The sequence below is a fragment of the Psittacula echo genome (genome assembly GCF_963264785.1).
Source record: "Psittacula echo genome assembly, chromosome: Z".
NCBI classification, from domain to species: Eukaryota; Metazoa; Chordata; class Aves; order Psittaciformes; family Psittacidae; genus Psittacula; species Psittacula echo.
Genome location: NC_137742.1, coordinates 27686241 through 27830419, shown reverse-complemented (window position 1 = coordinate 27830419; position 144179 = coordinate 27686241). Strand labels below are relative to the sequence as shown.

The 144179-nt window shown below is 40.7% G+C and overlaps 3 protein-coding genes across 6 annotated transcripts; 1 reads left to right on the top strand and 2 right to left on the bottom strand.

The window, feature by feature from the left end:
- Window positions 1-32112: 32112 nt before the first annotated feature.
- On the bottom strand, window positions 32113-33480 carry GCNT4 (glucosaminyl (N-acetyl) transferase 4; the record flags this gene model as incomplete). The annotated part of the gene is made up of 1 exon (XM_080638660.1): window positions 32113-33480. The coding sequence occupies one exon, from the start codon at window positions 33478-33480 to the stop codon at window positions 32113-32115; it is 1368 nt and encodes a 455-aa protein (XP_080494786.1).
- Window positions 33481-53281: 19801 nt separating this feature from the next.
- On the bottom strand, window positions 53282-116345 carry ANKRD31 (ankyrin repeat domain 31; the record flags this gene model as incomplete). Its single annotated transcript, XM_080638286.1, has 24 exons — window positions 53282-53433; window positions 66172-66262; window positions 66797-66937; window positions 69321-70383; window positions 72787-72883; window positions 75482-75563; window positions 76310-76413; window positions 76877-77036; window positions 79099-79241; window positions 80081-80272; window positions 83647-83754; window positions 84309-84849; window positions 87823-87884; window positions 90300-90444; window positions 92005-92147; window positions 96462-96641; window positions 99181-99323; window positions 99637-99914; window positions 101325-101954; window positions 108533-108569; window positions 109556-109602; window positions 113442-113521; window positions 115347-115402; window positions 116242-116345. 24 exons carry the CDS (start codon window positions 116343-116345, stop codon window positions 53282-53284), a joined length of 4779 nt encoding a protein of 1592 aa, XP_080494412.1.
- A 2015-nt stretch (window positions 116346-118360) lies between these two features.
- On the top strand, window positions 118361-137418 carry HMGCR (3-hydroxy-3-methylglutaryl-CoA reductase). Of its 4 annotated transcripts, XM_080637100.1 has the most exons (20): window positions 118361-118477; window positions 121901-122096; window positions 122487-122598; window positions 123111-123198; window positions 123288-123372; window positions 124103-124208; window positions 125532-125638; window positions 126057-126173; window positions 126853-127004; window positions 127835-128082; window positions 128222-128394; window positions 128756-128950; window positions 130133-130291; window positions 130429-130586; window positions 131674-131779; window positions 132793-132963; window positions 134172-134312; window positions 134426-134584; window positions 134885-135039; window positions 135187-137418. In XM_080637100.1, exons 2-20 carry the CDS (start codon window positions 121932-121934, stop codon window positions 135239-135241), a joined length of 2652 nt encoding a protein of 883 aa, XP_080493226.1. In that variant the 5' UTR covers window positions 118361-118477; window positions 121901-121931; the 3' UTR covers window positions 135242-137418. The 4 variants fall into 4 exon arrangements, with proteins under 4 accessions (XP_080493226.1, XP_080493228.1, XP_080493227.1 ...); XM_080637102.1 differs by lacking the exon at window positions 130133-130291; XM_080637101.1 differs by lacking the exon at window positions 134172-134312.
- Window positions 137419-144179: the final 6761 nt, after the last annotated feature.

Below are 144179 nucleotides of genomic sequence, written 5' to 3'. Positions count from 1 at the left end.
AGTGGGTAATAGCGGGGGGGGGTGTGTGTGTTAACAAATATATTGAGACACTGACATGCTAAGTCATTTGCCTACCACAGATCACACCATGATTCACAGAATCACAGAATGGCTGAGGTTGGGAGGGACCTCTTGAGGTCATCTCGCCCAAACCCTGCTGAAGTAGGGCCACCTCGAGCCAAATGCCCATTACTAGATCCAGGTTGGTTTCTAGTATCTCTAAGGATGGAGATTCCATAACCTTTCTGGCCAACCTGTGCCAGTGCTCAGTCACCCTCACAATAAAAACGTGTTTTCTAATATTCAGGCAAAGTTTTCTGTGTTCAATACTCCCTTAGTGAATCCATGCTGACTACTCCTGACGGCTTGCTTGTCCTTCATGTGTCTGGAAATGGATTCCAGGACTACTTGTTCCATTATCTTCCCAGGAATCAAGAGGAGGTTGACCAGCCTGTAGTTTCTAGTCCTAGTGACATCACAGGCCCTTGATAACTTCAGCAGGCTTTAGTCCAAGTTGCAAAGAAGTTGAGAATAGACTCTGCAACTTTGCCTTTTGGTGTTAGCCACCCAATGCAGCTCTTACTGTGAGGGTTTACACTGAGCCAGTAGCTGCCTTCTGGACACAGGACAAGTAGAGCTCATTGTTTAAACAGCCAAGTAGTGACGTGCCTTCTAGTATCACTTTTGAGGAAATGAGCAACAAAAAGGGTGTACTAAAACAGGCTTACTATGAAAATGCACAGGACAGCAAGCCGTCCACAGTACACAGTTCAGAGAGATTTCTGTAACTCTCTGGTTAATGCTTAAACTAAAATATTTCTCCCAAAGTACAAAAACATCCTCTCTGCAGTTGGCTGGCTTTCTCGGTTTTTTGTTTGTGTTTGTTTGGTTTTGTTTTTGTTTTTTTTTGTCTGATTGCATATTATCTCTCACTTGCATTCCCTTCTCCTTTTTCATAACCCTGCAGTGAACAGATACGCTCTCCCCCTCATATCCCTTTTTGAGGCCTCCTGGTATTCAACATCTTCTATTAAAATCTCATCTAACTTCATTATTTTTTAAATATAAAAGAGAAAAATCTATTCCCTTTCCATTGCATTAATTTATTTCTTGACTACATGCATCATTCAAATGCGTAGTCCAATTGCACAAGAGCAAGATGGAAATTCAACTTGCACATTATATTATAACCCCTTCTGGGTAGTGTGGCAGGGAAGAGATACTAAATATAGAAATTAAATAGCTTCCATAGTTAATCTAGATTAAATTAAAATTTTAATATTGAAATTAAATATCTAACATGGCATTTAATCAGTATACTAATGGGATTATATTTAAAAATAAGAAACAGAAAATAGAACATTCAATATTTTCCACCCTGGAGCCTGACTTTTTCTGTATCAGTTTTTGCATAGGTGCCTGTAATTCTTTTCATACACCTTACCAGACAAAGCAGTTTAAATTACAGGAAGGCTTGGCAACAACCCAGCTGAAGATTTACTGCTGGGTCTCTTCTGGCATGTACAACATCTGGCACAGGACCCCACTGGCTGAAAGTCAGCTAGGGAGACACTGAAAAAGCAAAGCCTCTGCCAGGCCAGCAGCAGGTTGCTGCCTGGCACAAGCTGCTCCACGCTGATTTAAATCCAAACCTCCTAGAACAGCTGTGCTCTATTGAGGGGTCTTACTCTTTGCTTGAATGCTGGCAATGGCTTGCTCTTCCACAGACATCTGCTTCAAACAGCAGAGTAAGTAACAGAAGACCGTATATGCCAAGAGGGGCTAGAAGTGACTCTCAGCTAGGAAGCAGCCCTTTATGTCCACTCCCCAGAAGCTGCTGTGTCTCCTTCCTTACCTGGGATATCTCTGCACTTTGGAAGCATGCCCCCATCTCATCAGAATCCAGAAGCTCTCAGCTCCCCTTAGCCCTGCCTGCTCTACAGGTAGCGACCACACAGCCCCGAGGCAGCTGGCCGTGGCAGCAAGCTCTGGTGAGCCTGTCACCGCAGGGACCCAGGGGCTGCAAGTAGCAACTCTCTCTTCTAAAATGTTTCATGGACTCCTTTCCGTCAGCACTCTGCAAGTATTGGTGCACAAATCTGGGAATCCTCACATGCTTTGCACCTGTATATCCTTCAGGGTTTCTGCTCACTGCGGTTCAGATAATGGACACATTCAGGTTCCCCAAGTAAGCTGCATTCCTCAAGGTACCAAAGCTCTCAGATTATCTTGTCATAGTTTTGCTAATGCCAAACACCCACAAAGCTTTATATGAAGTATATTCCTGCACCCAGACACTTCAATAATTCATAATGTCAGCAAATCACAGTGTTGGCACAGAGATGCTTTAATATTAAGCTGCTGTAAATCTGGACCAGATACATTCTGCTGAGCCCAATGAAAGGAAAATAGCAATAACATGACAAGACAGCTGATATATTCAGTACATTTGGAAGGATGCTTGGAAACCTAAATACTTAACAATTTATGCATTGCTTCTGCAGATGCTTAAGGAGGATTTGATTTATTTGGACACAAAGGTAAGCTACTAATAAGGTCAAAAGCATCTATGTATTTACAGTACATAGCACAGTGTTTTATAAGAAAGCAAACGCCTCAAGGCCACATGCATTTCTTTTACAACATGCTATATAATTGCAAAGTAATTCCTCTCACCTACTTCAAGTTATGTCAGACACATGACATGGGTGACAGAAATGAGAGGGAAAAGAGTCCAGCTGAAAAGCCTCACATGATTATCCCCATAGAGGGAAAATGTCAGTCACAAGCAGACCTCTGTGGTAGAATGCAGCAGGCTTCAGTACCACAGAAAATCATTGCATGCATGCTCTGGAATGAGGAATGGACATGTATAATGTTATCGGCTCAGAGCAGAAAGCAGTGCCACAACTGTGTTCTTAGCCTGTATGGGTATGCTTCATTACCACTGGGAGGAATAGTTTTCAAGCATGTTAAGTTTTTCTTCATTTCAGTAGAACACAGAATATGTGAGTAAAAAGAACATTGAGTTCTTTTAAGAAAAATTAACTTTCTTTTAAGAAATTAAGAAAAATGGCATTCCAACAAATGGTATAATGGTGGGTCCCAGAGAAAAAAGATGTAGCTAGAGTAATAAGAAAAAGTCCTGTAATATGAAGCACAGCACACTAGAGTTTGAGTAGTTTAAAAAATCCCCACAATTAGAAAGTGAGGCAACTCACAGTTCAAGAGTCATAAGCACTATCATTAACTACTTTGTTTATACTAAAAAGCTGGCATGCTGAGATCTCCCATTCATTTCTAAGATAAGAGCAAAAGGCCTTACATGTAGACCACAAAGCTTATCCGTGTCTCCCATTGCAATTTTGTACCAACCTTTTCTAGTTTCCTTTGCTAGCTCCCTCCTAAAATTAATAGTGCTTTCCAGACACTGGGTTCACCTTTCCCTTGACCTAATCTCTCCTGGAGATTTATTCAATCACTAGTGTTCCACCAATAAAACTAAATGGTGTCTTATGCCTTCTTGTTTCTAATGACTTGGCTAGAAATCACACACACACACATAACTCAAAAAAATCGAGGTGGCTTTGACCTCCTAAAATGTGCATTTGAGATTTCATATTTGGAATATGAAATTGAAAATTCCCAGTCTGGAGCTCTATGAAATTCCAGGAGATACCCGATGAACTGAAAAAACAGAAAGGTGTTTCATCTAGAGTAGTGAGAATCTTCCAACCAATTGCAATGAGCTGCAGCACCTGATTATAAATATGCCTTTCAAAGAGAAGTACATTTAAGCTTTAATACTAAAATAGCTTGTGCATATTGATATCAACATAGCAAAGCAGTGAAGCTTAAAGCATGTTTTGACAAAGTCGCAGCCCAACATTGCTTGTAAAGGCAACATTGGCAATACTTCGTTGACATCAAAAGATCATTTCTTCACTAGGACTCAGAGGTGACTCTCATTCACAGCAGCGTCTAGTCACAAACAGCCTTTGTTAATCTGTACTTTGCACCACACCCTAGGAGAGGCACAGCCCTAGCCTATCTTTCCGCCTCAAGCCTCAGCTTGCCTGCTGTCACCAGCATCCTGTTCCCAAACTCATGTACTGAAGAGCTGAGGGAAAAGCCTCTAAATATCCACATGTAGAGGGAATTCCCCCACAGATGCACTTCTATTTCTCTCTGCTCTTTGTAAATGCTCTCCCTTGAAATGAGGTAGGGGTAGGGATGGAGGAGCCTTGCAGTCAGATACCTGAATGCCTTGCAAGCTTTTGCCGTGGTGCATCTTGCAATGCCAGCCCCATACATGTCAGAGCAAGGCACCTGTGCACACTGCCTCCGCAGAAATGGGACCAATGACTGGTACTGTGGAACACAGAGCTGTTCCTCTCTGCCGTGGTGGGGGCCCAAAACCTCACAGTCCTGTTACCAAGGAGCAAATACTTCAGAGGAAATTTTGTTTTCATCAGTTTCATGTGTATCTTAAAACTGATTTTAACCACTTCTGTACTTTTGCTTGCTTCTTGCCCTTCACTGTTCAATGAAACCCTTATCACTAAACTCAACAGGTCTACTTCACAATCTTCACAATCACTACCAGGTTTCTGATTGCAAAATGCTGTATCTTGATCTTGTGTCCTTGTCTTGCCTGTTCTCATCAGCTATAGCCCTCTGCTATCACAGCTAATGAGTCCTGGGTTTAGTTCAAGCGATAGATGTCTACCTTTTCAAGCTGACCTTATCCCACAGGTGCTGTGCTTTACTGTGGGAAAGAATCATAGAATCATAGAATAGTTAGGGTTGGAAAGGACCTTAAGATCATCAAGTTCCAAACCCCCTGCCATGGGCAGGGACACCTCACACTAAACCATGTCACCCAAGGCCTCATCCAACCTGGCCTTGAACACCACCAGGGATGGAGCATTCACAACTTCCTTGGGCAACCCATTCCAGTGCCTCACCACCCTTAAAGTAAAGAACTTCCTCCTTATATCCAATCTAAACTTCCCCTGTTTAAGTTTGAGGCCATTACCCCTTGTCCTATCACTACAGTCCCTAATAAAGAATGTCTCCCCAGCATCCTTGTAGATAGAATCATAGAGTAAGATCAAGAAGTTAGTTAGAAAATCAGGTGAGGAGATGCTTCGTGAGAACTTTTCTACTTTTGCTTTTCTACTTTGTGAGAACTACTTTCTTTTAAATTCATTCAGCCATACAGATAGTTAGATTAGAGACATGCATAGATCAAGTAACATGCATAAAGTAACTAATTAAAGCACTTAACAAACTACAGCGGCTTCTTGCCATATTAAGCTTGACCCCTGTTTTTTCTTTAGCAATAGATAATGAAAATGATTGTCTGATCAGATTGTCGGATCCAGCAGACCAAGATGGTAACAGGCAAAAACTCCAGACAGGCCTGGTGTCAGCTGCCCTGTTTGTCTGCCAAAGACACCAGTCCAGGAGACTCACAAGCTTTGTTCTGTTCAGCTGAGCTGCCTGGGATTTATAGATTACAGTGGGGTTAATAAACTTTGTTTGTAAATCCCAAAGCACAGTGCCTAAACCCTCAAGCTTATAGGGCAGCCTCCCCTCCAGGGCTGGGAAAGACCTGGGGGAAGCAGAGACCTGAGCAATCAGCTTCTGAGGAAAGGAAAACTGATGAATAATGAAAATTCCTTCTTTTTTACAATGCTGCCCTCAGGGAGAGAGGCACTCCTGGCTTTCTACAGAAAGGAAAAACTGAGAGTGAAGGTGGGGGGTGGTTTGTTTTGCTTTGGTTTTGTCTGTGTTGCTGCAGAAACGTGAAACTTGCTTCCCTAATCAAGTTATGTGTTGTCTAATGCTCACATTTGCCCACAGCCTCAGCAGTAAGGTAGAAAATCTGCAAAGCTTTTTTATGCTGCTCCCTGCATGTGGCTGTGTGGTTGATCTGATGCCTAGAAAAAGTCTGGGATACCTCCAGGAGATTGTGCTGGCAGGAGGAATTTAAACAAGTCCTGCTGCATCTCCTCATGCTCCTTTTATCACCCTCCCAGTGTGAAGGGTACACAATGAAGTAGGTAGCATGGGTAAGCACAACCTGCTACAACATTCCTGAGGGTTAGGCAACTGGGACCAACTATTGGCCCTTCAGGCTAGTTTGACCCAGCACTACCCCACAAGGGGGCTCGAAGCAGTCTTTGATTCATTTTCCTTGCAGGATCTATCTCCATGTACTTTTTGAGTCCACTGTTTCTTGTTAGCCTCTGTAGCAACTTACACTGACGTCTTGAACACTCCAAGACTTCAACCACCTCGTCATTTTAAAGGATGATCATAAAGGCTCCGGTGAACTATGCCCTACACTTAGACTTCACAGAATCACAGAATCTGTTGGACCACAGAACCACAGAAGGGTTGGAAGGGACCTCTGAAGATCACCTAGTCCAACCATGCTGCAAAGGCAGGTCCACCTAGAACAGGTTACACAGGAACGCGTCCAGGTGGGTTTTGAATGTCTTCAGAGACTCCACAGACGCCCTGGGCAGCCTGTTCCAGTGCTCTGCCAGCCTAAAATTGGCAGATTTATTACATCTGTGCTCTGTTACCATTAATCAGGGTCCACTGGAAACTGGTTTGTCAGAAACAGATATTACTATCTGTGTGCTGAGGAGCCTGAGCTTCTTGATCAGGTTAGGACATCTGTTGTCTTCTGTTGTTGCAAATGCATCTGTGAAGAAATTATAATCTCCTTTTGCAGGAGGACCACAGAAAGGATGGCAAGATGTGGCGGAAGCAGCAGCAGAATCACACGGCTTGTCAGGAGCTGGCACAGCTGTGCTTGCTCATCTGCTCCACAGCACTGTGCCTTACAAGGAGGACTGGTCCCCATGTGTCTGAGGCAGAAGCCAGCAGGAGAGTCACACCATTTAATTTTTGGCAGCAAACACTGCTGCCTAAATAAGGAGCATTAGGCTCTCCAGTTAGTCTAAGGAGGTCCCTCTAGGAAGAATTCAATGTTTCATACGGTGTGAAACCTTTTAATGTAATCTAACTTTGTGGCTTTTGTAGCTAGAATCACAGAAATATGCTTCCCTAATTACTAAGAAAAAACAACTATAATTTCTGCCTTGCACATGTTCTAACTGCTTTCTGTCCCCACCTCTTCTGAATTAAGTTGCCCACACGTTGGTTTACATGACATGTTATCACAGCAGTGAGCAGCAAATTCAAAAACCAAAAACCAATGACATACACCCTAATGTAATTTTTCTCATCAGAGTCTATGTGATAATAATACTCATAAGAGGAGATGCTACCCTGCTCACTGGAGACGACTGTGTAACAGTATTGCTTAATTGGTATCAGTGCAGAAAACACTGAGAATTGAGCGAAGCCAGACATTTCTGTGTCTTGCACTACTGTAAGAAAAGCAGCAATGAACGAGAAGGGCAAAGCTCTAGAGGTGGGGAAACCCTCTTCAGACCTAGTGAATACTAAGGTTAGACATAAACTGATGAGACCTGAGGGACCACAGGTATCTGTAGATCACAAAGCAAGTTGTAATAGTATCAGTCCATGGCCTGTTGCAGAGGTTGCAGTTCTCACCTGAGGGCAGGTAAAATAAGGTTACTTGTTATTGTTTGAGAAGGAACCTAATTTGCGTCCAGGACATTTCTGTCAAGAAAAACAAACCATTCCAGACTGCTGTCTCTCCTTATTGCCTTTTGTTCCTGGTTAATGAGCACTGCCTTTTCTATAAGTTAGTACAGGAACTCCATCAAACACACTTTAGTTTTGTCTGTCCACTGGCCAGAAAAGACCAGCTTTCTGTTGGATCCCAGGGTAGGCTGTACTCCGCTTGACTGAAACACGTCATATCTTAATTCTAGGTACATAGGAAAGCCATCCTCCTAAAGTGAATGCCTATGTTCTCTATAGAGAAGGCAGAAAGATACAGGGACAGACCAGCCTGCCTGAGGCTAGCTGTCTAAACAGGATCCAGTAAGCCCAAATGGTCTGATTCGGCTTATTTAGCCTCTGAGTGAAATGGGTGGGTTTTGTTTGTCGGCAGTGCTCATTGCTCCATTTTGCACCGCAATGTAATGTAGGGTATCTCTAAACAGTTTGAAAGCAAACATGGCCCTGTTCTCCCTGTTGCAGCCATCTCCTTGGCTACAAACTTGCTTTAGGCCAGCTGTTCTAATTAATGCCAATGGGGTTAGAATGCAGAAGGCATTGCCAAGTACTTTGGACACTTTAGCAACACAAAATATTCATAATAAGCAGATCAGCCTTTCTGATTAACATAATGGGCAAGGAACTGTTTGGATTTCTTTGCCTCTGACCAGCAGTTACATGGATAGAAGGAAGAGTCTCAAAATTATTCCATGTTGTGTCTGAGCACAACAGAGCTATATTTCTTTTTCTTTCTTTCCTTTTTTCTTCAGAAAACACAAACTTACTACAGCCCATGCCTGAGAGAACCAGCGCTGCAGGTTCAACTGCGTATTTTTGCTACAGAGCTGCCTTGAAGATTGTCTGGCCACGTCAGCAACAAGATCCAGGACTGAACCAAGCTCATGCTGCTGTGCACACAGAAATGGAAAAAACAGTGGGAAAGGAATTGTGGAGAGTTAATCTTGATGCACCTTTATCATCAGCTGTGAGAGGTTTTGGGCAGAGGTGTGCTGCCACCAGGAGGAACAAGCTCAGCACACCTCAACCCCTCATGTTGGCAGAAGCAGCACCCCCAGCCCAGCTTCCCAATAGCCTGGCACATGCTAAAATGAGGCCATTGGAATTTTGCTGTCCCAAACCATTTCTTTCTTTGACTTGACTACAGCTAGCACTGTTTTCTCGTGCTCCCAGGTTGGTGATGCAGGTGGTGCTATACAGTGTGAGGTTCCAGTGTTGCAGCACTGCTTCATCTGACTTATTTTGCCACTGCATGTGCCCTGAGACATGGCTGTGGCTTGTGGGATCGTCTCTTCCCTTAATGCCTTATTTCCACCTGCTTTGTGCTTCCTAGAAAACCATGATAAATACAAATCAAGGTGATACTAAACAGAGAGGTCTACTAGCAAAGTGTCACATCCATCAGATGCAGTCTGCTCACTTTCATGGCCTTCCACTGAATACAGTCATTTTATTAAGCAGATCTCGTTGTACTTGTTCTTTTCACCAATTTCTGTTAGTATGACAGCTTTTAGGGGAAGTTAGAAGTCAGACAAGACCTCAGGGAGGCAGCTAAATACAGAACTCCTTTGAGCATGGAGCTCACTGCAACTGCAGCTCTTAATAAAAAACTCAGCATTTTCAAGCGCTGAACATAATTAGTATTTTCCCCATTGACAATTGCCTAAGAGTGAGCATGATAACAAACTTTGTTCCTGATAAAAAGTCAAAATGAATTTCACAAGTTTATGACCATGAAGATAGATATGTAAGTTCAGGAGGCTGAAAATACTGATTTCCTATTTTCATGCCTTGTTCTTTTACTCTCCTGGGTCTTGTAAACAGCTAGCATAAACTCTAACACCAAACAATGCACCAAGACTGGCATGCCAAACCCTTGATATATCTGGTGATTCTTTTCTGTAGAGATCCAAAAGGACTATGGAAAACTTGTTTCCTATGCAGCAGCATTCACAGACAGGTCTGTGAAACATTTGCTTGGAAAACCATTTGTCTGTCCTACTCACAGCAGATCAAATGCAACCTGTAGGTACATCTCCATGGACAGAACTGCTCACATTCATACAGAGGCTTAAGTTTCATGTTCTGTCAAAGAGACAGCCTGGGCTTTTAATAGCACACAAGCTACTAATGCCTCAGTGCTAATCTAATCTGTTGATTTTCTCCTTCTACATTTTCTCATATGTAGCAGCTTTCTAATCAGATAGATCCTTCTTGATTCTGCTTAATTCCTAGTATTACTGCTACGAAACAGGAAATCTGCTCAAGACACTGAAAAAAATGTTTTGTGATCTTTCACCTTCTGGTACACATAAAGAAGTTATGAATTTTCCAAGGTTTTTGGTAGGTACTTATGCATCCAGTCTATTAAAAAGCCCTGTTCTTGCGTTTATCGTATTTGCTTGAAACATTATTCTGGCTTGAAAAATGCTATATTTACTCTGAGAATTAAGAGAAAACTTCTTAAAAGATTGACAAATTCAGAAATCTTGATTATTTTTGAGGAACGGGTCTTTTTCCCCTTAGAAGACCTCTCTTTCTGCAGCTCAAAACCAACCTGATACTGTCCTTCACACTTGCGCTACAATTTTGCAGTTGATCATTCCCGCTGGCTTTTGCCAGTGTAAAGACGTGTATGGAGGAAATCCCACCAGGCCAGTTCTGCTGCCACTCCTGTCAGCAGGAATTAAAAAAGTGTGAAGCTTGTTTTAATTGTGAATAGATTAACAGTAGGACTCGATGGTCTTAAAGGTCTTTTCCAACCTAAATTATTCTATGATTCTATGACTGCATTTTGTGCTCTTCCAGTCCTTTCTGAAAAGTTAACTTCTTTTGGCCAGGTTCTTATCTCCAGCACCATGAAAACAGCAGATACAGTAGAGTGAAGAGAGCGACCATAGATTTCTTTGCTGTAAAATACAATCTGAATCACCAATTTCTCTTCAGCTAATTCAAGCTAATTCACACATAAAGCCTGCTCACATCCACAAGATCCACAAGACTTTACATTGAACTATTATTGGATGAGTCACAGAAACAAACACTAGCAGTAAAGCATTTGGTAGGAAAAGAGGATATAGTCAGCAACAAAAGCTTATAGGTGTAGTGGCAGGTAATAACAACCTTTTGAAGGTTCTGAGAGATTTGCTTTTATCATCTGAGGAGATAATCAGGACTTCATGAAAGAAATGTTTTATTTTAAAGGCACAAGGAAGGAGGTCTCTGCAATCTGGGACACAGTGAAAACAGAAGTGAAGAAATAATTGAGTGGGTTTGACACACTAGAGCAGAGCAAAGCAAAAAAGAGCAGGGGCAAAGCACTGTGGATATGGGTCATGCAGGACCAACAAAAGCACAAAAGAGCAGATTCTGAATGCTGATCTTCAGCTGCCAGAAACCCTCCCCATATTTTATGCAGCCTGTGTTATTTCTATGCCCTAGCTCTGGCACAGGGGTACGTATTTTTGAATCCTGAAAGGGTAGATTGGATCTCAGGAAAAGCCCTGACCTCTTTCTGCTGGGCCAGGCTGTGCTGGACTGGAACAACCCATAACGACATGAAATAAGAACAAACATTATTACCAAAAACACCACTAGAAGGAAATAGGAGAGACAGCTGGTCAAAGAGGGCAGTCCATGCTGCCTCCATCATTTTCTTCACACAGAGCTTATCAGACTAGTGCCATTGTTGGAGGGAGACCCTTCCAAAGAGCTAGCTTTTGCAAACTTCCTCTACTTTTTTTTTCCTGGAGGCTGTTAATTCTTAAAGCACAATGGGGTTTTTCATTGAGGGATTTCTTTGAAAACATACCAAATATTTCTGTTAATCCTTCCTCTTTAGTCTGCATTGCAAACTCCCATCTGTATCTCCTTCCTCAGGTGGTAGCCTTTGAGATTGTCGCATCCCTGAAGCTCATCCAGGGCCTCAAAGAGCCTTTCGCTTCCCAGTGTGCAGCCTGAGACACTGTCACACACAGGAGCAACCCTGCTGCCTTTACTGCCCAAAGGATTCAGTTTTCAATCATGTGCATCCACTTGAATGTGGCTTCAAAACAAAGCATTTTTGTCTGTCAAGACAGCATCTTTGCAACATCCCTAAGTCTCTTTGGTGCTAGGCACTCAGCTGAGAGGAGAGAGTACTCCTAGCAACACGAGCTCAGGATTTTGTGTGATTTTATTGCCCAGATGATGTTTTCTTATCGCTTTCTCATGTGCCTAACACTTACATGCCTGCAATAAGATTCACTCACCAAGATAAAATCAAAGACCTTTTAATACCTCTTTTCTATTTTTTCTGTTGTCTTAAAGATCACTCTTCACCCCATAAAGCACAGTTTAGTCCCATGCCCAGTGCTGCTGTGAGCTCCAAGCAAAAACTACACTTATCTGAAAGGACAAACACTAGCCAAGCACAGAAGACTCTGTCCTGCAATACTGCAGCTACGGATGAGGTGCTTTTGACCACTTTCATCTATTTAGAGAATTGAAAGGCAGTATTTAAAGCTGTGAGCAATCAGCAACACATTAAAGGAGTTGAGCAACCTGAAATCTCATAAGGAATATGCAGAAGCACCCCCTTCACTTTACAGGTTTGCAGCATCTACACCACCCCACTGGTCCTCCTCACAGGAACAGCACAACACACTTGCTCAAGAATCCAACACTAAAAGCATGTACAGCCCTTCAGAGGACAGCATCCTTAACATCACCCTGCCTGTCTTCCCTGCTGTGGCTCCTACAGAGTATCTATTTAGAGACAAATTTAACAGGTGAAGGAGGTATAAAACACACCCCAAAAAAAGAAGTGCTTTGATCACTGACAAATCAAACACATTGAGCTGCTTTTTTAATTTTCCCCAGAGTCAATGCTCTGTCCCAGACAATGGAAACATTTCTGTGACTGTCAGAAAAAAACTCACCTCGAAGTTTTACGGGAGGATAATCTGCTACCTACTCTATAGGATTTCTTTTGGCCACCCATTTCGGCCACCACAGAAAGACTGCTTCCTGCCAAACCCGCAAGGGGTTTTTCTGTACAGAGTTGCCTGTAAAAGTTCTGGTCTCATGATGTTCTCAGGCACCTTCCATAGCCAGAGCCACTTTCTCCAGGGAGCAACAAATGAGTGCCATTGAAACATGATCTTCCATTCCAGTTTCCACAAGCAAACACAACAGTCTTCAGTTCAAGGGAGGAAACACTTGGCAGCATATCAGTTTTCTAGGTAGCAGCAAACATGACTCATTGCTAAGATTTACAAGAGACAAAACCACAGGCTCAACACCCGTTTATGAAAATCCAGATTAACTCAACTGCACAGTGGAAAATCAGGCTTCCTCAATTTCTACAGAGGCATTGATCATTCCCTGACAAGTTCCCTGTGTGCATGCAACCCAGATTGCATTGCGCTTTTCTTCAATTTTATCCTACCCCTACCTATTTCTGTTACCAGTTTTGCTATTACTTTGCTACCTTTGACTGTCCTGGTCCACCCCAGAACAACCCTATTCTGAGTTTCCAGTAATTTTCTTCCAGATGGTGGCTTCTTGAAACTTACTCCTCTCTCTCAGCTACAAATAAATCTTCATATTCCCTTGGTTATCCAGTTAAGCACTGCCTTATTTCCCATCATTTGAGTTGATTTCAATGGGCCAGTGTTAATGGGTCATGGTTAGCTGATCAGGGCAGCACCTTCCTGGTGTTTTGACTGTCACCAGTGATCACACTTTCTCTTTGCTGCACCACATAGCATGTCACTCACTGTCACTATCAGATAAATGCTGGCAACAGGACACCAGATTGCTTTATGAGCTGTCTCTGTAAAAAAGGTGAAATACCATTCATCCTCAACCAGTGAACAGGTTTCTGTACTGGGAAAGAGGAGGGAAGCAGTTGCAAATGACATGAGAATGAAATTCTCATGTCATTTGACATAAATCTTCTTAGTGATTATAAATGTACATGACTCGTTGGCCCGTATTACAGCAGTCTGTTCTAATTTTAAAGTAATTTTTCATTAAATTAATAATATCTTTCTGGTTCATTTGTTAGAAGTCCTAGTTACTGTGAGCTGGATTAGGTAGAATGGGAAGATTTCCCAGGTCACTAGTTACCTCTGCAAATAAAAGTGTCCTGAAAACCCATTACACAGTATCTTAATAGATTTTGTATGAAACAAATGGATACTAAAAAATGCAGCTGAACGTTTGTATGTGCAACAGCTAACGCAAATGGAATCACATCCTGCTCTCAGCTTCCAGGACTTGCCTACACAAAACGTCCACTGGCACAGTGATTTTCTCATTCAAGCAGACTGCAAAAGTCTTGCTTTTCTGAAACCATTGCACCCTGGAGTGTGAGCCTCCTACTGTATCACTATTTGAACCAGACGTGTCATAGGAATAATTAATACCACAACAATAGTGGGCGAGACCTCAGTTGGTCACATCTCTTTCTCATAAGATGTTCCACATCTCTCCTACTAAAAAAGATGCAGCAGAGCTGTTCAGGTGAGAGAATCAAAGACATTAGCACTTTTGCTCATTAAGGATCCCTTATCTTTATCTCATGGAAGCACGCAGTAAGCCCTAGTGTAAAACCCCAGAGACTAGAAAATTAGGAGAATTTGAGCTCAATGGTCTAACTGTGGCAGAAAAGGAGAAAACAGACTTTACATGAATTACAGTTTTCTCCCTGTGGTTACAATTTTTATGCTTTTCTTAGGGGACAGCACATCACTGTTGTGGTTGAGGAAATCTGCTGCGAGGTGAGCAGGTTACTTGAAACTTCTTTAGGCAGCAAAAGGCTTGAGTCCGTGGAGGCAGAGGAGGGAAGAGGCTTTTCAACAGAGCCCAGATGACCTGTCAGGGCAGCACATTGAGCTCTCCCAGGGCTGGCCCAGCCAGCACAAACCTGTAGCAAGCCAGAACCATGACAGCAGGGTACGAGGGCTGACATAGCAAGTGTCTCCAAACTTGAGCAATCTGGCCAAGCACAGCCACCTTTTCCGCTATTTGACAGCACTGAGTAGCTGGACACATGGTGGGTATGTAAACTGATATTTCAGGTGGGCTGTAAAGTTTTCCTTAAAGCAGCCCTGATGACCAGTCTGAGGGGCTAGGTCATGTACTGCAAATGAAAGCACAGCCCAAAGGGTGGAATTTCAGTTTTGCTTTAAAAAACGACATCATAAATACCCCAAGTTGACTAACACACACCTTTACCACCTTTACCCTCTCATCTCCTGCCTCCCCTGCTTGCAGGGAAGCAGCTACAACAAGAACTTTTTCCTCCTTTGCCACAAACTGTAGTTACAAACCTTCTCCATGAATCATTGTGAAAACCTGGAAACTGTGTGGGTGATTTTTGCAAACTGCACACTCACCACTCATAAGCAGTGCCTCGGGTGTCCAATCCCACGGGTTTTCATCCTTAATGAAGCGCTGCCACTCACAAAAGCAAAGGCAGTGAATTTGTTTAAAAGGAAGGCTCTGTTTCGGGTTTGCTTCCGTCACTGGCTGACTCACTGTTTTGAAGGTCACTGTCTGAAGAGACGGTAGATGAGATTTAGGTATCAAAGATCCTCCCAGGGCTGTCATGAACCATCAGCAAAGAATAAAATCATCCCTACAACACAGAGTATGTAAGTGACCTTCCCTATTTGTCTTCTTTGTGATAAGGCTGAGTCCAAAACATTTCAGTGGCTCTTTCAGGTCATTACCATGTGCTTAGGGCAGAGCTGGTAAGTACTTTGTCTCAAGTACTTCTGGACAAAATTAGACACATTGTTTTTCAGGGAGTTTTCCTAATAGGTTTTCATATCATGGACGTCTAAAATGAAAAGTGAGATGGAGCATTGGGCTTCGTAAGTCAGTAAATAGCACTGTGAGGCATTTGTCCTACTGCTGCTACAGAAGCCAGTAAGCTAAATGGATTATGTGGGGTTTATTCCTATTTTCATGTTTCCTTATTGCAAGTTGTACCATTTGCAGCTTGTGTGTATGCAAACTGTCCTGAATGCTGTGTGTCTAACCCACCCTCTCATGTGGCATTTGCAGGAGCATTATACACAAAACTCAAGTCAGCAATTTTCAGGAATTAAAATTTCCTGATATTTTTCACTTCTCTTTACTGTTTGTCCACATCACTTTGCCTGCATTCACCACAGTAATTTCTCCAAGGTTCAGTTTCATCCCAGGTCAGTGCTTCCAGTGTCACTGCCTGAACTAGATGGCTGCATATTTTGCAGCAGCTCACTTTGCAGCATGGCAGACAGCTTGGTATCAGCAAATGAACCACACATTTTACTAACGAGTAAAAAAAGTCCCTTTGATAAGATATATGTTTTATTAACTTGAAAGAGTTTGCTATATTCCTGTTCAAGATTTCTAGGCGTGTTATTTCTGCATGATAAAAAAGCAGTACTGCTCACAGACATTAGCTGGGAAATCGCAAAAGCTCAACCCCAATGTGAATATAACATGACAAATCAATTTGCTACAGGGGTAAGAAACATATGCAAATGATGGCTATGTTGAAACGGAATGAAAATAACAACAAATGTAAAAGGAAGGAAAGCAAACCTTTAAAATCAAGAGGAAAGATTACAATGAACATTAGGGAAGTCCACTTTTAGGGTGAAAATTTTATGAAATTTATCTAAGCTTTAACAAGGTTATGTGCATATATGAACTTCTACATTCAAAGACAGAGGAATACAATCATGGTGCCAGACATCTTAATTAATAAGATATATTACTTTATATCAAGTAGCTGTATATAACCCTATCATCTTAATGAATTTATGTTTGCTGGGAACATGGTATTCAAGCTGCTGCTTCCTACCATTTGTGGAAATTCTATCATTCTCCTCTGACATTTTCTGGTCATCATTTGTTAGCCTATCATTAAATTGATCTAGGTTCCCTGTAAGATTTATTCATATGTGCTAAACTACTCTGCTGTCCTACCTCTAACGGTTAGCATGTATTAAACTCTATATTGTCTTATGGTAACTACTATGTCTGGACCTCAAAAAACGGCTGTGATTAGGTGATAGCTCTTACCCTGGAACCCCACAGTCATGGTACTCCCAAAACGGCGAGTTCTGATGGTGTTAACAAACAGTCACACAGCCTGTATTAGAAAGGAAGAGATAGTTTTGATCCAAAGGGATTGCTTTGGCATTGCAAATCAGGATGGCTCAACATCACTTGCTCTATGAAAAGTTTGTTACTTTTTTGTGCTACAATATCAGCACTGTGTTTCTTCAGGCACTCCTTTTTACAGTAAATTCTAAACCACAGCCTTCTTATTCCTCTATTATCTATCCTAAAATTCTCCTCATTGTTCCAATGAACTATAAAATATCTCTCCTCTTCTACTCCAGAAAGAGTTTGTTCCAGTTACAACCACTGTTCATTACAACCCCTGTTCATTACAACCCCTAAGAAACACGATATTTCTGCTCCTCCAAGTGTGTTGGACAAATGCAGGAATTTCATAGGTATTTCTTTTGTAATACGTAAGTTTCATTCTCAATCCTTGTCCCTAAAGGAAGAATAGTCTGAAGGAATATAAGGTGCACCTGGCTTATAGGCAGAAGGGTGACAGGCGCATGTCACTACAATCCACATCTGCAGGAGGACAGAACGGGTTCTTCAATCAATGAGCACGTCCTTGAGAAGAGAAGAAGGAGTTGCACCTGTAGCCTGTAAAACCATGGATAATTTTTATAAGAAGTGCATATGAGTAAGCTGAAAGCAAGCAAATACAGAAAGCTAATGAGCAAACTGCCATTAGGCAATTGCTTTGGGCATAATTTCATTAGTTCTCTAAAGATGGTCTACAGGATCTGCCTGTGCAGTACAGTTGTAGAAGGATTTAATGCATTTGATCTCTTAGTTCCATTTCCTGGCAGGTTTCCTGGTCCTGAGTTCTGCTGGCCCCAGATTCTGAAGAATAAAATCATGTTTATTCTAGCCAAGCTCAGCCTCAATGAAGTCTGCTGTGCAGTGGCTGTGTCCTCAGAAGCAGCTCAAGAGATGCTCTGCAGGTTTCTTGGTCATTGCAAGACAATTATGTAGGCTAGAAAGGAAAGAAGCACAAAATAAACAATAGACAGGTCAAATAAGGACATGAGCCCCTAATCAGTATCTACGAGGTAGATCTATCTATCTATGAGATCATAGTGAAAACATACGCACATGCACACACACATTCATCTATTTATACCCATCTATATTAACTTGACAGAATATACTGAGCAGAGGGTTCTCTTCTTTAATACTGTGGGAGGAAGCCAATAAAAGCAATCAGAAAAGAATCCTCCATGTGGCCTTCTGGGCTGATGCATGCTGCAAACATTCCCAAAACTGATGGAGACAGTATGATTAATTTTCATAAATTATTGATCTAAAAACAACTTTCAGCATCTAGAAATAAATATCACATTGATAGCTGTTGCATTATTCACTATTCACGGGCTGATTGAAAATCTGTGTGCTAAGCAGTGAGTCAAATGTTTATTCATGTCAGAGAGGTAACAAGGACATACATACATATACACTGAGCCACAGGGTTTTCGCAAGAGGCTTACTTCCTAATAGAGGTACCCCACTTGTTTATTATTTACTGATAGTTTGCTTGGCAGGAATCATTTCCACTTTAAATACTAAAGTTGACATCAAGTCTCAGAATTTCAATATTCATTCTGAATGCTCCAGTTCTGTGCATTCTGGGTGAGTGGCTAAGTCCAAAGTTTTAGCTCCTGTTCATATTGTTTTCTTGCTTATTTTAGACCACAGGTTTGAAGAATACAGCAAACTGGTTTTCCTTCCACCTGTCAAAGATAGTATACACCTTGGTAATTCATCCTTCCTGAGTTTATCAGGACATTTTTTGCAGACAGGTATTGCAGACAGGCTACAGAGTACAATTTATCCAGCCACAAGTGCAGAAAACAGTGCCACACAGGACAAACCAGAAGTGGAAGATGAAAAAAGGAGTCAGCAGAAGGATAAACGTATTTTGGAGAATATGTAAAGAGTATGTACATGCCATCAAGTTCTTAATATTTGGTCAAACCCTTCCTGAGACTTACCTGTTACAGTCGCACACTGACTAGACATATTTTCACTGAGAAACTGGCAAAATGTTTCATCTGAAAACCACAGTTTTTCATATTCAAGTGACTCCAAAACCAAGGGGAATCTTTAAAACTTAACTTTTTTTCATAGGAAAGTCAATGTGGTCACAGGAGAAATAATCAGAATTCCAGTATTCTGTAGAACAGCAACCTCAGCAGATATTTTCTTAAAATTTTACTGCTGACTTCCTCAAAGACTCACATAATTCAATATCAAGCTCAGAGCTTTGCTTCAAATCATAGCGTAATTAGCATCCAACTGACACTATTTAAATGGCTTTGTCATAGCAGAACCCAAGCAAAACTAACTTCTTTGTACTTCTAAACTTTTTATCTCAGAGATACTCTGCACCTATGATGTCTTGTCTCTTCTTCCTCAAGTATCACTCATGCTTTGCTCTCACACCTGATTACCTACAGTCTCAAACACACCAAATTCCAGGGCTGCCTGAATTTATACCTTTGTACAAATGTGGGAGGGGATGGAGACAAAAGCGATAGCACTTAAACAGTGGCTCACCTGAGCGCAATAAACCCAGCATACACACAGTAGCATTATTTTGGCTATATTTAGGCCCACAGAAATTGCTGTTTCTTTACGTACAGATCCATGAAGAAGCTAAGGCCCCAGGCATGTGATACAGGCATTGGCCCAAATCTTAAACTGGAGAATTGGAGGTCATCTTAGATAACCTGCATTTTCGAAAGCAATAAAAATAATAATGGAAAAACACTGAAAAAAGCTTAAAAGAACAAAATTCCTATCGGGAAAAAATAAATTAAAAAAAAAAAAAAAAAAAAAAAGAAGAAGAAGAACCTCCAAACCATTCAGATTTTATATATACTCTGCAAGGAGCTCCCCACCACCTTTATGCATTCACTACCTTCTCTACCTCTTCACAGCATCAGTGTTCCCATGCACCCTTCACATCTCCTAACCTCCCCAGCTGGCCTGCAAACCTTCCTGTTCCCTCTGCTAGGGCCTGGCATGGCTGTGCCCCAGGGAACATCCCTCTGTGCATCCCTCTCTCCCTCCCACAAACCCCCTGGAGCAGCAGGACCTCTGGTTCGGCCACTGGCCACAGAAGGCACTGCTGTCTTCATAAAGCAGCCCTGCTCCGAGAGCAGTATCTACAAACAGATAATTTTTTTAGCCAATTTAAATGTGAAACAAGTATTTCATAAATGAGGGTAATGAGGTTTGTCCATGGGGTCAAACCAGTTGACCAGTCCAATGCAGCTGCAAGACCACAGTCCATTTAGTAACACTCCTGTGGCCCTAACACATAAAACCCCCTCTCAGAGTCATTAAATATTGAAGATATTTGGCAGCAGAAGTGTAAAACTGATTTCCCATAGAGGCTATTCCTGACACTGGAAAAGAAGCAAAAACCAAGCTAAGTCACTGGAGCCACAGAAAGAAGGGATCAGTCTCTTGATGCCAAGAGCACAGGCACGTGCTCCTGAGACAACACTCAGAATTACTAGCAAAAATTACATCTTGCTTCTGTTGCTCATTCACACTTTAACCATTTCTCTTTCCTCCTAATATTTAATTAAACTTTAATCTTTCTCTGAGGGGGCTCCCACAGAGCCTAATGAACTGGAGTTTAAAACTCTGATTCAGGAAATGGAAAAACAGTTTCTGGACCTGGAAAAGTTGCTTGGCAACTGTCAAGAATTAGGCTTCTGAGAAAGCCTTTGAGCAAGCCCTGTCTATAATTTTTAAAGCAACCTGGTGGCAGGAACAGGATTCCTGTGGAGGCAATGAACAGCGAGGAGAAATACTTTGAAGTCTGAAGTGGGATTATGCTGGGAGAGAAAGTAGTTACGTTATACCAAGGAGCATTCAAGGCGTGACTGTGCAGCACCAGCTCCTCTTCATTAACTTCAGCTGCAGATGCTGCTTTTCAGTAGCATAAGACCGCTAAAATCTTCAGTTTGGCTTTCAGACCAGACTAGGTTTGTATCACTGGCTGTTAACAGTCCCTTAGCTTGTAAACCAAGACTTTCACCATGTGTATTAATACAGACAAATGTAGGATGAGAGCTGACATATAGCATGCTATTGCTGCAGAACCTGCAATCACAAGTGACAGATGCAGACTCTTCTCATGTACCAGAGCCAGGAGCACAATTAGCTGTGGCTGACACCTGAGCCCCGATACTTCGAGTCCCAGAGCCAGTTTCAATCGCTGGTGCTAGGTAATGCAAGGGCCTTTTGTGTTTGTGATGGTCAATATGAGCAACTTCCACTTCTCACATGAATATAGCTGTATTTTTTACTAAGTTGACTCTACGATTTTACCTGCAGCCTTGATCAAATGCATCCTTTCTTCTGCATAATACTAACCATGAAAAATTACAGTAATTCCCACATCAAGCCTCAAAGTTACAGCCAAACCACCAGTACTTTCAAATATCACAGGATCAAACATACTCCTTGCCTATCTGTTCCAAAGGCAAATTCCTTTGCTGAAAAAGAAATAAAATTGAACTTCATTGCTGATATCTGGCGTTATGTTCCAGCCACTAGACCTCCGTTATATTTCCCTCTGATAGATTAAGCAATACTGTAGCAGCAGATTTGTTCATTTTCTACATTTATGGCCCAAGATCAAGTTGCTTTTTTGCTTGGGGCTAAAAATAAGGCAGGTATCTCCATTTATCTGAAGCACTGACATAACGTCTTTTTGGCTGCTTTCCCTTTCCTCTGGGTGTTATTTTACTTTAATCTGGTCATGTCACTCACCCATAACTCAGCTTTCATTAAACATTCAGTATGTGGCTCATTCACATCAGTGGGGTCAACTGCAGCAATGAACAATGGCCTGGTGATGCCTTCGAGGACATCTCAGCAAGGAGACGCATATGGATTTGCTTTTCTCTATGTATCACACAAATGCAGAACATGATCGAATGGCTGGTCACAATAGTAGACTCAATAGAAAACAGAAATAGAAGGATTTTGCAGGAGCATTTACCCAGCAGCAGAGGAAAGGAGAATGAATCCATCCTTAGAAAGACTTCAGGTCCAGTTTGTTGTGAAGCAATGTAATCATCCAGAAGTGGATTCAGCAGCTATACCTCCAGGTGTGGGCATTCCTGTCTTCAAACACACTCCTATCCCAGCCTTGGAAACAAGAGAAGCTGCTGAGTGCCGTGTCCTTTGGCTCATAGCACTCCAGGACTGCATTCTTTTCTGACTGTGCAAAACCAGCCAAATCTTAACCGAACTGTCTGGCCAGGTGATTCTGTCATCCCTATGCTTTGACTGGGTGCACAAACATGACCTTCTCACCAGTCCTGACAGCTAACCCAACCTTGGACATTCAGCTCAATTAACAGCACCAGAAAGAGAACGCAGATCCTACCCCCCTTATTACCCAGCAGCCATTGTGCTTCCTGGAGCACAAAAGGGCCACTACCCCACCATGCCTCTGCTGGATGACAAAGTGACAGCCACCAGAAGGATGACTATTCAGAGCAATCCCTCTCAGACACTATGCAAAGTGCCACTTGTCTAATAGGAAATATTTCAGTTTAATTTTAAACTCTTTGTGAGCAACTCCCAAATTTCACGCTATCATCAGCTAACCTGGCAATCGTGGAATGCCTCTAAGGCAGCTGAAACCCTTGTGAAATCAAGTTCATGTCCCTCTATCCCTCAGCTGGACTTGGACACTATGCAGAACTCAGAAGTTCAATTGTTATGAAATTCAAAATAGATTTGAAGAAAATCTGTTAAAAAAAGCCAACTAAACAAAAACAGTAGAATAATGACAGCAGAGGAAACTCTGTTTTGAAGAAATGGTGGCCAAACACTTCAAGGCTAAGCAAGTAAGTTTCTGTTGCAAGTTAACTTAGCTTGCGAAGTGCAATGCATTTCCTTAACACAACCCAAACCCCCACTTTCTGCATCTGGTCATCTGAAGGGAACATCTCCACACACCTGACTCTCAGCTTTTTTTCTTGTTGGGGTCCAGTATCTTATCTTGACTCTTGGCTCTCGACTCTCAGTACCTTGTCTCAACTCTTTCCCAAGGCTGCACTATTGAAGCTCATCATCTGTCCTGTTTATCTACTCCAACAGCCTTTAACACTGTCGGGTAGGATCACTGCCCAAAGGTTTTTCTAGAGATGTGGGACAGAGGCTGCCTCTTCTGCACCCTCGCTTAGTGATTGCAGTGAACAATGCCTCACCCAGGTTGGGAGGAAAGCACAGCCTCTTTAGCACCAGGGAAGGTGACAATAGTGCCAGCAACAGCTCTGTGGTGCGTACATTTGTCCAGCAACTGAAATGAAAGCATCTCACTTCACGTAGACTGAAACAAAAACTTCCTGGTAAGCTACTGAATTTTAGGACAACTCAGTTATTCAGATCTTCAGCTCCTTACGGCATTCAGAATCTGATTCAGTTGTCTTGGTTTCAAATGAGGGCAAGGCACGCAGGACAAGAAGATATGCTCTCTGTGTCTGTTTGCAAAATATAGGTACAGAGATTTTAAATAAATCTTCATGTAAGAAAACCATAAGAGAGAATTCCAAGATTCTTCAGCCAATAAAAATAACACAGATAATACAATTAGTTGGCTGGTCTTGAAAACTGTAATGCTGATGTGCTCTAATGAAATAAAACACAGAGTATGTGATCTGCCAGCTGAGCAGGCGGAATCCAGCTCAGTTTCTGGAGGCAGCTCTGTTCTCAGGGGCTGCATTGTGCAATTACTTCTGTGCTGATGGCCAGATGATTTTCTGGTTCTGCTTTACCTTAGGGAAAGTCTGGAATCCAAGGCCTGGCAGAGAAATAAACCATCTAAACCTGCTTGTGGTTTCACAGGGTACAACGACAGGGCAAAGAAGAGAGATGAAGCTTTACCAATTCCAGGCATTCACACCCCAGCTGAGCAAAAGTTTGGAAATAAGAGTGTATTTCTAAGAACATTATTTGCAATACTGAAGTCAGAGAAGTGACTTTCCAACTGGCTGTAATAATGGCTGTATGTATTTTATCCCTGCTCATTCCCAGCATCATCTGCTTTTTCAATTACTTGAAATTACTTTCCCAAACCAACTTGGTGGGTTTTGTTTTTCCCTCTTTTGGTGATGTACATAATCGTACTCCTTTGGATGTATCTTTCTATCACAGCTTTTTTATATAGAGCCTGTACCAAGCAGAATTCAAGTGAAGAGGAAGAAGTTTGGCATAGGAACAAAGAATGTCTTTGACAATTTTTTCTTGAAATACAAGTGGAGTAAGATATGGGTAATCTTCTAGTGATGGAAGCTCCTAACTGTTGTACCAGTTCAGGTGCAGGGTGGCTGAGCACATGCACATGTTCTGCTAAAGCAAATTAAATGGAAATTTAGTCATGCCACATGGTGATTGTATTAAGAAAACTTAGATCTGCTACAGGACAGGAAACAACTTCTGGATTCCAAAGCAGCTTAGTGTAAATGACAGATGAGTGATAAAATTTAGTTGATGTGGGTATCTTAAGACCATAAACGACTTGGGAGTGCTGTATTAGATGGTAAGAAACGATTGTAGGAAACAAAAGCAAGCATAACATTTCTTGGAGAAAATGGTATGCTGCCTTCAATCCTGCTGCTTTGAACATCTAAGAATGAGGAGTTCTACATTTATGCTAACTGAAAGGTCTTTCAATTCATCTACAGCTAATTTTTCCAGGAATCAGATAAAAATGAATATAGCACCTGTATTTTTATCCTAATTTCTATGGCCCCTAGCAGTTTAGAGCTAAAATATTTGCATGTAGTTATTTCCAACTCCATGATTTCCAATTCCTATTACATCTATGAATAAATGGTGAATTGAAGCTCTACAGTGTAAGATGCAGTGATTCTTGTTTTCCAGTTATTATGCTATGGTGCTAATGCCACCTGCAGCATCTCTGTATACCCTCTTATCTTCTCATCGCCCCAGGTAAAGCTTAGACTTGCCAGCTTTTCAATCTCAGAGAACAAACTCAGGCACAGAAAAGAGGTTCAGCAATAGAAAAGCTGCTGCCTTTAATTAAATCACAATGAAGTTTCTAATTGTAGCCCAGGGAAGAGTCTTTTAAATAAACTCATGTGTTATAGCAAACACTTGAGAAGCAAGGTGGAAGTCAGTCACTAGTGTTTCAAATTAGCACATCTTTAAATCAATTTCTACAAATAACAAAGAAAGCATCATTAAAAAACCTTCACCTGCCTTGAGCAAAAAAACCCAGAGAGTCCTTCTTCCGGCCTTTTCTGAGGCAACCAGCACAGCCTCCTCAGCCTTTCTGTAACACCCTAGTCAAGCTACAGTGTATTTTCAAGATCTTTCAGAGCACCTATTTTTTAGAAGAAGAGAAACTGACACAGGCTTTGGGCACTTCTTTTCCTCAATGATCTTTTTCTCAAAATGTATTAAGTCTAGCTTACCTCAATCAGAGGTGGCAGCAGCAGCCATACTACGTGCAAGCATTTCCACTTAAGCAGATCTCTTGTAAGACATGTACATGGCAGCTCTGTAGCAAGAAAATGTATTCTACCTGTCTCCCTTTATAATATACCGTCTGCCTCCTTCCTGTCTGTGATGAATTGACCCTGGCTGGACACCAGGTGCCTACCAAAGTTGCTCTGTCACTCCTCCTCCTCAGCTGGACAGGGTGAGAAAATATGTTGAAAGGCTCATGGGCTGATTTAAGGACAGTGAGAGATCACTCACTGGTTACTGCCACAGGCAAAATAGACTTGAGCTGGGGAAATAAATTTGTTACCAGTCAAATCAGAGTAGGATTATGAGAAATACAATAAAATCTTAAAAAAAACCCCAAACCTCAAACAACTACAAAAAACCCCCAAACAAACAAAAAACAAAACCCAAACATCTTCCCCTTACCCTTCTCTTCTTCCTGGGCTTAAGTTCATTCCCAATTTACCTCCTCCCTACGAGCAGAGCAGGGGGACAGGGAATGGAGGTTGCAGTTAGTTCATCACATGCTGCTTCTGCTGCTCCTTCCTCCTCAGGGGGAGGACTGCTCACACTCCTGACCTTGGCCAGCAACGGATCCACCCCGTAGCCTGCTGGTACTGGCTCTGGCAGATATGGGGGAAGCTTCTAGCAGTTTCTCACAGAAGCCACCCCTGTAGGCCCCCTGTACCAAAATGCTGCACACAAACCCAATACGCTGTCTCACTTGAGAAAATGCCTCACCCGAAGTTTCATGGGTTTTGCTTTCTCCCTTTTTCAAGAAGGACTGGAACTATAAAGACTATTATACTGTCACCACAGGAAAACCAAAGAGCCCAGTAGTCCGGGGGATTAAAAAAAAGAAAAAAGCAGGATAGAATATTCAGCTATCAGCTCGATATTCACCAAAAGCACTGGGGTGCTTTCAGTATGGATTTACCACATCTTACTAACAGATCTCATTGTTCTGAAGTATCATTTGTATGTGAGTGGAAATTATCACCACCAAGAATGATGCGAGTTCTGTAAAAACACCAAATAGGAACAGACTATTATACCTGAACTAAAAATCAAGGTCACACTGTAAACATACGCTAGTGTGCTACATATAAACCAGTATTTGGGCAGAAAATGTGGAGTTTTCATGTTTATACATTCTGCTTCAAATGCCACAGTAATGACACAGCAGCCCTAGAAATGCTCAACAGGCCAAGTCTGTTTTAATTACAATTACAGATTAGGTGTCTAATTTCTGGTCTTTCCTGTCACATCCTTTTATTCCAATGTCAGAGAAAATAGTATCGAGGCATTTATGTTTGTATATACTATCCTCCTGACTACACGTCCAGCCTAATAAAGTCATTAGCTAGACAAGTTCTACATATATTGTCTCTGCATCTCTTTCATGAAATCTCATTATGTCCTTTTTTCCTTACTTGATGTTGCTGTGTTATAATGCATTCAATGTTTCTGCTGTTTTCAGCCATCAACAGAACGGTGGGCTGGACCTTCGCACAAGAGCTGACAGCCAGGAACATCACTAGCATCCTGCCCACACATCCTTCCTGAGCAGGAAAATAAGGTTAATGGATAGTCCAAATGCTCCATGCAGCCAGGACGGGGCAGGATGGATGGAAGAAAGCCAGCATGGGGCTTCTTCAGTTAAAACAAAGCCAGCAGAAACCATCTAATATGTGCAAATATATGTGCATTCCAAATTTGTGAAATAGCTTACAAGAGGAATCTTTTTCAGAAGTGAGGAATGAGAAGAGAAGGAGAGGAAAGGCATGTCTGAACTTCAGTAAGGAAAAGAAAACAAAATCCCTGTAAAAGCAGAATGGCAGATAACTGTCTATAATCTAAGTTCCAGCCTAAATACAACTTCGCATTTGCTTTGCTATAAATTGTGTTCAGCCACTTTTCTCACAGAGAGAAAGCAGTTTGTAGATCATGACTCAGGTCCATTTTCAGCAAAGAAAGACCTACCTGTGTAAAGAACAAAGGTGAAGAAGTCAAATTGTTACCCACCCCTGTAGTCTAATCACTTCACTATGATGCAGACATCGGTGTGGCATCCGCATTGCTGGACACAAAGAAGATAAAATCACTCAAAAGTTAAGAAACTTATGTTTTGGCTGCTTGTTTTCTTGGACGCTTAGGAAAACGTTGCTGCAGAATGCTGCATAATCCTCCTTAGAGATCTGCAAGATTCCCTGGGACAAAGCCCAAGAAACCCAGCTGAAGTTTAGTGTCAATCCTGTTCAAGTGCGAGGTTCAGTTAGATGATCTTCCAGCCTCAGTGATCTATGATTTTTGTTATTGCCTTTCTACATGCTTGAATAGTCTTTAACGTTACCTTCAAAACCCAGAAATCCTATTATTCATTAGAAAATAAGCACTTCATAAAGTTGCAACTGTGCCTATGTAATTACAGCTACCAAACATACCTTTGTAATGGGTGGTGCTGTCCCATACAGTGCCAACTCCACATTCCCTTCTTTACTACTTTGGAAGCATGAGCTGCCTTATTTCAAACTAGTTAAATTACAAGTATCATTTAACCCAATTCAGTTACAGCAGCACAAAGTTGAATAGTGATTAAAATTATTTATTTCAGTTAAGTTTAATGTGCTGATGGGTAATTTTTATGTTTATGGCAGAGCAAACCTCTCAAACACAAATGGGAATGTGCCTACATATGTCATACCTAAGCAGCGATCAATCCCTTCCAGGTGACTACCCCCAGTTTATATAGTGGGCATGACATATTGTGGTATGGAATACTCCTTTGGCTAGTTTGGGTCAGGTCTTTGCTTTCTCCCAGCTTCTTGTGCCCCTCCTCAGTGGCAGAGTGTGAGAGACTGAAAAGTCCTTGATCAGGGTAAGTATTACTTAGCAACAACTAAAACATCAGTGTGTTACCAGCATTGTTCTCAGACTAAAGCCAAAACACAGCACTGCAGCAGCTAATAGGAAGAAAATAAACTCTATCCCAGCTGAAACCAGGACAATATACATACATTAAGCCAGTTTAACTGAATAAAAAATTATAAATGTATGATTAAATATCAATTTATGTGTACAGAAGGCTGTGGCTTAGCCCCCTGGAATCCTACCATCACCTTCTATTAACCTTTTACCACATGGGGATTCTCTATGGTATATACAAGTACTGATGTATGAATCTGTAAATACTATCAACATTTCATTTTCTACAAAGTGTCTGTAAATCACATCAAGTCAGGACAGCTCTGGGCAGACATGGCAAGTCACTGAAGTAAGCAACATGTACTTTAAAAATAATCCCCATTTATTCCAGAAACAATACGTCAAACAAATACTTGACCTGTGTTTCCACAGACTCCATAAATAGTTTGATAAGCAATTAATACAGTGCAATCAACCCACACCACCCATAGGTTTAGAAGTGCTTAGCAAGGTAATAGAACTTTGCTGTTCCAATTTTACAGCTGGAAGAGCTGAAACAGGAAACTCGGATGACTTGTCTGAGGTGAATGAGGAAAAATGCGCACAACTCCCAACTCTCAAACCCAATCTTAAGCCACAGATGACTTGACCATGACTAAATTTATGAACAAAAACTGAGCCTGAGACCAAAAAGTTCTTTGGTTCTTCCAACTCAAACAAGAAACAAAGATTTCTCACAGATATGAGAAATGGTTGTTACTGCAGCAATTTATGAATCGATAAGACCAGATATCCCAGAGTTATTAATGGGAAGAGGCCCCTTAATAAAACCCAGATGGGTAGAAAGTGGACAGTGGCACAGCGCAAGCTGTAACCCAGGGACCACTGGAAACACTGAAACCAAATATGTGGCAGAGCAACATCCCAAAGAAACTTCCAAAATGCCAAGGGGCATTTCTGGGTGGCAAGGGTTTCTACAGAGACCCCCGAACTAACAAATATTTCCCTCATGCTGCATGGTGAGTCCAGCTGCAAGGAGTCTCCTGGGCTGCTCCATTACCAGGAGGCCTGGCAGAGCTATGGGAAGCAGAGGCTGTTGTAGAACAGTTGCTCTACAGCTGAACTAGGGCTTGCTCAGCAGCTTGTCAGCCTGGGATTTTGGTGGTGGCCACAAGACTTGCACAGCAAGACACTGCTAGAAAGGGTCTTCACTTCTGCAATATGGCTATTCTTATGCTTACTGTTTAATTTTGCATGCTTTGTATTTTAACACAGCAACAATTAGAAATATCACTTGTTATCCACTGTGTGTAAATATACTGTCTCAAGAGGACTACCCTGGATTTGGAGAAGGCTGAGGTTCTTAATGACTTCTTTGCCTCAGTCTTCACTGGCGAATGCTCTGACCACACCACCCAAGTCTTGGAAGGCAGACGCAGGGACTGTGAGAATGAAGACCTTGGGCCCACTGTAGGAGAGGACGTGGTTCAAGACCAGCTTGAGAGCCTGAACGTGCACAAGTCCATGGGACCAGATGAAATCCATCCACGGGTCCTGAAGGAGCTGGCGAGTGAAGTTGCTAAGCCACTGGCCATCATATTTGAAAAACCATGGCAGTCAGGTGAAGTTCCCGACAACTGGAAAAAGGGAAATATAACCCCCATTTTCAAGAAGGGGAAAATGGATGACCCAGGGAACTACAGACCAGTCAGTCTCACCTCTGTGCCTGGCAAACTCTTGGAGCAGATTCTCCTGGAAGGCATGCTAAGGCACATGAAAAACAAGGAGGTGCTTGGTGACAGCCAGCATGGCTTCACTAAGGGGAAATCCTGCCTGACCAATTTGGTGGCCTTCTATGATGGGGCTACGAAACTGATGGACAGAGGTAGAGCAGTTGCCATCATCTACCTGGACTTGTGCAAAGCGTCTGACACTGTCCCACATGACATCCTTGTCTCTAAATTAGAGCGACATCAATTTGATGGGTGGACCACTCGGTGGATAAAGAACTGGCTGGATGGCCACACGCTAAGAGTTGTGGTCAATGGCTCAATGTCCGGCTGGAAATCAGTAACGAGTGGTGTCCCTCAGGGATCGGTGTTGGGACCGGTCTTGTTCAACATCTTTGTCGGTGACATGGACAGTGGGATTGAGTGCGCCCTCAGCAAATTTGCCGATGACACCAAGCTGTGTGGTTCGGTTGATACGCTGCAGGGAAGGGATGCCATCCAGAGGGACCTTGACACACTTGTGAGGTGGGCAGATGCCAACCTCATGAAGTTTAACCATAACAAGTGCAAGGTCCTACATCTGGGTAGGGGCAATCCCAGGCACAACTACAGGTTGGGCAGAGAAGAGATTCAGAGCAGCCCTGTGAAGAAGGACTTGGGGGTGTTGGTCAAAGAGAGACTTAACATAGCTAGTAGTGTGTGCTCGCAGCTCAGAAAGCCAACTGTATCCTGGGCTGCATCAAAAGGAGCGTGACCAGCAGGTCCAAGGAGGTGATCCTGCCCCTCTACTCTGCTCTCGGGAGACCTCACTTGGAGTATTGTGTGCAGTTCTGGTGTCCTCAACATAAAAAGGACATGGAACTGTTGGAACAAGTCCAGAGGAGGCCACGAGGATAATCAGGGGACTGGAGCACCTCCCATATGGAGACAGGCTGAGAAAGTTGGGGCTGTTCAGCCTGGAGAAGAGAAGGCTGCGTGGAGACCTCATAGCAGCCTTCCAGTATCTGAAGGGGGGCTATAGGGATGCTGGAGAGCGACTCTTCATTAAGGACTGTAGTGACAGGACAAGGGGTAACGGGTTAAAACTTAAACAGGAGAAGTTTAGATTGGTTATAAGGAAGAAGTTCTTTACTGTGAGGGTGGTGAGGCACTGGAACAAGTTGGCCAAGGAAGTTGTGAATGCTCCACCCCTGGCAGTGTTCAAGGCCAGGCTGGCCAGAGCCTTGGCTGACATGGTCCAGTATGAGATGTCCCTGCCCATGGCAGGAGGATTGGAACTTGATGATCTTAAGGTCCTTTCCAACCCTAACCTATGATTCTATGACTGGGATTTCACAGGAGGATATTTCTAAGGCAAAGACAGAAATGAAGATTTACTTCCTTTGGGCATGGTTATCTACTCTATGGGGGTGCAGTGACGGCCCTTAGGGCACGCTTGTAAAAGCCTTTGAAGAATAACAGCACATAATTCTGTTTCAACCACCACCAGTTTCATACACAAGGCATAGCACCTGAGCACGTGCTTCACAGAACGAAAAGCAATGCACAGATGCACTGGGAGAACAACACTATGGACAATGTGGTATCTGAGGATCTTTCCCTTATATCGTCCATTCATATTCACATTGCAAAGATCTTTGTTAGCTCCCACAGGTGGGAAGTTTGGGACTTCAGATGAGGGCACATGGCTCATTTGGTGGCATGCTGACCTCTTGGTTTTGTCCATGAGATGGGCACTTCCAGTTTTCCTGAGGTAGCAGATAGAGAGGTCTTTGTTTCATACCTTTAGGAAAAACAAAAGTGAAGAAAAACGAACCAGGCAGTGAGATGTGTTGGAGTTTCCTAGGAAAACACAAACACACTTGATGCAAAACATGTCTCTGAAATATTCCACTGGGACAGACAGCACCAGAGTCTCCAAAAGCAAACCTCACCCTCTCAGAATCACCCTGAAGAACAATTACAGAATTACTGTGGCAATCTACAACACAGTTAATCAGAGAGGCATGACTTTTTATAAATAAATGGCCAGGCGCCTTTCTCTCCAAGGCCCTGAACTTCATGCAGAACGGACATTGCTTGCTCATATCCTGCAGCAGAGGAACTTCACGTGCTGTGCCACAACAGCACACAGTACTGACAGCAGGGAAGACAGTGCTGCTTATAGCGAGGCATTCATAGAACTTATGTGCAGAAAGTATTTATCAGACGACAAATATACCCACTCTTTCTGTTGTTCTGCCAGCTTTTCTGCCAGGCATTTTACCAGGACAGGGTCCACTTTGGAGTCAAACTTGTTGGCAAACCAGTGTCCATATTTCAGAAGCCATCTTAATTCCGCAGCCCCATAGATGCAGACACTGCGAAGGTGGGTACCAGTGCAGGGAGGATACAAATGTTCCTCAAGATAATTCCATTTCACCAGACGAGTTTTGCTTTGTAGGTCTGTTATGTCCTGGGCCGACCTTGGAATTTCCCCAGGGACCCCAGGAACACGTACAAGAGTGGCCCAGAAATGTTCATCTGGAGAGTACGTATCCCTTGACCACTCAAAAAAATCCTTTGCAAGAGAGCTTTTAAGAGTATATTGAATAAATTCTCTGCTTAAAACAAAATAGGCGCTGCCTACAAATACCTCAATATTATGAGGTGGCAGATCCTTAGAAATGTTGGTTTTTACAGGCATCTGCACATATTCATAAGGCACTTTCAAAAGTTCATAGTGATAAGTAAATCTTTCTTTTTTGCTACTGCTCGGCTTTATAGTTTCCAGCATGTTTCCTCCACGGAGTTTCTTCAGTTCAACCACCAACTCAAAATTTGACCTCAAAGGGAAATCTTGGCCACACAAATTAATAACATACTTCCAGGGGACTGGAGACTCCATCAAATCAGACAAACAATTGAAATCGGCTTGCAGCCGTGAAATATGTGCATAGTCCACTGTCTCCAATTTCGATGCAATGAAAATATTGGGGAAACATTTAGCTAGATTGTTCACAGCAGATTTGAAACTTTTTGCTGCTTTTTGGTCATAATGGATGCAGTAAATATTTTGATGACTGTACAGTGAATGTATGAGTCTTTCTACCATTACTGCATCTTTGTGAACAACCAAAGAGTAGGCAATTGGAAAACTCTCCTCCTCTGGAGAAACAGGTTTTAGGTGGTATTTCCTAAGCGAACGATACACATGGCAAGCACTTGTCATTGTGACAACATCTTCATCGGTTAAATCTATTATCTCTTTTCTTCTTATCTCTAAACTCTTGCCAATTTCATGGGGATCTTGTTCAAATATAGACGAGCAATTAATTTTGTACTGGAACTCATTTCTTAGGTAGGAATACCTGTTTCTAACATAAGAAGAAGTGCTCAAGAAGGGCTCAACCAAATAAATGCCCTTAGAGGGAAGAAAGTGTCTTTCAACATGGAAGAGTTTCAGCAGTGCTATCAGCCACCCCGTAACACACAGGATCAGGATTTTCCTTCTTGAGGGACATTTGCAGGGACACTTGTGTCTCTTCATCCTGCAAGTAAACACAGACATGGTGGTATTTTAAATCAGGAGCAATGCATCAGAGGTAGTTCCAGGTTCTAACAAAGCTATGTGCACATTGGTCTGCCTATGGGATAAACAACACCTTAGCAGGACAGGCCAGTGGAAATACGCAGTTTCTTCTTAATCATCATTTAATTGAGAGTCGGACTTTACCATACTAATAGTCAAAGATTTCATTCGCCTGAATTAGCTTGACTGAAGGCAATAAACCAACTGGGATTTCAGATGATTTCCAGCTAAACAACAGTGCTGGAACAAGACTCCCACTGTTTATTTTCCAAACCTTTTTTTAATTTCTTATGAGTCATGAACTGAAGTACAGCAACCTCTGCACTGGCAGAAACATGACTGTCCTCCAAGTGAGTAGGAAGGACTGTTTACTCTCCTGAGTAACTCCAAGGGATTCAATGGGAGCAGCAAGCGGATCTCTTTGTGAATCTGCAAAGAATGCATGCTTAAGGGTAGATATTAGTATTTTAAACAGAAAGCTTTAGAATTCAGTCAGAGCATCCTCATTGTCTCCAGCACTGGAGCTGGCCCATGAAGATGTCCAAGGGGAAATCAGTTTCCTTCCCGTCCTCTCCCGAAAGGGTCTGACAAGTCCAATGTCCTCCCTCTGTCCAGATTTGTTCTGGAAAACATTGCTAACCTGCCCTGAACAGAGAGATGGATGAAGACTTCCATGCACTGGAATAACTATATAATGTAACCTTTTGAGGGCAGGAAGGGCAGTAATGAGAAATAGTGCAGCGATCCTGTTCTCTCCCGTGTGACACATTCTCAGATTCAACTGTAAAAACGTACACAGCCCTTTTTTATGCAGCAGGGTATTTAGTAATATTTCTGTATAGCAACTTAACAGCTGAGGTGTTACCACAATAAAAACTAAACACAGTGATCATCTTTCCATATAGCTTTACCAGCTGAGTGCAAGCAGCATTGTAGCTATCCCCGAATTAAAATTAGACCAGAGCCCACACTCATGTGCAGCACTAAACTTAGCTCTGCTTAGCTTAAACTAACTCTACTTTGCCTCTAAATTGAACAGCTCACAATATTTTCTCTTGAGAAAAAGTTATTCCGGAATGCTTCAGAGTGAATAAAATGGTGGGATCACTGGAAGTTGCTCAGATGTCAGCAGATCCCATTGTAAAATCAAATACAGAGATGCGCATGCAACACTTGCTGCAAGACTAACTCAAACATCTTTAGCATTCACACCAATATCAGGTTTTGCAAGCTGTAGCTTCAGTTAAAATGCAGCCTGTTAAGGTACAGCTGCTTCATTATTATGTTCTCCTTGACTTCGCCTTTCCTTGTGCATCTTTCTCTTTGATATTTCTCTTCTGGGGGCAACAGAAAGGATAAGGAAATGCCACATCCCTATCTAACCTGGGGGCACCAGGTGTAGACCAGGAAAGGAAGCAGGGTAAGCCAACACCTACCTATGTTGCACAAGGCAGCTCAGCAGGCCAATACAGGTTTTACAAGCAACCTCCAGGTACAAAGAGAAAAACAGACCTATCTCCCCACAAAGCCAAGAAAGCATACCTTCTCTCTTGGCCAGTAAGTGTTCTCCTTCACTTCTTTTCCAAACTAATCCCAGCTCAGTGTCTAATCCAGGTGTCCCCTTTACCTACATCCTCCCTGTACCTGTGCTCCTGGAGAAAAGTCACTCTCAGAAGCTGCCTCTAACGAAAGCCAGGTTTCCAGCCATGTGATAGAAGCCCTGCAGAGAGAAACACAGCTAACCTGCCCCCGTTTTTTCTTTGATGCGAGAAGACCTGTGTGGTGAGACCTCCCTGTGAAGCCCGCTCTGTGCCTTCACCTGTTGGTCTCCCTAGTTATCAAGGACAACCCTTGCCACTCCTGGCTGAACTGGGCTCACCCCATTCAGGGACCAAATCTTCCTTTTCCCTCTGCCTTCTTCCAAAAGGCAAAAAGAGAGCCGGAACAAACAAAAGGGAGTGGAGGAGGAAAGCACATCCTCCACTGCTCCAAACCCCTCTATCTATGGTAGCCTTGGCCAGCTTCCACCCAGTGCCAAACATTCTGTTGCTAGGCAAAACAACAAAAATGCTATCGCGTCACACCTCCCTGCCTGAAACTAGTAATCCAGTCTGCTGGAGCCCAGTGTGGTCTGGACTTAGACCAGGATGTGCAAGAAATCACCAGCACGGCACTAAGAACTCCCTCCCTGCACGTGATGAGCAAAGGATCTACACTGAGTTACCTGAACATTCCTACAGTTGTTGGCACCGCCAATTAAAAGACACTATTATGCCATAAAAGGAGGTCAAGAAATCCAGAAAATTTGAACATAGCTCAAATTCTCTGTGGAGGAAGTAATTAAGGAGCATCGGTGAGAAATGTCAGCTCCTGCACCAAATCCTGTGTTTAGGGAGCATCTCCCACTGATCCGGGCCAGCATTTGGTCAGATGAGAGCATCAGGAGCCAGCAATTACATCCCCCACTCCATCTGTTTGCTTTGTTGTGTTTTGGTTTGGTTTTTTACAACACACATTATATCACCATCACCACAGTGGTCCACACAGAATCAGGCCACGTGTGATCCCAACCACTCCTAAGCACATCTTGAGGAACATCTGTCCAGAAGTGCAGTTCACCACTACCTATATCCTGCTGTCCCTCCTGCTCCATCTGTATTAAATTCATACTTTCTTGTTGTAACTGCCAATGCACTCCACAGTCAGGCTTTGTACATCAATACGAGGGCAACAGCCTTGCTTTTTAGGCACAGGTCATTTGCCTTTAAACAGTATAAAGTTAGTTCCTGCAAAAGACTGAGGTTTCATGAGGTACAATGTGAGACCAGGGAATGAAATCCCTTGGGACAGAAGAGCCACCACAAATCTCATCCGGTTTTGGTTCAAGTGCCAAACTCCTATTTCTTACCACATGCAGCACTCAAAGCCCCTCCTAGACATAGCAGTGTACTGTACTTGCAGTCTTCTGTGGAGGAGGGAATGAATGACATGTGGCAGACAGGAACAGGCACCTAGAACCACCTGAAACACCCGCCTGGGTAGCACTGACCAGATGCCACCTCTGGTTATCCTGCTCATGAGTATTCTTTTTCTCCAGTACTACCATACTATACACAGAACCAAGGTTCCATCTTTTTGCACAGACTTTATACTAGGAAGGGAACTTGGCATTGCCATTGTGCCTTGCTTTGTAAATTGTTTGCACTTTCTCTTTTACATGCAAGAAGATTCCCAAGAAAATTAATGGAAACTGATCTCATCTGCAACCAACACATACTGCACAGCTGGGCTACACAGACACATACACAGCATTTAACCAGGTCAGGGTGCTTACTGGCTGGCATACAAAGTACTGAATGATTCAGAGAAAGTAAATGGGTGTTTTTATTTATCCTTTGCTTCTGTAAAGCAAGGGATGTTCTAATTAAAAAGACATGCAACAAATAGAAGGGAAACACATTTCTGTTGTGTAACAAAACACGTTATTACACAACACAATTATAGTTTGTAATAAGGTACCTTAAAGACCTTGAGCTCAGCAGGATTTTAAAAGAAATTAGGCAATCAGCTGGTTATTGAGAGTTTCCAGAGTTACCTTCGCCAATACATAAATATGGACAGAAAGCCAAGTTCCCTGGAACCACAACATCAGGAAATCACCAGCTACCAAGACTTCTGACAGGAAATTTTTACCAATAAAAATGTTTCTTGTGACCATTGCTCTGTTCTCTGAATCTGCTTTTATCTACTGCTGGACCAGAAGAGGGATTGCTAGTTAGATTAATGACAGCAACACTTGTATCCCACCCAGAAAACAGCTGGGGTTTCCACTGATGTATTTCACTGCCTATTTTTTGTAGTTTTCTCCCTGCAAGAAGCTGGTTTGGGCAGTTTTACACCTTCAAACACTTAAAATAGTTTGCTTTCGGCAACTCAGCAAGCTGAGCAATGACACAAAAGAATGAACAAGGTGGTGGGAGAATTTCACACCCTTCTAAAAAGTTGAGCCGCAGGTCAAGTCGTCCTTCCACTGAACTCTGTGCTGCATTAGCCGGCAGGATAAACCCTCTCAGGAGGACTGGGCAGAGGCTGACCTGTGTCACTCTCAAACTGAGGCTCTCAGGCTGCACCTCCAAGGCAGTCTCCAGCCAGGCTCTGCTGCCTGTGTCTGCCCAAGGCAGTGATGCTGCACTTGCAGGAGGACCAGAAAATACACGGCACTCTTCAAGAGGGCAGAAGAGCTCCACTCCTTGCTCTGTGCTTCAACCCAGTGTGCACGTCTTGTCTATAAGGAGGCTGCAGAATTCTTCTGCAGCTCTCCCATGGCTCACACAACACTCATAAAACTCTGTAAAACCCACAGAACCAGAGGATAAGCTTTCTCCCCTGTGTACTCAAAGTGTTGAAAGTTATGAACCAAGCTATGGCCAGCTAAAGGAAGCACTAGGAAAGAAGGCCAAGCCGAAGGAAAAAATGTGCTAGAAAATGCACATAAGGATATACACTATAATTAGCCATTGGTTTCTATTGACTTGAGGCAACTGGGGAAGAGAGAGAGAATACAGAAATAAGAACAGAGGAAATAACACATATTTGACTATGGACATCTGTATATGTATTATGAGAAACACAGCAGAAGTTTGGGGAAGTGAAGTATGGTCTGATCACACGGAATACCTGTGAAGACTGTTGCTTCAGTGGTCCCTTCCAGCTGCTATCAGCCAGATGTGCAGAACTTTACCTTCCTGAGAAAAGCTGCTGCTCCTGTTGGCAATCTGTAAGGATAAATCAGCAGCCAGTGAAGCTGCAGAGTACCCAAAAGCATACAAACCCCTACAGTGGGCACATCACAGGCATGAAAAGTAGTGTTTGCACCTGTACACTATCCATAGGCAACCTGCTTGGATAAATCACCTGAGCTCTTACTGTTACGAAGTTAAAAGTAAAGTGTACCTATACTGGCCAGAGAAGCAAATTGAACCAGTAGATATTTCTCTTGGTTTTTACAATACAGATTACAACAACATAGAAATGTTGAATTCCTACTGAAAGGCTATAATTGCTTGAAATGTTAAATCTTGCAAGGTGAAACCAAAGGAAAGACTCATTAAAGCTCATTAATTAAAGCCTGGTTCTAGGGCTTCTTTTGGGAGGGTAGAATAAAAAAATATGTAAACAATTCCAATTCTAGCTCCACTGACTGAAATTATTTCTACACACCACCAGGCACTTACCCTGTGGACTTCCCTAAGCACATCTTTGGAGCATTGCTAGTCTGGATTTGTTGTGAGCAGACTGCAGCATGTCACACGTGTGTCCAGCTAGGCACCTCTACATTGGAAGGAAGCAACACTCACAGCACCCCACTCCTCCTCTCCTTCCCACATGGACCCCAGTGCAGCCTGGGCCGTAGGACTCTGCTGTTGGGTGCTGAGAGAGGCACGGGGCAGATTCACCATGAGAGCCTGGGACTTTCTCCCATGCCTGCCCTTCCCCATCCCACCCCTCTGGGAGTCACCTCAACTCCTGCAAATAGGAATCAGGGTGAGTTCACACAGCCAAGGAAGGCAGGAGCCCTAGGTCTTCACAGTGCATAGGTCTTCTCTCCAGACCCTCCCTCAGTTATGCAGCCCCTGCATAAACCCTGGCTCTCAGAGATATCCTCCTCTCCTCTCTCTGCACCATACTTTTGCTGAAAAAAAAACCACCCAGATTTTACCCTCTCCATGTTGGCCAAGAATAAACACCTGCATTTGCATCAATCCGATTAACAGGCCCATTATCAATTTGTCACATCAAAGTCTAAGTCACAGCTAGACTGTGAAGATTTCCATTGGAGAAATCTGCATTTCCCTTAGTTTGCCAAACTAAATATCTGAGGCCTCTCCACTGCTGGTGGAAAAACATAAGGAACTGCAAAGAGCCATCAGTTTGTCCCAGAGCACAAGGCACAAGATGGGCTGGATGGAGCATTCCCTGGGAAGTCACTGCCCCAACAGACAGGAGCCAGGACAAAAGCCCAGCATCATGAGCTCTGCCAGCTCTGCTTGCAGTGGTGCAGCCTTGGTGATGTGAAGCTTTCTGTGGGTAGTGGCATTGGACCTGACCCTAATCCTCTGCCAGCAGCACTGAGTAACTCCTCCACCCCAGAGAGGTGCTCAGGAGCAGTGGAGAAAAACCAGCCTCAAAGCTGCTCTGGTCAGCACAAGCCTGATCGCACCCAGAGAAACAAGCTCTTGCTCTGGCTGACCTCCAGCGGCTCTTATCCACCAGGGTTACAGCAGCTTCAGCTCTCTTTGAGGACACCCCTTTATAAAGGGTTAAGGAAGGATTTGAGCAACCCAGAGAAACAGACAGGTTCTCTTCAGCAGTGCAGAGAAATTGACAGGCTTTGGGCTCATGCTGCAGCTCTGAAGGCATGTTTCCACTTTACTAAGACCCTAATGATTTACATATTGAGAGCCCTGGTTCCTGACAGAGCCCAGGGCTTTACTGCTGCTCCTCACGCATTTATTTCTGCTGTTTACATAAATCCCATGTATCTGGAGTAACAGCAGCTCCCAGCCTGTGCAACGTCAAGAATATGCAGCTACCTTCACCCTCAGCAGACCAAATTACCAACACTCACACTCCTCTTGCTCTGCACAAGAAGTCTTTCCTGCAGTCCACATAGTCAACAACCTCTTGCATCACTGTTATCAGCAGTACAAATCATCTATTATGAAAGCTGACTGCCTTGGGGCAAAAAAGATAGTGGATCCCCCTGGCACTGAAGAATCAGCCCCAACCCCTCCAGAAGCCTCTGTTCTTATTTCTCAGATCTATGGCTATTGGAAACAGCCTTCTTGGGAATAAAGCAATTTCCAAAAAGCTGTATTTTAAAGTAATAGCTGCATTATTCAAGGTGATTTTTCTGTAACTCTAAAGTCAAAGACCTATGGGTATTTACATTTTAACGTCTACTCATCTACTCTTTTCCCCTTCTCCCCACTTAGCAAAAACTCCCATAGGGTAAATTCAACCATGAAAAATAGTGAAGGTTCAGACAAGATACTTTTAATAGAGACCATCTGTAACTAAAAAGTACCCAAGTAAGAGTTTGCTATAACTGGTCCAAAAAGGGGTAAATGTGTCACTAGCCTCATCAAAATCTATGGTCTTCTTTCAACCTTTCCTATGCACTGTGGCGGTGTTCCCAGTTTGTCTGGTTTCAGATCACACTGATTTATCAACAGCTTGTCAACCACTTTGAGACTACAAAGAATTTTGCAACTCCCAGTACTTTATTCCCTTCCCTTTGTGTCTTTTCTGATGTAGCTTGTGCTCCACTAAACACAAGCACTTGAGTGATTAAAGGCAGAAGCTGCCAGGTGGATCTACAGAGCCTACAAGCTTCTCAGATGCTGCCTGAAGGGTGGAGCTGTCATGAACCAGCCTGGTCCATCACAGGAGGACCAGAGCCTGGTGGAGCCAAGAGGCATCAGAAGCCTTCCTGTAGGTAAAAGTATGAAAAACCCACTTTGAAGGCTGGGTTTTATCCAGGAAGGCAGGAGGGATCTCTGCTAAGAGCAGGCTGATCTGACCCATGAAGAGGGAAAGGCACTCCAGGCAGCACTGAAAGCAACAGGTTCAGCAGCAGGACATGCAAGCAGGGCTACCTGAGCAAGCTTGTTTCCTGGCTGCAACAGCAAACGTCACAACTTTCCTGAGGAACGCAAGGTATGTAACCAGGCAATGTCCACTGGCCCCTCTCGTCTGCCCTCTGCCAGCCTTCCCTGAAGGACCTGTTGAGTAGACAGCAAAAGCTCAAGCTCAACCACTGACTACATTGAGCTCCAGAAATACAAAAGCTGTGATCTCCCTTACGTGTAGCCCTATTGAATTTTAAATAAAGTACTTTTCTACTTTAGCATTACCCATCAAAGAGCTCTGTGACTCTCTACAGTTGCCATAAATGATTTTGGTGTCATGCACAGATGGCCAGCTGGTAGGAATCATCTCATTCTCTGTGGTCACACCTGCTTGTCACACCACACAACCAGCCTGAGAGTGGGTAACCCGGAGTGGGAAGTGACAAGACACACTGGCTGCTATCTGAATAAGGATTCTTGGAAAATTCAGGCTGTGAGTAGGCAGTGCTCTCTCCCAGTGGATTGGAAATACATAGTACTCAATATGAATGCTGCCATGGAGCAACCTGCTTTTGTGCTTGCCACAAAGCAAGAGTTTGATGAAAAGGACAGGTCTGAATGTAAGTCTGTGGAAGGAGAGAAAACAGAGAGAGCAGATGCAGAGGAGCAGGAGTGCTTCTACCCTACTATGTTGTTCTCTCCCCTATGGAGAAACCCTTCTGCTGATACACAGCACAAACCAGGCTCCTTGCTTATCACTTAGGTTAAAAAAATAAAAAGGGAATGGGTACTGAGAATAGGAGCAGCAGAACCAAGGCTGGGAAATAATGAAAGAGAAGAATAGAGAGAAGGATCAATGCATGTAAGTGCTTTCATGTCAGCAGCATTAACAACAACAAAAAAAATCAAACAGAGCAGCAAAACAGGTGCTTTCTCTCATTTGTTGCTCCCCCATCCCTCAGAGGCATCGGAGGCAAAACCAGTGTCTATGCCTTTCCTTGGAAACCAGGTCATGGTGTATTTGCAATCAACACTATTACCATATGATAGCAGGAGCTATGGGAACAGTTCCCTCTCCTCCAGGCAAAAACACTCTGGGAAAAGTTCTCCCTGATGAAGTATCTCTGTTTGCCTAATACACAGCCGCTCATACAGCAATGCAAACTTGGTCGAGTTGTTTGCATGACCAACTCTGCAGACAAACACAATTAATTCCTTCTGGTTTTCTCTCTACTGTACACAAATCAAGTCAGTTCGTGGAAGGTAGAGGGGACAGTGTTCCTGGGAAGCTGGGGAAGGAGGAAAGTAAGGAAGTGTTTGAGTTTTTTAGTAAATTATCTGTCTGAATTAAACTTTCAACTCTGCTTGTTTATTCAGCGTTGCTAGCTGGGAAAGTTAATTGATTCATGTGCTAGCGTTTACTCCTGGCAGCTGGTTAGTTCCATTGCAAAAGTATCTACAGATAGGGATCATGCAGCTTCTGTAGGAGTAATTTTTATTGGCATTAAAGCTAGATCAGTTGATCCTATCAAGTTTGTCTGGTATTCCGCCCACTTTCTCTACACTGGAGCCTCAGCCTATGCCCCTGCAACAGAGCAGCACCTACTACCAGCCTCATTCCACATCACTCACTCTCCTGTTTTGGCCTGCCTAATGTAATACTTAGATTTCCTCTAAATGATGGGCAACTAAAGAGCTAGGTAACTACAATTACTTACATGCTGCCTTATGGACCTCTAATTAAGATATGTGGAAAAATACGTCATTACTTCTAGACCCAAGCCTAATTAAATTATAAGCCTGCCAATTTTAAGACTCTGAAGACTTAACACAGTGCCCTAAGGAAGAACAACAAAAATCTACAGTTTACCACAGCCTGTTTCATGCTTCTTCAAGAGGAAAGGCAGCTTCTCACCACATTCATGGGAAACACAGGCTCTGCAAAGATTTGGCAATTATGGTTATCACGTATGACTTTGTCCTAGTGCTTAACACGACTCCTCATTGCCTGGGATACATAGATCTGTGTTTCCTAACAGAACCTGCTCTCCTGATGGTAAGTTGTTTTGTTTGTCTGCCACTCAGTCCCAACTCTATCTTCTTTAGAGAAGGCTGGATGCTTTTTTCTAGTTGCCTTCAGTACATCAGTGATACCCATAACTGCAGTAAAATATCTAACATTAATTCCTGCATATCCATGTCCCACAGACAGATATGTCGAGGTAAAGGAAGTCTATTTCTCTGGTCTCTGGACAGGAAAAGAGGCAGGTGACTTCTGCAGGGTCACGCAAGAAGACAGCAGCACATGAGAGAAGTGAACCTGGCTCCTCTGCATCCTTGACTAAACCTAACTGCTTTGCAACAACTTTTGATGGAAGCTGTTCTGGTGGAGGCCTGGAAAGAAAAATCTCTCAGCAAATCCCTTGGTACATCCCTGCTGGTCAGAGGATCTGCAGCCCTGTTAAAGCAGGAAGTTTCTGGAAAGTCCAGGGATAGTCGGCCATGGAAATTCTCAAGCCCAATTGCTTATATGTTGAATGTTTAAATTCTCTGACTTTAAGAGATGGGAGTATCAATGTTTGGCAAGGACATAATGTACCATAAAGGCAGAAGTCAAGATAAAAATAATGTAAATAAAAATATATAGTAAATTATTAAAAAAAAATAATTAAAAAACCCCAGCAAACACAGCCAACCAAAACCAACCAGAGTTTACTCTCTTCTTATATGGGGGCAATCTAGAGTTCAACAGCTTCATTCCAGCTCATAGGAGAGTTTAAAATAATACAACTACACAGTGGAGAGAGGGTTAACCTTTACCCACAAACTACCGCAAAACATAAATATCAGCCCTAAAGGGCCAGAAGTTGTGTACATTGGCAAGGAGCAGCACTGTGAAAGAGGGTGGAAGTTTCCTGTTAGACAGAGAGGCAGGAAAGACTGCACTGCTCTGCAGAAAAGCTCCCATTAACAGCTCAGAATATTCCTCCATTTCCTTCACTCCTCCACCATGCTGCCTGCAGATTCCTGCCTGCAGGCCCCCACTGTAAATCACCCCCTTCCAATCAAAGTCTTTCCTGCCAAAGTCACAGCTTGTGAAATGATGATCGGCAAGACCATTTCAAGTGCAGCTGCAAACATACCTCCTGGGCTTTGCTGTGGTCTCTTTTCCTTGCAGAGCTCTTCAGGATGCTCTGTCCAAGAAGATCAACACAGGCACAACCAGCTTGATGGCCAAACAAAGTCCTGGTGGCTGCTCCATCCTGCTGGAGTGCCCGCAGCCTTCACCTTTATGGGTGCTTCAAGCTCATACGGAGTCGGTTGTACTGAAGTGCAGGGACAACATTACTGCTTGCACAGATTACAAAAGAAAAGTGGAAGATGTTAGCTGAAAAACAGCAAGCACGGAAGATTTGTGTGATAAGCTGTGGAAGCCATTACCTGTATAATAAGCCTATATTTTTGTCTACTTGCATAGTATTTCAAAGTGCCAAGATGGGGAGAAGAAAACACCATAAAAAGAATAGATTACATCAAAGCAACCTAATTTCCTTCTACAGCAGTGTAAAGAGGACTTGGGGAGAGACAGGAAAGTGCAACACAATGAGTCTCTCTCAAAAGCCTCACCAAGTTCAAAACTCACACAGTACTTCAGCTACTGAGGCTTCAGGTCTGGGAGGCCTTGCTCCCTTCACAGGTAAAATAGCTCTGCCACAGAGCCAAGGCCCAAAATTTGGACTGCTGGTGTGACTCCCACAGTCCTGGTGATGCTTTCTGATACTCTGTTGAGACATGACGCTCTGCATTGCAAGTTCACCTATATGTAACTATCTCATGGGGTATACAATGTCTCTTATATGTCAAGAAATATATTTTGGTGCTATTTTACCTAAGCCTTCTGTGTGTGATGGTTACAAGGAAATTTGGGGAACTAAACAATGTACTATTTGGCATCTATAGCATTCTCCTCCTTTCCACCTGCATTTTGACCAAAGTACTGTGCACACCAACCTTCTCTTCACCATCAGCCTTTCAGCTCATATGGATTTATAAACCACACATCTCTGTACTATGGAGCTTGTTATCTGTGGTCTCCTCTCCAGTGTGGCAGGAGCAAACTGAACTTCACAGGCTCCAGAGAGAGGTCTGAGTGCTGCAGATCCATGGGATCCTCCAGTCCTGCCTTAGTTCAATGTGCCCAGCACAGCATTTTCATACAGTGGAAAGAGTTTCTGAATTCCGTCCTTAATATTTGGCACTCCCTGTATGCACATGATGCAATGTGGCATGAGAGTAGCTAGGTTCACTTCACCCCTTTGCAGGGTGATGGAAGGGGTACAGTGGTATAAAATGTTAATTGATATAATTATGTTCCAGAAATGAGCTTTTTGTGACTCATCTGCTGCATCTCTTAGTTCCTTTACATATTTCCTGGGAGAACTCAAAAGCTGGAGTCACTATATGACTCCAGATGCCTTCCTGTAGCTGTAACAGCTACACAAATGCCATAAGGTCCTGCTAGAGTTCTCTTAAGCATCATCTGTTGGTGAGATGAAACTCACTTCGTCAGCATGCATCAGGACAGCTCATACTGCCTACCCACTTCCTACATGAAGTCACTTTGTCACGTAGGCACACAGTAACCACCAAGACTAACAGCCAAGCAGGTACATCAGCACCCCTCTGGCGCTCCACTCCTTGCTCTGGCCAACAGCTAATGGCTTACAAAATCCATGCATCGCCCTCTCCTGAAGTCTTTCTGCTGATCTCTGAAAATGCTCTGTTCTGCCCCATTGGTGGACACAAAGCCTCTTGAAATCATACTGTACATTGTGGATACCAGCTGATGCCCCCACCCATATCTGGCCAGGCTAAGAGCTGCCAGGCTGACAAGATCCACGTGAGAAAGAATCTCTAAATTTACCTGTTTGTTCTCAACCAAGGTTTCAACGTGTTCCGGGATTCCCTGAATCCTATGCATCAACACTCACTGTTTTCTTTTACCTAACAACGGCACAAACCTTTGACTCTGTGCATTTTAATTTTAACTTGGGTTAATTCTTCCCAGCTTATCTGAACTACTTCTAAAGAATTCCAGAGATCTGCTCTCAGCCACCAGGGCATTTTATGATCATCACAGACAGCTTATTGACTGACTAGAATAATTTGCATATTAGGCCAGAAAATAGCATTCTCAGTATGGGCTGTTGTCCACAAAATGTATACAGCCCAGTACACAAACGGTTTTTAGTGCCTAATCCCCTTTCCTGCATTCCCAGTGTAATCCCAGCACAAGGGTTTTGTCAATACAAGCAATTCAAACCTGAATGTATCCCCTATCACACCATTGCTGCTTTCCAAAAAGTTGTAGACTTTAAGAATTGCTCATTTATAGGACTCATGTCAAAAAGCATTAGCCAGGGCTCTTAGTGATCTTCAAATGCTTTTACAGCTGGGTAGCATACAGAGGATACACAGGAACTGGAACAAAACCCATCAGTATCAGATGTATAGGACTAAAACCCCCAGGTGCACAAATGCAGCACAATTTTACTTCCCTTTCTACGACCACCTCAGAAAAGCTATCTGCATGGAAGAACAGGCACATCAAACCCATGGTGCCCAGGCAGTCCATGTTGTCTCCAAGTACCTGAAAGCAGGTGGTTGGAAAGAGGAGGAAAAACATAACAAGTACCCTCCAACATCTTCTCCACATGTTCTTTCTGTTTCTGTTCTCTCACAGCTCAGCAGCGTCCAAAGCAGGGGGTTACAACTTTCTACTTCCCTTGAAATTTCAATTTCTTCCACCCAGTTGCTTTTGAACCCACATGAGTTTTATGGCATCCAGTAGAGTAGGGGCAGGCCAAAATGCTCTACAGCTGACCCGAGTGTGGTGCACAAAACCCCACTTTCACTTAGCTGTTTCATTTTCTTGCCTTTCAGTGTAAATTGGCTGTTGTAGTTCTTGTCTGAAAGAGCACAAGAAGCTCTTTCCGTTCACCACATCCGCTCCAATCACAAGTGTATCTATCATACCTACCTTTCACCTGTTTCTCTCTCAGGCTATCAAACTGTGATAAACACATAAATGCATTGGCTTTCGCAAATCATAGGTGTTGCTATGTGGGTATAACTGTACGAGTTTGCAAAACTCGCTAAAGACACAAGATTAGACAACAAGTTGAAAATGGCCAGAACTCTTGAGCAAAATGGAGTCACATAGCAAAAGAACTTGTAAAGGTAAAAGAAAAGGGGGTGGGGGGAGGGGCGTGGGGAGCTTGATATGAGGAAAGCTAGTGCCTGGAAAATACAGAGTTAAAGTACTTTTAGCTTAACTTCTGTTGAAGATAAAGAACAATGTTTGTGTTGTAAGTCAGTGGTAACAGAATTTAGTGGCCCCACTAAACACGAGTGAATTACTTCACACCATCCTTCTACTTATCAGTTAGTTTAGAGACAGTGCCTCCCGAACATCTGCTAGCTTAGGATACTCCTTGTCTGCCCATCCTGTTTTGCTTGCAATAAATTTTGCAGGAAGGTCACACTGTTATAAGCTTTGCCAGCTATCAGAAAAGTTACAGATATGGTTGGTTTCAGCTAGTTTTGTGATTACTGGGGCATCCAACTGTGCCAAAGGTGAAAAGTGCACCGTGAGGAAGACTGCTTACTGCATCTTGAAGACCCCTGCCCACATGAGGAAGACTGCTTACTTCATCCTCAAGACCCCTGCCTGCAATCACTGCAAAGCAGTGAGCAGGCGCCAAGAGGAGGAGACTTACAATAATAAGTTCCTGGCGTTAGTTATAATATTCCCTGCCTATGCACAGGAATTATGAATATGTATATGACTAATACAGTAGTGAAAGTATATAAACCTGTAACAAACGCTCATCAGTGCGCCTCTGGCTACAGCCACGTACCCAGTGCTGTTGCTTTTGCTTTATTGACTTTGTTCTTCAATAAAACCTTGTTATCTCGTTTAGAGGAGTGAGTTCGTATTTCACTAAATGCAAAAATATTACCATTAAGGAAATTTATTTATTTTGAAAGGTTGCTATTAGGGAAATTTGCCTAACACAAAATGACACGAGCTGGTTTGTGGACTAGATCTTTGGAATAACTCAGACGGTGTTAGTGGAGCAGATCCTCAAGTGGGACACAGTGAGTAAGTTTACCTCAAGAGAAGCTCACCTTAAGGTTTCCTTCCACAAGTCTCACTCTAACACTATGAGCCCGTTCACTCAGTAATGAGAGAGAAGCTGCCGCTGCCTCTCCTCGAGGAAAAAAATAATAACAAATTTCTGACAGATCTTTGCTGTTCTTTGACTTTTTTTCCTCACAAGGGAAAAAGCCTCTTTCTTTCCATACTGAATAAATCAGTAACTACACTTGGCACATTAAAACACGACTCCAGACTAACGGGTACGGTTCTAGCAATTTACTCGGAGACAAAAACCAACCAGAACACGACAGAGTTCAGCTAGCGCCACAACAACGCCAGTTCCTGTTACCAAACCACACGGTAAGTTGGTATAACTGTTGCTCCCCAGGAAAAGCTCTTGCGGCTGCAGCAGCGGAGCACACCTCCTGCGAGCCGGGCTGCGGGCAGGTTGTGCGCCCACACTTCAAACGCCGGCAGCCTCGTACCCGACCTACGGCCGCCTCTTTCTGCTCCCGACACGTAAAATCCCCCCGTCATTAACTTTCAAAACGCACGGCGCGTTCTTACCGGAGCTCCCGCCGCCACCTACCTTCCTTCTCCTCCGGCCGCCGCCAGCTCCGCGCCCGGCCCGGCTCCGCACAGCACCTCCCCGCGCACCCACCGCCCCTTACTCCTCCTTCTCCTCATCTCCTCCCCTCCAAACTCCGCCGAGGCGGCCGAGCCTCCAAGTTTGCGCCTATGGCAGAGCCGCCGGGAGGAGGCGGGAGCTGCTGCGGCCCCAGCGCGCCGCTACGAGCGGAAAGTTGCAGCCGTGCTCCGGGGCCCGGCCGCGCTCACACCGCCGCTGTCCCGGGAAGTTCCCGTCGGCACCGCACTCACCGGAGCGGGGCGGAACAGAGCGGGGCGGGGGGCTGCGCGGAGCTGCCGTCCCGGGTGCGCTCGTCTGATCGGAGACGCGTGTGAGTACGATGTGTGTGTACAGTGGTGTGGGTGTACGGTGTGTGTGTACAGTGGTGTGGGTGTACGATGTGTGCGACACCGCACCCCGTGACGTGGAGGAAAAAGGAGGAGCCGCCGCCCGCCCCTCAACCTGGCGGGCAGGAGGAGAAGCATGGGGAGGCGGGGGAGCCGCCGCAAGGTGCCCGGGAGCGGAGCCCGCACCTGGGCTCGGAGAAGTCCCGCCGCTGTCTCTCCTGCGCAGGCGGCGCGGAGCTGCCCCGCCTCCGCCCCGGGGAGGCGAGCCGAGGCGAAGCGAAGCGAAGGAGGTGGGACCCCAGGTCCACGCTGCGGCTTTGCCGTCACTGTGGCCGGGAGGGATACCGCTCGGCTGGGGGAAGGGACAGGACTCGGACGCGCCCTGGTGCCTCCGGGGAAGGGCCCGCCCGCGGCCCGGGCTCCTGCCGAGTTCCTCGCTCTCCCCTCAGGGCGGCCGCGGCCTCTGCTCAGCTGCCCGCGGAACGCACAGACGTGCCAAGGAGCGGAGCGAACGGCGGCTGGGCGCCGGGAGCGGCGGTGGCAACCGCCTTGAACCTCTGCCAACAGCGAATGACCTGCCCTCGTACTGGAGTACTGCGGTTCCCCTGCGACTTGCAGGGAAAGGCAGGTGTTTTAAGGTCAGGTTGAGCGGCTGGGCTCTGCTCTCCGAGGCACCGCTCGCCTGCTGCACCGGTTCGGTCGGCAATTTAGAAGACGCCACCACGGCGGAGAGCATCTGTCTGCTCCGGCAGCGCAGACCTCGCAGCTGGGCACTGCTGTGACAGCTCCGGCTGAAGGCTGCTAATTGCTTAAGCCACTGTAACCTAGTTGTGTGTAACCGCATGCCTCGGCTCCTTCCACAGAAACACAAGTGAAATCAGGACACTGCTGCTGGACAACTCACCTGCAGGTTAATCTACTGTATAATGCTGGTGTAAGTGGTAGAACTTTCTCCGAGAGACAAAGTCAAAGCCTCAGCAACACCACCACCTCCCAAAACCAAAAAACATTAGAAAACTGGAAAGTTTTTGAATCCTGTTCCACATTTGAAAGGTTATCCTCCCTTCCCATGTCACATTCTTTTCCTGATAGCCTGGAAATGTAGTAATTCAAATTCCAGATCAACTGGTTACCTGGCTACTGGTGGCCAGCAGAAAAGCCTGAATCTCATGTATGTGATTGTTCGTTCTCTTGATAATTTAAACAGGGCGTTTTCTCCAGTTAACATCAAGGTTTGAAAAACAAGTCTTTGCCTCTGTGCCATAATGACAAAACACTCGCCAGCTGCAACTGCTCCAATAATTTATCCAAATTCTTAAGGCAACATGATTCTAGTATCACATCAGTGTGCCCCTTCCCACCCCACAGCTGCATTTCCCCATCAAAGCCACAGGGAGTATTTGTGCCTTGCAGTACGTCAAATCCCTTTCCAAAGCTGGCCCTCATTCCCATGTTTCTCTTACCTTAACTGCTCTTACTGGTTATAGTTCAGCTTTACCTACAAGGAGGTGCAATGTTTTGTGCAGATCCTTTGCCTAGAGTGAATTTAGCTATACCTTTGCCTTTATTTCTTTTCCCTGTGTCTCCCTTGCTTATACCTTCTCATAACCTCTGGCCTGTGTTATTCAGGGGGTCAGCTTATCACATTGGACCCTGCTGGCCTTAAAACCTATGAATCGTGTGTTGCACTGTCTGCCTCCCAGCTGCTTATCATCCTTCCCACTCTCATTATTTTCTTTTCTGCCTCACATTCTTCCTCACTGGTATTAATCTTCCCAGAGATTTTTTAAACTCTATCTCAGCAATAAATAAATCAATCAACCCATGCAAATATGAATCTGAATTTGTGGCTTTTGTTCACTGCATCACCTCTTTCTCCTCTTACTCCCCATCTGAATATAAATAGCAGCCAGAATGCCAGGAGTTTTGTATTCTTTGCATTTTATGTCCTTTCTACTTCAACCTTCGCCACACAAAGTATGTGCTAATTCATGGCCTAGGAGTGAAGAAGGGTTTTATTAAATGCAAGACCTGAACAATCAATGGAGCAGGAGGGGCTGCTGTTTGTCAGTGGTGAGCAGAAGCTTTATCACTGTGCTGTAGTTAGGGACACTAACAGCTGCCTACCTTTCTATGCTATAACAGCTTATATTTTTATGCATAAGTACACTTCGCAGAAATTTAAGCAGAGAAAACAAAACACCCTATTCAAGACTTTCTACCATCTCTTAATGGATCTTTACATTAAGATTCCAGCAGGGAGAACAGAGAAAGTTCACAGCTGTGAGAAGACTTGGGAAGCAGGATTCTACATTTGTTAATCATATTAAAACATATGTTGTCAAGCTAACACCTATCTCAACATGCTTATATACAATATTGGGAAAAAAATTACCCCAAACTGGTAGCTTATTTTTACACATAGCATCAGCAAGAGACAGTGGTTTTCTTGGAACACTTTGCACTTTTACCTCTTTGCCCAGCTTGAATCAGATTTACTGTCCCTGTATTTTAGGATTGCCCAAGGTCATGTGATCATGTTAATATAATGGACTACAAGCAGTATTGTCAAATCCTCCCAGGTTTTAGGCATTAATTTTATTAGACATCTTGTAACAAAGAAAACACATCAAACAAAAGAGTAATTCAGTAATTAACAGTGAAAAGTCTTTCACTTTTCAGTGAAAGTGGAACTTGAATTAACATTTCCTTCAAACCAGTATGCCTTTAGGTTTGTTTTGCTGCTACAGCTGTGAGACTGCTCAATTTTCTTTGCATGCAAAGTGACCTTTATGAAATAGCTGTCAGTCAGTAGCCTTTAACTTCTTTTTTGACTCCCAGGCAACCTGCATTTCTTTATCCTTGCAGCCCATCAAGCTATGTTTGCTTATGCATTCCAGGGCACAGTATTAGCTCTCTGCACATTAGACCCCTCTCCCTTCCCTAGAACACCTTCTGTTTAAGGCATTAATCAAATCTCCCCTGAACAGCTCTTCACACTCCAGCTAGTGAGCTCAGATGGTTATGTAGTGACAGGAGATACTTCTCTTCCCATACACTTTAGTTAGTGTATGCAGGTGCTATTAGCACCTGCTAGAGTAGCAGGTGCTATTATTTCATCTCTTCTCATAATTCACAGAATGAAAGAGCAAGAATGGCATTTGAATGCAGATATCTCTCATGACTGTCAGATGTGTTATAAATATGCTACTGAGGTAGAGTCACACATTGTAAAATTAAAGCAACTAGAAATCCTCCAGAGATCTGGGTGAGTAGCTAAGATATTGTTAGATGGAAAGAAATGTGTTTCGCAAACAGGCTGACTGTATTTCCTGCCATATGCCAGCACATTTTCTATCAGAAAGACTTGGCTGGAACGTGAATGGAATTTCCCTGAGCACTTCTAATGGCTAGGGCTCCTTTTTTAACCTCTTTTCAGCACCCACCCCCTTCTCAAACATTTGTATGTATCCACACCACATAAAGCAAAGCTGTAGGTGATTTTCAAAGCTGTCCATCTTGATTTTTCACCTAACCTAACAGCTTATGCTATTACACAAACATGAGTAGACATTTCTGACAGCACATGCTCAAGCAGAGGGGTTCCAAGTTTAGGTGTAGGAAGTGACTATCAGTACTGATACCCCTCTGGTTCTGTCCAGCCCCATCAAGCATGGGCAGCCCCTGAAATCAGTGGAGTTTCATACAGAGATATCAAGTTGTAATATAATTCACAATGAGCACCACTACATAACAGTCCCCATCTACTTCCCCATTTCTTAATCTTACAGGACAAAATTCAACATTGACAGTTATCCTCACCTGCTACAACGTATTCCCTTGTTCCTCATTTACCCAATCTTTCAGTTAATTCCAAGTGCTGGTCAAATTATTTATCAACATGACAATAACAAAGCACTTAGTTTTAAAACCTCAAATGTTTACTTTCAACAGACAGTGAAGAAAAAAAAGGTTAGCACTGAAGAAGTCTTCAGAATCCAAAATCTTTACATCCTTTGTAGAAATTCCAGTACTTTTCCATTGCAGTGCATGGTAGAAATTCCTCTTTGGGTACCATTACTATGTCATGGAATTGAAGAAAATGTGCCAGACTTTCCACTGAGTTGAAATGGACAGAAGAGCCTATTGAAAATGAATGCAAATGATTACAGACTGTATATTAAAGTAATGGAAAGCAACAAATCACTGGCACTATTATCTAGAAAGGTGTTCATGTCTTGTTAGAACCACTTAAGCATTAGCCATCTGTAATGGAATCTGTAATGTGTCCTAGGAATCTTGTACTGTTAAGACCCCTGCCATCTTATCAGTATCTCTCACTTGCACCCAGACTTAAGTGAGATAACGGCCATACTACATGGTGCTCAGGATGAGAATTCAACCATCTTGGTCATTTTCACCTATGTATCAGAAAAATGCAGGTGTTCTTCAGCATTGCTTGAATTTCACGTGTTATATCCACAAGGGGTAAGTTTAGTCTACTTCCCCAAAATTAAGGAATCATTCTAACAGTCCCCGAAAGACTATATATAAAGGAAGGTGTACACTCGTAAGCAAGAAATTGCAGGACTGAACAATGATTATCTGCAATATTTAAATATCTGCTGGACTGAAATAACTACTGCAATGCACAAACTTAAGGCTCTTGTGTCAGTGCAGGAAAAACTGAACTTTTACTTTTCACTGTTAAAATCAGTAACAAAATTACAGCTGTAAAGATCCAGCAGAATGAAATTTTACTAGACATTTTCTCCTTTTCTCATTTGAAATTTTTCTTCATTTTCTCAATGGAAAAATTTCTCATTTACTAGACGTAACAGCACAGACTCCAAAAGGCACTGGACTGTAGTTTTCAGTTATTTGCTTTTGTTTGCCATTCATCCGCCACTTTTTCCCCTTGGTACCCTTGCACAAAATATCTAGAGTTCCTGAGCTGCCATAGCCAGCCTAATAGAGAAACTGCCAGTGAGGGCAGAACGCAGGTGTAGCAGGTGTTATCAAGAGAGGAAATGCTGTCATGAAAGTAAGGACAGCTTCTGATTGTTGTGTTGGTTTTGGTTTGTTGTTTGGGTGTTTTTTTCAAACACAACAGCGTTCAGATGCCAGACTATAAGCAGTGGAGAAAGGCCTCATTGTAGTGCCTTGGGTACAGAAGTAAACTTAGTAAGGTAAGGTGTGCACAGGCAGGGTCTTTCTCTGCTTTCCTACCCTTGCTGTCTTGTTAGGTGCTCTCAGTTTTCTGCCATCTTCATGAACTACAAGATCAGGTATCAATCAGTATCAATAACTGAATGAGCTTTTTTCCCATAAATCTGGGAAAAACACGTGACCTCTTAGTACTTTTTCCATGCTGCTTGTCAAGGCTTTTCTGACTCTGTTGGCATCTATTTTAGCATTATAGTTTCGAAACTATCCTAAATTGTGTTTCCATTTTGTTACAGCTTTACAAGACCTTGTCTCTGTGACTGCTAAGAATGTGAAAATTGTGTTTACAAAGAATTCCTGTTAGTGGTGCAACTTTATAAATGTCAGACCAAAATCTCCAGTTGCATAAAGGTTAGTCACCAAACACTCACACTTCTGTGCAGAGTCACCATTTTATGATCATTAAAATAGCTCTTCAAAGATCACTTTTCAAAAATAGCTTTCCCACCAGTATCCTCCTTGTTTTTCCAAACAAGAAAGTGCTGGAACTACACAGAGATATGGTTAGAGCATTTTAGAACTATTTTACTTATATAAAATGAATTTAAATGCTTTTGCAGTTTAAGCAACATATTTGAGTCAATTTACAGGTATGAGTTAATCCAGTTTCAATATTTCTGTGAAACAAGTAGAGTATTATCACATCTGAGGGAAAGATGAACTGATTTGCAGTATCAGTTTGTATGAGCAAAGTCAGAGTAGTAGCAGCAAAGTCAGAGGAGATTTTATTCTTCTGACTCAAATGGATCTGGTTCAGTGCAGCTAGTCTAGACGTGGGCTACAGATGAGTAAGCAAAGAGAATGACACACTTAGAGGTAACAGCATATGATCAAGAGTAAAATACAAGGGAGTATTTAGAACAAAAAGCTACCTTAAGAGTTTTCAAGTTTCTTGGAATTATCCACACTCCTCTCAAGAACTTAGAAACAAAGAAGATTAGTCACAAACTGGACTCTCAAAGTCCTTGTCCATTCAAACCAAGTAAGGTCTTGTAAATGACAGCCAGCGTTTCGCATGAACATTTTTGGATCCTCTCATTTGTTAAAAAACTGCTGCTGAATTGAAGCACATGAGTTCTGCCCATGCTGGTGGTAATTTTGAAAATAACTTTTCTGTCAGCTGATCAGGACCTGGTATCTTGGAAAAAGAGATGTCTGTGGACAAACTGCCACTGTAAGGCTAGGTTCTGACGAAGTACTATGCTTTCCTGTATTGTTCTAATTTTTTGTTTCTCCCTGCTCCCCTCCTCCATCCAAAATGCCTTTATTTTTGTCTGGGTCTCTCCACAGTTCTTGATTCACTTCATGTGATACAGATCTTTATTCTTTTTTCTTCCTGTTGGAGGAATATGTTGGAGGTCAAAGCCTTTGCCTTTACAAAACCAATCAGTATGGAGTGCTCTTTTTCTAATTATCACACATACCATGTCAGTCAAACACCTGAAGTTAAGGTGTCCATCCCCTAAAAAATACAAGCCAGCAGGGATTTTGGCTAATTGTTTTGTGATTATCTGTGTCCACCTCTATCTGATTTTGAAAGCACTTTTTTTCCCCCTGAGAATTAATTTATCAAGTGATCCTAAATTATGTATGATGCATTTTTTTGCACTGGTAGTTATGACCCCCTGAAAAAAATCAAAGGTTATTTATAACATCTTCTTAAATAAATAAATCATTTGCGTTTCAAAGCTACCTAATGGACTATAATGACCAGATACTTCATAGTACAGCTGTAACAGTGCCAGAAGGACTTAGAGCACCTTCTGATAGTACCTTAGCATCCAGTTCATTCCTTCACATATCAGACACGAGTCACCATGAAAGATCTGTAGGCTTAGTTGATCATTTGCCTGCAACTAGAGTTTGCACAGCAATAATCACAGTATCGCAGTATGTTAGAGATTGGAAGGGACCTCAAAAGATCATCTAGTCCAATCCCCCTGCCAGAGCAGGAACACCTAGATAAGATTACACAGGAATGTGTCCAGGCGGGTTTTGAATGTCTCCAGAGAAGGAGACTCCACAACCTCCCTGGGCAGCCTGTTCCAGTGTTCTGTCACCCTCACTGAGAAGAAGTTTCTTCTCAAGTTTAAGTGGAACCTCTTGTGTTCCAGTTTATACCCATTACCCCTTGTCTTATCATAGTTTGCCATTGAGAAGAGCCTGGCTCCATCCTCATGACACTCCCCCTTTATATATTTATATACACTAATAAGGTCCCCCCGCAGTCTCCTCTTCTCCAAACTATAGAGACCCAGCTCCCTCAGCCTTTCCTCATAAGGGAGATGCTCCACTCCCTTAATCATCTTAGTCGCCCTGCGCTGGACTCTCTCCAGCAGGTCCCTGTCCTTCTTGAACTGAGGGGCCCAGAACTGGACACAATATTCCAGATGCAACTTAATGTGGAACTTAATTCAAACTTCTACAATTCAGTATTCTGTTGCCTCTAGATAACATGCTAGATTTGAGAAAGTAACACATATATAGTGGAGGAAGAATAGTATTCCTCAAAAGCTCATTCTGCTGTCCTTCAGTGAGACTGGCAAAACCAATGTCATAAAGCAGACAAAAAGTTTAGGTATATAGACTCATTCTTTGAAAGTATTTCATAACAATGGCCTTTCTTGTTAAACTCTGTACCTGCGTGGAAAAAGGCCTTGTGGGTATGATTAAAGATCAAGAATTTATGAATTTTATTCTAAAGCATCAGTTTCAAGGTTTATGCTGAAATCTCTGATTATTTTACGTTTCATGTAGCAGAAAGTATTGTTCCCACAACACAGATCTGAAGATCTTATACTTTTTTGAGAGACAGAGTTAGGAAATCTTTGATTCTAAATGTCTGAAAAACTAATAATATTAATAATGCTTTATAGTTTTCTTGCAAGCGTTGCCTAGATAAGTGATATAAATACAATATATTATTCTCCATTAAAACGTATGGCTACATCATAATTTTATACAGTAACTGTTTTGTCTCTTCTCCTAGATACATTTGGTATATGCCTGTTAGGCAGTAACAAATACATTATATAATAAAATACATTCTGAATTATTATTCTTCAGGGTCCTTGGATTGGTGTGTTAAGATACAGTTAAGCTTTTTATTTAGCAATGTGGGGAACTCAAAACTTCCAGTCTCTTACAGAAATCCATCAATGTTGCAATATTCTATCAGGAAACAAGAGAACAATTTAAATCTCAGTGACTCCTACCTTCTTCAGTATAGCTGTAACATGATTTTTTCCTTAGAAGGTGAGAGAGGTATGATTGACGTATATGCAAAATACCAATCAGGAAATGTATACATCCTCCCACAAAAGAATCTACATTCAACACTGAATTTATACAGAAATAAAATACAATAAGTACTTTTAAAAGAAAATATAATAGCTTATTCCATTTTTCTCACACAAATATTTTTATACAGCTGTCTAAAAGGCCTTTGAGTTTCTCAGTGAAGTCAGTCACTCTATTTATATATCGAATACAGAGTTGGAATTCAACAATAACAAATGCATACACTAGTATCCTTTATTAAAAGGCACCAAGTTTGCTTTAAAATGATTCATAGCAGATTCTTTCTTGGTATGACTAGCAGGGTGCACATTCACACCATACATACAACTTATTATTTTGAGTTATTATTGTATACTTGATTACGTAATGATTCACTTGTATAATCTTTGGAAGTAAAATACCTGGATCTCTGAAATGATTTCTAACCATTTTATAAAACATGAATTTAATGTGCCAAGATAGTGGATAAAAAGCAATTCCAGGGCCAACCTGGAGTAATTAAAACCAGAACAGTTTAAATTTTTTGCAGTTTATAGCACATTGAGATGCAGACTGGAAGAAATGGAAGGTGTGTGACATAATCTGAATGCTCACCAAGGAAGATCATCAGGTAGTCTCTTAAATGCTTTCATTTGGCATGACATTACCAGTGTGTGGTGTCAAAAAAGTCTCTCTTCTCTGTTTCAACTAAAGCAGTAGCTGAAGCCACTGCCTCTGAAGCTTGCTGTTCATCACACTGCCTTTCTTTTATTGCTTTCGTACGTCAGATAAGAAAAGATAGATGTATTCTAGGAAGATTATCTACAACAGTTCTGTTTGTCTTAGTCTTCTCATGGTCTCCATGGGAACACCAAAGCAGATAAAAAATGTTATACTGTAGCTGATGAGTTAGGAAGATGGGTCAGTTACCAAAATGTTTCTTTTACAACTTGCTCCTCAAAGTAAAAAGGCCAGAAAGCCAGTGTTTAAAGCTCTTGACTAGGAGTTAGTTTACTTTAAGTCAGGCTTCTTAAGTAAACATGGTTTCTGTGTGCAACAAAAAGAAGCCATGGTTACAAGTTTTAATAAGTAAAGTTCCAACTAGATATGTAGGAAAAAAAAATCACCACGATCATGCTTAAGCACACGTATACCTTGTATGGACATGTTATGGAATGCCCACGCTTGAAGATATTCAGAACTTGACTGGACAAGGCACTTCAGCAACCTTATCAAACTTGGATGTTAGTCTACTTCCAAACAGAGGTTAGACTAAAGACCTCCAGAGGCCCCACCTAACCTACATTAGTCTACGGTGCAGTCACACTGTCACTTTTCAAGTAGTTCCCCAGTTTCACAAAAACCTGATGGATAGATAAGAAAATGAAAGTAAATTCTTAGAACTGGCTTCCATGGCATGTAGTCCTCGAGAGCTGCTTTTCTTTTCTTTTTTTTTTAACTTTTTGGCCTCCTAAAAAGTGAATTTTGTTTGGCTGTTACTGGCCACATAGCTGAACTCTGAAACAGTCATGCATCATTCTACCTCCTACCTTGCTGGTAGTCAAATAAGAATAGGTGAAAGATTTTGGAAAGGAAAAGTGTGCAGATGGAGGAAGCCTATACTTCAGTTATGGCATTCAGAGTTACTGGAAGATACATCTTCGTAAATTCTGCTGACAAACTATGAGTTGCTTTTTAAAGTACATAAGTACCTAAAGGTAATGTCTGGAACTTTGAAGTACTGGAAGATACTTACAAATATTTTGTCTGCAAGACATGAAGATGGGAAAACAGTATAACAGCTGCTGCAATTTGAGATACCTCAGAGAAGGAGAAAGATTATGGATTGAAGTCTTTGCCTACAATCTCACTTTGCTTCCAAAGTGAAAGTACAAGGAAAACGCAGGTCATCTCTGTCTTTTACAGTCACATAAATAGGGGCATTGTGTAGCTGATGAGTATTCTGCTAAAAGTAACAGGGAAAACATTATTAGATGCCAGTGTTTTGGTTCTGTGCTCTTTGTGGTTGTTTTGTTGTTTGCTTGGTTTGGTTTGTTGGGGTTTTGTGTCGTTTGTATGATGTTTTTTGGGTTTTTTTAACATGTCCAAGTAATTCTTCTCTTCCATATTGTTACCACCATTATTGATGGTGATGATGAGCCACTACTTCAATAATACTCAAAAAAAGAAAAATCAGATATACAGAATCAATCTTGTTTAAGGCATGACATTTTGTTAGAGAAAAAGAAAATAAAATTAACCTTGGTGTTCTTAGTTTGGATCTTGCTTTTCAATCCCTAAACTACATTAATCATCTTTTCCAACATGAAAGTAAGAATAGTAAAGTTTTCCAGTGAAAGTAGTTTCTTACATAATGTCTGAGCCTGAGCAGAATCTGGGGCTCTGAACTGAAGTACTATACAGCACAAAATATATTGCAAGTTTTCAAGAACAGGTAATATTTCTTTGCATTACAATTACATGGAGTTTTATACATATTGCAGGAAAAATATACTACAATGCGTTAGGTTTGTTGCTTGGACTAGTACCAAGGTAATATCTTCATCCAGCTCAAAGATGCACATGAGATCCCTCTTCTCAGGAGTTTACAATTCGAAGTCTAATGGCAGATTCTTGCAAATACATACATGTGATGCTTACTAGTGGCCCAATTTTACACCTATCTAGGAGGTACTGAAATACTTCATAGTTGGTTTCATTCTACTGAAGCAATTAATTTGGATTTAAATAATCTCCTGCCAAGTCAGCAGTTTCAGCATCACAACTTTGTACTGGTGTGCAAGATGAGAAGTTCAAGATTGACTGGCAAGAAAGCTGAAATTTAATTACTCTTCTAACATTTTCAGAACTAGTGAAGCCCAGAAAGTAAAGTAGTTAAAAGCCAATTTATATACCTGAGTTCTACAGTCAGAATTTATTTAGTGTGAAGTAAAGCGGCAATGCCATTGTGTATCTGACTGGTTCTTTGGAAACAATTGTAGAAGGCAAACAAATATCCCATAAATCAAATAGCCCATAAATCCATTTATGGGCTATGGGGCTTCTCATGGCACTTTCAAAGCTGCATTTAGAAGATTGCACTTTCTTCACTTCATTAAGGACACCCAATGAAACAACCACCCTGAGGCACTTACTTTAAAAGGAATTCCCTTCTTAAGTAGGAGTTCGCTTTTCATAGTTTGCTTTCAAAAATATTTTTAGTCAGATTGTGAAACCTGAAAAGCTTCTCCTCAGAACTGAATGAGAAAGGATCTGTAAGACAGAGATGTAGAAACTGGGCTGGTGGTTTTTAAAGGGTATACAGCATGTTTAGCACTTTCTTCCTTCAATTAACAGGGTAATTGTAGTAGTATAAACCAAAATGTATATATGGAAGAACATTTCTGTATATTTCCAATTTATTAATTTTTGTGTTATTATGAATCTCTAATTTTGCATAATCCCCACTATCAGTGGTTACCTTTGTAGGGATTGCTGCATGGACGGGAACCTGCCAGGAGGGACAGGAACCAGCTGACCCTGGGGAGGTGCTTAGGCGGCAAATACAAGGATTGTAACTGCGCAATAAATCTGTTGATGACCCGCATTCCATGAATGCTCTATGTCTCAGCCCTAGTTCGGAGGGAACTAGTGCTTCCGTCCCTCACCACACAAGTAGCAAGAAACTACAACCTTTGCCACAAAATGGATTTGCTATACAGGCTTAGGATTGCAAGGGCCGTATGTGCTACAAAACCATTATCTTGGTAAGCAGAACTATAACTAGTAACTATTTAAGAAAACATGAATGTGGCTGTTCATCTCTTCAGCAGAGAAACATAATTCCTATGAGTTTTCATCTTTCCAATTCATTTCAATCTGGGTTGATACATAGATTTGAACATCATCTACTACATGATCTATTTTTTGTAACTTCAAAAACCACCTCCCTCCTAATATTCTGCCCTGGCATTTAAGATACTAAGTCTACTTGCTTCTATTAAAAAAAAAAACAACACCAAAAAAAAAAACCAACCAAAAAAACCTCAAAAGTGGCATAACAAAGCATTTTTTGCAGAGGATTCACAGATTCAGAGTTTACTTAATCCTTTGTACTGTAGCTGCAGGGATAGACATATAGAAGCACAAAGAGTTGCTTTATAGTGTGGCTACACTTTCAGTTTGCAATGTCTGACACCCTTCTTACTGTCTCCCACAGCAGATCCAACTCAGCACTTGTTACTCACTTCAGTGTAGAGCGTTACCCAACACTGGGCACAGTGGGGGTTTGAGCTGGCTCCTCTGATTTTGCGCAGTGGTCAATCAGGTCATCCCTCTGCGATGTAATCAAAGGTGGTATAGGCAAAAATCCTGGGTCATAGTGTAGTAAGTACTGTTCACATTGTGCAAATATTACAGATAGGGTTTAACATGCAATCAGCATAAAAGTGTAACACTGAAACCACAAAGTTACAAGTTCAGTCAACTCCATAAAGATCAGAGCATCTTCAGGAATGGTTCCATTCTTCCCTTTAAATTATATTACATAAGATTATTCAGCAATGCTTTTGTATCATATTTCTCCATCTAAATCCAGAAGGCATTTGTCTATGCTATTATTTTGTGGAGATATTTAACCAAGTATTAAAATGATATGGAGTAATTTTGTTAACTACATCAAAATAACAAAATGCTTCTCATTTGGGCACAGGAGAGTTGAACATATTAAGCTCTGAAAAATGTCATTCAGATGACCCATGAGCAGAGTTGTAATTTTTCCCCAGCAGTCTTTCTCTCCCACACACAAATCAATTCCACACCACCTACTTTCTTTATCCTTCTGTATCTCTCGTATAGCCCTTGCACCCAGCATTAGGATTTTTAGGCAGATAAAAACAGTCTTACTCTTAAATTCCTTGGTAACAGCTGCTTCTCTTTCAGTGCATGTTTGTGCAACTTCTGTTTGTGGTAAAGATGGGGGTTTTGGCTGCATATTGCTTAGGTCAAAAGTCCCAAGAGGCTGAGCAATGGAGACAGTACCAGGACGCTGATGGCGCTGGTTGTGGTTGCTGGGATCCCTCGTGATAAAATTCTTTCCTGAGAGCATAAGAAGATCAAGACAACTTTGTTCTAAGAACAAACAGTACTGTTTAACTCTGATGGTTTCATGGTTTAATATGGAGAGCAGTTCGGGGTTTTATTTTTCTTAAAGGTAAACACTGAAGTTTTTACTTATCTTTATGCCACCTAACACACATAAAGGCAGGCTTTCATCTGTTCCTTTACCAGCCCAGCCATAGCTGCTATGACTTCTTCTCTTTTTTTAAAATATATGTCATCATTGATAAAATTACATTAGATGCCACAAAAAATGAACTTGGAAAGTAGCCTACTAAATATATGTGGTTTGCTCCTTGTCTCAAGGAAAAGAGAAACATATAATAACACGTATGATCACAGCAAAACTATTCTTACTTGCTTTCATGCAACTTTATTGAGTTCAGCTACTCACTTTATCCTAGATACTTGAAAAAACATCAACATAAACCTTCTGAAACAGGCCCTGTGGTTCAGCCATTAAGAAATCATCTGGATTCCCTTGAAAACACTCTTTATTCCACATAACTTTGGGGTCTTTCATGAACTAAAGGTGAGCAAGAGTTGTTCTAATCTTTACAGGTGGCTAATTATTATTAAAGGCAGTAAGAGACTGCCAGAGCACAAGAATTGCACTAGTTATGCTGTTTCCCAAAGACCATCTTCCTGAAATAGCAATGTACAAAATGAATGTACAGATTACACTTTTTGTAACAAGTAGATATGCTTTTATTTTAAATGACTTTGCTGGAATTTCAATATGAAATATCTAATGCCAATATCTGCTCTGCAACTTACCTCTGTTTTTCAGCTGACATCTGCATATTAACATGGCTTGTTATTCTTGGTCCTTTTTAGCAAACATTATGTCATCATTACATGTACCAGAAAGCACAGAGGAATAAATTCCAAGCCACATAATCACTGTTTCTTCTTCTTTCCTATATACAGATAGTCTAAAAGTACTGTTTACTTTCTTAATGTTTAGTTCTCACTTGGGCTTGAATTCAGTAATTCCTGCTTTCTGCTAGTGTGATCCTAGAAGAGACTAAAGCCTCAGACTCAAACATGGGGCATAAAGCAAAATTTAGTTAGGATTTAGGTGACTAATTCCAAAACTGCAATCTTTAAAGGTTCTGTTAGATACCTGCATTGGTCTGGAACTACTTTACGTAATGTGTTCTTCAAGTTTTTTGTGTTAACATTCCTCAGGTATCTAAAAATCTGCTGCTATACTAACCTTGAAGCACCTTAATCTCAACCAAGCTGAAACGCTAGGACACTTATGCTGGCAGCCACAGAAGAGCAATTCCTTAACCTGTCTTTGCCTAGGGATCTTGATTTGGTCAAGGTTCTTAAAACATGCTTCCTAAACTGGGCTCTATACAAAGTTCAGTGGTAGCTGCTTCTTTTTTGAAAAAGATCACTGGACAGAGCCACTGCCTGTATCATTTTCTTCCCACTTCATACAGTAGCTCAATGAACACTAAGCTAAGATATGGGAAACTGGAAAGAGTGTGTGAAAAGGGTATTTAAAATAATAGGGGTATTTAAAATAATAGTATTCTCCTCCAAAATGCTCAAATTATCGGGCCCCAGTCTCCTTTTTTAATGATGTTCTGGGATGCATAGAAAAATTTCAATTAAACAACACAGAAAAAAAAAAAAATTATTTTCTACAAAAGCAGGATGAATAAAATACACGCACATTTTAAGTATATTATAAAGATAAAAAAGTGCCTCAGAATGTCCCCAGGCAAGTGGAACAGAATAGCTCACATCCACACCAGCAAACTTTCCTGTGCTTTCGAGCAGGCTGGCTATAGGCAAAGTGTCTGTTGGGAACTGTCCCTGGAACAGTCTAACTCCTGAACAGGGCCTGGAAGCCATTTGGGAGCTACCTGATTCCTGTAACTGTTCTCACAATACAACAGTGCAGGTTAATCCTCTTCTGGAATGACTTAAGGCACTGTTTGATTTCCTACACTTATCTGTCCGCATAGTACCTGGAACAGAACTGAAACTGAGAAAAGAGAAACTTTGGCTTTTTCTCCCTCATTTTCTCACCTAGGGGTAATGGTTAGGCATTACTGTGACCTTAAATTACACTTGACAAAAAACCCCAACTTCTTTAAATACCATTCCCAGATTACACTGGGCTGTTTGTGAAAAACAAGAAAAAAAAAACCAAACCAAACTTACTGACCTTCAGGCTGATTTTTGTTTGTCAAGAGTATTTTTTGAATAAAGGTATTTCTCTGTTTTAGAAGTTACAATATTTATCATAAATTTTCCATTACAGGAATAATTTTCAAGAACTAGTGAAATACTCAAAAACCTATTAAGCAGTTAAAAGACTAAATCCATTTTAAGTCACTTACAACTGGTATAAACTTAGGTTATGAAGCAGGGCAAGGTAAACTTATCATCTGGATGCTCTTATCCTGAAGCAAATTCCAGTAGAATATGGTAGTCTGAATACCAAATTAGTTATTTTAAATTATTATTTTTTAATATTTCAATTTATTTCAATGTATTTTATTTTATTTCTAGTATGTTAACAACAGATCAAGCCTGGTATCCCAGTTCATGTGAGTGAGGTGCAGTGTCCCATCAATTAAAGGAACCAACCACAAAAGCCCAAAAGCTTTTCAGATTCCAAATGCAATAAGCAGTCAAAGGGACTTGAGTTTCCCTGGAAACACAACTTACCAAAATTAGGCTGAAGTTCTAAAGTCTGCTTGGCAGTTCTAAAGAAAATGTTCAACATAATTTTGTCATATCAATGCACTCTGCTTCTTATGGCTGTTTCATTTTGGAGAATAATCCCCCTAGTTATTCCTGTTGCTTGGGCATACCAGGATCTCCACCAACAAAGAATATTTAATATGATTTTAAGATGTACATATAATTAAAACTTATACTAGTGTATCTGAGTTTTCAACATAAGAAAGTATTAAATTAGCTTATTAAAACTTCGGTATACATCAAATATTTATAATGTAAATTGCTACCTAGATATTTTTCACATAGCAACTGAGTCATTAGTATTTATTTTCTTCACACAACCAATTTATGGAAGAAGAGAAACATACTTCTTCAGAGATCATGTGTAAGTTCTGGCACGATCTATATTTCAGCCCAAGATCTGTGATAAGCACATAGCTCAGGAAAAAAATAAATCAGGAGGCAACAGAAGAATTTTTGAATTTAAGCTGTTTAGAAATCACTTTCTAACGCTTCAGTCATGGTGAATAGTCGATTTTAAGTGGTACATACCCAAAGGCATTCCTTCTTGTAATTCTGGGTCTTCAGAAACTGATACTCCTTCATCAAGAAATTTTGACAACTGTGTCCCAAGATATGTAACCTGTAAAAATATACCTAAATGGATGCCTGGTAATTTTGTGCTTTTTTTCTGATAGGTGTAAAAATTTCACTTTTCTCATAAAACTGAGTTTATGCACTTAACAGTCTAATCTGTGTCTGTCAAGGTCAAGCAGAAATTCTGCTAATTTGAATTCTAAATGAAAAAAAGCATAATACAACACATCTGCAAAGCCCTCTTAAAACTCCACCAGTATTTTTGCAACATTTGTCCCTGACACGCTGACATTTCAGTAAACTTGGTCCTTTCCATTCTAACCACCTTTCAGCTTTTTCTGTCAGCCTCTTAATCATCTTTAAAATCTACTCTTTCAAAGCACTGATAGCTTACAGAGTGGGCATTCCACATTCTCTCAACGCTTGTGCTAGTTCATCACTGTACAGCTACAGTTATGTAGCTTTTTCTTTGCTGCTTATTCATTAAGAGTAAGAAGACGTTTAAAATTCAGGTTCGTATCCTCTTTTAGAGATCCAGATTAGTGATGTATTGCTATTTTTGTAGTAAATTCAGGCCTACCTTATTCCATGCATACTTCCATGTCACATAAATATCATTTCCTAGTAGGTCTTTAACCCAATGAACTGGATTCTGCATTATTTGTCCCTTACTGGTTCTGATCTTGCCATTGTTTAAAAGCGTGCCTTTATGACTAAATTCCTAAAAAATAAAAGTCAGGAAGTAGTTTTCAATTTATAAACTAACAAATCTGAATTAATATCCTTAAAACATGAAAAAAATACTGAAGAACAATATAGCTGTAAATAGTTACTTCTGTTTCTCTCTGAAAAATAAAGAAAAAAAAAAGCCACTATCAAAAACTGTAAATGTAAAATAACATGATTTATTCCACCAGAATAAGATGGTTTAGCCATACTAATACCACTGTTGGAGGACAAATCTCCCTACCCTTTGTTTATCAGAACTGTATTTGCATCTTAGTTCCTCTTAGACATAATAAGGCTGTGAATAAATTAATTTGCAACAGTGAACCCAGGAACTCACAAGAAGCAATTCTGTGCAACCAGAAACTGTTACACAAATGCAATCTTCCCTACATGTGTGGAACAATGCATGTGACATGCACATGTCACAGTGAAATTCCAGCAATGATTCAAAAATTAAATATATTTGCATATAAACTTCACTTATGTCAAGGGACAACAATTATATATTTTAGGAGGAACCTGACAGCCTTATCTTGTGCAAAATAAAGTATAATATGTATTTATTGTTCCTGCCTCTTTGATAGTGCTAACACAGCCCAACTCTGCAAACATACATGCACCCCCAGAAGCATGGCTTATCCTATTTATAGGTCAGTATATAATGATAATATATTACATTATATTATATTATATTATATTATATTATATTATATTATATTGTGTTAGCCTAACTGGTCTCAGTTAGGCTAACACCGCTGAATAATGCAAAAAATTAGTTGTTGAAAAACTAAGCTACAACTTAGTAAGGTTGCTTAACCTGCGTAAGGTTAAACAATCAGAGTAAGAGGTAATGATCCACCAATAAACACTGAACTGGCCTCCTACCATATCCACTGGCTTGGGATGTCTATAAGAATCTAAATTAAGATGTTTGATGAACACTCGAAACACTATTTTGATGAACACTCAATCCAGTTCACTGTTTCACAGCTTAGGTGAAACATTCAAAAACTGCATTCTACCCGCCCAAAGTTAACCTTAAGTAAGGACTACGTACCAGCTCTATGTTGTTATTTAGTACATCTCTACAATGATATAGAAGGAAACTTTACTAATCATCTCCTCTTTGCAACACAACAGACACTGGCTTCTAAACTTCTATCTTATACCACTGTCTTCCGAGACATAAATGAGTGTCATTTTCATTCTGACTTCTCTATACAGTCAGTTCATCGCTGACTTCTCTATACACCAAAACATCAACATTTCAATATAGGGTTGTAATTCTTTAAGATCCACATGCGTCATGCCAGTATCACAGATAACAGCCTTGATAAATGACGGTAAACATACTGAATTCTTCATCTTTTCACTTAATCATCTTGAGGTTCAGAGGAATATTACATGTCCTTCAAAGAAAAGAAACATGTGTATATATCTATGACACAGCCCAATGTAGAGGCTTGTGACTTACTCAGCTGCCTTGTATTACAAAACACAAGACCACATGAAACAGCCACTCTTAGCAGAAAAGCATTCCTGAGCAGATTATAGGTGCAGAAAACAGTCTTTTCTACGTTAACTACACCTGGTGCTTTGGCTGAAAAGAACCCTTCATGTTTTAATCAATATGTTTCCCTGGAAATTAACAAGCTCACAGCTGGGAATTCAGTAAATAATTTCATCATTTGCTCAATACTAAGCCAGTCCCTTGGCAGCTGCCTCACAAATCTGCTCTGTATTTGCAGGCACAGGGATGTGCTTTTGTAGTAAAAAAAAAGAGGCGTTTTTTTGGTTGTGGGGTTTTTTTATGTATGTTTCATAGAATCATAGAATCATAGAATGATACCAGACTGTAAACTATGGAACCAGCTGGCATGTAAGGAAGTAATTTTGCATATATTCATGTCTAACACAGCGCTATGAAATCCTTGATGTAACATTTCTTTATTTGAGGGACTTGACAGTTGCGTCCAAGAATCACATTAAGTCATAAAAACCTTAATGTTCCTGCTACTCCCAATATGAAAATCAGGTATTACACAATGTAGGCCAACCAATGATTCCACTCTGGTTTTAGCAACAGGAAATGTTAAGAAGATGATAATGTAAAGTTAAGAAACAAACTCTACATATGCAATATTCTGGGTGTTAAAATTACAGGCTAACAGAAGATGCCATTCATAGCATTTCCCTTCCAAACTCATAAAAAGTTATCAGTGACCAAAGAGTAAAAATTTTCAATACTAAGTGCTGAAGATGCAGGCTAAAACATGAGAACTGCTCTTTCCTCATTTCAGTGTTTTGCTTTGTTTGTTATTGTGGGTTTTTTTCATTATATGCTAATATTAACATTATTACATGTCAGTAATTACCTGCAGTTTGAATTCTAAAACATTTTCTCCTGGCTTAATCTTTCCCAATTCAAGTAGATCTGTCAACTGAAGCTTTTTCTTACTTCTTCGTCCACACCTCACTTGGATTTGTTCACATTCTTGATTACTATAACTCTGGGAAGCTTTCTCACTGAGATTTACTGGATAATCTGTATTTGAGGTATGATTTGAAAGTACCAAGTTGGCATTAAATGAGTTCTCAGCACTCTGGAAGATCATTTGCTGCAAAGTATTAGGGAAGTTCTTTGTAGATTTTGACAAAATTATTCTCTGTTGCTGCTGCTGCTGCTGAAAAACTTCTTTCTCATTTATGTATCTCTGTAGACCCTCAACTGTAAGAACTTGCTGGCAGTTACTGCCTGACTGACAGACATTGTTATTGGCAACAGTGCTTTGGGGTTCTACAATATTTAATACATTTGTCACTGAAGCGGGATTTAAAGACTTGTTTCCTTGTTCTGCAATTGCTACACAATCAATGTCTTTTTGCTGTGAGTACTTTGACTTAGCAGTGGAAACAGTAGGTTCTGAAAGCAACGTCGCCACTTCTACAGCATTTGTCAGTTTTGACTTGTTGTCGAAGGGATGTTCTCTTACTCTGCTTTCAGATGCCAAAGCATGATCAAAAGCCTCTTTGCTTCTAATTGCTTCTTTATTTGCTCCTGTCTCATTCAAGCAGATGTGTGGATGTTGGCTGCAGTCCTGAGCTGGAAATCTATTTTCTAAAGGGAGATGTGCTTCTACTCTGTTTCCATTAGGCATGCTGGCACCAAGCCCCATGCTAAATGTAACTACATCAGGACACACGATTTCATCAGCAGTTAAACTTTGTCTGTCATCATCTCCACGGGAAATAATTGAGTTTGAGATCTGCTTCTCTGAACATGGTCCACTGAACACTTGCTTTGTTTTTCTGTAATTCTGTATTTTCTGGACTAATTTTTCCTGGTTTTGGGCAACAGTCAACAGACTCTTTTGCCTAGAAGCAAGGTTAACTAATTGCTTCCTCAGTGCTCCTTTTTTAAAAGATCCTACTGAAGCCCTGTAGAAAATTGAAAACAGAAACAGCTTAACAGATGTAACCCATTAAGAACAGGAATATGTTTCAGAGGATTCTGCCAACACCTGAAATTTGAACAATCTCTTTATCATGCATGAAGTTTACAGTTCCAATCCCATGCTTCTGTCCAACAAACTGCAGAATCCTGTCCAGAAGTAGGATGCAAAGCATCAAAACTTCAGTGATAGCCTTGTCCTTCTATACCACCCTTCATTCACAGAGTCAAAATTGTCTGCTCACACCAGCTGCTCTTTTATCACCACAAATCACAACAGTTCGTTGAATTCAATGCCCTTGCAGCTCTCATTTTGAGCCTTTTAAAATGAGCTCAGGATGAGCTACTGAAGGATGATACTATCACAAAGTTTTTATGCTGTACACAACAAAACATTTTATGAAGCCACAACTGTAATAATACCCCATGATCCTGCTCTCTACCTGAGCTCATCTGCCTGTGAGACTCCTTCACTGGAGGACTTCCTCACTTTCCTGCTGGAAGGGAACTCTTTATTTTCCTCACTTCCTTTGGCATAACAGCCACCAGAACAGTATAATACTCTTTCCTGCTAACTTCCCCTGAGATAAGTGGTTGCACCACCACTCTGGCACCATGCTGGGAAGACAAGGGAGTACCACATGGTGTGGGAAAAGGAATAGCAGCATGGTTTGCTTTTAACTCCACTCACAGCAGAAGTGCCATGCAAGTAACACCATCCTAGTGAGAGAGAGGTACAGCAAGACTAATTGGTGCAGAACAAGGACACCCAAACCACAGTGTGACAGTATTGGTGTCTATGTTGTGATATTGCTTACTATGACATGTGTTTAGAATCCATGATATGATCAACATATCAGCATATAGTTGATCACTGATATGCATAAGCCCTGACAACTATGGACTCCTACACAGGCCAGTTAGGCTCCACACAGTTTTCTAGCAGTGTTTCTTCAGGAAATTATTGTTGCTTTACTCCTATACAGATATAGAAGAACCTGCTACTGAAAAGGCAAAGATAGTGTGACTAAAATGACAAAGGCAAAGTAACTTAACAGCCACTGACAAATAAGATGCTTTTTTTTCCCCCATTTTTCTTAGGAGAGAGATGCAACTTAATATCTTCAAAAATGGACAGAAATGGAAAAGTGTTAGCAGGCTAACTAACTGAACAACAGAAAGATGGAAAATGTTATGATGCCTCCTGATTTTCTGTACATTTATGTATTGTGTGACAAAAGCTTATATGCTGATTAGTTAAAAAAATGTTCAAGATATAATGAAAAGGAAATTTAATGTAATTTGGCATGTACCTCATTACTGTTGAATAGCTGCTGCATTAGCTGCATGGTATCTGCAATACCGAGAAATATTTATCATTTTGCTCCGGAACAGTTTCACTTCCAATATTAGAAGGCAGGTAAGTTTGTGTAGATATTAGTTTTAGTGTTCTTGTTTCTTAATTTAGTCATTGGTTCATTCACAAGGATGTTGTGGAACCCTAACTTCTTTTCATATAAAATCCTCTCTTTTTTTCTTATCTGTGTAATCTATGTATCTTAACATTTTATAGTTGGCAAAATGGTCTGTGACTGAAACATTTCAGACTCTTTGCTCAACCAGCCTATATGTTTTGCCATGTAACTACCTGAATGCTGTGAACTGTTGCTTTTACATGACCAAATGAATACTGCTTGCACAAACAATAGGTAGACATGCTCATCAGACAGCTTCGAAGCATCCACTGAATACAATGCTATATTGTTAGCTGAGCACCCACCACCTGACCAAGCATTTAGGCAGTCCCTCTTAGAAGGAAGTATAAAGAAGGCCTTGTGAGAGCTGGCAGCAGGAACCTGACAATTCATAGTCCATGCTCACACTGAGGTGAGCACTCCCAGCTCACATTTGAGGTGTTCTCACAGAAAAGGAACATCTGCAAGCACACTTTAAGCCATTGCTTTACATGGCTCTTGGGGGCTCTTGGTTGATCACTCCCAACGTAAGTGTGCTAAAGAAACAAAACTGGAGGCAGGGATGCTACAAGTAGTGCTATGGCTTTCCTCCATGATGTTGCAATGTAATCTAATTGCTCAGTACCTCCATTTCCTCATTTCTGCTTAGGAATTTTTCCACACTTTTTTTATGTTCACTACCTAATTTCAGTATTCATTGTATGCACAGCCACTCATTAGTATACATGAGTTCTTCCTTGATGTAAACTCTTACTGGGGATAAGTGAAGCCAATACAGACCATGCTTCCACAAAATGTGAATGAGAACCACATAGTTTTACTTGCACGCTACTGTATGCTCACTTTCTAACAACTTCTATCACTACTGCTATTAAGAATAGCTTCCTTTAAATACAGTCCTTTTATTTTACTTACCTGTATTTTTTAGCAAGGGTATCCCTTTCTGCTTTCTGTTTTGCAAGCATTTCATTCAAAGTATCTTGCACCTGAGAAAGCCTTTGGATATATGTATCTGTCCAACAATTTGATACAATCAAAATTATGACAATAAGTGGCAGAAAATAATTACATTAATAACATTTTTAATGTAGCTATATTTTTCTAAAATGATCAGAAGCAATTATAGATTCTTCTTCATAAGCCCTATCACTTAGCCATGTAACATATGGGAGAGTTCAGAAGTAATGACCAGTGAACGCCACCGGGATAACATACTAGACATTTAATCTAATTCCTGAAATTCTAAACCAGGAAAAACAAGCTTTCCATAATAATGAAAAATGGGAAATTACATGATTAAAAAAGTCATTTTTAAAATGTTTCCCCAGACTTGTTTCATAGTATGTACAAGTATTTAATTACTTAGTAAAATGCAAAAGTATAAAAATATCACTCTTACTAAGGCAGCTTAATAGGGAATTTTAATCTAATATTTACAATAGGTTTTACTGCATGCAAATATCTTCAGTATTTTATTCTTTCCAACCCTAACTATTCTATGATTCTATGATTCTACATTCTAAGTTTGTCAATGTCCTTCTACGTTCTTGTTCAGTCTTGTGCCTCTTCACAAGTAATAATTATAATTTGGTTTCAGAGGTGCCTTTGTCAGTAGTGGTAACAGTCATCATGCTCATTTCTCTTACTCCCCTAAACAGGAGAAGTTTGATAGTTCTGTTTTGCTTATTTATGAAATTGCACTGATTTCTGCCTATAGGCTTATCTATTGTATCATCTACCTGTTTGTCAAAGAAAACACATTTTTCAAGAAAAGACATCAATTTTAATTAACAGTTCATAACCACAAATTTGAGTTGGAAGTCGGCAACATGGACAATGGGATTGAGTGCACCCTCAGCAAGTTTGATGACACCAAGCTGTGTGGTTCGGTTGATCCGCTGGAGGGAAGGGATGCCATCCAGAGGGACCTCGACACACTTGTGAGGTGGGCTGATGCCAACATTATGAAGTTTAACCATGACAAGTGCAAGGTCCTACACCTGGGTCAGAGCAATCCCAGGCACAGCTACAGGTTGGGCAGAGAAGAGATTCAGAGCAGCCCTGCAGAGGACTTGGGGGTGTTGGTCTGTCAGAAACTTAACATGAGCCAGCTGCAGTGTGTGCTCACAGCCCAGAAAGCCAACTGTATCCTGGGCTGCATCAAAAGGAGAATGACCAGCAGGTCGAAGGAGGTGATCCTGCCCCTCTACTCTGCTCTCGTGAGACCTCACTTGGGAGTATTGTGTGCAGTTCTGGTGTCCTGAACATAAAAAGGACATGGAACTGTTGGAACAAGTCCAGAGGAGGGCCATGAGGATGATCAGGGGACTGGAGCACCTCCCATATGAAGACAGGCTGAGAAAGTCAGGGCTGTTCAGCCTGGAGAAGAGAAGGCTGCGTGGAGACCTCATAGCAGCCTTTCAGGATCTGAAGGGGGCCTATAAGGATGCTGGGGAGGGACTCTTCATTAGGGACTGTAGTGACAGGAGAAGGGGTAACAGGTTAAAACTTAAAGAGAGGAAGTTTAGATTGGATATAAGGAAGAAGTTCTTTACTGTAAGGGTGGTGAGGCACTGGAACAGGTTGCCCAAAGAAACTGTGGCTGCCCCATTCCTGGCAGTGTTCAAAGGCCATGCTGGACAGAGCCTTGAGTGACATGGTCTAGTGTGAAGTGTCCCTGCCCATGGCAGGGTGGTTGGAACTCGATGATCTTAAGGTCCTTTCCAGCCCTATTCTATGATTCTATGGACAGTGGCTTAGCAACTTCACTCGCCACCTCCTTCAGGACTCGTGGAAGGATTTCATCAGGTCCCATGGACTTGTGCACGTTCAGGTTCTTAAGATGCTCTCAAACCAGATCCTCTCCTACAGTGGACCTAAGGTCTTCATTCTCTCAGTCCCTGCGTCTGCCTTCCGAGATCTGGATGGTGTGGTCTGAGCATTTGCCAGTGAAGATCGAGGTAAAGAAGTCATTAAGAACCTCAGCCTTTTCCAAATCCAGGGTAGCCAGTTCTCCCGTTTCCTTCCAGAGAGGGCTCCCAGAGAGGGCCCACGTTGTCCCTAGACTGTCTTCTATTCACAACGTACCTACAGAATCCCTTCCTGTTATCTTTCACATCCCTAGCCAAGTTTAATTTTAACTGGGCCTTAGCTTTTCTAACCTGGTCCCTAGCTTCCTGGACAACATCCCTGTTTTCTTCCCAGGCCACCTGTCCTTGCTTCCACCAAATTACACCTCTGGGCAACAGTATTTCTGAAACTGCCCATCATCCACAGTGCCTGCCTTAGAGTTTTCTCTTTTCTTCCCTCATAGATTATTTTAGGATCCTGAAAGTCCAGCCACATTAGAATGAAAATGATGCATCTGTTACTTTACATACAGGCATAGCATTCTTGATCATGGAGGGGCTCACATATTTGTCACTGAATAATGTTGCTACCAGTGTGCATTCTTATTTAATATATTATACATCTAATATATCTAATATATATCAACTATACTACAATCAATATTATTTTTAAAATAATTATATTACCAACAATAATTATTTGTGTCCTCCCCCCCCAAAAAAAAAAAAAAAAAAGTGAAACAACTTGAATTTATGTCTACCTGCATCTTTGGAAGTTCTCAATTCAAGCAGCAACAGTTCTTTTTGCTTCTCTTCTGCATCTTGTATGGCAGCAACAGGCTCCTGTTGATAAATACAGAAATGATGTTAAGAAATAGAGCCAAATGCATCATATAAAACATGTCATAATGAATGGCCTGCAGGTTAAGTACTGGTGGACTCAAGTAATACCAGGCAGGGGATGGCAGTAATGGGAGCACCAGTAACATAGACATATATATTACCAAAGGTATGCTCTGTCATATCCTGGTTTTGCCTAGGCATTCAAACTAGTCCATGTTCAGGGTCCCACCCCTGAGTACACTACAGGGATTAGACAGTGAATCTCACCATGACAGCATCACCTAGACAATGTAGACAGACTACAGATACCAGCAAGAGCTGTCTTAATATACAACTTATGCAAAAATCTTTCTGTCTGTTTTGAATTAAGATTAAACAATTTCTGAATAGCTTAATTATAATGAAAAAAATCATTACTCTTTCAAAGAGCCATTTTGGAAATGTGATGAAAAGCCTCAGGATTCCTGACCTTTTTTCTATTCATATAGGCAATAAGAAATGTATATAAGTATTAACCACTGTTTGCACAACAAGTGCAAAGAAATCACGTACAGAGAGAAGTGATAACACACATGCACACTGTAAACCACAGTTTATATACTGTAAGCCTCTGCATGATGATGTCTTCTACATACATTCTAAAGGGTTAATTATTTAAATTATATTTTTATGTTATTCAGTCAGTAAATAACACTGCAATAATACACTATAAAGCAGCTTAACAAAATTCTATTATCTAAACTTACCACACTGTATTTCTCACATTGTGGCTCCAAATCTGCATTATCATTTTCACAGTTGCTGTAACAAGGATATTTTGATCCTCTTGATCTAGAAGGATTTCTCATCCCTATGCAATTAAGAAACAATAAATAGAATTTAAAATGAATTTGCATGAGCATAATAGGTTAATTAGCTAATATAGGTTACAAAGATGCAATGGCAGATCACATAATTAAAAATATCTTGTAGATGCAAATGGGATCGAATTTAGGTAGCACAAGGAAATCAGTCTTTAAAGCTGCTCCATTCTAAAACACAACACTCCTGTGAAGGGAAACATAGATAATAACAAAAATCTGAAGAGATAAGTATGTCCTTGTATCTCATTCTCTCAGGAAATAAAAAAACAAACCAAACCAAACTCATGTATCCTATTTGCTGAAAATAAATAAATAAAATTCAGTAGTTAATTGAATTAAAAGTATCAGTGCTGGGCAATATGCAGCTCTGCGAATCAGCAGCATTCTAATATACTGATTTTCCTTAAGACTGAGGGTAATCCTATGATGTATATTATAAATCCAACATACCTGTAACTTCAATAGTGTCAACAGGAGGTAGAGAGTCCATAGCACAGTTAGACCTCAGCAGTTCACTCATTTCATCATCATGAGCTTCATCCAAAGCACTTTTCCCTGAATTACTTCTCTCACAGGGATTTGCTCCATGCTGTAGGAGAACCCTGACAGCCTGTTACAGATTATTATGATGTGTATTGTGGTAATTCTTGTTGTAAACTTATAATACAACTATATGTGTTGTATCTATCATAAATCATAACTAATAAAGGTGCAAATAAGATACTCTAAAACCTGTTACAGTTGCAATCCCAATTAAACAAATAAGTTCAATTGGCTATTATCAACACCGACTTGTACCTTAACACTTCTAATTTTCCATTAAAATACACAAATAATTCACAACTTGTCATTAAACCTATCATGTTGGAACTAGATGATCTTAAGGTCCTTTCCAACCTTAACTATTCTATTCTATGTTTATGGTACTGTTATGGAGAAAAATTAAAAAACTTCATATATCTAAAATAAAAGGAACTGGTCAATTGTATTAAGGTTGAATTGCAGAAAAGAAGTTGATTTTTTTCCTTTAAGTATTTAATAGTGGGTTTGGGTTTTGGTTACATGCACTGACTATTTCTTTCCTAATTCCAAGCCTCTTGCAAATCTTCTTAATTGTAAAATGTGGAAATGAGATTAGTGGCATCAGTGGAATCATCTACCCCCTAAAATTCAGATCACATGGAAGTGTTGACAAACTCAGCTTCACGGGTAAAGGATTTTCATATATATGAAATTTATAAGAATATATTAAAGAATTTATAAACATATTAAAGAATTTTCATATATATGAAATTTAGCATTTCTTTTTTTTTTTCTCATATTCAGAGTGCTGTTAAGTATCAAAAAGTATCCATCAGTTTCTCTCCACAGTACTGAATAGTAGCTTACATGTGTGCAAGAACCATACTGATATTTTGGAACAAGGACCGTGAATAATCCCTTTCATTATCTTTGCTCACAGAAAAGATAAACGTGATGAAATATCAGCTCTTCTTACAGGAATAGCAGTGGTATGTTTGAGCCAATCTGGATCACCATTTTAACCTCAGTTCCCTGCAGCATACTGTGCCAAACCATTTTATTTATTTGTGCACAGTTCTGGGCCTCACAATCTAAAAAGGATGTGAAAGTCCTTGAATGCATCCAGAGCAGGGCAACAACCCTGGTGAAAGGCCTGAAAGGCATTTCCTGTGACAAATCCATGCTAAGGCCTCTTGAGTTTGTTTAGTTTAGAGAAAAGGAGGCTGAAGGGCAACCTCACTGTTATCTACAGCTTCCTGAGGAAGACAAGTGGAGAGGGAGGTGCTGAGGTATTCCCCAGTAATACGATGTGTAGAAATGGTTCAAAGCTGCACCAGGGGAGGTTTAGGGTAGACAGACATGAGGAAGCATTTCTTTACTGAGAGGGTGGTCAAACCCTGGAACAGCCTTCCTAGAGGTGGTCAATGCCCCTAGTCTGTAAGTGTTGAAGAGGCATTTGGACAATGCCCTTAATAACATGCTTTAACTTTTGGTCAGCCCTGAATTGATGAGGCAGTTGGACTAGATGATTGTGTTAGGTTCCTTCCGACTGAAATAGGCTAGTCTATTCCATAGAAGCATAGAATGGTTTGGGTTGGAAGGGACCACTCAGTGAAAAATGACTGTTGAGTTTTAAACAGCAGGCCTAGAGTTTTTTTCTTTGCAAAAAAATGAATCTTTTACAATGAGGGTGGTGAGAGATTGGAACAGGCTGCCCAGAAAGTTGAGGATGCCCCATCACTGGAAGTGTTCAGTGTCAGACTGGATGGGACTATGGGCAACTTGGTTTAACGAACGATGTCCCTGCCTGTGGCAGGAGAGCTGGACTAGATGATCAAATTGAGAATGCTCTATTTCATTGTTATTTTTTAAAAGCCCAATATGTGGGAAACAACCATGGGAAGCTTCTGAATTTTTCTGATTTGTCTGCTGGACTGAAAAAGTCAACTAACTGTACAATTTCAACTGTCACTAGTGAAGAAAATTTCTTTCTCTAATTTTGACAATTTTAAATAATATTAGTTTATTTCCTAAATGCAAATCTACACTAAAATTGTATTAGTAACTTTTACTTTCCTTATTTAAACAAAGATTTTGCTTTGCTGACCCTTTGCTGGAAATCAGTCACAGGAAATCTAATGTAAATGTACCTCCAAATAATTGCCAGAAACAGCATAATGTATTGGCAAAACACCATCCAGACTTCTGCTGTTAACATTAGCACCGGCTTTCAGTAATTCTAAGATCACTTCAGTAAATCCCCTATTGGAAGCTTCATGAATTGCTGTCCAACCTAATAAAAGCAAGATGACACATACAGCATGCATCTGATTTGGAAAAATCCACACAGATCACTAATTAATGATTACACATTTTTCTGCATTTGCTGTACTGTAAGCAACAGACTACTCTTTTTAAGACAAATATTATACGACCATCTTCAAATGCCAAGGTAAATTTGTAATTCTGTTTACTTTAGAGAAAAATGCATTCAATATTAAGCAGAAAAATATTGTTTATTTTTCTACTACACTGCTAAAAATAATGAAAAAAGCCCAACAGAGTAGAAGACTCCAAAAATTCAGAAGCATAGTACTAATAGTCTGATTTCTAATGCCACTGTAATTTTATAACATCAAGTCAGCCAGGCATCCAGAATAGAATACCATCCATTCTGAGACTATAAAAACAGAAAGGCATTATACATGCAGGTAGAAAAAAGAAGAAATGATCTTGTAATCTGATTTTTGTCCTTGTTTCCTAAGGAAGTAAGATTTGTGTGAATGTGCTTCACACGTGTATATATTCATGTGTGTCAGCATTAATTATCCCGCCAAACTTTCAAGTTCACTTTCCATATACATCTCTGAAAATATGGTCTTCAGCAGAGGAGGAAGACACGGTTAATGCCCCTGCCAAGAAAAAGGCTGCAATATGTGCATGCTAAAACACAAAATCCAGGGATTCACTCGTTGTGCTTGCATTTGCTGAATTCCTTCCTTTCCTCCTCACAGTTATATTGTAAATCAAGAGTCCATAATTATATTAAAATTACACAAATTATGTAAACCCATATATACTATAAATTATATAGAATTGTATCATAAAACAAGCCCATCAGAATTTTCAAACCTGCAGAGTCCTGTTCATTGACACAAATTCCAGATGATATTAGCGTTTTCACCAAAGACAAATTTCCTCTCCTAGCAGCAATATGCAGCTGAGTTTCCCTTTTTGCAGTTCTCTTATCTGTTAACTTTCTCCCAGCTCCTATAATTTCATAATGTAAAATTATAGCTTCTGTTCTGGTAGATAGGGAGGATTCTAAACACATATTGGGTGTTCATTAGGAACAACAAAAAATGTTTCATTATAAACAAACAATTAAGCTTCATAACTCATTGGAATTAATGTAAATGTGTGCAATACAGTTGCCTTAGTTATTCAATAACATTAATTCACTATAACAAAAGGTTAGAAGACACTGCTTAACAGTACCTTGTCAACTGCTTCAGATAACAAACAGACCCTATGCAAAAGAATTTACAGTTCAGTTCTAGGTGACTTAACAAGGATCCAGTGAATTAGGGATCATCCAAAAAGGTAACAAGGATGAACTTTTATATTGTATAGACGTAGGGAGTATGATACATTTCTCTATGGGAGCCGAAGTGAATGACTGTAGATGAAAGTGACAATGTGTCATTTAGGAAGAAAAGGTTTTTATTCAAGAATAGAATAGCGTCAGGAAGACCACTAGGACACAGAAACAACCAGATAAGATACAAAAGCCACTTAATGAAGAAAAAGCATGAGACAGCAAAAAAACCTGACCCCACAATGTCAGAAAACATTATCCCATCTTCCACTTTTTTCTGCTGCAATCTGAATGACATTGTCCCAGTCTTCAAAGCTACTAATGCCTTCAACTGCCCAGAGGGCTATACTTTCTCAAACCAGCTCTCTAACAGCTACATTCTCCTGGGATGAAGAAAATAATTCAATTTTAGATAAATCTCTTAAGAATCTCTTTAGGGGGAAAATTAATCTGTGAAATGCAGTTCCAGAGGTAACCAAAATGTTAGACACATGTATGGAATAAAGTTTTTTAAAATCAAAATTGGAGGCAAAAAATATAAAGGAAAAAAATAAAAACATGTATTAATGCATATGGACCTTAGAAAGATTAAGCAGGAATATAAGAGCTAAAAAAAGAATTGCTGTAGGGAAAGGAATAATTTCTATGTTGAATGTTTATTCTTCCAACAATTAGCAGTGGATGATGGAAGGCACCAGATACACTATGGATTTCTTTTTCTCCCCAGAATGAAATAAAAAGACATTCCTAGAATAGGAGGAACCAATCTGGAAATAGGGAAGCCTCATGCCAACACTGCCAGATATTGGAGAGCACTAGGCAACATAAAGCACCTACTCCTTTCTTTCTTTCTTTTCAAAAAGAAAATACAAGCTTCCAGTCCAAAAACTCAAGAGAGCAGTAACTAAAGATGGGTTGAAAGTTCACAAATACCTGAGACTGAAAAAGGAAACAGCATTCTGTGTAGCTGCATGTAGAAAAGACAAGACTGTGACTATCAAAGAGAAAGAAAAGGACCAGCATGATCCTGAATGTTTCTTCTCATGTGTTACAGGACATTGCATAGACTGGCTGATGACTCCTTAATTCAACTTGTAAGACTTGTGAGGATCCAAATCCCCAAAGAGAAGGAGAGTAACTAAGCAAACAACAAAAAGAGATCAACAACTGAGTATGTTATGTGTGTGAATGTATTCGTCTATGCTGTGTGTGTGTATGGGTGAACAAGTATATTTGTTACATGTATTAAGTATGCATGCTGTTATGTACTCTGGTTTTAAAAGCATTTTGTGGACATAGGAGCATGAATGCCATTGATTTTCAAAATATATACAATATACTCAATGCTAGCAGTTTCCCACTCAAAGACAACTTCAGTTTGACCAATAGATCCCAGCAACACATAACTGCCGTCCAAGAATGAAAATAAATTTTTTTGCTGCACACATTTGGGAAAAGTAAATCTAACGCTATATCCACACACAAATACACATGCATTCACATATGCTTCTATAAACCTATATATATAAAAAACCCCTTTTCCTATGTATGTATATACAAAGCATACATTTACACTGACACAGTAGTTATTTGAAAGGCAAAGTTTCACAGAGCTAGAAATAAGTTTGAAGAAAAAAAAAAGTCAGCAGAAAAACATGAATAATAGCTAGGAAGTATTTCACAACATATCACATGTTCAAGATGAAGAGCCGCACTGATTCAAAAACTAACCTGGTGTATGAAGGGAATTAGGAAGCAACAGTAAAAATGCAAAATTAAAAATGGGAAGTGAATGGTAATAAGAATAAATAAGCAGTTGTAGAAAACTGCTGTGGAAAACAAAGAATACAGGGAGATAGTCATGGACAGCTAAGATCATAAGAAGGCAGCATTTTAAAATCTATCAAACCCAGAAAAAATGATTCCCAAGCTCCTAATTACAAGACAGAAACCACAGAATTATCTAAGACAATCAGAAAAGACAAATACTCTATTCCATATCAAGACAAAGCTACACAAGAAATTCCTGTCATCTAATGACATAGTTCTTTTAACTTCAACACAAGTTCAGCATAATGCCAAATTGTACAAGGATAAACATTTATGAGTCAGTGGTCCAGATATACTTCATTTAAATGTTTTAAGAGAGGAGGCATCCCATCTAAACTAGAGGTTTTAGTTTTAGCAAGTCTTGAGTGCTATGGTTCCCTGGTTCCAGAAAGAACCAAAGTACACAAGATCACTGCCAGCTTTACTAAAAAAGCAGTAAGTGTAAAATACTTGAGGGCTATGATGAGCAATCAGTTGTAAATGAGCAATCAAGGCCCTATTGTGACATTAAAGCTACAAGATAAATGCACATCTTAGACGTGAGATGAAACTGCTAAGCAGAAAAAAACACATGCAGGTAGAAATGAATATAACCACTGGAGGTTGCTAGATCTTTATCCTCATGTAAGTATATTTGTTTCTACACTACAGCTAAAACCAGTTGTAACAGTACAATTAGTGCCTATGCTGATTTGTGCCTGATGAGGATATAGTCTATAAAATATAATTTGATACATATTCCAAATATACAGAGAGCCGGGTTTTCTGTCTTGATCTGTGATACATAAAATAGTTCACTGAGGACCAATTTAGTGTTATTTTAAACTATCATTTATATAACATAGTTAAGTAAGGATCAATTTAATGTTATTTTAAAGCTCTTGATTATGAGCCTGCATCCCCTCAACCACAATGCTGAAAGACTGATGAATGTAACAATAAAACAGAATAAATATGTGCATTCCATAAAAGGACTGAAGTTCTGAAATATATAAAATATTTGGAACTCCCTGAGTATTTGCTCAACGTGCTACATAATTTTTCCAAACTTTCCCTTATGTATTACAAAAAGCTTTCTTCATGTATGTCTGAAAGAAACCTCCACTATTTTTACAAAATATTATTAACTTTTCACCTGATTTCTTGGATGTCTGGTGTTCCGCTGCTTGACTGAATTGTGATTCCTTAGATGAGAGGTTTGTTTTGCTGCTATTGGAATATGAGGCTGCTTTTTTGTTTGTCTCCTGAGGGTCTAATCTTATTCTTTTACTTTGGATTCCTGTTTCAGTAAACTCTGAAAGCATGCTGATCTTTGCATTTACTTTGTCTCCATTCTTTTCAGAGCCTTTTGTCCCACTTACTCGAGCAAACACTTCATCTGTTGGTTTAACAAAAGAACTTACAAGTAACTATGGCATAACACTCAGTAATTTCAGAAATTGTAACTGATATTAAAATGAATGTCAAAATTATCACCTAGTAGTAGGTTAAAAAATGCCTGCAATTAACTCACTCAATTTTGAAAATACTTCAACATAATAAATCCTTTATCCACTAGTCATCATATGTTAACGTACTGAGACTGAATCCAAAGCAATTCAGATTTTTTGTGAAAATATGACTTTTACTGATTCTTAGATAGCAAAAGAAGACGGTATTTTAGAATTTCCTCTTAGTTATTCTAATGACCATTGTGCTCACATTTTAGTAAATAAAATAAGGACTTGGATATAAAACAACCAAGAAAATTCAAAGCAAAAATTGCTAACTAGTTAATCTGGCATAACTGTACCACAAGACATTGCATGTGTCTGCTATTTATTAATGGCAAAACAAATTCTCTGGGGACCAACAGCTAGGTTTTTATAATAAAATACACAGAATGCTCACAGCAAACTTATAAAAAAAATATTTTCGAATAAAACATTGTACCTGTTTTCTGGGAGGTTTCTTTCTGCATGTTTTCCACAATCTGAAATGAGTAAGGAGACCTGCTATCTGCATTAAGACCAAAATGCAAATCTGCTTTTGAACTGGTCTCATGAGGCCTCTTTTGAATAATTTGAAGTGTGTTCTTTTCATGGAGTTGTAAATCTATAGGCTCAATCTCTAAACTACTAATATTTTCAGTTTCAATGCAACATCCTTCAATACTTTCTTCTGCATTAAACAGGATCCTTCCTCCTCCTTCTGGTTGTGAAGCCTTCTGTTCAGCATTGCTTAGTACACTACTGGTAGAATTATAAAGATTTCCAGAAACACTTCCTCCGTTAGTAGATGCTAAACACTCTTGCACTAACAGTGTTTCAGCATTTGCTTGAACTGTCTGTTCAGTACAGCTGGTTCCATCTCCAGATATATCAGTATAAATGTTTTGCATCTCATTTACAATAGTCTGTTGCAATGTGTCCGTGCTGTCCGAATGCAGACAATTTGCACACACTGGTTCTAACTCATCCGTCTGTAAGGAAATCTGCTCAAACAGAAACAAACAGAGTTTCAAATTTAGAGCTGATCCATCAATTTTGTTTCCATCAACATCAGAATTAACTTGATTTGTCAGGTTTTGCAAAGAGATAAATCATTCTGAAATTACACAAATACATTCACAAGAAGTTGCAAGTTGCTCGGTTTAAAAAAAACCAAACAACTGCTATAGAACAGTGGTTGAGCAGCACAAGTTTATGCACAAGTCTTTGGCATGATAAATTATCTAAGTCATCTAAATAACCAAATTTTATTTGGTAAAACTAAGAAATTTAAAAAAGAAAGAATGGAAATTTAATCAAAAGCAATATAGCATTAGTTCTGCTTCTAAATTGAGGGGGTTTGTTTGTATATTTAAGGAAATTAAGAACAGGTTGGATGGGGCTTCGACCAACCTTGTCAATGGACTGGAAAGTGTCCCAGCCCATGGCAGGGGGGGTGAGAACTAGATGATCTTTAAGGTCCCTTCCAACCCAAACCATTCTATGATTCTATTATCAGATTGGTATTTAGATTCCTGCCACTCTAACTACTGCTCTTATTCTGCTTGAGACTATGTTTATCACTGTCATAACTCTTGGCTACCTGTAGTAACTTTAAAACAGGTACATAGTAACTTTAAAACAGGTACTGAGAATCAAGTTCTGCTAAATCAGTAGGCTGAAAATGCTGTGCAGGCACTTTTTCTCCAGAAACCACTGATGTGGGACAGTATAACCTGATAATCTCCTCCCCTGTTATAACAAAAGTCACTGAACCTTCACCAGTTCTACCCTTTTCTTCTGTAAAGAGATGTTCATTGTTACCAGTACTGAATTCATGTTCCTGTTGCCATTTTGTCTCACTTAGCTCAGTTTTCCTACAAATTAACTGGGATACAACAGTTATGATTAGAAATGTCAACACCTGTTTCATTAGGTCCAGCATCAGGGAAATATATTTTCTGCAGTTTAACTGTTCCTTGGTTTGTACTTGGATACATGAGGTTCCTCTAACATGAGACACTATTTGTGAATAGTTTAACCCTTGGCTGTAGCCTCTGCTGTAACAATAGCAGATCTGTCTTTTTTAAACTACTTCTTTTTTTTTTTTTTTTTTTTTTTCCATTTGGTTTCTACCTTCAGAATCCTGAAGAACTTTATTGGTTTTATATTTCACCAAATTTGTTTTTCTGCTTCGCTCATTTCTAGCAGAACTTCCTTTGATGCTTTAGTATTACATAGAATCACAGAATAGTTAGGGTTGGAAAGGACCTTAAGATCATCTAGTTCCAACACTCCTGCCATGGGCAGGGACACTTCACACTAAACCATGTCACCCAAGGCTCTGTCCAACCCGGCCTTGAACACTGCCAGGGATGGAGCACTCACAATTTCCCTGGGGAACCCACTCTAGTGCCTCACCACCCTTACAGTAAAGAACTTCTTCCTTATATCCAATCTAAACTTCCCCTCTTTAAGTTTTAACCCATTACCCGTTGTCCTATCACTACAGTCCCTAATGAAGAGTCCCTCCATCATGTTGAATCTGTATTTAATTCTATTTACAAAATAGGCCATATACGTAATTTCATTTTCTAATAAATTCCTTTATTATATTCTAAAACTGTGCTATTATAAAATTAACTGATTTCCTCTGTCTATGTAACTTCATAAGACAGCAGGACAAGGAAATGAAGTAACAAAGAAATACGAGTATAAAAGGGTAAAAATTAATGTGTGAAATCCAATAATAAATGTTACTGAAGTGCTTTACACTTCTATTTATTTATGAAAATTGAACCAGTTTCAAATTAATGCTCTGCCTCTAAAGAACTAAAACTACATTGCTTCTGTGGTCATATACCAGGTTCACATTGCTGGCAAACCTATCTACGATGATTCTAGGAAATCATTAAGAAAGTGAAATAACACAGCAAAACCATGCAGAATTAACTCATGGCAACCTCAGAAGAAAACTGCTCCAAAGGCCAACGACTACATAGTATTATCTTGTTGATTACTCCATATCTGGAGATAGAACCAGAACATAAACACTGCAACAGCTCACAGAACTACTGAAATCATCAGTTACACAGCCACAGTAATAGGTTTCCCAATTAAATGTTTACAACACCTTCTTCATCAATCAACTAATGTTGTAAATTGTAATCTAAGTCTATACCCCATGGATGCTCTTCCAGAATTTCTAAGGACACTGTAGGCTGCATTACTAAGAATAACAAGGCTAGTTTTCATTACTACATAAAACTTCAGAAAGCAAGAATTAAGTGACTGTGCACACTGCATTATATGTTTCAGATATTACCAGGTATCATCGTTCAAAGAAGAGAAAATGAGAGAGTACAGCTTTTAATGCAAAAAAACTGTTGTGCTATATGCAAACAATGACCCACGTGACTGATCATAGTGTCTTGTCTTCATGTGAGGCACTAGCTCCTACACAGATCTCACGGCATAACTGTGAAACCCCTCTGCAAGACAGTGGCTCTCTAACCTTTTCCTATTGAAATCCAACACAACTTACTACACAGAGACAAGCAGCAGCTATACTACTGCTTCAAGACAGGCAACATCTTGCAGTTTCAGTCAGGTTTCTGCAAGTACCAAGAGGCACTGGCTTATCATGCTTGCTATAAATTACCTCTGCAGCACCTGCAAAACCTCAGCAAGAACCACTGTCTATGAGAGGCAGCTTATGGTCTCTGCTTTGCATTTTCATAAGGCTGCAGCTTATCCCATATACAAGTAAGGATCATCAACTGCTTGCCAAATAATTCGTGTAGCACTGAATATCACTCTGTTTCAGCCTCTGCTGGGTATGAAGCATCTAGTACATTATCTGCTAGTTTCAAAACACATTCAAGAAACAGTCATCTCCTTTAGTTTACTGAAGACTGCTAGCAAGCCACTAACAGTTCAGCATCAAATTGACATCAGGATTCTTTGTAAAGATGTACCTGATGCAGGTTTGTATCCTCCACACTTTGAGCATTTAACATATTCTTTGGATCATCTCCACCTGCAATGAAATACGGAAAGAAACCAGAGTTGAAAAGACTGTAATTCTTTACCTTACATATGTACCATCTGTAAGTGACTTAGCACATTTAGCTATCAAAAAAAAAAAAAAAAGAATCAAGCTGTAAGGGTTCTATTAGAATCTAAAAGGTCCGGGAAAGGTACAAAGAAGTGCCACAAGATGAGTCTTGATTATAGAGGACTGTTGGACACCAATGGGTCAGTGTGGGCTATGGCAGGTTTAAGTCTAGAAGGAGTCCCCAGCCCTCAGACTATTATACACTATTGATCTTCCATGTGGGTAGTGATGAAGCTGCAACGTGTCATACCAGGGCCCTGCGACAGTTTGTAAGGGAACCTGGTGCACAGGTAGTTTTCCCCTTTAACCTTCCAGTTGTGGGCAGCGACACTGGAAGAAACAGATGAACCCAGTTTATTAATACATGGCTCTGCCTCTGGTGTCACTGCCACAGTGTCAGGTTTTTTGATAATGGGATAGTCTGCATGGCACCAGGCCTGTCAGTGTCAGATGGACCTTTGTCAAAGAGGTAAGGGGGTCTTTGCTCATGAGCTAGTGGGGCTCACTGACAACTTTAAATTAGACTTGATAGGGGAGTGGGATAATATCAGGTTTGCCCATGAGAAGCTGTAGGATGTCATACCAAGGTTAGAGAGATGGGCCTCCCCCTGCTGCTCTGACACGTGCTGAATACAATGGAGCACACCTGAAGTCTTATAGAGATGAACCAGGGGTTCCTGAGGTAATAGGAGCCAACAGGGAAACACTGGGGAAATACCTTAGAGGAATTAAAGTGTGTTCCTCTAAAAAGGTTACACAGCCAATAGCACAGCTGAAGTGCCTCTATACAAAGCACGAGCAACAAAAAGGCGGAGTTGGAACCTACTGTGCTGCCAGAAAGCTATGACCTAGTTGCCATTACTGAAACTTGGTGGGACAAATCCTACAACTGGAGTGTGGCTATTGATGGCTACAAGCTGTTCAGAATGGACAGGTGAGGAATGAGGGGTGGAAGGGATGCCCTGTACATCAAGAAATGGGTAGATTGTGAAAAGCTGTCTCTGAAGAATAGCCAGAAGCAGGTTAAAAGTTTATGGGTAAGAATTCAAGTCCAATGAAACAAAGGGAACCTTGTGTATGTTGTTTACTATAGGCCACACAATCAAGGGGAGCCTATTGACAAAGCCTTCGTATTCCAGCTACAGGAGGCATAACACTCACAAGCCCTCATCCTGCTGGAGGACTTCAGACACCCTGACATCTGCTGGAAAAGCAGCATAGCGAGCTGTAGGCAATCCAGTAGATTCCTGGAGTGCACTGAGGATAACTTCCTCAGTCAAGTAATAGGTCTACCAAGGAGCATGCAGTACTGCATCTGATGGTCACCAACACAAGTGAGCTAATCAGTAATGTCAAGATTGGAGGCAGCCTGGGTTGCAGAGGCGGAGTGATCACGTACTGGCAGAGTTCGCAGTCCTGGGGGATAAGGGTCAAGAGAAGTGTAAAGTCAGTACTCTTAAATTTTAGGAAAGAAAAGTTCTAGCTGTTCAAGGAGTTAAGTCAGTAGGACTAACTCTGGGAAACTGCCAGAACAGAGCAGAACAGAGCTGGCAGATCTTTAAGGATGCTTTCCATAGTGCACAAGAGCTAGCAATTCCCAGGTGTAAGAAATCAAGGAGGGATGGCAAGAGACCAGCATGGATGAGTCAAGACCTGCTGGTCAAACTAGAAGGCAAAATGGAGATGCACAGGCAGTGGATGGAATGACAGGTATTCTCGGAAAAGCACAAGGACATTGCCTGGTTGTGGAGGCAGTCTCTTCTGAACCTTCTTCTCAACTTAGTTCCTAAGACTGTACAAAATCCAACTCTCACCTTAACCAAAATGTTCACCTACCAACCCCTCGCAAAATCATTAGCTATTACCTTCAGCAATATTACTCTTGTCCCAGTCCTAAGACTAGCAGTTAAGGACAAGCAGTTAAGCCTTGGCAACCCCCAAGATCTTGATCTAATCCTATATACGTTTTTTACCTTATGGATCCTTCAAAATTCAGCCTCTATACCAGTTTAGAACCAAATTTTATCTCTACCTCTAAAGCCATACCTCAACAATCAACAAGTCACCATTTTACATTTAGATAGGTAACAGCTATCATGCTTGATATTCTCATTTCAAATTTAAAGGTAGCTCCAGCCCAAGAAAAAGCTGCACATCATTATCTGTTTTACTCTGCCAATGTACAGCAATTCTGCTGGGTAAGGAGTGCTCACTGGTACTCAGGCATGAGACAGTAAAGCCCATGGAACTACTAGAAGTAATTAAGGAAATACAGCGCAACAGTTGTTCTGAATTTCTCCATTTAGAATGCAATATGTGAGAATAATTCTATCCTACCTGCTACTGAATTTATTCTGTATTTTGCTACATAGCTTTTAAGCAGTTTCCTCATAGCTGGGTCAGAAGCTTCTTCCAATGCACATCTTCCCATCTCATTTTTTAATAAGGGATCAGCTCCATAAAAAAGTAATAACTGTGCCATCTGGAAAAGGAATTTTTTCAGGTTGTTTATTTTCTGACAGTATTTTCCATACTCCTTCCTTATAAGGGCTTATCTCTCCTGTTGCTCGACAACATGAGCAACTAAAACCAAATCTAAGGCCTAGGACAAATAATCCTTCTCTATTCTAGTTAACAGACCCCAAGCATTCCTCTAGATGCATCGTTATCATCTTACTATTTTCATGTTCACAAATTCATCCCAGTTTTTAATCTGAAGTTTTCTCAATACATACATGCTAAGAACAGATCAAATAAAAAAGAGTTCAATCCACAGCAAAACCCCTATTAGGCTTCACAGGTTGTCTCAAATCTCCAGATTTTTTTCAACAAGTAATGTTGAGAACTCTTCTCCCTTAATGAGATCATTATATCACATATGATCACACTTATATGCTCTCTCATACATTCACAATTTTTCTGAAATAAGAAATTAATTTTGCCATATTGTAGGTGCAGAAACAAATAAAGCAGTCAAAAGGTGTATTTCCAGTATACAGTAATAACTTCACTAATAGAAGGTAGCATTGAAAAAAACAGCTCCAAATACCATGTTACCAAAAGCTGTATTACTAAATCACTATCACTATTTTGTTGCTAGTCAGAAGCAACAAAAATTAAGTCTGACAGACCACTGCAGTGATGCAGCTATACTGGTCCTGAGGAAATATAGTGTCACCATGTACTATCAATCCCTGTGGATATACCAGCTCATATAACTGTAACACAGCTCTGTGTTGAATGATGTTGGTGCACCCCAAGTGACGTAGCTGAGACCAATATAAGGACAAAACCTAATACACCCCACAAAAAAAAAAAAAAAAACACCTAAAAAATCTTGGAAATATGTAAGTATTAGGCAGCATATGAGCACTTCTAGTGAAAGAAACGGCAAGGAGGTGAAAGGAGCATGCAGAACTCCTACATAAACCTGAGCCACCCGAGGAACCTCTACAGACAGGCCGAGGCAACCAGTGACAGACTGAAAGAGGATCCACAATGCAGACACAGGCTTATGAAACCACAGCATTCGGCAACAAAACTCATACTTAATTCAAATTGACTATTCAGTTGACTTCCTGTTTAAGACCATACGAAACACAAAGTCATGCCTTCATAACCCTCTGTGCTATGTGATAATAGACAAAACATGTCTGTGCATGGCTGTGGCTGCACACCATACATGTATGTTTATCAAATAATGAAAAAGTAATTAAAACTCCAGAGGACTGCTCAGGTCATAAATTGTTCTGTAAGGTGATTACAAAACAACTGAAACATTATTAAACAGGAGCAATCTGTTCCTCAGTACTTCAGCTATTGTCCCAAACAGTTAGAAAACCAATTGATTTCTGCTGTTGGACAAATCTTGTAAAGCATGGAATGGTTTGAACAGAAATAGGGCAGAAAGAACTTGGAAGCTCCCGAATCTATCCATAATCTGAAAAGACCAGCGATGTGTAAAAGGATTATGTGACCTTTTAAGCCCAACAACAATAATTTATATCCCTAAACCATAATTCGTGTTCAGTTTGGAATATACCTCATAATGGCCCTCCTTAGCTGCATCTTGCAATGGTGTTACTTGTTCATATCCTCTAGCATCAACATCAGCTCCTGCTTTCAAAAGCTCATTTGCAATCCTGTAAGAGCCTTCCACACTTGCTGTATGTAGTGCAGTCCAGCCTACAGAAAAGAAAAACCTGTATTTCATGTTTGTGTGAAATAATTTATAAAAATTTATGTCAGTTTTAGGTTGTCTATTTGGTAAATATTTGAGAGTATACTGAAAAGGTAAAAACTGTCGTAGGAAGAAATGTTTATGAAAAAGTCACAAGGTTTGGTAGATCTCATTCTTTTGTTAAAATTTGCACTTGCTGAAGAACCACATGCTGCTGTAACAATATTAGGTTTAGATTTGACAGTTTTGTTATGAAAGAAGAGAATAAAAATCATTTCACCCACATCTTAGTAATTTCTCCCCCAATAAAACATAAGTTCTATTTTAAGAAAAATGATTTTTTTTTTATAGCACCCTTTTATTTACATAGCTATGCTGAAGAGGGTAAGTGATAAAGAAGAGACAAAATAAGGACCTGGACTCTTTACTGTCAAACAAAAATGTTTTCTAAGACTACCAAAGAACAGTATGAGTGCCCAAAGAAAGCAATGAAAAATCCTTACTGAAATTCCATATCCATTCCCAGCTATATATAATAAACCAAGATATGAGCTTCATGACACACACAACAATTCTACTCCATGAAGGATGGAGTGGATGGATGGATAACAGATGTAATGTAAGTCTCTGAACTGGGTTATCATAGGCCTGCATCAGCTCCTTAAACATTCACTATGTGACAGGTTTTTGTATGGTGAGAAAAGTAAGAGGAAAAGACAGAAAATTTTCTATGTCCTACCTTCCAGCTCTCAAACAACCATGCCCTCCAGAAGACCATTTTGATTGGCAGACTTACTCTTCAATCATCTCCCATCATCAGAATGCTGTCTGGGCCTAACTCACATACTAAATATGTTAATTAGTATGTGAATCTGGCTTATTATGACTGTTTTGCTCTCACTGTGCAAAATTATCTTAATTTCATTGGAAAGTGAAACTCCTGAGGATCTTTGATACACCACCCAACCCAGAATATTGTATATCTGTATAGAATTGTGTTTGTTATGGCCACAGGATGTTGCACCAAGTTGTCAAAAAATCTTGTGCTTTTAGGCTTTGTTCCCAAATGCTTGAAACTCAACTGCGTTTTAACTACATTGCCTAATTCTGACAGCACTTCAAGATGAGTGGTTTTATAACTGTATAATCTGTAAAACACTTAACTTCCATTTTACAGAGCCTATTTCATTAAAAAACTCTACTAACTCTATACTCCGGAGCAAAAGCTTCATATGTGTTAAGCAGAGGATAAAAAAAGGTTCACTTGGAAGAAAGTACCTATTCCTTCTTCAGTAAAAAAGTATCCTATGTCTGAGATAATAAACCGAAAAATTGAACCTGCAACATGTACAATTGATAGAGTTTAGCAACATCGTTCTCTGAGGATATTTTGCGAACTCCTGACGAAGGCGAAACACAAGTTTCATTGCCACTTGTTTTTCAGCTCCCTTAAGGCACTGTGAATAACAACTCAAACTGAGAGCACAGACAGTATTTCCTCCATGTTGTCCATATCCTCTGCGCTGATGTCTAGGAAATAAAACAGAGGGAAAAAACCCAACCCAACCCAAAACCCAAACACGAAAGAACCCAAGAACTCAGTAAGTTACTGTAGCACAAGAATAAGGAAAAATACTAGGCTAAGATATGCACAATCACTGGTGGAGTACTTTCAAGGAAGAGAAAAGGCACAGAAACAGAATATAATGATCAGAACAATGATTCCCAAAGAGCCCAAGATGAAAGTACATTTCAAAGTGGCACAGGTCTGGTAACTCCTGAAAGTACACAAGTCCATGAGATCTGACAAGATGCCTTCGTGGGTCTTGTGGGAACTGGTGGGTGTAGTCGCCAAGCCATCTTCTATCATATTTCAGAAACTGTGGCAGCCTGGTGAAGTTCCTGCTGATTGGAAAGGGGAAATATAACCCCCATTTTTAAAAAAGTTAAAAATGAACACGCAGTGAACTACAGGCTGGTCAGCCTCACCTTAGTGCCCAGCAAGATCATGGAGCAGATCCTCATGGAAACTATGTTAAGGTTTATGGACAATAAGAGGGCAATTGGTGACAGCCAACACGGTTTTACTAAGAGCAAATCATACCTGAAAATTTGATGGCGTTCTCTGGAATTACTGGATAAGGAAAGAGAGACTGACATCATCTACCTGGATGTGCAACGCATTTCACACTGTCCTGCACAGCATTCTTGTCTCTAAATTGAAGAGGCATGGATTTGACGGATGGAGCACCCAGTAGATAAAGAATTGGCTGGGTGGTCGCACTCAAAGAGTTATGGTCAACAGCTCAATGTCCAAGTGGAGATCAGTGATGAGTGGTATTCCTCAGGAGTCAGTACTGAACTGCTGCTTTTCAGCATCTTTGTCAGCAACATGGACAATGGGATTGAGTGCGCCCTCAGCAAGTTTGCTGATGACACCAAGCTGTGTGGTTCGGTTGATATGCTGGAAGGAAGTGATGGGATCCAGAGGGACCTTGACAGGCTTAAGAGATGGGCCAATGCCAACCTCATGAAGTTCAACAAGGCCAAGTGAATGGTCCTGCACCTGGGTTGGGGAAATCCCAAGCACAACTACAGACTGGGCATGGACTGGATTGACAGCAGCCCTGAGGAGATGGACTTGGGGGTGCTGGTTGACAAGAAGCTCAACACGACCCAGCAACATGCACTTGCAGCCCAGAAAGCCAACCACATGCTGGGCTGCAGCAAAAGGAGCATGACATTAGGGAGAAATGATGGTGGTGAAACACCAAAACAGGTTGCCTAGAAAAGCTGTGGCAGCCCTGTCCCTGGCAGTGTTCAAAGCCAGGCTGGAAGGGACATTGACCAACCTGGTCTAGTGGAAGGTGTCCCTGCCTGTGGCAGAGGGGTTGAAAGTAGATGAGCTCTAAGGCCCTTTCCAACCCAAACCATTCTATGATTCTATGGTTCTGTACTTCTTTCTGATTACACCTTCTTTACTAACAAAAGAAGTTGGGCTAGGTCAGCCTCTCATCTTTTCACGGAGTTCAATTAAAACGAATTTTGTGCACTTGTGCTCCTTTTGCACTAAAAAATAGCTGCCAAAGTCTGGGCAATGAAGAAACAGTGGCCTGGCAAAATGTGCAAAGGCAAAAAAGGAAGTATCTGTGAGGCCAAAAACTGAAACCAGTGCACTTTAGTACACTTGACCACAGAAGCTGCAACTTAACCCACACTAGCAACGCTTCTCTGTCTGACATCAGCAGGTGGCTTTGAAACCATTATAAAAATACTTTATCACAAGTTAACACACATTACCAGTCACTCTTAGCTTTAACGACTGAGCCCTATGCTGTAAAAGTCTGAAATTCGCTGCTACTCAATCCATCTCAATATTTTCCAAAAGACAAAGATTTTCTACCTTAATTTTGGTCTGTTATATGCTCGCATTACGCAACATCATTCAACTGCAGAACACTTTTTTGTTGTTGCTGTTCCCACAGAACAGTTGTGAAATCCTAGCCACTGCACTAGATGGAAACATTCTAAGAATGACTCAAAAGTTTTCTACCAAATGAGCCAACCGTCTGTGAATCCATTTTCTCTATTGTTATGGAAGTTTAGAGAGCATGAAGGATGAGACACGGAATTGCAAAAGAAGGAACAATAGTTTTACATTTGAAACAATCAGTTGCTACTTTAGGGTCTGGCAATGTCTTTGACACAGAATATCACAAGTGAAGCTGGATAAAGTGAACTGCTTCACCAAAATGTTCACAGCTGGCCACTACTTGTCATGCTTTTTTTTCCTTTTTTTGTGCCAAAGATGAAGTAAAAATGTAAAATTCCAAGTACTCAGAACTTTACAAAATCAAAGCAGTGCTAAATTATGAAGCTACAACTTCCTTTACGATCCAAGGAACAAAATCACAGACCCTGAAAAACTAAACTGGACAATTTAAATCTTGGCATTTCAAGTTGCCACTGAAATGGAAAAAAAAAAAATAAAAATTAAAACCATTACACTGATTATTTAACTAAGAGACTGTTTTGTGATAAAAATGAACAGGATTGTTGAATCAAGTCTATGTAAACTCAACTGCATCACTTTGCAATTTTTTAAGTGCTTATTTTCTCCATGAATTTTTTTTTAAATATACTTTCATACATAGATCTATATATTTTCTCATGATCAGTTACCAAGTTAAAATAAAAATTTAATAATCTACTGGCTAGCCACAAACCTAGTGTCTTGTCCGCTGCACAGACTCATAATACGCACCTTTTACTGGCAGGTACTTGTTTTGAAATAGTATTTTGACACAACTGCAACTTACCAGCATAATCCCGAATATTTACATTTCCACCGGCTTTTATTATGTTATGTACAAGGTCTACATCTTGATGAAAAACAGCCCTATGCAGTAAGGTTTCACCATATAGATTCCTCCTATGGATGACTGAAAGTGAAATGGGGCAAACTGGATTTACAGAATTCCTACCAAAGGCTTCTTGTCCTGAAAAATAATGCAAAAGATCTGTGAAACAGAAAAATATCTTTCCTCTCTTGTTTTCAGCTTGCATTAAAGTTAGTAAATAAGCTTTCTGGAGAAAAAAAATGGTCCCTCAATCTAGCAGAAACAAGTATCTCAAAAAAAAAATTATCAATTAAATAGTAATACTATTCAATAAAAGATGTTGTAGCGAATTCCATAACAAAACAACTGAAATTCAATGCACAGAAATATGATTTCGTAAAAGTGTGTCCCTTTTAATGACATTTTCTCAAAGTGCATTGTTTCCCACTGGATAATAAAACTGCTACTCTAGGTTACAATTCATTACAAGACATGCATTTCAATAGCTAGTGAGTTATTCAGTATTTTCTCTTTTCTTAAATATCAATTTTATCAGCCATTCTTTTGTATTCATTTGTATTTCAAAACCTCCACTTTGTGAGCAAGGAATATTTACACTATGATAGTGATTGAGATTAGCTCCCTTGGACTACTTTTACCCATCACTGAACAACCAGTTCAGCCATTTCTGCAATGAGCAAAAGGAACAGTTGTTCGGGAATATGAGGTCTAAATGCAAAAAAATAAATGTAGAAAGATACTATTTTTAATTTTCATCTTATTGTTTTACAAACAAATATGATTTCCCATTATGCACTCATTACAGTTTTTTAGCTTGGGTTAAATTATTTCCAACACATATATGAGCTGTCCTGTACTGCACTAGCAGTGCTACCCCAGCATACCCTCATGCTGTGGAGAAGAGCATCCTGGCTACTTCCCCTTCTGAAAAATAGGGAAGAAAGAAGGGAGGAAAGAAACAACAATGCATAGCCTAGGCCATTAATTCATCTACTAATGAAAAAACTTGGGACAGTAGGCTATATACACTGCTTCTCTCCACTTCTATAGATCTGGCTCACTACCCCTAATACTCCACCTGGGTGTCAGAAACAGCCATTTTAAGTATGACCTTACAAACTCATAGTTTTCCTTGAGCTGCAACTCAGAAAGCCTGACGTCTCTCCTGGTTTGCACATTGTCATATACTGTGAGCTCAGACTAATCCCCAACCTTCTTAAGTTCTTGTCTCTGTGTAGATTTTTAGAATCTAATAGGTATGAGTTTACTGAGGACCACACGGACAGTCCCCCTCTACTCTACCTGTCCAGCCTTGCAAGACCTTAATCATTTAAGATACTGCATTCCCTAGTCAAAGCTGGTCTAAACCTGCTAAGCAGTTCAGCAGGGATTAAATCACAGACATACACAGAACAAGGCAGAGTTTTGTGTTACACTTAATCCAATTTAACCTGCTACTTTGCCAGGACCTATTTCCCATCACTTCTGCCCTGCCTTCCTGGTGTCTGACTTAGTGGAAAACAAATGGTGCTTAATGATCCAAACTGACCCTTTTCATGGGGTTGGTTTTTTTTCAGTGAATGACCAAACTAAGATGACTCACAAACCTGACGGCTAGATCTGATGTGAAAGGGAGGCAAACTTGCTAGACTGGATTAACATGAAGCTACCTCAATAGGCAATGCAACTCCTTCTGTAAAAATCATGCTAAAAACTCAACAGCTTGTTTTCTGAGTGGGAATTAGTAAGTCAATTTGAAATAGATGAGCAGTTAGTCATACAACTTTAAATCTCATAAAAACAGTGCTTCCACTGGGAGTAATTAATGAAAAGGTTTGTTAATTTGAGGTAGAATTACTCATATGTTGTAAGATCCAAGATGTAGCTGTTACAGTTCAAATACTTCCAAACTTTGAAAGCTGTTTAAATGATTGTAGGTGGACAGACAAATCCAGACTGAGTGGGCTTAAAAAAAAACACCTTCTAAAACCCCAATCTTAAAGGTTCTGGAGTGAGCACTTAAGTGAGAAAATTCTGTATTCTGCTACACATTTCTTCTCTGAGGCAATGAATTCCTCTGCATGCATCTTCAAAGGATGAAAAATTGCAATCTTTCTCTCTGACAAAGCACACTGCAAGGAAAAATACTTCAAAAGAGTGCTCCGTGACTGTTGTAGTGAAGTCCTTATAATGCTATATTTGAAACAGGGTAACAACATCAGGCATTCAAAACAGGAAGAACTGGTTAAAATAGGTCAATTCTTGAGCATGGCAATGCCCTCAGAATGATGTCGCACACAGAACACTAGATTTCAGAAGGATTTATAAATGTGTATTAGGATCTACATTTTTGCTCTGCATGAAAATGTTTCTCCTCTGCTTTTCAAAATACATGATTTTTATTTTTTTCATATAAAATACTGTGATAGAAACTGCATCCTGAAAAAAAAATCTCATGATTCTTAAGGCGTTTAAGAATAAACTCTTTAAGAAAAAACGTTAGGTTGCCAATATGTAGGTCTAAGTAACTGAGAGAAATTATCAATAACTTTAATCATTAAAATGAATTTTTATACCATCCTTTTAAAACAAATCCATGTCCCAATATATTGGAAAGGTTATGAATTATATTTGATTCAGTATAGTTGTTCAAATAAAAAATCAACAGACATCTTACTCAGTTTGTTTTTGATTCTCTTGCTCCTTCTTCTTTGCTTAACTTCACAATCCTCATTCAGAGTTATTTCTTGGTATATGTTTGTTTCTAGATCCTGCTTATTTTCAGAAGTAGATTCCTGAATTTCACTGACAAGAGATTTGCTTAGAATCAACAAAAACATATAATTCTCCATATAAATCTACATTCTCTATATAAATATATATATGAGAGATAAAAACATCAATATATTTGATTTTTAAATGAAGTCCGTAATAGCATGCAAGTATACAGGCTAACCTAGGTAGTACTGAAAAAAGAGAAAGTCAGAAGAGAAACTTACTTCCAGATCTCCAAATAAAAAGGTACCATTTACCTTTTCATCATTTATAGCCATTCACATGAGGAATGGGTACTCCGTATGTTACATTAATTTAAAAAACGAATATAAGAATATTATGCATGATTTTGTCATACTCAAAATCCTTAGCTTTGTTTCTTCTTGTACTGCCACTGTGAGACATTCTCTGCTGAGTTCCTTCAAGCATTTGGCAGTGACTGGAAATAGGAGCTCTGCACTCTCTTGAGGAGGTCTCGCTCAACTGCATTGCTTTCCTTGATGTTGTTTGGGCTGCTTCGGCACATGCGGCAGCATTCACTGAATGTGCACCTCCCTGAACAGTTTGCTTTTCACTAGAGGTGGCACCCCAGTAATCAGAAGTTACTTCTTTCTCTCTTTGCTGATCACCCACAGGCTATAACAAAAAGTAAACGTTACAAGGAACTGGTAGCAAGCAGTTAAAGCAAGGGTAGTATATACAGAAGCCGCAAGAACATTATCTTATATGTATGCTCACAAAAAACAGAGGGGTTGCTTAACCAAATAACTGGAATTCTACAGAGACAACAGAGAGAGGCTGCCAAAGGAGAAGCGCTCCTAAAGTAGTATGTGCTCCTGGCAGAATTAGCCAAGGAAATCTGAATACTCAGAATGACAACTTAAACAACAAATCTAGACTGGCTGACAGTGAACAAAAGCTGTTACTATCTGAAAGATGTTTGGTTGGACATATGAAATGACTTAACAGATTCATTTCAGCTTCCTATGGACATGAGCTCCAGTCCTAAAAAATAAAGTGATATTTAAGATGCCTTAAACTAGCCCATTTTATCTCACTCTTGCACAAACCTAGGTAAGTGCACAAGATCAGGAATCATGTCTCATCTGAGGTTCAGTAACTTCCACCTAAGATGTTGCTTCTAAAGACATACCATACCTGAGCTACAGCCACCACAGATGAGATTCACTTCACTTACCTTCAGCCTTCTAAAAGCCAGGTATCTAGACAACACTAACATTCTTGTTACCCCTACCGCTAGTGAAGAGGAAGAGTTACTTCCAGACATGATGGTAATTCACATTGTCCTAAGTTGTGCAAAGGGGAACCTAAATGACTGGTGTATACCAGAGGCTTATCTTTAATAGTCAGGAAGAGAAAGCCCACCCTGAAGATATGTCATCACATGGCAGCTAATTTGAGTATATTCACTGTTTTAGTCAGCAGAGTGTGACATGCTGCAAAGTATCACTCAAGATGCGGAAACCTGGGTACTCATTAGCTCATTACACACTTGAGTAATGCTGAAAGCTGTTAGCACACACACTCAGCAAACATGCATACTGGCTCTTTCACATGATGTGGGAGAACTTGTTAGTCCTTTCTTGGGACATAGATGAAAATTGAGGATTTGCTGATTAATTCTTTTAATTGACACATTCAGCAGATGTGGTCCCTCCAGGTCCAGAGATGATGTGGGTCTTTGGAACTTTCCTTTGAGAGAACATGAGTCACAGAACAGGTACAGAGGCACCAGGAGTTTTTGAAACTCCCATGCTTATTACAGATTTTCATATCAGTCACTGAATTAACTTTTCTGGGATTTCCCATCCCAGCAAGCTCAGACATTTTTGTAACATCAATATCAAAACAAGAAAAACACTACTGGATTTTTAAACAAAAACCAATTCAAATGTATCAAACATGCAAATCACTGATGCCAGTTTATTCTTTACTAAGATTCACAACCCCAAGTAATTTGGCTATTCTATAAAATATTTCATGATAAACATGTTTTTTCAAGTATTAATTAAACTGTATATATACTTGCTCATTTGTTGTCCTCTGCAAGTCAGATCCTCTTAAAGCTTTCATTTCTTCCATCTGAATTTTAGCAAGTTGAGGCTCAGTCCTGTTTGTTATTTGTGTACAGTCATCACCTAATTGGAGAATACTAGGTTCTGAATTTAACCACTCTTCCTCTGTGTTAAGCTGTATCTCATTTGGCACTATAGGAGATCCTGACATGGCATTCAGAGCTGTCACAAGCTCTACTGGCAGTGCATCATTGCTCTCATCTGCTGATGAATCAATGGAACAGAAATGACCTAAATCATCAGGCAATGGGTTTATCACTTTAAGATTTTCAGAATCACTGAGGGATCCCAACAAATCAGTAATTTCAAGATCACTAGTGTCTATATTCAGTTCAGTGAATGCTTCCATGAAAATCTTCCCTACAGATGTCAGTGAAAGATGTGTATCATCATCATGGGAATGTTCTTTTACTGTGTTATCCATGTCAGCAGTGGTCATGCAGGTTCCCTGGCAATCTTCTAAAACATATGGAAACGTATGTTGTGATGTCTGTTCATTTGGAACCATTATCATATCCTCCAGGACATCCAGAAAAACGCTTATTTCTGGAGAGAGATCTTCATTTAATTTCTGTGAAATCTAAACATTTAAAAAAATGTTTACAAAAAGCAATGGAACAACTCTTTCTGAAAAGCATGTCATTAACATTCACTTGAGAAGTAATCCATATAAATACATGTATTTTTTTTTGTAATTTTTGTGCAAACTACTATAGCCTTCCTAAGAATTCATATGATTTCTCAACAAGGGTCAGAATGAAGTCTCAGTTTCAAAAGTAGAGCACCTCAAATGTTTACTTCCCTAGCAGTGAAAATCCAGAGTAAGAGAGACTAAATCTTTCATAAAGCCAAAGATATTATGTCATTGCCAATGACCTGAGGGTATTAAAGGGCTTCAAAAAAAAGGCCTTATGTGTCACCCAGAAATAATGAAAGCTAACATATTCACAATAATATAAAAAGCATGGTTAGTAAAACACAATGCATGAGTTTTGAGTATGTGATTATGTGGATCCCACACAGGTATGGAGAATTTCTGCTTCACAAGCTTCAGTTCAAAACTTTAGGCATATGTTTGGAGGCTGAATGTTTGAGTTTCCACAATACAGAATTGTGAAATACAATGATAGAATACAGAGCCACAAAACCATAACTGTTCTTGGAAAAGTAATACTACTACTGTTTTTCTAATATTCTGAGCTGCTTTCAACAGGTTCATCCATTTTTAAACCAATTAGCAGCTTTTTTGAAGTTTTTCTTATCCCTGGTCCAAATACTTCTGCAGAAAATCAGATGCCTCAGCAGAACTAAACTGTGGTTTTTTTCTAGATAACATTTGTATATAATGGTGCTGTTGTTTAGTAATATTTGGTCTGAAGGAAATCTATTTCAATACATTTTTAGACTCTTGCTGCCAGCAAGTGGCAATACTGGGCACTGCAGAATCCTTTAACCAGTGGTAATGTAATTTTGATAAAGCTCACACACAGTAGAACAGAAAGGGCAGAAATCTGACAGCACTAACTCACATTCAGTTTGTAAACCATTGTAAATTCTTGACTCTAGTTGAAAATTATTTCCTAGTTTTCTATTTCCTAACTTGTACCTGTGCAGCTAATTGTTCTTTTTTAAGTACTGATTACTTCTTACTTTATTGTATTGAATTACAATTTCTTTTTGGACTACGTCTCTAATTTGTGCAGGCTTTAGACAATTGGGAAAAAAAAACAAACCACTGGGATGGCTTTCTGTACTTGAAGAACTGTGGTATAAACAGCGTGTATGTACATTACAAATCTCCCAACAAAAGGGTTCAATGCGTTTGCTGAAGGGCAGGTGAAACTTACATTTATATTAATGCAGAAGTACCACACAGGCATAAAAGAATAATTTTGCAAGATCCTAAAAACCCAAATCCCAAGTAAAATCCAATACTTTAAATGTGACTGGTGTTCACAACCCCCCCACTATCCTCATGTGTTATTATTCCCTTAATCCAGGCACAGATTTACTGACCTTCTGGCATCGGCCCAGAATCTCTTATTTCCTCATCTTACCCAGTTAGCATACACTGGTAACAGCTGAGCATGGCTACAGCCAACGCCAGCCTCAGCTGATGCAGAACACCACACCAGACAAAGCATGTGAACAGAGAAGTCAACCACAGCTTTCATCAAAAAAAAAAAAAAAGAAAAGAAAATTTACTTGTCTGTGGATATAAAAACTGTGCGTTAATAAACTCACGGCAATGAAGGCCGGTGAGCAAGCCAGGCTTACCCAAGCCTTAGATATCCAACTCTCCTTGTGCACTACATGAGCAAGCTTTAATCTGGCCTGCCAGTTCCAGCAGACGGCACTGCATTCACATCAATGCAAGGAACTTTTTTTCCATGTGTTTTGAGAACAATTAAGAAGTTATCGAGAAATCAGTGGCTATTTGGTGTCACAGACTGTGGCTTTCAAATGTTACTGGACTAATACTGAAGCATAAATAATAAGGATGTAGTGGACATGTTAAGTGGACTCCTCTATCTGCTAGCTTGGAGTCAAAACAGCAGAGGAATTCAGCCTTTCAATACACAGATGCAAGAGAATCACTGTATGAGTTAAGGGAGTTAAGGTGTCAGAAAGATCAACATTATCATCTGAGCTGAAGATTACTTCTATATAGTGGGACATGAGGGATGCACAGAGAACCACAGAACTGTTGAGGCTGGAAAGGACCTCTTGAGATCATCTAGTCCAGCCCTGCTGCCCAAGCAGTGCCAGCTGCAGCAGGGTGCCCAGGACCACATCCAGTCAGGTTCTGAGTATCTGCGTAAGATGGAAATGCACAAGGTTTCTGTGCAACCTGTTTCAGTGTCTGGCTACTCTCACAATTAAAAAGTGAGGGTTTTTTTGTTTTCAGATGGTATTTCTTTCTTTTTGTTTCCATTGATTGTTCTCTGGGCAGTACTGAGAAGTCCGGCTCTCTCATCTTCATTCTTTCGTGTCAGGTGTTCATACATATTGGCAAGATCTCCTTGAGCCTTCTCTTCTCCAGCATGAACAGTTTTAGCTTTCTTGGCCTGTCCTCATACAAAAGATCATAGAATGGTTTGGGTTAGAAGGGACCTTTCAAAGTTCATCTAGTCCAACCCCTCTGCAATGATCAGGAACGTCTTCAACTAGAGCAGGTTGCTTAGAGCCCCATCAATTTGACCTTCAATGTTTTCAGGGATGAGGCATCAGCCAGCTCTCTGGGCAATCTGTTCCAATGTTTCACCACCTTCATTGTAAAAAACATCTTCATTATATCTAGTCTGGATCTGGATCTACTCTCCTTTAGTTTAAAACTGGGGCCTTTCGTTTAAAATTGGGCCCTGCAACAGGCCCTACTAAAAAGTCTGTCCCATCTTTCTTGTCAGCCCCCTTTGAATACTCTGTAACATGTCCCTGGAGCCTTCTCTTCTGCAGGCTGAACAACCCCCACTTCCTCAGCCTGTCTTCACAGGAGAGCTGTTCCATCCCTCTTCATCTTTGTGGCCCTCCTCTGGACTCACTCTAACAGGTCCATGTCTTTCCTGGGCTGAGGACTCCAGAGTTGAACACAGCACTCCAGGTGAGGTCTTATGAGTACCAGTACTCCCAAGCCCTCCTCTGCAGGGCCGCTCTCAATCCCTTCATCCCCCAGCCTGTATTGGTGCCAGGGGTCACCCTGAGCATCATGCAGGACCTTGCACCTGGCCCTCTTAAACCTCATGGAGTTCACATGGATCCACTTTTCAAGACTGTCCAGGTCCCTCTGGATGGCGTCCTATCCCTCAAGTGCCAACCGCACCACTTAGCTTGGTGTCATCTGCAGACTTGCTGAGGGTGCACTCTATTCCACTGTCCATGTCATTGATAAAGGTATTAAACAGTACTGGTCCCAGCACAGAGCCCTGAGTCTCTACTGAACCCCAATCTGAACATGAAGCCATTGACCACCACCTTCTGGATGTGACCATCCAACCAATTTCTCATCCATCAAACAGTTCACCCATCAAACCCAGATCTCTCCAACTTAAAGAGACGATGTTGTTGGGAACCCTGTCAAAGGCCTTAGAGAACCAGATGCACCAGTCTTTTAATTCTCTTCATAGTTCTGCACTGGATGCAGTCCAGTGTGTCTGTATCTTTCTCATACTGAGGACTCAGAACTGGATATAGTTTGCTGGGGGCAGCCTTACCAGTTCTGAGGAGAGGATCACCTCCCTTGACTTGCTGGCAACACTCTTCCTTATGTAGTCCAGGATATTATTCACGTTTGGTACACGAGTGTGTCACTGGCTCATGGTCTGCTTATTTTCCACCAGGATCTCAACGTCTTTCTCTGCAGAGCTGCTTTCCAGCCAGTTGGTCCGCAGCATGTACTCGTGTCCAAGGTTATTCCTCCCCAGATGTAGAACTTCACGTTTTCCCTTGAGGAATTTAATGAGATTTCTCTCTGCCCAGTTCTCCACTCTGCTCAAGTTTCTCTGAATAGCAACACAACTATCTGGGGTATCAGTCACTCAGTACCATCTCTGAACTTGATGAGGGTGCATTCTGTTCCTTTTCCCAGACCATTAATGAAGATATTGAACAGTACTGGACCCACTAGTAACAGACTAACCACAACACATATCAGAGCTGCTACATTGCCAAGATCAAGACAAGCCAGCCAGACTAATTTCTGCTGTCAGGACTTCTATGTAGAGATTACTAGTTTATTAATTTCTCTTGTAAGTATACAAAACTAACACATGCAGGGACTCACTGCCTGGTTGTCAAGGTGGCTGTCTTGCCCTTTCTTCAAATCAGGATACACAAGCCTATGATAGCCATTAGTTCCTCTCATAAGATGTCTTCCTGAAGCACTCAGATCTTGCCAGTGCCAATATCAACCAATATGCAAAAAAAGAGTAATTCACTGCAGTGATCATTTCCAACCTTTTTAGTCCAGGCTCCTAAAATATCCTCTCTGGAGGTATCCTCAATGTGCCCAATCTGCCTGTTCTACAGAGGCTGTTAACTGAAGATAATCTTTGCTCTAAGGCACTTTGATATTGTTCTATTTAACTAATTCTGTACAATGAATGTTTGATTTAATAAACTTGGCATTATAGTTGTATACTGGTAGTGTAATTTTCAAAAAAGGAATAGCCTAGAGGATTTCATTTTTGTCCTTTGTTCCAAGACAAGGGATACTTGACCATGTAATCACTCATATAGTGGTCTTAAATTTCTCTTTAGTGAATTTTAGCAAGTACTGTTTTTCCCACCACCTTAATCAGCCTGCCTGAAAAAAGGAAAGTAAAATAGATTTATATATAATTTTAACTTTTTATTTTTAATACAAAACTATGGGAGTAGCCAGAACAGCCATAATGCTATGATTTCAGCAGAAAATTACACTGCATATTGCTGTATCCACTCCATGCTGGAATGTCAAAGAAGCCATAATGGAACTGGTATCCTCTCTGAGTTAATGGGAGGTTTCCTAAGAAGCTGCAGATAGCAGCAAGCATTATATGTACCCAGTAAGATCCTCTCATTTCTCTAGCACCTATGCAGCTGATGCCACTAGTGGTCAGAAATTCTCAAAACTGCCCATGACACTGCAGTAGGACTTGGTAATAGCAGTTACTTTTTGCTGCAAAAATAGCAACGGAGTAAATTTCAACTAGTTTCTCTGTCCAGCACAAATAGACCTGAAAGCAATGAACCAGTCAGGGTGAACTGAAACTAGAAATCAAAAAGCACAGAGAGCATTGTGTCTCAGAGGAGCAACAGGAGGTAACAATGCAGAGGTTGCAAAGCAGATACAAGTAACATTGCAGAGTTGAAAAATGAGGGAAAAAATAGATCCAAAGCTATGCCCTCACTTTTACCTCATCAGCAGTGAAACCTCTCACTCATGAGCAGCTTTAGTGTTACCAAGGAGGTGTATCAAATAGACTGGTACTACCTATTTTTGGCCACAAGTCATTACTCCCTAAAAGAAGGACAGTTACAGATAATCTGTTCCTCCTCAAAGACTTTCCTAATATCTCTCCCATAACTTTCATTGATGGAAAATATGTTTTAAGTGACTAAAAGTCTTCATTACTTTAGCTTCCTTAGAGATTCTGGGTCATGGTGATGTCTTTCCTACTTCCCTGTTACTGCTATGCTTCTACACTTGTGCCCTGCAAGCTTAATAACTGCAGTTCCTACCCAAAAAGCAGGAAATAAAAATTAGCTCTCAAGTTGTTTTCATCTAGTGCACTCGGTGGCAGTTTCTACAGCTGTGTGCTTGCTTTTTAAAATGAAAGAACCAGGATTTTTTCAGTAAAATATGGTCTATATTAATTCAGTAAATTATGGCCTATATAAACTGATTAAATTAAATGGTATTTTATATACATTCAGTTGTAAAAATACACTAACCTTTTCTCCTGAATCTTTCTGAAATCCATTCAATTCAATATCTAAATTTAGGAGAGTAAAATATTTCAGTTGTATTTTCCACATCTGAAAGTTATCATCTCTAATAAAACAGCCTCATTTCCTCAGGCTGAAGTTCCAAACGTTAAAAATTAATACAGTCATGTTCCCTAACTGAAATTGATAACAAGGTTTCTAGTTAGGCTCTGTTAGCCACCAGAATATACTCCAGGGCTATCTTGTCACATATCTTCACCGCAGCTTAGAGGCCCATGTTTCCAGCAGATGAAATCGCCGTCCATTCCCCAGGATGAGACCTATTCCCTGCTCTCTGTAATTACAATGCAATTAGACAATACAACTAAACCCAATAATTTACTGCCTCTGAAAAGGGCTGATCCCAATCCCTGTGATTCAATCACCATGTCTTGACATACATGTAACTCCCTGGGAATTTCCTAATCAGAAACGAAGTGAATGATTTTCTACTGGGTTTGCAAAAATTAGCTCAAACAGGGAGACAGCAAAACAGATAGGGCAGTCTTGCACTGCTGAGAGCATATAGGAACGAACAGAAGTACAACTGAAGTAGCAGCAGGTGACAGACAGATCTGGGGAATCACCAGTAGCATTTTTGTTTCTCCTTTCTTACAGATGTCTTTGATTTTGGATATGTTGGTAAGAAGCATGTAAGAACCTTAATGACTGTTACGTTCATGTTTACCTTACATATCCATAGAGCACCTGAGTACCATATGGCTTATAACTTTTGTGAGAAAAGCAACGAAATAGTTTTAAGCTGAAAATATACCACTGGTTTGGGAAAAACATTTATTCAAACAATCCCAACAGAATACTTGCAAGTGTGTTAACCTGTAGTCCAAGACAAGTGTGAAAACTAAACAACTGCTGTAAAGGCCACATATAGTCAGATCCTAAATAAACCTGTAGGGATATTCATCTTCAGCTTCTCAAATTATTTTGCCACAGCTAGAGAAACTTTCAGGTTTGTGCAAAATACAACATACCTACAGAATTATTTTGGTGTCCCTCTACTGCAGCATTCAGTGAAAAACCAGACTTAGAAATATTTTCAGTAAGTGATGGACACTTTATCCAACCTCTGGAATTAAAAAATATAATAAAAAGGTTTTATTCAGAAATAATTGTAATCTGTACAGTTTAGGACAATTTCTACAATATTTTAGAGTTTATTTATGCAGTTTTGTACTTACAATTACATGTGGAAACTACTGCAATTATTTTAAAGGCATACTTCTCTTTACAAGCACATACAGCAACTAAGACTTTCAGCTTTCCTAAGAGGAGCTATGTTTGTATATCAACGAAAAAATGGTCATTCCTATTTTTATTACTTCTTTCTGTATTTCTATTATAAGTTATCTGCTGCTGAAATCATTCCATAGCTTCTAAGAGCAAAAGTTCTAATTTATTTGTTACAAATTTTTTGTTTATTTGTCTAACGTCTAATCCCTGAGTAGTTCACAGTCATTCCTGTTGCTTACACCCTTATATCATTGAAGGTAACATCATTAATGTAAACAAGTACAGTTTGACCCAAACTGGAAACGGAATTGCCACTGACATAAATATAGATGCTTCACTAAGCAAACAAGGAAACTACTTCACAATAGAGTCTTTATAATAAAGTAACATACAAAGGGAATTAGAATTTAATTGTTTAATTATAGTCCACCTGACTGGACTTCCTGTGTGACCTATTATACTCACTGCAGGAGAGACTGAGACTGGTCAGATGTGTATGCCTCTTGAAGTATCTGAATGAAAAAAAAAATTAGCAAGTTAGTAAACAAAGTACTTCATTATTTATTTTCTCAGCTTTATTACATCCTTATACTTCTGTAATTGAGTTGGAAAATGGAATTTTTTGATTCAATCTTTACATACATACTAATAAGACAAAAATCCATTCCACTTCAATCTTCTTTTTGTTTTTTCTTTGTGCTATTTGAGAAAAATGCTGAAAAATAGATCAAGACTGTGAAAGACAGCACTCACCCAGAAGGAAAACATATCATGCAAGTACGATACAAATGCTTTAAATGTTAGGTGTTTTATACATCAAAAGACAAAAAACCAAGGTATTTTTATTTCAACTCCCAGTTTTAATCCTCTTTTTGTAACAGCTGCCTTTTTTCCTTAAGACAGGGTGCTACTCTAGAGACTGTGGAGTTCAGTATACAACTCTCAATATCCGTGGAAAAAGCAGAATTAAAGAACTTAGCTGACAACTTGTTCCATCAGCAAGCTGTAAGTGACAGAGCTGCCACATGCAGGGGCATGAAAGGTCATATAGGTAAGGTGAGAGCTAATACCACAGCAACAACCGATTTCAAACTCTTTAGTAAAAGGAACTTGGATCTGCTTTTTTGCCTCTGTACATAACGGCAAGATCTCCCCTAGCCTGGAACAAGAAGCCTTTATGTGAAGTCTAAGGCAACCAAGGAATGATTAAGACAGGCAAGTGAACTGCAGAACACTTCTGCTCCAGATGAGCCAAGACTGGGTATTACTAGTGGACTATCAGTTTAACAGCTGAAATTTTAAACACATCAGTGACATACAGCGGAGAACATTCACAGCACCAGGAAAACTCTGGGAAAGAATCTGTTAGTGTGGACATAAAGTGATGCCTTATTTGGCTTGCACAAGATATTTGCAACACAGCAAGAGCAACTATCTTAACAACATGAAGAGCAACAGGAGGAGTTGGCCCAGTAAGAAGGACTGCTAAAAGGCTCACTGGTACAGAAAAGATTCTGTAGAAACAGTCTGTGCAACAATCATAGACTGATCTAGTTCAAAAATACTGCAATGGTATAGTTCACAGAAAGGTACCCACTTTGCTAAATACACTCTTGGTACAAATCAGCCCTGATATTTACACAGAACATTATTCAGAGACCAAGCAAGGTCAGCAGGTTAGCAGAACAACTACTAAATCTCTTTGACTAGCTAACATTGCTCAGTCAAGACACTTAAAGCTCAATGGTGTACCTCAGAAGAAGGAGGAGCTATTTTGTCTGCTAAAAAATTAGGTTCTAAGCAAAATCAGTGCGTTGCTGATAGGTTGCAAGGTCTTCTCACATTCTCACATCATAGAAGTTACACAAATAGTATTTGTGGCCATGGACTGCAAGTATCTGGAACAGCCTTTTGTCCTGTTCTCTTGTTTTGGCAAGAAAATTCATGCAAAAATCAAACTATTTTTCTCATTTGAACACTTACTAATGCAGTCAACTATCTGAGGGGACTCCAGATGTGTTCCAAAAAAAGACTGATGCTTAAAAGCTCTAAGTGCCACCGAACAACTTTAGGCGCACTTGGCCAAACTGGGCAAGAAAAAAAAAAGACCCTGAAAAACATGAAAAGCACAAACCTGCATCATGGGGCCTGCCTGAACATGCCTGCCATGGAATAGGGGCTTAGTAGATAACAGCAAAGACCTGTCAGTTGGAAAGAACCTGAATCCTACAAAATCTGTCTGTATATCTACTGCATCTCTGGTGGAAAGGAAGTCTTACTTACAATCTCTTACACGGAATCACAGAATAATTTAGGTTGGAAAAGACCTTTATGATCACTGAGTTCAACCATAAACATAACACATCACGGAACCATGTCCCTAAGTGCCACATCTACATGTCTTTTAAATACCTTCATGGATGGTCACTCAACCACTTCCCTGGGCAACCTGTTCCAGAGCTTGACAACCCTTTCAGTGAAGAAATTTTTCCTAATATCTGATCTAAACCTCCCCTGGCATAACTTGAGGCCATTTCCTCTTATCCTGTCGCTTGTTACTTGAGGGAAGAGACTGATCCTCACGTCACTACAGCCTCTTTTCAGGTAGTTGTAGAGTGGGTGAGGTTCCCTCTGAGCTTCCTTTTTTCCAGGCTAAACCACCCCATGTCCCCCAGCCATTCCTCATCAGACTTGTGCTCAGCATTCACCAGTTTCACTGCCCTTTTCAAGACTCACTCCAGCAACTCAATGTCTCTTGTGTAGTGAGGGGCCCAGAATTGAACACAGGATTTCAGGTGTGGCCACAATCACTTTCCTGGCCCTGCTGGCCACACTATTTCTGATACAGGCCAGGATGTCATTGGCCTTCTTGGCTGCCTGGGTACAAGCTGGCCCATGTTCAGCCAGTTGTCAACCAGCACCCCCAGGTCTTTTTCTGTGAAGAGCCACATTGGTGCAATCTATGCATGCAAATATCAAGGATGAAAGGCTAATACGGTTCCTTACAACATTCAGCGAAGATTTAAATTTTATACTGTCCCTATCCTGTGCATAACCAAGCTGCCAGTGGTATGCCATATAGATCTCCCAGAAAAAAAAATAAAAAGAAAAAAAAAAAGCCAAAACAAATAAAATTGTGAGTTTCTCAAACTATTCGGTGAAAAGTACTAGGTTTCTTTGCTTTTGACTTTTTGTTTGGTGGACAGGGGATTTATCCTTAGATTTGGAAGAATTCCTTTCTGGGATTGCAAACTGGCTACTCCAGTGAGACATATAAAGCCAAAGACTTAGGTTAGGCTGTAGATAGTCATCCCTGCTCCCAGAGGAGAAAGGGAGAGCATAAATGGGCACTTCCCTCACTCTCTCTGTCCTTAGAAAACCATGATAAACTTCAGTCAAGACAATCCTGGGACACACAAGCAGCAAAACAGACTTACAGAAAAAAAGTCTTTGAAATAATAGCTTTTTTTTTATTTATTCACTATTTCCCTTGCTGTCACTTGAGGGAAATATATTTGCAATTCTATAATGCTCTGTCAAAACGTTTACTTCAGTAGAACGAGTGTCTTTTTTCAATGTAGTTTCCATCCTCTAGAAAGCAGTTTAGTTCTTTTAAAAACTCTTCTCATACTGGAAAAAGGATACATAGTGGTCTTTGGACTGGTGAATCCACAACACTAAAGACAGTCTAACAGTTACAGGTTTTAAAATAATCTCAGTTACAGAGTAGAAACCTGTTTGTTTCTAATTGTTTCATGAGTGTGTCCTATGCAGATGGAAAACTGATTGTTCAACTGAACAAGAGTTTATTGACTAGATACCAAATGTGGCAACTAGATAACCAAATGTGGCAAACATATTGAAAGACAGGCTAATTAGCAGAATAGGGAATGCAAAATTATCCATAGAGTACAATAATTAGCCCATCATTATGCAAGCAGACATTCTATTCTGCATTTCAGATTATTATCTTTTTTAAAGAAACAATTGTCCAATCAATGGATCACAGCTAATCTCCTAATGAGTAACTGAAGCATGTATTCTTGCATGGTTAACCCAGATACTTGTCCTTCAGCTTCTGAAGGGAACATATTAAAAACTCTGTCCTCCACAGCTTCTTTATCTTTGTCATGGTCTTGCTCCTCACATACACCCTCATGAAATATCAGGGAAGAGACTTTGATACATTCCTGGAGAGAATGTGCTACACATGTGACAACTGTCATGACATAAAATTCATTTCAGCTGAAAACTAACAGGTTCTTTTGCACATAAATGTGAGCCCCAGTGCGTTTATTAACAATTATTAGCTAGGTATGTGTAGCAGGATACACATAATTTCTATGCTTACTGGATTTATCTGTTGTTGCTTCTGACTATACGTGTGATCACAAAATTTCGGTATAAAACAGATTTCTGGAGAAGCAATTCCTAGGAAAGCAAACAAACAAACAAACAAAAAAGAAAATTACAGTAATTGTAGGAATGAGACTGTGACATATGTGGTGAAGGGATTATAATTAAAGGACATTTAGATTGCCTTAATTTCTATATCACATTCCATAACTCCACAAATTTCCACATAACCCAGTAACTGAGGTATAGAATCATAGAATCATAGAATAGTTAGGGTTGGAAAGGACCTTGAGATCATCTAGTTCCAACCCCCCTGCCATAGCTCTAACTAGATTTTAAAACTACAACATAGGAGAGGTCAGAAATTAATAAAACCAGCTGGGGGGGAATTTATTTCAGTTAGTGTTCTGGCACCCTCCCTGAGTGTGTATTGGAGATTAACTCTTTCCTAAATTTTTTTTTTTAAGTAAAACTGTAATTTTGGTGAGCTGCCTGATCCACTTGACTAAGAAATATTTGTAGTCCTATATGAAATACTTTAACGACTATGCAAAGGAAGAACTTCTCTATGGAAATTAAAAAAAAAAAACCAAAAAAGAAAAGAAAGAAAACCCCTAGGTTTCCAAACTAAAATGTTACTACTGACAGTAATAAAATATACAGAAAATCAATCTTTGTTATGTGTCTCATCACCCAATTGCTAATATAGGAGTATGCACAAATATATGAGCAACGAATATTAATTCCAATTTACTGAATGTAAATTGCCGCAGGCAGAATGCTAAAAATATCATAATCTATTACATTTACAGAGACCAAAAAACCCCACCCAGCCCTCAGACAAATCCCCAGTACAAAAACTGAACAATGAGTCAAATAAACATGCCTTAAACCATGCATGTTGAATGTTGCAAGGGTTTAATTCCAGTGAATAACCACAGACAAATTCAAAATGAGATGATGTGTCTTTCCTCAGACAAAGCTACTGAGCAACTATGAAAGGTTCAGCATCAGGAAATCACAGTGATGTGAAAAGTTTCTGTGGATTTCAACGGGCTGTATGTAAGACTTACATTAACTCAGAGCAGGCTGATTAAAAAACCACAATAGCCTGCCCAGGTCTTCAAACTGACAAAAAGACAACTCAAGAAAAGAAATCCTGAGGAACACTAAGAACACCTTGCGCCACTTGCAGAATGGGTAGTCTCTATATTACTGCAATAAAATGCACAGGACACAAGTCAAATGAATTACATAAAAATGCTGAGGAGGTACCCATAAAACTATTACGTAACTACAACATGATTGCTTATGCAACCTGCTCTAAGGGAGTTACTAGGGAGAATTTTAAGACTTTAAATGAGTGTGTGCACACATTCATGTTAAAATTAATAATACACTTAAAATAATGCATTTAAATATTCCTACCCAAATTTTTTGTGTTAAATAGAATGGATATATTAACAATATTAAAGCTTTTTTTAAAAAATACTACGTGCGACTATAGTAACTACAACTATTATATGTATAGATTCCATTTATAAGCCTTTTATGTGTTTAGATTCCATTTATTTTATTCTGCTCAAACACAATACACATACCCAAATAAAAAGGATATCCCTACACATAGTTCAAGCACTTCCCAAGCCAGACATTCTCAGTTACTAGTACCTAGGAAAAATGGAGAAATTAAGAGCAAGCTTATTTTTCATATATTAAAAATGTGCTGAATATTCTTCTCGAATGAGAGCTAAATCCATGGATATAATTAGGGAGCACATACAGTTCATAAAAATGAACTTCATGAAACGCTTATGTTGAAGTAACATGGACTTGGGCAATACCCACAGCAGCAATTCATAGGAAAAACAACACAGGCAGAAAGAAGAACCTGTCTTACCTTTATGAATTCTTGTTTCTGCTCTTAAATCCACATCCTCACTAAAAAAAGGCAACCTTTGCAAAATAAAATAAAAGGCCATTAAACAGTTGCATGCTCTGCTTTTCACTCCTATAAACTCCAAGGAGAGTTGAGGCAGCCAAAGGCACCATCTTGGCCTCCCCTGGGGACACTGCTAACTGCATACTGGCTGACTGCATCTCTCAAGCTAACACCAACAGTAGAGAACCCCCAGACTGTGAAGATACACCTGATACTCTGCACAGAAAAACTGCAGTAGGGAGGCACATCACTGCTTTACGGATTTCCAAACAATGCTGGGCCACAAGGACAGTACAAAGAAGTGCAGCCATTTGGTAACTTCAACTCTGGCATGTCTTAAAACAATGTAAGAGATAATGTCATGAAAATGGTATCAAGTTAAAGTTGTGGAGAAGTTAACATCAGTAGCAAACATATTCAATAGTGTGGTTTTTATTTTCTCTGATTTGGGTTCTGATACGTTTCATGTCTGCTAACTAAAATGTTATCTGGGAGGTCTGGAGGTTACAAACCCGGAGGCCCACGTGGGAAAATGCACAGGGCCATTTGCAGAGCTGAAAACTACAGTAACTGGGGGCATAAAAACCAGTAAAAAACCCAAACCAAAACCAAAACTAAACAAAGCCAAACCCAAATTAAATGTATGAAATAATCGAGAAGAGCCTTCTGTCAGGCTCAGAAGGGATGGTTCGCGCGTCTGGCTGTTCCTTGCCCGGGTGAAGCGCGGCGGGGGGGAGTCGGAGATCAGCAGCCCGCTTCTCCTCATGGCGGCGCGGGAGCGGCCCCTCAGCCCTCCGCCACACCTGCCGTCCCGCTCGCACAGGTACTCGCGGCGCAGAGCAGACCGCGTTACCTCCTCCTCCACAGGAACTCCTCTTCCTCCACATCGCTTTCCGGCACGGAAGCCTGCACGATGGTCTCGTCGCTGCTGCTGTCCTCGCCGCCGCCGCTGCTCATGCCTGCTTCGCTTCCCGCTGCTCTCCCCGGCTGCCGTCTATGCCCCGCGCGTGCCGCGCGGCTCCCCTCAGCGCACGCGGCGGCCTCTGTCTTGTGCAGCCTGAGCCCCGCGTTGCAGCGGGCCAGCCGGGCGCGGGTCGAGAGAGGCAGGGCGGGAGAGGAGAGCCTGACTGCAGCCAGCGCTGCCTACTGAGCGGGCAAGAGCAGAGGGGCTAGTGGCAGGAGATAAAGGCAGCTCTCCCTGCTGAGAGATGGATCTGAGTCTCCTTCAGCACGACCAGCCTTGGCCTGCTTGGGGCAGCCTTTTGGCGGGGTTTGTACCTCCTTGCTAGCGTTGGGCCCCTGATCCAGGGCCTGTTGTACACATCTTTCAGCAAAGCCGCAAGGTGCTCAACATTCTCATACACGTGTCATTGAAAATCACTCTCTTTTCCTAATTTTTGTACTTCCATGATCACATTTTAAGCAGCTAACTTCATCTGCTGTCCTGAGCAGCATGAGTGGGCAATGGTTGGGCTTGAAGGCCTTAAAGGCCTTTTCCAACCTAGCTGATGCTGTGATTTGATGTTTTAAAGAGTAGGAACATATCTGAGAGAAACAAATTACTTCTTGCCAGTACTGCCACAGTATTTGCAGTAGCATTCTTATACATAACCCGGCAATCACCTGTCAACCACAGCAATGTTAACCCTCAAGCAGACAGATTCTGCCTCAGCTCTGCCTTCTGCAGCTGCGTTCAGGGTCCATGTGGAGCAAGCTGTGAACAGGCCACTGCAAGAGCTGCAGGCATAAAAGCTTGGTGGTAGAAAATGTGGTTTCGTCGTGCAAATTTCAAATCATCATAGTGACTCCTGTTCCTGGTAAGCGTGGCGATAATATTGGCCTTCTGGTACTTGCCAAATCATATTCATCACCTACTGCTATGGGAAGAGTGGGGGAAACAGAACAAGAAACTTTGTATCAATTGCTCGTAATTATTGCGGCTGTGTACAAGTTGCTGTTTTGCTTGGAGTTACTCATATCCACATGCCATTATAGCAATTGCTGTGCATATTATCAAATGACTCCAGAAATCTCACTGGTCATACTTCACTCTTTTCAGGTAATACAGGTGAGGTACTCAAGAAAACATGAGTGTTAAGAGAAAAGCTGTTAGGGACGATGGACACTGTAGGAAGTTAGTGGGATTTGTAAGCATCACATTGAAGATGAGAATGAAAAGTATTTACTCATTGAAAGACCAAGCTGGCATGAGTGGTGCTGTCGCTGACAGCAGCTACTTTGGGTGGAGGTCCCAGGAAACTTTTCCATTGGTGTGTGAGATTTTTCGAGGATCCCATTAATGCTGGAGCTACCAAAAATACTTCTAAATGAAACAGTTTGTGTAAGAAGTGGGTTTGTAGACTCTGGGGCGTAGATCACCCACAGCAAAATCATTGTGGATTGTATTTTGGGTTGTGTTTGAACACGCTAACCTGCAAGCTCAGACCCAGCAGCACAAAGAGGACGGGCAGAATGGGAGCAACGTACTGCTGTTACCGAGGGCGCGTTACACCTGACTGGGTGCCCTAAGAGAGTAAGGGGGGGCCTTCGGTGCTTAGCGAGCCAAACCCGGTATTGCTCCTCGGGCAGCCAGCGAGCAGTGGGCGTAGATGGAGCCTTCCTCTGAATGCCGGGCACCGCCGCTCCCCACAAGCGGGACGTCACCACGGCCCAGCGCACCCGGTTCCCGCGGGCGGCACCGGGGGAAGGATGGGTTGGGCCAAGGCCGTCGGTCGATCGCCATATGTAAACGAGTCTTCTCCTGTCGCCCAATCAGGGCGCACGGAGCGGGCAGCGCGGCGGCCCATTGGCGGGCAGCCCGTGGCGAGATGGCGTGTTCCCCACTTCTGATCGAGTCTGGAGCCGTGCGGCGTTCGCCCGGCCGTTGCCCCGGCGACGCAGGGAGTGACGCGGCACGGGGTGGGCGTATCGGGCCCACGCCATTGGCTGCGCGATCGGGCGATGACGGCGGCTGGCTTGCCGCGCCCCAGGTGTCCTTGCTTGGGGAGGAGCAGCCGGCTCAGTTCGCGGCGCGGCGGAAGCTAGGACGGTGTTGCTGTGTGCGGCTGTGCGGCGCCGGCTCTGGGGCGGTGAGCAGCGAGCAGCGGCAGGGGTGGCAGGAGGGCCGTGTTTCGGTCAGGCGCGGTGCGGGCAGCGGCACGGGTCCTCGTGGTCTGGGGACGGGCCGTGGCTCCGGGCGGCCCCTCGGAGATTGGCCGGCTGGATAACGGTGGCGCGGCGCAGGGCGCTGTCGCCACCGGTGCCCCAGTGCGGCGGCGGCCATTCAGCATCACAGCTCTGGGTGGCGGGGGAAGGAGGCCACAGCCGCTGTCGCGGTGCCTCCTTGACGCCTGAGGGTGCGGCCCAGCGGCGTGGGCCCCAGCAGGCCGCCCGCGGCACCGGCCGCCGCAGCGCGGCTGTTGTTTGGAGCCTCCGCGGCTGCAGGGAAGTACCCGTCGTTTTCTGTGCAAACCCAGCCTCGATCACAGTGAAGAGCTGTGCTCCGGCACGGAGCTGGCGGGGGGCCGGTGGTGGGCGTGCGGGAGGGTGGTTTCCCTCACGGTAAAAAAAGCCGCTGCGTCTGTGAGGTGTCATGTGCCGTGCAGGTGAGTTCTGCGCAGGCTTTCTCTCAGCTGTTTTTGTCACTCGCTACCTTTGTAACTCCGTAGCTATTGCTGAATCAGCCAGCGAGAGGTGGGAGATCTGTGCTGATCTAATAGGTGGTGGTGCAGATGATTGCTCTAAGGTTAGTGAGAGCTGGTGTGTCAGACCGAAGGTATTTCATTCAGTTACGTGGCGGATAAATTATGTAAATTATTCATGTAAACATACAACCAGTCTAGTTTGCATTTTAGGTTCTGGATAGGTTTTTGTACCTTTTGAAGAAGTTGCAGTTGCTTTTTGCTGCTATTTTGTTTTGATTCCCAGAATGGATTGCTTTGCATTATAGTCTGGAAATTTTTGGTTGAAAACAAAGGCAAATAGGAAATTATGGAATCGTAGCCTTATTTGCATTGGGAAGGACCTTAAAGATACCTAGTTACATTCCTCCCCCTCATGTGGATAGGGATTTATGAAACGTACTTTTTGAACCACCATTTGAAATTTAACAAAATTATATTAATGTTAAAGTTAATTGATATTTAACATTGTCTTGCTAATGTCAAGCTATGAGTCAGTGTAACTATAGAAATATTTTAAACAGAATTAGAAATATAAGCTGATCATTTTACAGCACTCAGTAATGCAGTATCAATGTATGAAATCTTGATCGATATTTTCTAGAATGGTAACTGCATAGCAAAAAAACCCGTGCACTTCAGGCAGGTTAAATAAACATGAAGGCTTTAAAGAATCTTTCTAGGTTGGGAGTTACTGACACTCACTAAACCCCAAGATCAGCAGTGAGGCATTCGATATTTTGTAGCAGCGGTTAATGATAAAAGGTTGTCTAGTGATAGGTATTATGAGTAATTATTTTCATAATCAAATTAATGCAGCTTTTCCTAATTGATTTATGCAAAGCCATTTCACACTTACTACTTTTGCTTAGACATGTGGAAAATAATAGCTGAAGAAAGACTTTAAAATCTTTGTAGCTCTACTAAGAACTTGTTAATTGACAAGGTAGTAATTCCAACTGTTAGAATTTAAGAGTTGTAGCTTTAGGACTGGTAAGACACTATGTTATATAGTCATGTAGTAAGTACTAATTCTGTTTGTCCTGAAACAGTATGCTATTCAGAAGTATTTGTATTTTCATAGGCCATTGCTATGCTTTTTTATTCTTGGCATTGCTTCAAAATCTGTGGTACTAAGATATATTCCTCTGGCTACATCTTAGTTTAGTTTTCCTAATTAAAAGATACCTTGTGTTCTGCTGAAGAAGATCGACAAGGCAACTTCGGAATAGCTTTGCAAGAACATAAATTTACAAAACCATACATAGATTGTATTACACAGGGAAAAACAAATTATGATGTTGACTCTGAAAGGAGTGGTTATGTTGTGTTTGGTTTTTAATAAAAGCTTTCTGTCAGGAAAAAAATCTATTCACAACGAAAGCAGTCCTCAGTGAATAGTTCCATGAGCCAAAAAATCCTGCTATGCCTTCACTGTGAAGAGCAGAGAAAAATAGCCTGGTGCTGTTAGTGCTCCCATGATTGAGATTGGCTTCAGTAGGAAACCAGTATGATTCTGGTATCTTCAGAAACACTAAGCAGATAGATTTGCCCTCTCTGTTATTTTCTCCGTTGAATGACAGCTTCATTTTTGATGTCCAAGCAAAAAAAAAAAAAAAATTACTAGAAGACTCCGTTCCCAGAAGCCTGATGGAGGGATTGTTACTTTTAAGGCAACATGAAGAGGCTTTTTAATCCACTTTGAAATGTCAGTGTGTGGAGCCCTCAGTCCTTTGTGGAAAACTAGGTGGAAATCAGTGCTAGGTTTGTACATGTAAATAGTGAATTACAGATTGTCTCTGCTAGCCAAGCTACTATTTAAGCATCTTTTGAACTTCTTGATATAGTTACATAATTATTTTTCATCACAAGAGTTTTATAAGCAGTTGATCTTGTGTGATGAGAAAAGTCCCAGTACTAATGTATTTGAGAGAATTTTTTGGCATTTTGTTTCTGTGTTAAAAAACAGAACGAAACATTCTTGATGAACTTGTCTAAAGGTACATCACAGAACAGATTGACCGGGATGCAGTTTTTGTACTGAAGGTTGTACCATCCACATTCTCAGTTATGTGAAAGAGATGTGAGAATTTCTGTTGAATGTTTGTCACCTGTTGAAAGGGGATGATGAAATGGAGCAGTAACTTGGGAATGAGCTATGGGTAAAAGAGCAGTGTCACAGAATATTGTATGTGAGAAGGACTTGGGCTTGAGTTGAAGAAGGAACCATTTTGAATGTGATTAACTTGAATCACTGCAGAGTATTGAGCAGAAAGTAGAGAAGACACAGTCAGAGAGATAAAATTGCAATTCCTGCTGCTGAAGTTGAGCATTACCAACAATGGTTAGTTGGTAATTTTATATAGTTAAAATGAAGTTAGTATTTTTGATAGGAAGAGTGATTAGAAAAAAGTTACAGAATTTAGTGAGTGCTTATGTAGGTGATAAAAACAAGAAGTTTAAGCCAAAGTGAATCAAAATTGTATGACAGAGATGTTGTGAGTGGTAGAGACATATTAGCAAGATCTTGAAGGAACAAGGTAGATGTGCATTAAAAAAAAAAAAGATTGAGAAGGCAGGAGCAGATCATGTTATATTTCAGAGGTTTATATATAAAGGTGTTTTATATGAAAGGTTGAAAGGTAGAGATTCTTACTTATCTGTTAATAAACTGGTTTTGCGAGTATTTTTTTTGGGGGGTAGGGGGAGTGTGTTAATTTGGGTTTGGTTTTGGTTTGGCTCTTCTGAGGGATGACTTTCAGAAATTTTTAGATCTCCGTATTTTTTCCATGAATCCTATGCTTGCTTATATGAAATACTCTTTTGTTGCAGGTTTGCCAAGGGTAGAAAGAGGCTCTTGAAAATGTTGTCCAGACTCTTTCGAATGCACGGGCTTTTTGTGGCCTCCCATCCATGGGAAGTCATTGTGGGGACAGTGACTCTCACCATCTGTATGATGTCCATGAAGATGTTCACTGGGAACGATAAGATCTGCGGCTGGAATTATGAGTGCCCCAAACTTGAAGAAGTAAAGATTTAAATTCATGTTATAGTACTTACTGTCAATCAGTAGATCCAGGGTTTTCAGTAGAACAGCATCAGATTGTGATATATTAGGAAGAACGTAGCTATGCAGAAATTTCTTTATTGCCTTCTTTTCCCATTATGGATATTAAAGCTGTATGCAAGCAGTGATGTGTTACAGGTGGTTTTCATTAAATCTAACTTCAGTTGCGCAGTATGTAGTGAACAAGGAGTTTATATTGTTTGCAATATTTTAATTCTTTAAGACTGATAAGCAGTGATACCAGCAGTGAAACTTCCTTTTTAGAGCAGGTTCACAATGGATTTTTTTATTACTGAAACTTAAGAAATTACTACTTTATGAGCTAACAAAATTGTTTTGTATTTCAAACAGGATGTTCTGAGCAGTGACATCATCATCCTGACAATCACACGCTGTATAGCAATCCTTTATATATATTTCCAGTTCCAGAACTTAAGGCAGCTTGGATCAAAATATATTTTGGGTACTGTATGTGAATTTTGTATTTGCTGTATGCATTTTAATTGGGTTTGAGTGTAAACTGGTAACAAATATTCAAGTTCAAATACTTACGTACACAACAGGGTTATTTCAGTTACTTACTTGATAGCAGAATAAATTTTTGGCATATATCAAAGTGCAATTTTTTTAAAGGATTATTGTGAGGTTAAATGAACAATGGAATAGTTACTGTGTGAAACACTTAAAAATAGAGCTGTTTATAAGCCAGTTTTCAGTTTTGCTGATAATGAATGAGAAGGTTTGTGGCTTTTATTTTTTAGAGTGTTACTTTGAATACAGTACAAATTTTAGATTTAAATGTCTGCGTAAAAATAGCACACACTTCAGTTTGTATCTTACCTGCTATTACTGCAGTCTGAGAGATGAGAATTGTCATTTGTTTGCTTCAGGACTGATCTAAAGATACAGATTTTCTGTTTTCATCCTTATATATAAAACAAATCTTTTCAATTATCTCTCTTTTTTTTTTTTAAGGTATTGCTGGCCTCTTCACAATATTCTCAAGTTTTGTTTTTAGTACAGTCGTAATTCACTTCTTGGATAAAGAGCTGACAGGTCTGAAGTAAGTAATGAATTGTTTTTCCTGAGTTCTCACTTGAAATTTTGTTCTTCTACAATAGACGAATTTTAACATGCCTCTCTTTTTTTCAGTGAAGCTTTACCCTTCTTCCTGCTTCTGATTGATCTGTCAAGAGCAAGTGCATTAGCCAAATTTGCGCTCAGTTCCAACTCACAGGTTAGGGGGGGTTGGGTTTTTTACCATTTGTTTGGTTGGGTTTTCCTGGATTTGGGGTTGTTTTTTTATTTTGCAATGGAGCTCTTGAATTTAATATTCAAATAGGTACATAATCCTATTGCGGGTCGGGGGGTGGAACTAGGTGATCTTTAAGGTTCTTTCTAACCCAAACCATTCTACGATTCCACCAATGAAATAGCTGCAGCAGACCCGCTGGAGTTTGCCATGCTTGGCTTCTGGAGGAAATAACTTTGCTCCCAGTGGAAAGGCTTAGTGTCTTTTATGTCTTCTTTCTGTCAGCTAAGTCTAGAGAGTTAAATAATGGAATAATAAAAGTTAGGGTATACAACCATAAGGCTTGCAGTGGTTGCAAGAACTTCTGAAATGCCATGACACAAGTGGCTTTTATTTCATGTCTTAAAATGTAGAAGTCCTGTGATTGAAGTCTGTGCCCATTAGTGTTTTAGGAGCTTAGAATAGTGGTGAACCAAAGGTAGAGAAATTAATAAAAATTAAATAATTTTATGTAAATAAAGACTGTCGAACTTACAGGAAATAAAGCAATTAAAGAATATATGCTCTCATAGTAGTTCATTTTCAATATATGTTTTGTAAGGACTTAATCACCATACTACTACTCAATTTACTAATCAGGTACTAATTATGTTATGTGTAATCCCTTAATTTGTTTTCAGTCTTTATATTCATGTACAGAAATTTTTCTTTTTAGGACGAAGTTAGAGAAAATATTTCACGTGGAATGGCAATTTTAGGCCCTACGTTTACACTGGATGCACTTGTGGAGTGTCTCGTGATTGGTGTTGGTACTATGTCAGGTGAGTGATACAATCTAAGGGCAATACAATCTTTCAGTCTAAGTCTTGGAAGGCCTTGGGATATTGAGAATTTCAAATGGTAGTTGTTACCCACAAGGGTGGGGTGACTTAATCTATTTTTTACGTTCCTGGTTAGCCTAAATTACTAGTTTCGTGTACTTATGAATAATATGCTGAAGAGAAGTTTGAAATACAGATAACCATAGGAATGGCCTTCTATGCAGCTGCTTTTATGAAATTGAGACTTCTGTCATTCCTGTTAACATCTTAAAAGAGCTGCTAACGTTTTCTCTTGGGCATTCTTAAAAATGAGTTACACTTCCAGCACATGTACCCCTATTTCATATTTTTGCAAAAATGGAGCATTTCTAAAAATTACACCAGGCAATTGCTCTAGTTAAACTAAACAGGCAATCTTCTAAGTGGTTGCGGATTTTTTTTTTTCCTTCCAATCTTCTGATCTTCATTAGTTCTGTGTGCAGTAGCAGTTGAATTTCCTTAAAAAGAACAGTTAAATGTAATAAATGAAGGATTTGCAAGTGTAAATAACTGATTTCTTTTTAAAATAAATCAAAGTGCCATAGTTATGACTAAAGAAGGTTTTTGTTTGCAATTTTGGTTTTTGTCTGTTGCTTGGGGATTTTTCTTGAGGGTAAGGTTGGTGTTTAAGCTGTCTCACACACCTTAAAGGCATCTTTCTATGCACTTGCTTTTCAAACTGTTTTGAACCTTTTCAGGGTATTGTGTATTAATAGCTGTTTCCCTGCTTACATCTAGGAAAAAAAGATGTTGTTTTGATGTAGCATGTAGTTGGGGGTTTTTAAATTATTTATACTGTTAGCTCTTTCATCTTTACTAAGGAAGTTCTATGATGCATGTGCAACATGGCTAACTGACTTTTTCTGAATACCACACTTTTGAAGAGTAGGTGAGGTATAAAGTGTTTCTTACTACCTTCAGAAGGGATTTTGGTACATAATGACAGCTAACTGTTCTTTGCTTAGATAAGTGAGGAGTTTCAAGCTTTCAGTGTGAAGCTTTAAAATCTTGAACTGTAATTATTTGCATGTACTTAGACTTTAAAAGTTTTCTGTAAATACTATACCATAAATACATACTGTGCTTAGAATACGCTAATGCACAATGGCTAGGGCTTAATGTGCTCGTTTTTCATTAATCTAGATAGCTCACCCTGTAATTTGCAGTGTCAGTTTAATGGTTTCTTTCATACTTCTGCAACACTTCTTTGAGTATACAGAAAGCCTGTTGCATATACAAATGTAAGAAATGCCTTTTTTTTTTTTTTTTTCTTTTTTTATGTAGGTGTACGACAACTTGAAATTATGTGCTGCTTCGGCTGTATGTCTGTCCTTGCAAACTACTTTGTCTTCATGACCTTCTTTCCAGCTTGCGTGTCCTTGGTATTAGAGGTAAGACCAGTGTCAGGAACGAGCTTAATATTCAGGCCTTGTGCTTCCTGTAGGCTTTACATTTCTCCATGGAATCGCACACCAGCATGTTTATCTTTTCAAAGCAAACAGAGGGAATGCACAAAAAGAGTTATGGTGGCCCAACTGATAACGGTAACTTGTTAATGCCACTGTAAATGAGTCACACTCAGTGGTGAGTTTTGACATAAAGCAGAGTAAATTAATTATATCGTAAACTATTGGTTGTGTGGGGTTTTTCACATTTTACAGTCTCATGTAGGCTAAACAGTAGACTATAGGCTAACTCCTCGTTTATAATTTGTTAATGATCAAATAAAAACACAATGTCAAAGCTTGCTTGCTGGTTCTTCTAGTATGTACTAAATATGACCTATTTTAAATGTTGTTATTTTTGCAGCTTTCGAGAGAGAGTCGTGAAGGGCGTCCTATATGGCAGCTTAGCCATTTTGCTCGTGTTCTGGAAGAAGAAGAAAATAAACCAAATCCTGTAACACAGAGAGTCAAAATGATTATGGTTTGTGGCTCTTTTTCACCTGTGGTTATACAGTCAGTAAGGTGTCCTAGTGCAATGAATCAAGCTTTTGCTTTCTGTAGATTTGTATTCTGCATCCCATTAGTCTAGTTTACCATGGTAATTTAATAACACCCCATGTATGTACACCTAAAGTCTTCCTGCATATGCCGTCTCTGTGTACACATTTCATGTGTACTAATTCCCTCCTTATTACACGGAGGGTGGCAGAGCACTGAAACAGGCTGCCTGGGGCGGTTGTGGAGTCTCCCACTCTGGAGACATTCAAAACCTACCTGGATGCGTTCCTGGGTAACCTGCTGTAGGTGGCCCTGCCTTGGCAGAGCGGTTGGACTAGATGATCTCCAGAGGTTCCTTACAACCCTAATGATTCTGTGATTCTTTCCCCTACAGTACCCTCAGCTTCCGTTGCTTATTGAGCAAGTGAAAGGGTGTGGAGGGACAGCTTCAAAGCTGAGTGTTACTGTGATAGGCCAAAATGGGTGTTGGATGAGAGGTGTGGAAAATCAGCTTTTAGCTTTAGACTTTTGAGGGATGGAAAACACACAAAAACCCTCCCACAAAACCAGCTGAACAAAAACTAGAGAATGTTTAATCTTAGTGTGTCAAGATGCCTAGTTACTCTTCAAAAATTAACACTTGTTTTATGTTTTTACTGCAGTCACTGGGTTTGGTTCTTGTTCATGCCCACAGTCGTTGGATAGCAGAACCAGCTGCTCAAAACAGTACTGTAGAAAATTCAGTGGAATTGGATGAGAATGCACCAAAGAGAATTGAACCTAATGTTTCATTATGGCAGTTCTACCTTTCACGGTAGGTGACTTCACAGAAGAGATGTGTTTCCTTCATTAGGCTGTATTCTCCAGCTGCTAAGCTTTGTAAACTTCCTTTACAAGTGCTTTACACTTGTAAACTAAGATCCAGGATTTCTTGGAACCATAGGTGACATTTCATAAGAAATATTTCATTATTATGTTGTTTGTCCAATCTCCTGGAAGTAATCAAGGAATGATCAGGAGCCAGTTGTCCTGTATGTATCAAAATGCTACCTTTTCCCACTAGCACTGACACCTTTCAGAGCACAGTGGAAAATAAATTTTGTGACTGCGCTAGAGTAATTATTTATGTAGAGCTTTTCCACACAAGTGGAAAAAGCACAAAAGCTGTGTCACATTGCTTTTCCTTCAGCTCAGCTGAAGTTAGCAGCACTGGTGATTCTGTCTTACTGCTGAAAGTTCAGAACTGTCTGGCCTCATAGCAGTTCAGCTTGGATCCTAAGTAGTCATTCTTGTTAGAGGATGATGATTGAAACTCTGTAATTGGGAGAAAGCTGTTGGTGAATATTGTACAGTCCTTTCTGTTTTGGGGATTGCTTTTTAGCTAAGATTTAGTAACTGTTTAATGACATCTTAAAATTCTGAGGTTGTTAATGATGCACAGAATGATTTCTCTGCCCTAACCTAGCATATTTGAATGTCCTGGTAGAAGATGACTTTTACTGGAATTTCTGTAACAGTATAAATTATGATGAAACTCTTGCCCTTTCTAAAGCAAAGGGATGTCAGAATGCTGTTTATAAACTACAAATTGTATGTAGCATGTATTTACTTTTTGTTTGTCTTTGTACTTCTTGTCTGTTTCAGAATGGCCAGTATGAATATTGAACAAGTAATCACTCTTGGATTAGCCCTGCTCCTTGCTGTCAAATACATCTTCTTTGAGCAAGCAGAGACTGAATCCACACTCTCACTGAAGAATCCCATAACATCTCCAGTGATGGTCCAGAAAAAGGTCCCAGAGAATTGTTGCAGGAAGCAACAATCTGGACTTCTGAAAAACAATCAGAAATCTAACGCATTAGAAGAAGCTTTAGTTCCCAAAGATGGAAATGGTAATTTTTAGCATTTTAAAGTCTGAACCTATTCCTGAGTGTTTGGAACAAATACTGAAACCTGTGTTTATGTGTTGTATTTGGAAGCAAAACGTAAGAATTTTGTGAACCAAAGTTCATTTTAATTGTCTCTTTGCAGCTGAAGTCATAAAACCTGTATTAGCAGAGTCATCAACCAAGGCTACATTTGTAGTTGGCAGTTGCAATCCTGTGGAAACATCTTCATGTCTTCATGGAAAAGGGGAAGCAATTGAGTTACCAAAAGAACCTCGTTCCATTGAGGAATGTGTTAGTATACTTGGAAACGCAGAGGTATGGAAAAATAAGGGTTGTGGGTTTTTAATAACTCGGGTGAGGTGTTACAACAATACAAAATGCTTTCATAAGCCACTTCTCCTCCAGTCAGTCGGGGCAGGGTATTTCAGGGAGCGGCTTCATCATCCATGACATACCAAGTCATTGAAGCTTCATCATTTACATGTGCAAGTGGGTGACTGAGTAAAAAGTTCTTGATCATATCCTGGCCTACTATAAAACCTAATACTGGCAATTGGTTTTTTTAGATGTACTCTGATAATGTCAAAGTAAACTTGTTACTTGTTTTCATTTGAAAATATCCAAAAGGATTTTCACCAAGAGAAACTGTTCTTTCTTTCCCCCTTCATGTTTCCAGAAAGGAGCAAAATTCCTTACTGATGCTGAGGTCATCAGTTTAGTTAATGCTAAGCATATTCCTGCATACAAACTGGAAACCCTGATGGAAACTCAGGAGCGAGGTGTGTCCATTCGCAGACAGATGTTATCTAAGAAACTCCCTGAACCTTCATCTTTGCAGTATCTTCCATACAGGAATTATAATTATTCTTTGGTAAGTAAAAGAAAGACAAGCAAAATTCACTCTAAAACCATTTTCCCAAATAGATGAGGTACATGCTTGGCTGCATCAAAAGGAGCATGACTAGCAGGTTAAAGGAGGTGATCCTGCCCCTCTACTCTGCTCTCGTGAGACCTCACTTGGAGTATTGTGTGCAGTTCTGGTGTCCTCAACATAAAAAGGACATGGAACTGTTGGAACAAGTCCAGAGGAGGCCACGAGGATGATCAGGGGACTGGAGCACCTCCTGTATGAAGACAGGCTGAGAAAGTTGGGTCTGTTCAGCCTGGAGAAGAGAAGGCTGCATGGAGACCTCATAGCAGCCTTCCAGTATCTGAAGGGGGCCTACAAGGATGCTGGGGAGGGACTTCATCAGGGACTGTAGTGACAGGACAAGGGGTAACGGGTTCAAACTTAGACAGGGGAAGTTTAGATTGGATATGAGGAAGAAGTTCTTTACTGTGAGGGTGGTGAGGCACTGGAATGGGTTGCCCAGGGAAGTTGTGAATGCTCCATCCCTGGCAGTGTTGAAGGCCAGGTTTGACAGAGCCTTGGGTGACATGGTCTAGTGTGAGGTGTTCCTGCCCATGGCAGGGGGGTTGGAACTCGATGATCTTAAGGTCCTTTCCAACCCTAACTATTCTATGATTCTGTGTACATAAATTAAAAAATGAGCTTGGTGAAAACTGATGTAGAAGATAAAAAAGGCATACATAAGGCACTACCTTTTACTGTTCTTAATGTTTTTAAACCAAGGGAGGTGGTGGGTGAGTTTTCCTCACTCAGAAGCTTACTCAAAATATTTCTAACTGAAGTGTGCAGCTGCCTTGTCTCAGAAATGCAGAATTCCACTAATATTGAGCCTGAGTTCAGCTGAACGGTAATACTGCCTGGAACTCAGGTTAAAATGGAAGTTTATTTAAAATTCATTTAACAGTATGAGAGTCTCTTTAATAGTGTTTAAGACTTATTAAAACTCAATACATCTGCCAAATACTAGACTTGAACAGTATTAGTTGTTGCTAGCTGTGCTATTCATTTTTTGAGGTGGGAATTGGTTGCTTTATGGATAGGGTTGTGGGTTTTTGCTAAGATACCACAGGCATTGCATGTAACTTGCTGTGCCATACCACTGTAGCGAAACCTTAGTGATACCTTTTGTATTCTTTTTGTAAGGTAATGGGCGCTTGCTGTGAAAATGTGATTGGATATATGCCTATTCCTGTAGGCGTAGCAGGACCACTGTTTCTGGATAACAAAGAGTTTCAGGTGCCAATGGCAACAACAGAAGGTTGTCTTGTAGCAAGCACTAACAGAGGATGCAGAGCAATATGTGTAAGTATTGCTTGACTAGCTTGAAAACTTCATGTATTATAAAACGTATTTGGGGTGATATGAGGCATTTTTCTGGCTTCCTAAAAACTAAAATTCACTGTCAGTAATCTTTGTTTCCCTTCTGCTTTGATTTTTAGCTTGGTGGAGGAGCACGTAGCCGCATTCTGGCAGATGGGATGACTCGAGGACCTGTTGTAAGGCTGCCTAGTGCTTGCCAAGCTGCAGAAGTGAAAGTCTGGCTTGAAAGCCCTGAAGGCTTTAAAATAATGAAGGAAGCTTTTGACAGCACAAGTAGGTAAGTACAATAGCTGTTCCAGACGTTTTTTCTGATATAAGACTTCTGTGGCTCTTAACTGGTTTTATGGGATTTTTTTTTTTTTGTTTTGCTTTTTTTTTTTTTTTTTTAATTTTGGCACACTGCGATACAGGGAATTAGATCTTTATTTTGGCTATCCCATGTAATGTGAGTCTGTGACAATAAAAGTCACTCTGGGTTTGGACCAAGACTAGTAGTAAATGTTTTCCAATGATAAGTGGTAAACAACTGTATCTTGGCAACAGTCATTTGCATCACGAAATACATTATTTATTTTATTTAAGCATTTAAAAATAAACATAAAAGCTTATTTGAATTTCTAGTAGTTACTATGCAAAAAGTAATACAAAGTTTGGAATCTAGCCTTTCAGATGATATTACTAATGTTAAGAATTAATTTGTGAGGTTCCAGAGAATACAGGATAAACTAATGCTAGAACTGAAATGCAAAAAAATGTAAATCAGTATTAAGAACAAGTCTGTTTCAAGCCGTACAGTTTTTTCTGAGATTTATGATTACATGCTCATAGAGAGATTTCCTTATCAGATTTGCTTCTTACGAATGTTACAAGTGTCAGCCAAGTTCATATGTGTATTTTGGCCAGAATCAAGTCGTGCTGTTCATAAATGCAGGATTTCCAAGTTTTTGTTCCACCTGTGGAGCTTGTACTGTAGTTGAGGAGAGCATGCATTTTGCCTTGCTGTAAAACTGACATAAGAATTTCCTAAGGCCTCATTTTTAGTTTATACCTGGTATTCAGCTGTTTTAAGGAATAGAAATGAATTAAATTTACATCAGCACTTGAGGATGTTTTATTTCATGAAGTTCAGGGGTAGAAAACATAAAAAGGTAGCAAGCAGTTTTGCAGTGAAAATTTTTAAAATATTTACTTGAGAGGACTATGTGCATGCTAGCTGAGGGCTTTTTCCTGTGCCTCCTATGAGGGAGGAGGAACACAGTGTTGTTAGCAGTGCTGTCTGCAACGATTTACTGTCATTTTGCCACTTAAAACTAATTTAATCCTTTCCCTTGAGGCCTGTAAGTAATACTTAAATTTTCTTGCAGGTTTGCCCGCCTACAAAAACTTCTCATCAGTTTGGCTGGTCGTAACCTTTATATCCGTTTTCAGTCTGGAACAGGGGATGCAATGGGAATGAATATGATTTCAAAAGTAAGGACCAGTCCCCTTAGTCCCTTTAGTAAATGTGCCTTTTAAGAATAAATAAGTTGTAGCCTACCAATCTGTGACTACTTGGCATGTGAAGACAGAAGATTAAGACATATAACTGTTTGCAGTGCTATAAAATAGTAAAGTGTCCAACCTTGTCAAGTATAAACAAGAATAGGATGAGAATGATGAAAAAGTAACTTCATATTTTATGGTTTTTTTATTATTATTCAGAGAAAGTATTCTTCATAAATTAAGCTGGTTGCTCTGCTGCTTTGAGGCAAAGACTGTATCCCACAGTAATTAATCTGTTGCTGCTAAGTGATGTGTTTATCACTTCCTTGTAAATAAAGGTTTAGGTATCTGGTGAATGGCAGTGGAGAGATGTCCTCTAGCTTTTTTTTATTTGTTTCTATGCAAACGTGGAAGAACTTGAGACATGACCCAATTGACATGACCATTTCATTGACATGAAATGACCATTGACATGACCCAATCATCATGGGATGCTTTGTGCTGCTTAAGATTGATACTCTTTGCCTATTCTGTATTAAATTTAAGTATGTCAGAACTTCAATTATGTAATAAATGAATCTGATCATACACAAGTACCAAATAGAGCAGACCTTCTTTCTGATTTTTCTAGTGTAGAGAAGCTTTTTCCGCTACATGCAAAATGCATTTGTTTCATGCCCATAGTCTTTGTCTTAGTTCATGTTGTATCTTCAGCATGGTAAACACATGACCATGCACCTAGAATGTATCCAGAGAGTCCATATGCACAGGGAAAAACAGTTATTACCTATATAATTCCCAAAGTAGTTAGAAAAAAAGATAGTGATAATTGGATTTTTCTTCTCTGGGTCCAGGTTCCTTCCTGAAACTATGTTCATTTCTTCAACTGTAACTGATGATTTGATTAGACTTAATCTAATCTTGCTGCCCCACTGTCCTTGAGTAGCTTGTTTTAGAACTGTAATGATATTGTTGCCTTTTATCTGTTTCTCTTCTAACAGGGTACTGAAAAAGCACTGGTAAGGTTGAATGAAGAGTTTCCTGATCTCCAAGTTATAGCTATAAGTGGTAACTATTGTACGGACAAAAAACCTGCTGCTATAAACTGGATAGAAGGAAGAGGGAAGTCTGTTGTCTGTGAAGCAGTCATTCCAGCCAAGGTTGTTAGAGAAGTAAGTGTTCACTTTCTTTTACTTGTTTAATAAAAATGCATTCATTTTACAAAAACTGATACCTGCCTTGGATCATAAATATTAACTATAAGTTGTTTTTCAAGTGAGAATGATTCCTACATGTATTTTCAGGTACTGCTGTAAATAAGCCATTTTTCTTGAGACAATAAGTGTTTTTTTCTTTCATTGTCCCTTCTGACATAATGTGCATATACATAACATGCATATACATAATGATAATGTTGAATGCATTAGGATTTTAACTTCTTACTTTTAAAAAATTTTGCCAGTTTGTCAGATCTTTATACGTAGGGCTTTGCTGTCATTAAACCCCATATTTTTGATCATTTCACTGTTGTCTCCCGCACAAACCTGGCATTCTTATTAAGGTTTATATGTCTCTACTACAATGAAAACAGATAATCAGGTGCTTCACATAATTCCAAAGCTGCCTTAGTATCTTGCATGACGAACGGTAATCTTTATAAGCAGTGCCATTTCTAGCCCCTGGCAAACTTGTCCTGCATCATAAGCACTATCTTAGATTCACTTCCACTTGAGCTCAGATTACTGGCTGTGTGCATCAGACCAAATCCATTGCCTGTTACCTGCGGGCCAGCACTGGCCAAGAGAGACAACAGCCAGGGAAGAGTTTACTGCACTGTACTCGGAATAGTATTCCATCAACTTGTTCAAGATTTTCTGAATTTGTGCTTTCAAATTTGATGGATTTATGTTTTTGTTAGTTTCCCCCAGTAATTTGTCCAGTTCCTTTTTGCAAAACTATGTGAACGATTCCACACCGCAGCTACATCTGGTGTAAGAACTACCTCCTTGTTGCTGTTGAAGAATGAGTAAAAAGACTGTTCCAACGTGTCTCTGAACATACTTATCTCTAGACCTTTTTAAGTTCTGTAATATGTAAATGCTGAGTACAGAGGTGGACACAGTATTCCAAGAGTGTATGAGCTTTTACAGGCCTGTGCAAGTCCAAACCCTATGAACTGCACTTTCCATTGTTACTTGCACAATGCAGTCTGTATTTGAAAGAACTCCTTCTGAGCAAAACTAAAAGCAGGTATCTAGGACAAGGACTGAGTTGAATTCCATGTGGAAGTAAACAAGGGGCAAGGGCTTACTAATCGTAAATAATGCATTTCTACTCCTGCCTAAGGGATGGTGTAGTAAAACTGTACCACTTTGTCTAGGTATTGAAGACAACTACAGATGATATAGTTGAAGTTAATATCAACAAGAATTTGGTGGGTTCTGCAATGGCTGGTAGCATAGGTGGCTACAATGCACATGCAGCAAACATTGTGACAGCTATCTACATTGCCTGTGGTCAGGTAGGTTTATTTTACTCCGATTAACTTAGGTTTTCTTTCGTAGTAAATCTTATCCAAATGCTTAGTTAACTGAGTGTTTTGGTTTTGTTTTGCTTCTCCTTCCTGATCTGAAGGATGCTGCGCAGAATGTGGGCAGCTCTAATTGCATCACTCTGATGGAGCGAACTGGTTCCACCAACGAAGACCTGTACATCAGCTGCACAATGCCTTCTATTGAAATAGGAACTGTTGGCGGAGGCACCAACTTGCTCCCACAGCAAGCCTGTTTGCAGGTAAAAATTGGAAAGCTTAAAGCAACTTAGCTATTTCAGTCAAATCTCGCTTTCATGTTGCGTACATTGTGTCTGAGTAATGTTGTGGGAAGGAGCTTCTTGAAACTTGGAGGATTTGACATTAAATTTTAGAATTATCTAATGAACTGTTTTCATGTATTGAGTTTCTAAAGCTTAAGATGTTTAATATTAAAGTTATTTAAAGCTAGCTGATGAGATAATTTGCAAAGACTTTAGTACTAAATTTAGCATAAGTTGACTTAGATTTCATAGCATAATATTGCATATTTTTCTCCCCAGATGTTAGGTGTTCAAGGTGCAAGCCAAGATAACCCTGGTGAAAATGCCCGTCAGCTTGCTAAAATTGTTTGTGCCACAGTGATGGCAGGGGAGTTATCACTGATGGCAGCTCTTGCAGCTGGGCACCTTGTCAGGAGCCACATGATCCACAACAGGTAAGGAACAGAAAAATTTTTGCCTTTGCTGCTTTGCCCTTCTTCCAAGTACACAAGATTCAATAATAATTAAGTGAATAATAGAAACATGTAATAGCAGTGTAACATTTTAACTATCTAATGTAATTATCTTACTGTTTTTATTAGGTCAAAAATAAACCTACAAGATCTTCAAGGAACCTGCGCTAAGAAGGCAGCTTGAATACTAAAAAAGCTTTGAAATGAAGAATTGCTCTAGCAACTGACCAGATGTATGGGGATAAAAAAACAACCAAAATCTGTGAAGTTTAAAATGCAAATCGCCCGTAACATAATAATGTCTGCGTAAGATGAAGTGAGAGATCAATGGACTTGGGTGACGCTACTTATGCCTTTGACTTTCTTCAGTGATTAGAGATGACTTCACAAAGGAAGTCCTGTCAGATGTCTTGAGCATGGCTTTGGAATTCTTGATCTTACACATCATTTTCAAATGAAAATTTTGGGGCAGTCTTATGTTTTTGCTGGCTGAGATTATTTTGATTTGTAAGCTCCTGGTGACTACCAAAAAGTGATATAATGTACTTTGTACATTAAAAAATATAGTTTGGTCTGCACTTGGCTTGGATGCGCAGGTCGTTTGTTGCCATCCTTACATTCTCGTTAGAAAATCATGGTTTTTAAAGTGATGGCAAGCCTGATCACTTCCCATGAAATCCCAGTTTTGTTCACATGTAAAACTTAGGGTTTAGGCTGCAAGAAACTTTTATTGAATTGTTGTAGTTTTTATAGAAACCCCCATATATGTAGAACTGAATTTGCTGCTGCTTCAGCTAAGCAGCATTCAATATTTCAAATCCACACTTTAGGTTATTACTCTATGGAAAACTTGTGACCGGTAAAGTACTGAACTGTTAAATATAATTGGTGCTGAAGTAGGGAAAAAGTGTGTCTTCAACTGTTTTGTTATTTTGTCCAGACAGAAGACATAGGTTTTGAAACTCGTAACTCCAGAAACTGTTAAGTGTCAGGCAGGTGTTGAAGCAAATGCAGTTTCTCAAACTCCTTTTGATAAACATGCATTCAAGTAACAGGAGTCACGAACAGATGTTTACACTTCTTTTAAAGGAAGTTTCTCAAGGTACAGCATGTGTGTGTATGCTCCTAATTATTATTTTTAAGTGTTTGACACTTAATCCTGTGATTCCCCAGGAATAGGTGCGTATCCACTGTTTCAGCTGAGATGAAATGAAGCCAGAAAATCACACTGTTCTCTTTAACATCAGGGGATTTTGTATTTTAATTCCTTTTAAACTTTCTTTTTGAGCGGGGAGTATTTATTTTAAGAAGAAATCTTACCCTTTTTTCAATGAAGAGTACTAATTAAGGAAATTCAATGAAATTATATGTTAATGCAACAAGCAGTTTTTGTATTAAAGTACTGTACTTGGACCAGTGAAGCAGTCTCAGGTGTTCTTAACGTAATACAGAAACCACAAGTTTATTCTGGTTTGATTCAGTTTTGGGAATATTGCTAAATGTATCACCCTGCCTAGTTAATCACAGGAAGGAAATTGTTAATATGCTTGATGATGGGGTGTTTTTTTATTTGGTTTGAGGTTTTTTGTTTGCTTTTTTGGGGGCAGATTGGTGGATTGGACTGGGTTTCTTGCTGGAATGCAGTGGCATTCCTGCAGGGGTGACTAGCAGAGGTGCTCTTCTAATGTGCAAATTTGGTATAAATCATTATTAGTTGTTTTGTAGTACATCAGCAGATTCATACCATTGTAATGAGCTCATAAAGCAAATGTGCAAGCATGAAGACATACTACATGCTAGATATGTTATGATAGCATGTAAATATCAAATACCACAAATGCTTATCTTCCTGCAGTATTGTTGCTAATAGCTACCATCTTAAGAAAAGTTGGAACTACTTTGTTTCTATATTCATTCAGTGCCCTTATTTAAAGTAACACGGTCCTGGCAATAAATGGTGGTTCAGTGTTCAGTTTGGTGGATTTAACTGACATTCTGTCTTGCAGAATTAACATTTTGTATTATTACTAAATTGTGTACATTTTGGTACAGAACTTCTTTTTCAGTTCCAGTAAAACAATGGAAAACATGTTGGCTTAACTGTGATATTTTAAGGTTACTTCATGACTTGGTGACATATCCAAATAGACAACATGAAATGCAAGTGTTCAGCTCCTAAGCTTGATGTTGGTAATGTCTGTGAGTCTGTGTATCATCAGATATACACTGCAGCCTGCATCCTGTCTACTTGGTGCTACATGTCTTATGCCAGAAGCAGAGGTTAACCATTTCAGATGTGTTGGAAAGTTTAGGGAACTGAAGTGTTCTTGTTTCCCTATGTGAATGACAGTGACATATTTGGGCATTGCTGCAAAGTTTGTATAATAAGAACGCTTCAGTAGAGGAACAGTCTTGTGCAGTTTGTTTTGCATCATTGGCAAAACCAAACTGGCTCTCTGAAGTTCCTAGAACTGCTGCAACTTAAGTGTGGTACTATTACAATTGATGCTGTTTTCCAAGTATTTTAAAACCTTAGGAAAAGGTAGTAAAAATAGTGTATTGAACTCTGGTTACTCGCTTGCTTCTTTTTGCCTGGATCACCTCATTTCCACATGTGTCCCGAATATACTTTACCCTTGCTACACAGCAGTCCTGCTCCTGCTGTGTCTGACATGAACGTTTCAGCGCTGTGGGTCTCAGAAGTGCTGCAGCTGTCTCTAACTACGCAGCTGTTGCTGGCTTTGATTTCTCCCCGCACCACCAGGCCCAGTCAGTGACCTGTGGCTTCCCGGCAGGACAGCAGCCACATTGTGCCGGAGGTACCTGCAATACCGGGAGCCGGCGGCAGAAGGCTGCCTTGGTGCTGAGCAGACATATCAGTCCCCAGATGAAAGTGTGGCTGAGGGTGCACTTGCTTTCTCAGAGGAACATTCAAGTGTATGCACAGCACTGCTGGGACAGTTTCACCCTTAGCATGGATGAACACAGGGTACGGTGAATACAGCTCTGAGAAAAGCTGTGGAAGGGGGTCCATCCTCCCACTTCTTCCAGCTGCCTTTTGGGATGGAGTGAGAGCTCCTACTGCTTACAGTCCTCAGAGCCATAGGCTCCATCATCATCAGTCCACAACCTCAGAAAAGTGGTTTTCCAATGACGCAGTCACCGTGTAAAAACCTTGCTTCACCCTCAAAACAAGTGAGTGATGTTGCAACCTTTTTTCATCCAGCACTGGTCACTTGCAGTGTTTCTCGCTCATAGCCCGTACCCAGTCAAGCCTGCTTTACATGTGTGGCACTGGAATAACCTGTGCTATGCTGACAAGGGTAAAACTTATTTTAAAGTTACTTTAAGCAGGCTGAGTACTAGTGTAACAGTAGAGACAGCAGTCCAGCTCATGCCCCTTCTTTTACAGGTGAGAGCTGGCACAGCCCTCTGGGAGCTGGTCCAGTTTAACAACACTAAACCAGTTTAAATCAGTACACATTTAGGAATATTTGTTCTAAAAGGAACCTTTAGTAGTGAAAAGAATGGGCAGGGCTATCAGGCATACAGAGAGACACCACAGAATTGTACTTTTTCAGGGATAATCTTGGCTTTCCCATGTGAAAATTGTTTCTGGTTAAGTAAGTCTGAAAACTTGGACACTCACTTAAGAAATGTTCTTACAGTAGCTTCTTTTGATATTTAACAAAGGACCCTAGACTGGTCATTTTGAATTGAGGGAACACAGTCACACAGCATAGAAAACTAAATTGAGTTTTTGCTTTGGTAATAAAAGTTTAGGAAGGGCCAAGTCTGGCAGCCACCAGGCTGGCCAGCTCATTGAACTACCTCACTTCAAAAATGTCCTGCATTGCAAGATGAAGAGGAATAAATCATAAAGCTTATTATACTGAGGCCAGCAACAAGGCATGACTTATTGCTGTTTGCTGTCTTTTCTCTCTGTGCTGTAAGCTTATGTGATCCCTTCATTTAAGATGGACCCTCAGCTATGGACACAGACACTGCAGTGGTTGCGCTGAAATGGATAGAAACAACCCAGCCTGTTTGAGTTACCTCTTCAAGCAGAAAATCACTTACAGAGTAATCCTGGCCCTGAAATCCTATCAACATCTTTAAAAAACATAAATGATGCAACAAGCTGGTTATGGAAATTGCCTGTTACTTAACTGGAGTAATTAATGTCAGCAAGCTCACACACAGACTTGTAGGGTGGAAGGCTTTTTTGATACTAATTCAACACCAGTGAGTGGGGAGTGCTGTACCCTTAGACCTAAAGCAGTTTTGATCAATAAATGTGACACAACTGGAGATTTGGACCCAAAGGCTGTGAGACAAGTGAGGAAAAAACCCCAACTAAGTAGCAACGAATTAAAACCTTTTACATCCAGTTTCCATCTGAGTGGCCCTCCCTACTGCTTGTGTTACTCAGTGTGTGAGCATGGCTGATCACATATTCCACCAGGCATTTCCCTGCAGGAGGGCTCTGCTCTGTGCACTTGAAATGCTGGGATGCAGAACTGAAAAGAAAGCCTGGCCCCAGATGGGGACCCTGTGCCCTCCCTGTCCTGTGTCCCTATACGCTGCTGGGATAGGCAGGATAAGCCACAGCAAGTCATGCCCAGTTGGATCCTTGCTGGATAGGGAGACAGGGGAGGGAGAACAGGAGAAGGAGCTCCTTGTCGTCTGGCTGGCTCTCCCTGGTCTGGGAAGGTAAGGGAATGTCTCCTCCACAGGTTGACCACCCGAGGAGGGGAAAAAAGATGTGTAATTAGTAAACACCTGTATAAAGAACTGCCATGGTTTAAACCCAGCCGGCAGCCCAGAACCATGCAGCCGCTCACTCACTTCCCTCCCCTTCCTCCCCCCCTGCTCCCGGGGGGATGGGGAGGAGAATCGAAAGAATGTAACTCCCACGGGTTGAGATAAGAACAGTCCAGTAACTAAGGTATAACACAAATCACTACTGCTGCCACCAATAATAATAAGGGGTATACCCCATATAATAATAATGAGTATATCCAGCCCGACCCGAGCAGTGATCTAGCCCTTCCAGGTAACTGCCCCCAGTTTATATACTGGTATGGGTCGGCAGGTGGTGAGTGGTTGTATTCTCTTCCCTTGTTATTTCCCTTATCATTATTATTGTTGGTGGCAGCAGTAGTGATTTGTGTTATACCTCAGTTACTGGACTGTTCTTATCTCAACCTGTGGGAGTTACATTCCTTTGATTCTCCTCCCCATCCCTCCAGGAGCAGAGGGGGGAGGAAGAGGAGCGAGCGAGCAGCTGTGTGGTTCTGAGTTACTGGCTGGGTTTAAACCATGACAGTTCTTTATACAGGTGTTTAGTAATTACACATCTTTTTTCCCCTCCTCAGGTGGTCAACCTGTGAAGGAGACATTCCCTTACCTTCACAGCCCAGGGAAAGCCAGCCAGACGACAAGGAGCTCCTTCTCCTGTCCTCCCTCCCCTGTGTCAACACAGCTACTCTAACTCCAAATACAGCAGCTACACCAACTCCAAATACAGCAGCTACACCAACCCCAGCGACAAGTACAGCAGATACTCAAACTCCAACTGCAACAGACAGTGCAGCTACTCCAGCCCCAAGCACAGCAGCTACACCAACCTCAGCGACAAGTACAGCAGCTACCCAAACCCTGACAACAGATACTGCAGCCACTCCAGCCACAATGATAATCACTGCAGCTAAACCAGAGGACCAATTCATGCCAACATCGGTTGCTCCAGTACTCAAGGAGAAAAGCAAAAAAAAAAGACAAGAAAGATGAAGAAGCAATGCACTCACTATCTGGGACAGCATCTGATCAGGAGTCATTATCACATGAATCAGAGGAAGATGAAAAGCTGGAACAAGCACCATCTCCTGACCACTGCAGAAGAGGCTACAGAGACTGGGCTCGCTGAATCCTGCCTGGCTCCAGAGGTGCCAAAGGACACCCCTGGATGAGGAGACAAAGCCAGGGGCCACACAGGAGGAGGAGCAAGAAGCTGTGAAGGTAAGGGAATGTCTCCTTCACAGGCTGACCACCCAAGGAGGGGAAAAATAGATGTGTAATTGCTATATGCTTCTATTATATACCTTCCGAAGTATAGAGGTGGTGATCACACTAGGAACACAAATCAGATCAGTTTCATGATCAATGAGTCTATTGTATTACAAGTCATTACCATAAAGTACAATGAAACAAAAACCTTAGCCCAAGCCACCCAGCCAATAAACACTAAACCATCAAATACCGGCTGTAAGTAAGGTACAACATCCTGAAACTCTGAGATCAAGAGCAACAAATTTGAGAGCAAATAAATCAGCATTGTGACAAATGACTATTAATCCAAAACAATAAATGCTTGTCACAAATACAACTAGACACACTCAAGTCAGATCTGTCATTATCTCAACCCTTCCTGCCCCTCATTGGGCGGCAAAAAGAACTGTTGTGGTTTAAGCCCAGCTGGCAACTCAGAACCATACAGCCGCTCACTCCCTCCCTCCCCTTCTTCCCCCTCACTCCCGGAGGGATGGGGAGGAGAATCAAAAGAATGTAACTCCCACGGGTTGAGATAAGAACAGTCCAGTAACTAAGGTATAACACAAATCACTACTGCTACCACCAACAATCATAATGATAAGGGAAATAACAAGGGAAGAGTATAAAACCGCTAACCACCCGCCGACTGATACCCAGCCTGACCCAAGCAGCGATCTGGGCCTTCCGGGTAACTGCCCTCAGTTTATATACTGGGCATGACGTGCTGTGGTATGGAATACCTCTTTGGCTAGTTTGGGTCAGGTGTCCTGTCCCTGCTTCCTCCCGGCTTCCTCCCTCCCTGGCAGAGCATGAGACTCACAAAGTCCTTGGTCAGAGTAAACATTACTGAGCAACAACTAAAAACATCAGTGTTATCAGCGCTGTTCCCAGGCTGAAAGTCAAAAACACAGCACTGCACCAGCTACTAAGAAGGAGAAAAATGACTGCTACTGCTGAACCCAGGACACTGACACAGCCAGGTGTGTAGGAGAGGTTTGAAAGGTAGTTGAGCAGAGCTTAGGTAGGTGGCTGTGAACATGTTTCCTTTCCATTCCTACCTCTGTACCTCTCCACTTCCTCCATCTGTCTGCCCAACTGCCTTTGGCATCTCCTGCACCTTATCTTCAGCAACTGCAGGACAAGGTTCTTTTTAAAACACCTTCAAGGCATGGAGGTGCACTACAGAGCCATCAAGCTGAGGTGACATGCAGCTCAGCAGCTGTAGGACTGAGTCCTTGCTGTCCTTTACACCACAGGTGAGGCGTTTTGGAGATGCTGGTAGTGGAGGGGGCGCCACTTTCATTCACCTACTTTTTACAGCCCTACAGGTTTGGAAGTGTTCAAGGCCAGGCTGGATGGAATCTTGAGCAACCAGATCTAGTGAGAGATGTTCCTGCCCATGGCTCAAAAAGTCCCTTCGAACCCAAATCATTCTGTGACTGTAATTCTATAATGGGCTTTTCTCCATTACCTCATGGTGTATCTCCTCAGACTGTGGGGCAGAACTACCTGAGGTAACTGCAACTGTGGAATTTAAACCAACCTGCGTTTCAAAATGTGAAAGTAAATATCCTCCTTGGGGGATTTAGGCATTTGTAGTTGTCGAGGTTTAAGCCAGTCGGCAAGTCAGCCACACACTTTCTACTCTCCCAACCCCCCAACCCCGAGGGATGGGGAGGAGAATTGAAAGAATGTAACTCCCACGGGCTGAGATAAGAACAGTCCAGTAACTAAGGTATAACACAAATCACTACTGCTGCCAACAATAATAATAATGATAAGGGAAATAACAAGGGAAGAGAATACGATACCACCTGCCAAAAAAAAAGCCCGACATAGCAGAGAGTCCCTTCTGAGTAACTCCCGGTTACATCCCGGGCATGGCGTGCTGTGGTATGGAATACCTCTTTGGCTAGTTTGGGTCAGGTGTCCTGTCCCTGCTTCCTCCTGGCTTCCCCTCCTCCCCGGCAGAGCAGGAGACTCACAAAGTCCTTGGTCAGAGTAAACATTCTGACCAGCAACTGAAAACATCGGTGTTATCAGCGCTGTTCCCAGGCCGAAAGTCAAAACCACAGTGCTGCATCAGCTACTAAGAAGGAGAAAAAAATGACTGCTACTGCTAAACCAGCACAGTAGGAGAGGCTGTGTGCAGTGTTGGATCATTGCCTGCTGATGCTGATCGTTCCTTTACCGCAAAACTTGTCTGGTTCTATCAAAGTTCATTCTCTGGTGGGATGATGGTTGGAGGGAAGTCAGGGCTGGTCGCTGGTGACCTGAAGATATCTAGTTGGTGGGCTATAAAAGTGCTACATAGCAGTCAACAGCATACAGTTGAGTTCATTGGCTGTTTTCCTCTAAAATCAAATCCCCTTGAGGTACACATTGGATTTCCCCATCTTTCCGCACTACCCACAAGGTACGTTCGGGTCCCTGAGCAAAAGCAATCCCACGAGTGGGTTTGCCTTTACCTGAAGCAGGAATAACCCAGACTGTCTTCCCCAGCAAATTCTTCATGTGCACCACAGGAACTTTGTCCCCCTCTACAATATGTAAAAGTTCTGACTGTGCTGGGCCAGCCCTGTTGGCAGATCCTCTGGTGTTGACCAACCAGGTGGCCTTTGGTAAGTGTGTACCCCAACGTTTGAAAGTTCCCCCACCCATTGCTCTCAGTGTAGTTTTTAACAGCCCATTGTACCGTTTGATTTTCCCAAAGGCTGGTGCATGGTAGGGTGTCGTCGCACACGGAGGGAACACCAGCACAATCAATATGATTGATAAAAGTGATCCGTTTATTGTGCTCAAATAATGGGTATATATAGTGTCAAACTGCCACGTACACACAGCTTCCCGTAGTGATTGGTTGGCATATACAGCATTGGGTACATTCCAGGTGCATCTCGGTGATTTCCCCTGCTCATATACACATCCTCCCCTCAAGGTCTCCATTCCTAGTTCACAGACAATTTTTAGCTACAAGGTAGGCCAGCTGCTCTTCTATCTCTATTGGTTAACTTCCAGGGTTTTTCCACTGCTGGCAACTGTACACAACTGGTGGTTTTTCTCACTTT

What these genes read in the sequence shown, in the direction of transcription:
- HMGCR (XM_080637100.1), top strand. Translation starts at nt 121,932, where the DNA reads ATGTTGTCCAGACTCTTTCGAATGCACGGGCTTTTTGTGGCCTCCCAT. An exon ending in GCGTGTCCTTGGTATTAGAG is followed by an intron (nt 125,639 to 126,056) that starts GTAAGACCAGTG and finishes TTATTTTTGCAG; the next exon opens with CTTTCGAGAGAGAGTCGTGA. An exon ending in CACAGCAAGCCTGTTTGCAG is followed by an intron (nt 134,585 to 134,884) that starts GTAAAAATTGGA and finishes TTTTCTCCCCAG; the next exon opens with ATGTTAGGTGTTCAAGGTGC.